Source organism: Brassica napus, chromosome A9, assembly GCF_020379485.1.
Source record: "Brassica napus cultivar Da-Ae chromosome A9, Da-Ae, whole genome shotgun sequence".
NCBI lineage: Eukaryota > Viridiplantae > Streptophyta > Magnoliopsida > Brassicales > Brassicaceae > Brassica > Brassica napus.
This window is the reverse complement of record NC_063442.1, coordinates 11,695,778-11,817,673: the sequence shown is the minus strand read 5'-3', so window position 1 is coordinate 11,817,673 and position 121,896 is coordinate 11,695,778. Positions and strand designations below refer to the sequence as shown.

The 121,896-nt window shown below is 34.9% G+C and overlaps 18 protein-coding genes and 1 pseudogene across 20 annotated transcripts; 10 read left to right on the top strand and 9 right to left on the bottom strand.

Moving 5' to 3' along the window:
* Nucleotides 1-843: 843 nt before the first annotated feature.
* LOC106434244 (pectin acetylesterase 2) lies at nt 844-3,671 on the bottom strand. The gene is made up of 12 exons (XM_022691729.2): nt 3,156-3,671; nt 2,964-3,046; nt 2,764-2,893; nt 2,617-2,690; nt 2,447-2,533; nt 2,250-2,374; nt 2,107-2,167; nt 1,976-2,029; nt 1,812-1,889; nt 1,623-1,728; nt 1,384-1,529; nt 844-1,082 (listed from the first exon to the last, which is right to left on the bottom strand). Exons 1-12 carry the CDS (start codon nt 3,361-3,363, stop codon nt 972-974), a joined length of 1,263 nt encoding a protein of 420 aa, XP_022547450.1. The 5' UTR covers nt 3,364-3,671; the 3' UTR covers nt 844-971.
* A 1,702-nt stretch (nt 3,672-5,373) lies between these two features.
* On the bottom strand, nt 5,374-10,505 carry LOC106434241 (membrane-bound O-acyltransferase gup1). The gene is made up of 20 exons (XM_013875078.3): nt 10,354-10,505; nt 9,087-9,327; nt 8,955-9,013; nt 8,693-8,874; nt 8,556-8,604; nt 8,379-8,482; nt 8,221-8,285; nt 8,060-8,130; nt 7,756-7,815; nt 7,550-7,666; nt 7,313-7,437; nt 7,173-7,224; nt 6,957-7,019; nt 6,569-6,678; nt 6,383-6,475; nt 6,209-6,290; nt 5,986-6,063; nt 5,818-5,893; nt 5,694-5,743; nt 5,374-5,592 (listed from the first exon to the last, which is right to left on the bottom strand). The coding sequence occupies exons 2-20, from the start codon at nt 9,190-9,192 to the stop codon at nt 5,542-5,544; spliced, it is 1,593 nt and encodes a 530-aa protein (XP_013730532.2). The 5' UTR covers nt 9,193-9,327; nt 10,354-10,505; the 3' UTR covers nt 5,374-5,541.
* Nucleotides 10,506-15,554: 5,049 nt separating this feature from the next.
* LOC106434249 (transmembrane emp24 domain-containing protein p24delta4-like) lies at nt 15,555-17,229 on the top strand. Its single transcript, XM_013875086.3, has 4 exons — nt 15,555-15,864; nt 16,406-16,618; nt 16,734-16,810; nt 16,896-17,229. The coding sequence occupies exons 1-4, from the start codon at nt 15,649-15,651 to the stop codon at nt 17,038-17,040; spliced, it is 651 nt and encodes a 216-aa protein (XP_013730540.2). The 5' UTR covers nt 15,555-15,648; the 3' UTR covers nt 17,041-17,229.
* Nucleotides 17,230-19,442: 2,213 nt separating this feature from the next.
* Nucleotides 19,443-20,290, top strand: LOC106434239 (60S ribosomal protein L21-2). The gene is made up of 2 exons (XM_013875076.3): nt 19,443-19,741; nt 19,907-20,290. Exons 1-2 carry the CDS (start codon nt 19,505-19,507, stop codon nt 20,162-20,164), a joined length of 495 nt encoding a protein of 164 aa, XP_013730530.2. The 5' UTR covers nt 19,443-19,504; the 3' UTR covers nt 20,165-20,290.
* A 10,948-nt stretch (nt 20,291-31,238) lies between these two features.
* LOC125578046 lies at nt 31,239-32,479 on the top strand. Its single transcript, XM_048740326.1, has 2 exons — nt 31,239-32,147; nt 32,189-32,479. The coding sequence occupies exons 1-2, from the start codon at nt 31,239-31,241 to the stop codon at nt 32,477-32,479; spliced, it is 1,200 nt and encodes a 399-aa protein (XP_048596283.1).
* A 3,282-nt stretch (nt 32,480-35,761) lies between these two features.
* Nucleotides 35,762-37,139, bottom strand: LOC106434245 (disease resistance protein RBA1-like). The gene is made up of 2 exons (XM_013875082.3): nt 36,758-37,139; nt 35,762-36,353 (listed from the first exon to the last, which is right to left on the bottom strand). The coding sequence occupies exons 1-2, from the start codon at nt 36,958-36,960 to the stop codon at nt 36,104-36,106; spliced, it is 453 nt and encodes a 150-aa protein (XP_013730536.2). The 5' UTR covers nt 36,961-37,139; the 3' UTR covers nt 35,762-36,103.
* Nucleotides 37,140-42,628: 5,489 nt separating this feature from the next.
* On the top strand, nt 42,629-45,040 carry LOC125578045 (zinc finger BED domain-containing protein RICESLEEPER 2-like). Its single transcript, XM_048740325.1, has 5 exons — nt 42,629-43,069; nt 43,166-43,300; nt 43,451-43,680; nt 43,749-44,926; nt 45,012-45,040. The coding sequence occupies exons 1-5, from the start codon at nt 42,629-42,631 to the stop codon at nt 45,038-45,040; spliced, it is 2,013 nt and encodes a 670-aa protein (XP_048596282.1).
* Nucleotides 45,041-47,637: 2,597 nt separating this feature from the next.
* Nucleotides 47,638-50,637, top strand: LOC106434258 (GDP-mannose transporter GONST1). 2 transcript variants are annotated; one of them, XM_013875092.3, is made up of 11 exons: nt 47,638-47,744; nt 47,829-47,971; nt 48,291-48,410; nt 48,556-48,769; nt 48,857-48,996; nt 49,092-49,221; nt 49,329-49,427; nt 49,636-49,790; nt 49,862-49,978; nt 50,064-50,161; nt 50,240-50,637. In XM_013875092.3, exons 4-11 carry the CDS (start codon nt 48,572-48,574, stop codon nt 50,290-50,292), a joined length of 990 nt encoding a protein of 329 aa, XP_013730546.2. In that variant the 5' UTR covers nt 47,638-47,744; nt 47,829-47,971; nt 48,291-48,410; nt 48,556-48,571; the 3' UTR covers nt 50,293-50,637. The 2 variants fall into 2 exon arrangements, with proteins under 2 accessions (XP_013730546.2, XP_013730547.2); XM_013875093.3 differs by having other exon boundaries at nt 47,670-47,744; nt 47,818-47,971.
* Nucleotides 50,638-50,671: 34 nt separating this feature from the next.
* Nucleotides 50,672-54,418, bottom strand: LOC106434256 (prolycopene isomerase 1, chloroplastic). 2 transcript variants are annotated; one of them, XM_013875091.3, is made up of 10 exons: nt 54,157-54,418; nt 53,607-53,830; nt 53,412-53,522; nt 53,291-53,344; nt 53,122-53,213; nt 52,853-53,048; nt 52,595-52,786; nt 52,350-52,508; nt 52,027-52,269; nt 50,672-51,084 (listed from the first exon to the last, which is right to left on the bottom strand). In XM_013875091.3, the coding sequence occupies exons 1-10, from the start codon at nt 54,326-54,328 to the stop codon at nt 50,770-50,772; spliced, it is 1,758 nt and encodes a 585-aa protein (XP_013730545.2). In that variant the 5' UTR covers nt 54,329-54,418; the 3' UTR covers nt 50,672-50,769. The 2 variants fall into 2 exon arrangements, with proteins under 2 accessions (XP_013730545.2, XP_022548300.2); XM_022692579.2 differs by lacking the exon at nt 54,157-54,418 and having other exon boundaries at nt 53,666-53,836.
* A 5,198-nt stretch (nt 54,419-59,616) lies between these two features.
* On the top strand, nt 59,617-61,263 carry LOC106434263 (alkane hydroxylase MAH1-like). The gene has a single exon (XM_013875103.3). The coding sequence runs from the start codon at nt 59,665-59,667 to the stop codon at nt 60,964-60,966; it is 1,302 nt and encodes a 433-aa protein (XP_013730557.2). The 5' UTR covers nt 59,617-59,664; the 3' UTR covers nt 60,967-61,263.
* A 7,602-nt stretch (nt 61,264-68,865) lies between these two features.
* On the top strand, nt 68,866-70,674 carry LOC106434264 (alkane hydroxylase MAH1-like). Its single transcript, XM_013875104.3, has one exon. The coding sequence runs from the start codon at nt 69,069-69,071 to the stop codon at nt 70,557-70,559; it is 1,491 nt and encodes a 496-aa protein (XP_013730558.2). The 5' UTR covers nt 68,866-69,068; the 3' UTR covers nt 70,560-70,674.
* Nucleotides 70,675-70,983: 309 nt separating this feature from the next.
* Nucleotides 70,984-73,305, top strand: LOC125577867 (annotated as a pseudogene).
* A 4,964-nt stretch (nt 73,306-78,269) lies between these two features.
* Nucleotides 78,270-80,058, top strand: LOC106434240 (alkane hydroxylase MAH1-like). The gene has a single exon (XM_013875077.3). It carries the CDS (start codon nt 78,451-78,453, stop codon nt 79,942-79,944), a length of 1,494 nt encoding a protein of 497 aa, XP_013730531.2. The 5' UTR covers nt 78,270-78,450; the 3' UTR covers nt 79,945-80,058.
* A 208-nt stretch (nt 80,059-80,266) lies between these two features.
* LOC106434251 (putative F-box/LRR-repeat protein At5g02930) lies at nt 80,267-82,621 on the top strand. The gene is made up of 3 exons (XM_048739921.1): nt 80,267-81,754; nt 81,918-82,094; nt 82,259-82,621. The coding sequence occupies exons 1-3, from the start codon at nt 80,843-80,845 to the stop codon at nt 82,508-82,510; spliced, it is 1,341 nt and encodes a 446-aa protein (XP_048595878.1). The 5' UTR covers nt 80,267-80,842; the 3' UTR covers nt 82,511-82,621.
* A 236-nt stretch (nt 82,622-82,857) lies between these two features.
* Nucleotides 82,858-84,654, bottom strand: LOC125577866 (alkane hydroxylase MAH1-like). The gene has a single exon (XM_048739920.1). It carries the CDS (start codon nt 84,501-84,503, stop codon nt 83,010-83,012), a length of 1,494 nt encoding a protein of 497 aa, XP_048595877.1. The 5' UTR covers nt 84,504-84,654; the 3' UTR covers nt 82,858-83,009.
* Nucleotides 84,655-87,155: 2,501 nt separating this feature from the next.
* LOC106434253 (putative F-box/LRR-repeat protein At5g02930) lies at nt 87,156-89,462 on the bottom strand. Its single transcript, XM_048739919.1, has 3 exons — nt 88,108-89,462; nt 87,768-87,944; nt 87,156-87,606 (listed from the first exon to the last, which is right to left on the bottom strand). The coding sequence occupies exons 1-3, from the start codon at nt 89,050-89,052 to the stop codon at nt 87,355-87,357; spliced, it is 1,374 nt and encodes a 457-aa protein (XP_048595876.1). The 5' UTR covers nt 89,053-89,462; the 3' UTR covers nt 87,156-87,354.
* Nucleotides 89,463-98,719: 9,257 nt separating this feature from the next.
* LOC106434252 (alkane hydroxylase MAH1-like) lies at nt 98,720-100,511 on the bottom strand. Its single transcript, XM_048739918.1, has one exon. The coding sequence runs from the start codon at nt 100,300-100,302 to the stop codon at nt 98,812-98,814; it is 1,491 nt and encodes a 496-aa protein (XP_048595875.1). The 5' UTR covers nt 100,303-100,511; the 3' UTR covers nt 98,720-98,811.
* A 3,092-nt stretch (nt 100,512-103,603) lies between these two features.
* Nucleotides 103,604-105,290, bottom strand: LOC106434261 (alkane hydroxylase MAH1-like). Its single transcript, XM_013875097.3, has one exon. It carries the CDS (start codon nt 105,245-105,247, stop codon nt 103,757-103,759), a length of 1,491 nt encoding a protein of 496 aa, XP_013730551.2. The 5' UTR covers nt 105,248-105,290; the 3' UTR covers nt 103,604-103,756.
* Nucleotides 105,291-116,000: 10,710 nt separating this feature from the next.
* LOC106434259 (alkane hydroxylase MAH1-like) lies at nt 116,001-117,799 on the bottom strand. Its single transcript, XM_013875094.3, has one exon. It carries the CDS (start codon nt 117,607-117,609, stop codon nt 116,119-116,121), a length of 1,491 nt encoding a protein of 496 aa, XP_013730548.2. The 5' UTR covers nt 117,610-117,799; the 3' UTR covers nt 116,001-116,118.
* Nucleotides 117,800-121,896: the final 4,097 nt, after the last annotated feature.

Sequence of the window (121,896 nt, the reverse complement as noted above, 5' to 3'; positions counted from 1 at the left end):
ATGCTATTTTTAATGTCCACCAGTTCTACAAACATAGGCCTTGTTAACAACTCCATCTTACCCTTCGATTTTCCCAGTTTCAAGTGTTTGTACCAATATGAATTATTTTAATTTGGCGGAAAAGCGACACTGAAGATTCAGACATGGATGGAGATCCTTCTCATGAATAATCTGGTACATTCAGAAAACTCGTAATGATAAGCTTTAAAGATCCTTTGGAGACTGTTAGGTTTTCGGATAGCGAGTGACACACTTAGTAGGAGGTGAATGCCAAGATAAGAGAGGAAGCATAAACACACTAAGATTCACAACCTACACAAGTTGTATTCTTTCAAACTATATGTATGGTGGTGGATCAAGAATTTATACCTCATTCTCCAGTGGTTATGGCTAGATTTGGAAAGGCTTTATGGATAGAATTAAAATTATGGGTATAACGAACCAGAGAAGGAGAGTGACATCATTACATTCTGAGATAGAAGCACTACTATAGGCAATGGAGAGTATATTTGAATACTCAACATGTAATACTCAACATGTCAGCCATTTGAAACATATTCCAAGGAGCTCATAAAGATGATTGATGACCTAGCACTCTAGCAGTGTGGCAAAGATTTTTTTAACAAAACTGAGGAGATATCAGTTTTAAAGAGAAGGTAGCAAGACTTCAAAATTTTTTACTAGTCCCGATCAGTAAACAAGTCGGTTGATTCATTAATTAAGATAGCAAGAATTTTTCATAAGGATATATATTTTATTGGTTGTTTTATTCACGTCTGGTTATTCCAACCACATTTGAGTTATAGATAGTCATTTGATGTTAAAAACACACACACATGACTATTGATAGTTACAGCATTCTAGGGAAAATATATCAAATGAATTTATTTTCTTTCATTGTTTGCATAAATAAGGAATGCTCTTTAAAGAAGGAAAAATGATTTGAATGCCAAAAAAAAAGAGAGAGTAAGTTATCCTCTAAAGACTAAATTGTGGCAAGTTTTGTCACAAGGATAAGCACAGTCTATGAGCTTTGCTCCTCCTCTTTCGAAATACCAATCTCCCACAGCTACTGCAATCCCCTGTTTTCGTATGTACAATAAACAGCATTACTATTTGAAATTAAACCATAAATAACAAATTGTCACTGTAAGTAACGTGAATAAATCTAGCATGTGGCCAAAATATCATTATCTCCAAAATATTCATGTCAACCAATGAACAACGGCTAAACTGGACCAATACAAAATTCAAACAACAATTCTAGCTAAAATGTTAATTTGGAAATTTGCATAATGTTTGTAGCTTTTTAATGGGTTATATTCGAAAGACCAAAGATATTTGAATCATGATTAATAGTAAAAGACCAAAAATCTTCCTTACCTTTTTGTTAACCGCAGGAGAGTTTTGGGAATACCATGTGTCATGCCTCTCTGTTTGGCAATGAGCAAAGCACGAGTTAAGAAACACTCCGTTCTTACTCGGCTTCGCGAAACCTTTGATTAAATTTACCATACGAGTCCTGAAACCTGTCACACATGTTTCAAAAGTACGAACAAGAAAAAACAAAATTGGCTTAGTTGATTATTCAAAATCAAAAACATTAATAGCTCATGTGCCACCTTGCAAGAACTGGATCTGAGTTGCATTGCACTTGGTGTAGTCAAGTCTGCAATCATGCCAACTTCCACTTGGATCTGCAGATTTGGGAGCTAAACTCTCTTGGATCTGTACAAACAATATATCAAACTACACATTTTTGCCTTTTTTGTAGATCAAACTGAGGATTAAAGAAGAGAATATAAACAAACCTGCCACGAATCGTATGCAGCATTTAGAATAAACAATGGAGTCTTGATTTGGTTGATTAGGTTTTGTGGGAAAAAACACTGCAGTTTTGAATCAATAAGTATATTTATAAATATATCTACCATACCTAGTTTTGTTACAAAGATAGGAAGAAGATAAGACATACCGAAGTTGGATTAAGACGGTTTAGACAGTCCTTAGAGAGCTTTGTTTCCAGATTCTGTAGAAACATTACGCAGTTTTCAGTTACTATTCTCGAGACAAAGTGCAACACATTGCATATGTCAGTGTTCTTACCTGTAACTTCACCACGCCAGCATATAAACGCCTAAGAGATCGACCTCCAGAGACATCGATGCTTCAGTTACATAACTTACAAACCAAGTCAGTATATGTGCATATATATATATCAAAGTAGTGAATGAAACTAAATCACTCACGCGTCAAGGAAAAAGCCAGCATCACTCAAACATTTCACTCTAGTGGAAGGAGAAAACATATCCCCAAAATCATCACAGCGCAAAATTGCGGCAAGACCTCCAGCAGAACATCCAGAGAGCAGAGCCTAATGTGAAGGTCAAAACATAGCAAAATATACGAAAATACACAAAAAGAAAAGAAAAAAAGGATGATTTACCTGTTTAGCTTGACGCATTCCCTTTGCCATCAAATCTTCCATAGCAGCTAACCATATTCTTTTTCCTCTAAACTGAAGTTTTGCAGCCTAAAATTACATACAAGAATCAACGTTAATCAACACAGTTACCATTTTTTAAAACTCATGTTTAAACTTAAAGCTAAGCAAACCTTATTTTCGCTGTCTCCACTAAAGGATCCACCGTCACAGTACCTAACTTTTACTCTATTCCAGTTATAAAAGTCTGCAGACAAACATTTGTATTGGCAGCTTAAACAGAGATAAACATTATACAGAGTGATTTATTAGTTACTAACCTGGATTCTCTGCGGCTTTGTCACTTAAGATTCCTGTAAAAGGCATATTTTTCTCCATATACTTAGACGATCCACGACGACTTGTTTTGCGGTATACACAATTTCTGATGGTATCACACCATCCACCTCCCTATGAAAACATTAAACACGGTCATGTACATATCTATGTACATAGACACTATTTTTATGATGCAGCAAACCTCCAATTGAACTAGCCAATTCTTTGCTCCTGAACCAAACCCGCGATGCAAGTGGTATCCAGGAAGACTTCCATCTAGACACACTGCAAGAAAAACAAAATGATGTTATGAATAATATTTGAAGAAGTGTGTAGCAAGTAACATATATTATCCAAATGAGATGGATAAGATCATATTATAGAAGATATTTACCTGCTCCTTTAGCAGCAGCAGATTGAATAAGAGTGAGTCCTACCATTGGAAACTTCGCTTCAGAATAAACATCACTTTCTGTCTTGAACACCTTTGTTCCATTGAAACTTGTAAACCATTCCATTTCATCAAACTCCATAATCCCATTTACGGGAAGGATTAGGAGAGTGAGACCAAACAGAGTCAAACTCAATAGTAGCTTCTTCATTTCAGTGGAGACACAAGGCGTTTCGAAACTTGATCATAAACCTTGGTTTATAAGAGAATGAAAAGTTACTTTGATGAGAGAGAGATCTAGAGCATTTATTACAAAACCTTTTATTTTATTTTATTTTAATTAATTGAAAATAACATTAAATTACCGGACTGGTGACACTTAACAAGATAGTTAGTTGCATTTGACAAAAGATTCCAGATCAAGATCTAGCAAAAGTTAAATATAAATTTGGTTATGCAGAGATCAGATCGCAGAATGTTACAGACAGATTGCAATTGTTTCCGAGCTGACCTAAAGTCTATTCCTTTCACATTCATATATAATTGCTGTACCTTTAAATTAAACCATTGTTTACAGAAAATTTAGGTTCAGATGCTTAGGAAGCTGCCACTTTTTTGTCCTTATTGGTAATTAATATGATTTGGTAACTTGTGAGAATTACTCGTCATCCTGTGACAATCATATTCTATGTTTAGCATTGTCACTATCATTGATGCAATTCCCTTACGTCTAAACAGAGAATTATGTTTGGAGCCACATAATCAAAAAGCAGAGGTGTCTCAACCTGTTATTGTTTGGTTGGGTATGGACAAATGGTTTTCCTCATTGTCTTAATCAGATTCTCTATTGGAAATCGGTAATTTAATCAATCATGAACGCTCTGTTCCCTAACCATTTATTACCTTACATTTTCACTCAATGGCGGAGCCAGACAAAACCATTTGTCCATACCCAACCAAACAGAGCGTTGGTCTTTGCCCTATATTGATGCTGACAAATAAGATTTGAGTTTCTCTCTGAACCCAACCAATCATGAATGCTCTGTTCCCTAAAATTATTTTCATTGGTTTTTGAAAATTTTGTGATTATGCCCCTTATGATTTTAAGTTGAAACTTTATAAAATCATAAGGGGCATAATCAGAAAATTTTCAAAAACCAATGAAAATAATTTTTTTCCAATAATTCATATGGGCAGCTGCCCCCCTTCCCACCTATCTACCTCCGCCACTGTTTACACTAGATATGGAAATTCGATATTCCCTTCCAATTGTTTTTGACTGATTTAGATTTTTGGTATTAAGTTCATAAGTTTCATTTGGAATTTACTAATTTTAGGTCGGATTCGAATTGGTTATAACCAGTGCCAAAAATCTAATGAAATTACCAAAAAATATTCAAAACTGTATAAAATATTTAAAAAACTAATTAAAATCTAGTTAAACAAGTCTAATAAAAAATTATGAAATAATAAAAAGAAAAACTACACAAAATCTCTTAAAAATCTAAATAAATTATCATAACATAAGTAAAAATTAATAAATTTAACTAATTTTGAATATTCGGATCCTAAACCTGAAAATATCTAGCTCTTAGGCCCGTTTGAATATCTTTTTAATACTCCCTCCGTTTGAATATCTTTTTAATACTCCTTCCGTTTTTAAATATAAGTCTTTTTACAACTATGCACATAGATTAAGAAAATCATTAATTTCTTATATTTTCTAAACAAAAACATCATTAATTATTTACCTAACCACAATTCAACCAATAGAAAAGTAGAAGATATATTATCATTGGTCAGACAACATTAATTAGTAATAAATTTTACATAAAAAACCAAAAATGACATATAATTTAGAACAAAAAAATTTCTCTAAAACGACTTATATTAAAAAAACGGAGGGAGTAATAGATTGCGTCCGATCATGAATTTCCAGTGATTTTGAATCTTTGATTTGGAATTGGTTCGGATTTCAGGTATGTTAAAAATGCCCATGCCTAACTTACGCCAATTCAAGGGTTTCTCGAAACTACTTGTTATGGCGCCTAAGAAAATGTTTCAAAGAGACTTGGTGTCTTTCAATTGTCGTTTTGAGATCATGTGGGTGCCTTGGAGACAAAATTTCAGCTGGACAGAACTCCATCTACGTACACCCAATATGGCAAGTCTTGATGATTGTTTGTGATTGATGAATGTGGAGTTAGGCATGACAGCAAAAGAAAGAAAAAAGCCCTTTGCAAAAGTTGATTTTGTTTTGCATCTTTCAGCAAGGAAAAACACAGTTTCTTACTCCAACCAAAACTTTTTTTGTGCAACTTACTCCAACCAAAACTTGATACAAATTATTCCTAACAATCAATAATGAAACTACAACTCCTTGCTTCGGCTACCTCGGGCTATGTACCCCACTTCTCAAGTCCTTGATGTGAAACATCAGCTGCAAAAAGAAACAAAAGTAACATTGGCGCTTGGCAACTTTCAAACTACAATATCAAGCTCTATGAAACGAAGAAACAATCATTTATGTGCATTAGTTACCTTTGTACCCACGTAAAAGCTAAAGAACACCCCGCCTAGAACAGGTAATCCTACGATATCAAGTGGATAACATTAATGCAGAGAGCGTAAACAAGGACTGAAAACCGCTGACCTTCATTCATACCTTCTTTACTAAGAAAGCTGGACACAAACAAGCTTAGACCTGATGGTCCAATGACATAGCCAGCAAGATTTGCCATCTGCAAAATTGAAAAAAATTTTATTTGTCAGCATCAATATAGAGCCAAACTACAACCAAATGGACTAAGAGTATTCAGAAAATGCTATTTACCATGAGGCATGTGATTGTCACAGCGCCGGACAACGCCTTGAGTTCACGAAGGAGAAACTCTCCAAAAGCACTCTGAACCTGCAACAGTGCTTATCGAGTTTAACTACACTTTCCATGGAAAAGAACTCTAAACTTCAATGGAATTAAGGAGGTTTTTATTCGCCTTTGCACACTAATGATAGGCTCCTAAGAAAGTGAATAAAACACTCGTTGTTTAACTGACCTTAATTGCATTGGATGCTGATTTCAGTAACATTTCTGGCATGAAGAATAAACATGTTAACCATGCCCATGAAAGAAGCTTCCTGGTTGCAAACGAAACAATCAACCACATGAGAAGTTAAATAGAATAGTTCATTCAACGCAGAGGAATCATACGAAGGCCACAGATGATTACCATTCTAAATCATGCCACACGGCAACAAATGTGAATACAACCCACACATTCAGAAACTTTCTTCGTGATCCACCCAGAGGAATATACATATACCTAAATGGAAGTTGTTAACGTACTCTTCACAAGATGACATTAAAAGAAAATGATGTAGCGATGCTCTGAGTTGAAAGGGTTAACTATTCTCACCTGATAAGCCACCTATTAAACGATGCATGCCAGGTTTTCCAGAATGTTTCCAGGCTATAGCAATTATTAATGCAATTCGGCATGTTCTCAACAGTTTCAATGCCATTCACCTGAAAGAAAATGGTTTACAGTTGTCACATATCAGAACCTTTTCAATCCTCGTTTATGTTCTTTGAGTTTGTTTTGATATATGCTAATTTTGTATTCTGTGATGCGCGGAATATCTAGCTTATAGTGAACAATTTGGCTATTGAAAATTCATTGAGCAAAACATATACGTGATGTTTAAACTAACCTACGACTACAGAACTATTGTTACCAACAACGATCTTAGAATAATAAAATGATATCTAGACTGGGTGTGCCTTTGAAATTTAGAGGAGCATACCAAAGACCAGAAGCGGAAATATCTCCATAAAAGAAGGAACTTGAGCCACATGAAGTTTAGCACCTATAGAAGCACAAAGAGCTATACAGATCAGTATTGTATTGACATTGTTCTTCTCCACAAAACAAAGTTATAGCCTCTTGAGACGATATTAAATTGTCTAGTAAAAAGCAGTTTTGCTTTGCTAAACAAAAACATATATCAATAATCTCTTACTCCGTATCCAACGATAAATATTTCCACAGGAGATAATTCTCTCCACAGACCACTGTCACAAAATGCAAAGATATTAGCAGCTTGTAAAGCTAAGATATAAAAAATAAAAAAATTCACGGTAATTTTGAAAAGCGTTTCACCTGATCACAAAGGCATTGTAATAGAAGAATTGTGTCATAAGTTCCATCAGCAAGAAGCTGAATAACCAACGCAATCCATATCGAGCAACATCTTTCACTGAATGAGTATTCTGTGGCACATCTAGCTGTAAAGAACACCGACTTGTAGTGAGAGCTCATGAAGACAATACCAATTACGAAAAAAAAAAAGAAGGGTGTTAAAGACTAACAAAGACTGAAGGCATAAAAAATGCATACCTGAGAAGCAAAGGCATTGAAGCTTATGATTGGCCCTGCAAGGTACAAGGGGGCATAGACCAAATAACAAAGGTATAAAGTAAAACTGCAGCTGCTGTCACTTGCTACACCTTTCTCCTAACAATTTATACCACGGTAGAGATTAGTAATGCAATAGCAAAAGAACATAAATGATAGAACTGAAAGGCGGGTGCCATGTAGTCAACCTGTCGAACTACGTAGCAAGTCTTCCCCAACTTGCATAACGAACAACGAGTTACGTGTTTCTGCAAGAACAAAATATAGAGAAATAAGAGATGGCTACACTACAAGCTGTAGACAGTTGCTCAGGGAAACACTATAGACGCGCAAATTAACAGATAGAACAAGAGAAAACAATTAGCAAATAAGAATACACCAGCTCTTGTCTATAGGCTTGGAGACCAAAACTAATAAGAGACGACTATGTCTTCCTATCTAACATTCTCCATTCTCTCTTACAAAAGAGCCGAGTCATGAAAGGGAACTCACCTCCTGATCAAAATGAGAATCCAGTTGACCCCAGTGATAATCATATCCAAAACTTATCATTCGCAGAACGACTGCATAAAATTATATTGGAGCGAAACTGAGGTTTTCAACATACCAAGCTACGAGTTGACATAGAGAAATTTGCAGGGTAAAAAAAATACCAAAGTTAAAGCATATATGCCATCTGAATGTGCCCCGAAAGCTGTCCAGGAACTCAAACTGTCGCCTTGGATAAAACAGAAAAATAGACAAAGTGTTGGCTTTTAGCGCAACCACGATAACTCCAACTATATGCCAAACGAATAAGAACAAGACTCACCCGAAAATGGAGAAGGAATAGCCTTCATAAATACGATTGCACAAGAGGAAGAATAAGTTGAAAGCCCAAAGCATGAAAGGAAACAACTTTTTCCGCGCAAAAACCTGCGGTTATGTTAATAGACAGTTAAAAACTATTGACATGCCCAAGCTTAAAATTTAAAGGCTAGGAACATACCTTAACAAGGAGGAAATTAGCCGTTGCGATGGAGAGAATGTAAATGACGCTGAAAGGAAAATATAGAAGCAACTTAGCTTAGATTAATATAGAATGTGATGCTTGGAGGCAAAAGAAAGAGATGGAATCAGTATTACCAAGCTCCATGTAAGTAAGCCAAGTATACAAGTGACAAGGAAAGCCACAAGATGGCCATTCCTTTGGCTTTCAATTTGAAAAGAGACCTAGATCCATTTGCAATCACGGTGAAAACAGCGAAAACGAAGCTGAGAATTGGCAAGTTTCCGCGGAAGTTCCTCCATTGAGCATCGGATACATCCTAAGTTCAAAACAGGAAATGAAGCTTCTTATAGATTCACAACAACAAAAAAAAAGGAAAACAAGGAATCAGAGGATTACATTGCGTCGACTAGGGATGAGCCAGCCAGGAGCTAAACCGCGGAGCTTCAAGTAATGATCTAAAATTGCATCACCAAATTAGAAGAATGGGACCCTAAAATTGATTGTTGTGGTGTGAAAATGGAGGTTTACCGTGAGAGAGACGAAGGGATATCCGTAGAGCATAGGCGTAGAAAGCGACGGCGTAGAAGAGTATAAGAAGAAGCTCTCTCTGTTTCCACTTTGCGTACCGATCCATGACTGATCTTTGATGCTTTTTGACATACAGTTTTGGAAATGAGTGATTAACCTCGCCGGAGACTATTGGCGCAGATCATCCGGTGCGAGACTCAAACTCTCCAAGTCTCTTGACTCTCTTCCAACACTCGTTGCTCTGCAACAAGCCCGCAACAGAATCAGTTTATCACAGCCAACAACAAGATGCTTGATTCATGAGCTAAAAGCCTAAAACAGTCAAAGAAGACACCAGTCCGTGAATGCTATACGATTTGTGATGTATGGGTTTGAGGCAGAATCAATCAAAAGAATTCAAAGTGAGCTCAAACGCAAGAGCTAAGACAAGACACAATCACAAATTGCAGAACACACCTACCTAAGTGAACATAAAGAAGTACAAGTTCCGAGAGAACATAAACAAGCTGAAACAAAACTGACAAAGACAAAGAGCCAAACCTAATAGACGTTTCAGACACAGAGAAAGTAAAGTTTCAGAGATCCAACTAGATCGACCTTTCAAGACAACCAAAAGATACAAAGCTATCAAGAAAACCACAACATTCATACACAACTAACGAGATTCAAATGTTCTAAAGCCTTGAGACCATAAACACCAAAGTAACGAGAGTATATTATTAAGTCATGGCTGTCAAAAAAAAAAAAAAAGCTGTCAAAAAAAAAAAATATATTATTAAGTCATAAGTAATCTGCTTAAAAAGTCCACAACACACGCAAGAAACCCACAACATAACAAGAAAGGGACTAAACACAATCATTACATGGCTCTCATGTATATACGGATGGTCCCAAACAAAAAGTATAAGCTATTAAAAGAAGTTTATTCACCTCAAGAGATTCAGCATTGTAAAAGAAATGCACAGAGAGCTAAAGCAGTTTACAGGTTACACACCAAAGTGTAAGCTATTATTATAAGAGAGGTGGAAAAGGACTAACCTCGAAGAACTAATACCCAGATCTTAGACTCAACACACAGCTACTCAGTTTCAAAATCAAATCCAAAATCATAAAATTCACAGCTGACCCAATACAAATCAAGTCCAGAGTTCATTGATAACATTGTCAAAACTCAAAAGCGAACATCTACTGATCTAAGCAAGGACTCATCTACAACTACAAGTCTACAACATCTAAGAGAAGATAACCCAGAAGATCGAGAGATAACCTTTGATTTCGTTTTCGTCTTCACAAGAACATATGGCCTTTGATCGAGAGATAACCTTCGATTTTGATTCAGAATGGCCTTTACTCCGTAGGGAAACCAGATTTTTAACCCTTTTACCATTTTACCCACAGAAACCAAAATCCATATTAATTAATACTTACGTGCACCTTTTTTTCTCTTTTTTTTTTGCTGTTAAAGAGTTAGTTGTTTTTAAAGGGGTGTGTTTGGCTACTCATTCGGATTCGGTTAGAAGCTATTTGGGTTTCGGGTTTCAGATTTTCGGGGTCAAAGATTTCAGCCACATTCGAGTATTTCTAATGTTTTGGTTCGGGTTCAGATTTTTACGGGTTCGGATAACCTATTAAAATTATTTTAAAATTTTTAAAATTCATTATATACTTTAAATTTCTCAAAATCTATAAACAAAATAATATATTACATACAAATTTGAATAACATATGTCAAAATACCTAAACTTAACATATAATTTGATTTGCTTTGAATATTTGGATAGATAATCAATTGATATTTCAAGTATTTTTGGTGTTTTGAGTATATTAATTTAGATATTTTAGACATTTAATTTTGATTGTTAGTATATATTTTCAAGTATTTTGGACAATTTATAAATATCTTATATATTTAGGTTGATTTTAATAGACATTAAATCTAAAATATATTTATATAGGAGATATAGAAATCTATTTCGGATACATTCGGGTATCCGAAATACTTCAGTTCGGGTCTATAGTTCTATATAAAATCACTTCAACAATTTTTTTTTTTTGACAACAATAACTACACTTCAACAATTTTATTAAACAAATAAAAACTCACAAAATGTAATTATTTTCTAAAATCACGTTATTGGATTTTTGTTAGTATAAATTATTTCCATAATGCTTTAAATCAATATTTTGTATTATTATAAAAATATAGCAAAGTTTATGAAATTTGTTAGTTATAAGTATCATATATTTATTACACTAGAATTTGATTTTGTATTATGTAAACCCAGGTTTATTTTATAGTAATTGAATTACATAAATTTTATACAGTATGCGAAACATATAAAATATATTTAAATTTTATTTAGTATGTTTAAATAATAAACTAAATATCAATTGTGTACTGTTTAATATGTGTAAAATTAAATAGAACTTTAAAATATAACAATTAATAAATTTTCTATAATATTTGAATTATAGAACATATTCAAAATAAAAATATTTTTTTTGTTTTAAATTTTAATTATTAATTATGTGTTGTTTTTTTGAACTACATTGATTATGTATTTTCACATATATATATATATGACAATAAAAATATATATATATACTGAATTATATTTTTCTTTAGAAATAATTTTATTAAATTAATAAATATATTTTAAGTTGTAATATTTTGTATTATTTGTTGTTTTCATAGTACGTAATAATTAATATTTCAAATTTTTAAAATATATATAGAATGAAATTAAAACTAAAAGATCACTAGTCATATTTTTTTTCTAAAACTAAACTACATTAAGCTCAAAAACCACAAATTTAATATTAATATTTTATTAATTTCTAAAACAGAAACCAAAAACAAAAAAAAAAACCAAAAACTAAAATCACCATTCGTGTTTTTCTCTAAACACTAAAATCTACTGCAAAATTAAAAACCAAAAACCTAAATCTAAAATCCAAAAACTAAAAACTAAAAACCAAAAAAAAAAATCTAAAATCTAAAAACCATCCAAACAATCATCACCTAAAAATACGGATTTAGGGTTATAAAATCACATCCCTATCGGGTGGTGGTCGTTTTTTTCAGCTTGACAATTACCACTAAACTTTTAGGGTGTAACTGGTAACAACTAAAAGGAATATGTGGAATGATAGGAATTATTATTTCTGGAATTTAATGGAATGGAATCAACATTCCACTACTTATTCTAAAACGTTTTTGATTTGGAATGGTTTTTCAAATGATAGTTAATTTTTTTTCTCGAATGGTATAGAATGTTATGAAATGAAATGGAATACACATTCTATTTTTTAATTGTAACTAGTAAATTTTTTTTAGAATGCACATGAATTAAGCATTCATGAAGTTTTAATTCAAAAAAAAAATGCATTCCAGTTGCAGCCGCATTTTGTGAAGGCCTCCCAATAACTGATGTGGGCCTATTTACGTATGAGTTTGAATTCATTTTTATTGCTTTTAAAAAAAATTGTTTTACTCTGTTTGACCCAAAAAATAATCCGAAAACTAATTCAAATATTTAGTTTAATATATTTCTTTATTTGGTGCTCCTCTTTCTTCTATATAGTCCAACTTATCGGATTCAATGTGTTATCGTTTCGAATATATCAAATATAATGTGTTTGAATATAGTTTTGAATTTTGTTTTCTAATTTCTTTGTGTGACTTTCTAATTTCTTTTTTTTCGTCACAAATTCATTCATTTATATGAAAAAGCCTCAGGCCCAAGTCTATCCATGATTGGGCTTAAACAGAAATAGCTCTCAAGGAGGCCTTTGCCAATGCATCGACTTCTCCGTTGAGATCACGATGAACATGAGAAAAGGAGATTTTGACTAACGCAGAGGATGTGTTATGGATATCACATACGATATCATGAATTTCCTTCATATGTGTGACTTTCTAATTTTACTTGTCAAAATTACACTATAACCAAAAATAATTGTGACTGGAGCATTTTTCACTTCACATTTTTTTAAAAAATTTTGGTCATTGTTTCACTTGATCTTTATTTTGTTTTCGGTTTTAACTAAGTACAAAAACAATATGTTAAAACCGAAACCTGAATTATATTGGCTTCAACTAATTTTTGGAAATGTTATTAAACCAGAACTGAACATGACAAAACACGAACTGAGTCTACGCGGTTACGAGAGAGAGAACATGCCACTACTCTACCAAATCAGGTTTGCCATAGCAAAAATTCACAAGATAGCTTTACTTCCTTTGGCATTTAACTGGAACCGATGTATTTGGAACATTAAGGTGATATTGGTTTTTTCATCTAGTTGATCCATCTAGGTAAAGATGCAAATCGATGTTAGTTTTGTAAAATGTTCCAAATGGATCACCCAACTGCATTTGTAAAAATTTATCTCAAATTCTCACTCAAATGAGAGTGTGTATTCACAGAGCATTTAGGTGAGGGTGAATCTTCACCCAAAAAAAAAACAATTTTTCCGTCAAAACCACAAAACCATATTTTCCTGCCAAAATGGGAAAACACAATTTCCCGTCAAAACTGAAAAAACACAAATTTCCACCAAAATCATAAAAATGAACTTTCCGCCAAAACCGCAAAACACACACTTTCCCGCTAAAACCGTAAACACCCCCCCCCCCCACTTTTCTGACAAAACCGTAAAACGAGCTTTTCCACAAATTCGTAAAAATGAACTTTTCTGCTAAAACCGAAAAAATGCAATTCTCTACCAAAACTGTAAAAAGACAATTTTCCCCCAAAATCGTAAAACTACACTTTTCGCCAAAATCGTGAAAACGTAATTTTTGTGTTAAACCAGAAAAACGCAATTTCTCACCAAAACTGGAAAATGCTATTTCCCACGAAAATCAGAAGAACACAATATCTCGCCAAAACCGAAAAACGCAATTTTCCGCCATAACTGTCCAAATGCATTTTTCGCCAAAATCGCAAAAACACATTTTCTCGCCAAAACAGAAAAATGTTATTTTCCTTCAAAACCGGAAAACACACTTCCCCATCAAATCTGGAAAAATGAAACTTCCCGTCAGAACCGTAAAAATATATTTTTTCGCCAAAATCACAAAAACACATTATCTCGCCAAAACAGAAAAATGTTATTTTCCGTCAAAACCGGAAAACACACTTCCCCATCAAATCTGGAAAAATGAAACTTCCCGTCAGAACCGTAAAAATATATTTTTCGCCAAAATCACAAAAACACATTATCTCGCCAAACCCGGAAAAATCTAATTGTCCGCCAAAAACGAAAAACACAATTTCCCGTCAAATCTGGAAAAATGCAATTTCCCGTAAAAATTGGAAAAAGCAATTTTCCACCAAAACCGGAAAACACACTTCCCGCCAAAGTCGGGAAAATGAAATTTTCCGTCAAAACCAAAAAAAAAACGCAATTTCCCGCCAAAATCAAAAAACGTAATTTTCCGTCAAAACCGGAACAAACAATTTTCCCGTCAAACCGGAAAAACATCTCGCCAAAACGGTAAAACACAATTCCCCAAAAACCGGGAAAACGCACTTTCCCGTCGGAAACTTCCAAAAAATGCACTTTTGCGCCAAAATCGAAACTGCAAAAACGTAATTTTCAGTCAGAACTGCGAAAGCGGAATTTTCTGCCAAAACCGTGAAACTCCAATTTTCTGCCAAAAACATAAAACCTGATTTTCCATCAAAACCAGAAAACACACACTTTTCCTTCAAAATTATAAAACCCCAATTTTCCCTCAAAACCATAAAACTCCAATATAACTAAACATGAGATTATAATAATCAAGTCAAAACAAAGATATACAAGTCATTTATTTATTAAACTCGTCCAAATAGAAATAGAGATGTGTGAAAGAACATAAGTTATTTTAGATGGTCCATTTAAATGTTGCAGATGGATAGAGAAACGAACATTGTCAAACTACATTGAGATAAATCATTTGGATGGACTGACTAGATAGGTCATTTAAATGGAGTTGACAGATTTACAAACAAACATGTCCTAAGTGTTCATCATAATTTAAGGTTTTCCTCTAGAAGGTAGCCAATGAACCTCTTTTGGTAGGTTCTTCGATGATCAAAAGAGGCATTATTGCAGAGAATAAATGTAAGAAATGTGGAGGAAAGGAAAATGGGATTTATGATTTTTTATGAATTATGTGTTACTGAGATGTAAATAATGGATATCCATCCGTAGGAGTCATTTAAATAAACCCTTCTAAAATTCCAAATCCAAAAGTACTATATAATCAGGGTTGCAAATGAACATATATATACAAAGATTTAAATAGAGTTTAGCCTTGTAATTGTAAAAAAAAAACACAACAATTGGTTAATAAGTTGAACTTTCTCTTAAATGATTAAAAATTAAGAAGATTTTAGCAGCAAAAAAAAGTGATAAAAAAGGAAGATTTCAGAAAATTTATAAAAATTATTATATATATTCAGAGCTTAGTGGATTTAAGAAATGAGAAAGAAAATAAATCTCGTTGGTAGAATAACAAGAAAACAAGATCTGACTGACTACTTACATCCAATCTCAAAGTTGGAAGAAGATGCAGCGTGAGTTTGCGACGAAGTTCTCACTCCTTTCGGCTCTCTTTTTCCTTCTGACGCCGGAGCTAATTCCAGTCAGTGAAGCCGTGTGGCTCAACATACCTAAGACGGGAACAAAGTGCGTCTCGGAGGAAATCCAGAGCAAGGTCGTCGTCTTGGCCGATTACCTCGTCATCTCCGACGAGCATTCCATCTTCCCCACTGTCTCTGTTAAGGTACATTCCGTTTCTAGATTCGAATCTGGACTCTCTCTCTCTGCTTCGATCTCTTACTATTTTAGGCAATTTATATTGTCTATGGTAATGTGAATTCGACCTAACTTTCTATAAATTGTGCACTGATTGTTCGTATTATAGCTTCCTTATTTTGAAAAATAATGTGAATACAGGGGTTAATGCGTTTCTTTGTTCGTTCTAGATGTGCATTTACTTTCACCTTCATGGAAGAAAGAGAATCTTAATGTGTTATTAGAGATTTTTGCGAATACGATCACTTGATCAGAGAAACATATTGGGCACAAGGGTTGTGATTGAAGATGAATGGTGTAATTATGTATCTTGTTACGTTTTCTACTACCAATTGACTCTTCATGCTACCACATAGCTTGATTGATTATAGTAGAAACTGTAAATCACATGTGTTACGAAGACGTGCTCAACATGTATAGATGCATACATGCTTTAGATGAATATAGGTTTATGAGGCATCTCTTTGAAGAGGACTTTGACAAGAAAGAAATTATATATTGTATTGTAGGTTACATCACCATATGGAAACGTTTTGCACCACAGCGACAACGCTACACATGGTCAGTTTGCGTTTACAACCCAAGAATCAGGAACCTACTTGGCTTGTTTCGAGGCCGTAGGAAACAGTCATGGTAACAAAGACATTAGCATCAACCTTGACTGGAAAACTGGTATCGCGGCCAAGGATTGGGACTCCATTGCTAGAAAAGAGAAGATTGAGGTAAGAAGAGCTAGCTAGCTCTCTGTTTCCCAATAGTTTTTCTCAAGAAATTTTTCGATGCACATCTATGAATAGTTAGTATCTTTATATAATGCCACTATGCCTTAAATCTTAGGGTGTGGAGTTGGAGCTTAGGAAACTCGAAGGTGCAGTTGAGGGCATTCATGAGAATCTACTTTACCTAAAAGACAGGTAAAAACTTAATAAACATCTACTTTGTTTGAAAATCTCGAGAAGAGATCAAAATTAACTTTCTCTCTCTTTTCACACATTACAGAGAAGCGGATATGAGGATTGTGAGTGAAAAAACAAACTCGCGAGTTGCATGGTACAGTATAATGTCGCTAGGCATCTGCATTGTGGTCTCTGGTTTACAGATTTTGTACTTGAAGCAATACTTTGAAAGGAAGAAGCTTATTTAGATCAGATGATGGATGATCCGATCCATGGATACTAGAAACCAACACTTTCCTTTGCTTTCCTTCTTATACCACTCTTTTGAACTCAATAGTGTAAAACTTTTTTGTTTCACTCATTTAACTTGTAATCCGTCCCTCGGTTAGATAATTATATATCTACACTCTAATAATCAGAATCTGAGTTACATTTTACTGGGAGAAATGCAATGTTACTTTCTTTCTTGATCAAGATCATTGGGTTGGAAAATAGAGTGAGGTTTGAACTATAAACCAAATTTGTGTCCAAATCAAATAATTTCCAAGGATGCAAGGGTTCTTGATATTTGTGTATGCCAAATCTCATCCGTTGAGCCGTATTGAATTTTATTCCTTCCGTTTCAGATTACTTGTCATTTTAAACTTCAACACATAGATTAAGAAAACATTTAATTTTGTATATTTATTAGATAAAAACATAATTACCAATACATTTAACTGCATTTCAACCAATTGAAAAATATATTAAAATATAAAATCAATAAATTTTGCATTGAAATTATAAAGTGCACTTATTTTAAAACAAAATTTTTACTCTACAACAACATATAATCTAAAACGGAGCAAATATCATATTTTATCGGATTTTTAAATAGTAAGTTTTTAACTAAATGTAAACTGGATTGTAATGCCATAGTTACCGGTTTCGACTACACATCGGTCAAGTATGAAAACGCATATGTTTAGGCGTTTTTAATTGGCAAAACAAAACAACGACTTCCTTCAAAGTTCTCATTAGGCCGTGCATCGGAGTCTTCAGGGTAGGATTCGGATCGGGTCTTGTTGGATTTGGGTCCTAAAATTTAGATTTATATGGGTACCTATAATTTTTCGGATCAGTTTTGGGTGTTCTTGTTGGGTTCAGATCGGTTCGGGTCTATAATTTCAATACCCATAAAATATCTAGAATTTTCAGGTATATTTCAGATTCGGATCGGTTCGGTATTTAGGACCAGAAAAAGACCCGAAATACCCGAACTAGACCTGAAACTCTAAAAATACCAAAAAAACCGCAAAATACCCGAAAATACCCAAAATTTATTGAAAATCAATCTCGAAAACCTAAAACATACCCGGATTTTACCTGAATTATAATTTCTAAAAATCTAAAATTTTACCTGAAACCTACAATTATACCCGAAAACACAAACCCGAAACTTTTTTAAAAATCTGAAACACCAAAAATATATCCAATCACCCAAATATATCTAATATATATAATTATTTACGGGTACTTCAGGTATCCGAATGGGTCTCAGGTAAGACCCGTGATGTGCCCTGGATCGTAGACCCGGGCCAGGATGGTGCACAACTCGACCCAACCAAGGTTTCCCCATCGAATGAAGCAACCATGGTCGAGCCAGAAGCTAACTTTGGACGAGCTGGACGAAGTGACACTTATTTGGGCGAGCTGGTCGAGCTAAATCGAAGTGACACTTACATATCTGAGCTGGATGAGCTGAGTGAGCTTAGTGACAATAGCTTAGAGCTGAATGAGCTAAGTGACACTGAAGAAGGAGCTTGTTTAGTTTTTGAGCGAAATGAGCCTTTTTCAGCCCAAGGAAAAATTCATAAGAAATTCAATTTGGATCGGTTTTACACCAAATTCGACCAGGCCTTTGCTGATGGTCTTATGCCCATTTGCATCAAGAAATATCAACAAAAGGAGTCAAAGTCGTGATCAAGAGCCATTCAACAACACACTTATTTATAGTCAAAAGTCTTAGTCTTTGTTTATGTTTTCTAAGTTTTTAGTTTTCCACAAAAACTCTTAATCTTTCTTTGACCACAAGTAGTATAAATATGTAAGCTCTTCTATGAATAAAATCAGTCAATGTTTTTGAGTTTATTTGGTTTCTTCTCTGAGTGAGAGAGAGAGTTCTTTAGCTAATTCATTGGTGTGAACCGGCTTGTTGATTTGGTGGTCAGCCAATTCATCTTTGTGTGTTGTTTGGTGGTTAGCCAACACATTCATTATTTCTTTGGTGGTTAGCCTTAGATCGTGGGTATATCAAGAGCCATTCCGCATCTCTTGACGATCCTTTCAATCCATTTCAGTTCTAGAAGTGCCAATTGCCTTCTCGGTTCATATCCAACACCCAGCTAAAGTGATCCTTCCCGATTTTGGTTCTATCAACCCGAATCTGAACCGAGATCCGCAGGTCCAAAAAAAATCCAATAAATACTTTAGCATGGATCCGGATCCAGATCCAAACCCGTATTTTCAGATGGTTCGGGTTTTTGGATCCGGGTAAAATATCCAGACCTAGTTCTCGTGACGAAATGGATTTATACAAATTAGGCTTAAATGGTCGGCCCACTAGGCCCATAAAACCAAACCCTAGTATCTTTATAAGTTTCCTTCTTTGTGCTTCGCCGTCTGCTCTAAGGGTTTCAGCAACCACCACACAGAGAAAGAGAGACAGCGAAAATGCCGGCGGGTCACGGAGTGAGGGCGAGAACCAGGGATCTGTTCGCTAGAGGGTTCAGGAAGAAGGGTGTTATCCCACTTTCCACCTACCTTAGGACCTTCAAAGTCGGTGATTACGTGGATGTGAAGGTAAATGGAGCCATCCACAAGGGTATGCCTCACAAGTTCTACCATGGTCGTACTGGTCGTGTCTGGAACGTTACTAAGCGAGCCGTTGGTGTCGAAGTCAACAAGCAGGTATGATCTGTATTCTGTTTGCATTCATATTCATGAGTGTTGAATGAATGTTAGAACTGATTGTGATTATTTTTGTTTTAGCTGTCGATTTAGAATATTAAAATAGATAGTTTTGTGTTGGATCATGGGTGATAGCTTATCTCTTGTGGTTGTGTCGTGGTTTAGATTGGTAACAGAATCATAAGGAAGAGGTTGCATGTGCGTGTGGAGCACGTGCAGCAGTCAAGGTGTGCTGAGGAGTTTAAACTAAGGAAGAAGAATAACGATGTGCTCAAGGCTGCAGCCAAAGCCAGAGGGGAGACAATCAGCACCAAGAGACAGCCTAAAGGTCCCAAGCCTGGTTTCATGGTCGAGGGTATGACATTGGAGACTGTCACTCCCATCCCTTACGATGTTGTCAACGATCTCAAGGGTGGCTACTAAGTTTTTCATTTTTTTTCTTCTATCTGCCCAAGAGTCTTTACATTTTGTTTTTTCTTTCTGAATCAAGACTGCTTTTTATATTGTATTAAGTGATCGTTTTTCATAATCATTTGCTTATTGCGTTCATTTGTTTGTAACAAATTAGAAAAAAAAGACTAACTGTCAATACCATCTATAAGCTCACTTGTAATCAATTATAACTATCCATCGATTCTTGAATGAAAATAATTTGACATTTTGATTAAGAAAAAATTTCACAAATAGTAATTTGGTGAAATAAACAAAAGCAAACCACTCTTCACTCGGTAAATAAAAGATAGAAAATATTCCAAAGTTGAATCTTAGTTTATATATATGTGAATAATGAGAAAGTGTTCTTTTTACGGCTGTTCAATATGGTAAAACCGAACCGTACCGAACCGAACCGAACCGAAATAGACAATATGGTTTGGTTTTGGTATATACCATATAAACCGAATGGATATAATTTTATAAAAACCGTAGGATTTGGATATGGTTTGGTATATAACCGATTAAACCGAATAAACCGAACAAAACCGATTAAAAGTAAAAACATGTAAATATGTATCTATTTTATAATAATACATGAAAATCTATTTGTTACATAAGTTAAATTTGTGTTAATAACTATTGCCATAATTTTATAGTAATAAAAAATCTTAATTTGTAAAACACTTGAACTATAACTAAATAACAATACATCGCAATTCAGACATTTTATTTTCTAAGTCTTTTTTTGATCTTTTTGATTTATTTTAGTCTTCACTATATTAATATGAAGATTATAAATTTGATGGACAATAATTAATTGAAAAAACATGACTTTAATGAACACTAAATATGGAAGAGTGGAAAAAAATTTCTTTCATGTTTCTGTTTTGTTTCATATTTTTATTTTCAAAATTTCAAGCTTTGATTTTAGTTATAGATTTGATTATTTTATTTGATGGTAGAAGCATTTTTACTTTTTTGTTCATTTATTTGAACATGTAATATATTTTTAATAAATGATTGTGTTGACAATATGACTCTAAAATTCATATAATATGATTTCAAACAAAATAATTATGTTTTTTGGTATAAAACCGAATAAACCGAAAACCGACGGTATATAAACCGAACCGAACCGAAGTAAATATGGATTTAGAATGGTAGTTATATTTTACTAACCGAAATACCGAAAACCGAAAAAAACCGAACCGAAACCGAACCGATATCCGGATTGAACACCCCTAGTTCTTTTATATAATTGAAAGGTAGCAACTGTAAAGCCACCCAAATTTCTGTTGCTAAAAGAATATCTCATTATGGAATATATTCTTTGTGTCCTTTTGAGTGAATGGGATATTAATGGTTTCATAGAGTCACGGAACTGCTACATTATTACCGTGTTAACTATGTCATTTTTGGTGCCAAAAATCTAGCCTACCAATTATCAGATTGGATAGAAGATTTTCTTCTTTTTTTTTCAACTAACCGAATCCGAATTGAAATACCCAAGATTGGGCTGAAATCTTTAAATCTGAAAATCTAAAACTCGAATAGATCCGACCGAATCCGGATGGATAACCGAATGCTCACGAGATAGAATCATGGTCTTTTCTAATTAGTGGTTTTATCGTGATTTACAAATATTTTTTTGTAGCCATATTTTAGGTGGCTATTCGCTGTTTTTTTTTGTCAATATCTCAAATGTTTTTGCTAGTGCGGAATCCGCTTTGAAGGCCCTGGCCTTCCATTGAGACGAGATGATGCTGGTGTAATTGAAGAGATGTAGACAAAACTTACTTAATTCATTGTTTTAGTGAATTATATAACATAAAATATATTTGCTGAATATTTATTGTTTTGTCATTTATTTTCTGCATTATTTTTTTTTTGTTGTATTTTGCAGTTACAGATGTGTTTGAGGCGGTGGGCTGAGTGCTTGTGCTTCGAAGTTACAGCAGTAAGAATTTCCGGAATAGATACGTCAAGGCCACCTGTCCTCCTCTTTGCCATCTTTATACATGTGTTTTGAATTAAATTGATCTTGCCGCCTATGTATGTTGGGTCAAATGTATGTTTATCGAACTTAGCCTTGTGGGGCATTTCAATAAATCATAACAAAAAAAATCTTAAACCTAAGAAACCGAAAATAAAATATTTTTAATGGATAAATTATATGCGTGTTATATATATATATGCATCTGAATCCTTTAACAAAACCATGCTGAAATATCAGAGCTTCTTGGTTTTGTAGCAAAACTTTTGCTCCTCTTCACCTCTTGCGTTTTCAATTCTTTTCTCCTCCAAGTCCGGGAAAAAAATTGTAAATCTTTATCATTTTGTTCGGAATAAATTTCATGCACTGATAATCTTCTACGTCCTCGCGTTCAACTGCAGCTAAAGCTCTCTCAACTTCCTTAACAATTTCCTTGATAAAATCAGCTTCCGAGCTGCAAAAAATTGTAATCTAATTTAATGGATATATCTTGTAAATATTGAAATCAACCTTATGATTGCAACTCAACAATCAAGAACTCAAACTCAAACTCTTTTATTAATCTCAAAGCTCTAGAAACAATTCTCAAAAACTAAAGCTTGTAATCTCACAAGTTATGCAACAAGATTTGCATCTCCTTATATACTACATATAAGATCCTAAACTCATTAGGTAATATATCTTGTAGATAACTCTCAATCCATCTTTATCCTAATCTCATTAGGATGACTTCTAACTCAAGTTAACTTAACTCCAAGCTTAGGTTCAACAATCTCCCCCTTAAGCTTGACATCCTCAATCTTCACATCTTGTACTCCAATGAAGTCTTTCATCTCTTTAAACTTAATCCTCCCAAGAGCTTTAGTCAAAATATCAGCCTTCTGCTCTTTTCCAGCTACATGGTTCACGGCTACAAGCTCTTCTTCAACACACTCTCTGATGAAATGAAACCGCTTATGTATATGCTTGCTTCTTCCATGAAAAACTGGATTCTTTGTCAAAGCAATTGCAGATTTGTTATCAATGCGGATCATTGCTTTCTCGGAATCCTTCACAATCTCTCCTAGAAGTTCTTGCAACCAAATAGCTTGTTTAGCAGCCTCTGTTGCTGCCATGAACTCAGCCTCACATGAGGAAAGGGCTACGATCTCCTGCTTAGTCGAACACCACGAGACCGGGCACTCGTTCAGATAAAAAATGTGCACAGTAGTGCTTCTACCATCATCTGGATCCACATTGTAGCTACTATCACTATATCCCACAAGTCCTTTCTCATTCTCTCGCTTATAGAACAAACCGAGGGAGCAACTACCCCGTAGATACCTGAGAACCTGCTTCAAGGCGGCTGCGTGTGATTCCTTAGGTTTCTGCATATAACGGCTCAGGACACCTACGCTGTAAGCAAGATCCGGACGTGTGTGTATCAAGTAACGAAGACATCCAATGTTTCTTCTAAACTCCTTCTCATTAGTATATTTTTCTTCTATCGCTTTAGACATCTTCAAACTAGGATCCATTGGTACTTGAGCTGCGTTACTCTCATGCATCCCTGCTTTTTCTAATATTTTAATCGCATACCTTTCTTGCTTTAACACAATACCAGCTGCAGACTGAATTACCTCAATCCCTAGGTAGTAGGTAAGCATTCCAAGATCAGTCATCTCGAATTTAGTCGCCATCTCAGTTTTAAAACATTGTATAACCTCCAAGTTTGAACCAGTAACTAAGAGATCATCCACATAAACAGCTACCAAGAGATCTTCCCCATTCGTTTTCTTTCTGAACAATGACGGTTCTTTGGAACACTTTTCGAAGTTCAGCTCCTTTAGTATCGACTTTAGCTTGATGTTCCAAGCCCTTGGAGCCTGCTTTAAGCCATAGAGAGCTTTGTGTAACCTGTAAACCTTATCTTCACGTCCCTTAACCTTAAAGCCTTCAGGTTGTGAGACGTATACCTCTTCTAACAAATCTCCATGAAGAAACGCCGTCTTAACATCCAGATGATGAATCTCCCAACCATTGGATGCTGCCAAAGCAATGATTACTCGAACAGTTTCTATTCTAGCAACAGGAGCGAAGACCTCTTCATAGTCGACGCCATGACGCTGCACGTATCATTTTGCCACAAGTCTGGCTTTGTACTTACTTATACTCCCATCTGCGTTGCGTTTCAGCTTAAAAACCCACTTTAATCCAATTGCTTTACTCCCCACAGGAAGTTCCACAAGCGTCCAAGTCTTATTCTTCTTTATAGAATTGATTTCATCCTCGCAAGTTTCTCTCCAGACTATCTCGCCTTTTGCTTCATTCCAGTCCCAAGGTTCTTCGTTAACCAGAAGAAGAAGCCTTTCTGTCTCAATAATTTCAGACATCAAAACGTAGTCTTCCAAATAGCCTGGTCTTGTACTAATACGCGTTGATCTTCTCGGAACTGTCTCAGTATCCTCTGTTTCCTCTGTTTCGCTATCACCGCGATCACTATCTTCCTCTACCTCATCGTCTTTGGTCTCCACTTTAACCACTTCTTCTTTTCCGTAACCAGGGAGTGTGAGTTCGAAACTTGCCTCACAAGTATCTTCTCCGTTTTTACTCCACCTCCAAGCTTTGTCTTCAGTAAAAATTACGTCTCGACTGACCACTGTCTTGCGCGTATTTGGATCGTACAGACGATATGCCTTGGAGCCTGGTTCAACTCCGAGGTGTACTAGCTCTCTAGACCTATCGTCAAGTTTCTTAAGATGTGGAGTGTCCTTCTTCGCATAGCAGACACAGCCGAAGACTCGTAGATGCCTCACATTAGGCTTTCTCCCTTTAAGACATTCATATGGGCTTTGATCCTTTAGTGTACGAGTAGCAATCCTATTAATCAAATAAGTTGCGTGTCTCACAGCCTCACCCCACAAATAATCTGGAATCTTCATGTGTTTCATAATACTTCTGGTCATCTCCATTAAAGTCCTGTTCCGTCTCTCTACTACTCCATTCTGTTGAGGTGAGTATGGAGCTGTTAGATGACGATTGATCCCATTTTCATCACAGAAACTTCGAAAACCTTGAGACGTGAACTCTCCTCCCCTGTCTGTGCGCAAGGTTTTAATGGTGGCTCTGGTTTCTTTCTCAACAAGTTCTTTAAACCTTTTAAAGTGATCAAAAGCTTCACTCTTTTCCTTCAAGAGAATTGTCCACATGTATCTCGTGTGATCGTCGATCAAAACAAATATATATCTGTTTCCTCCCGCAGTTGAAGGTGAAATAGGCCCACAGAGATCACCGTGAATCAGTTCGAGAGCATGTGTGGCACGATAGTTCGTTGCCTGAGGAAACGAAGCTCTCGTTTGCTTCCCCATGAGACAGGATGTACACGTTTCCTTTTCAACACTGATCCTTGGCATGCCGGTGATCATCTCTTTGCTTATCATCGCTTTCATAGCATCCAGACCAACATGTCCGAGCCTTGCATGCCATAAGGTAGAATCACTAACCTTCTCGAGCTGTAGACACTTTGTACCTTTGACTTCCATTGTGACTTTGTATGGACGGTTTCTTGACCTCATTGACTTGACTAGCACGTTTCCCTCTCGATCACGAAGTGTTAGGTAGTCATCTCGCATTCTGACATCACAGCCTGATTCAGTAGCCTGACCCAGACTAATTATATTGCTTTTTAACTCTGGTATAAAGTAAACATCAGCCAAAGACTTTCGTCTCCCGTCTCTAGTAACAAACTGAATCGAGCCCTTCCCTTTGATGTCGATTCTAGAGTCATCACCGAACCGCACTTTCCCTGAAATATTCTCGTTTAGTGATGAAAAGTAGCTTCGATTCCCTGTCATGTGGTTGCTAGCCCCATTGTCTAGATACCAAACGTTATCAGTTCCTGATGAAGTCTCAAACTTGCTCGGTCTCACATTATCTTCATTTAGGTTAACCACCTCATGCATCATCAGCTCCTCAGCGTCGTGTGTACTATCATTCTCAGTCTCCTGTGTTTCTTGAAGTTTAAGTAACCTGTCTGGACAGTCGTATACATAGTGACCGGTTTTATCACACCTAAAGCAAACAACCTGTGATGCATCTCTCCCTTGTGTCCAGTTAGTTCGTCCATTAAACCTTCCTCTTCCTCGTCCTCTATTGTTATAGCAACCACCTTGTCCTCTGCCCCTTCCGTAGGTTTCTTGTGGTCCTTTTCCCTCGCTGTTAGTATATAGAAGCTTTCCATGATCCTCTGGTTCGTCTTCTACCTTAATTCTCTCTTCATAGGCCTTTAGTCTCCCCACAATATCCTCAAAGGTTGTTGTGTTTAGATCAAGAACCTGTTCGAGCGCAGCTATGATATGGATGTAATTTTTCTTCGGAAGACTGCTCAAGAACTTCTTCACAAGTTTTGATTCTTCAAGGACTTCACCCAGGGCTGAAGATTTTGAGGATATCTCTGCAAGTTCTCCAGAGAATTCATCTATTGTTTCAGTATCCTTCATCCTCATACGGTTAAACTCATCCATAAGCGTCTGTAACCTTGCGTCTCGGACCCTATCAGCTCCCACGTTTCTTGCCTTAATTGCCTCCCATACTTCTTTTGCACTCTTTATGTTTCCAACTTGTAGAACTAGGGTTTCAGGAATTGATTGAAATAGGAATGCTTTAGCTATATCGTTTTTGTCGCCATCATCGGTTCCTGGTTCTATCGACTCCCAAACCTTATGCACTTTAAGCAAAACATTCATTCTCATGTTCCAAACTGTGTAGTTGGTGGTGGTGAGCATTGGACATTGAATAGCTGATGGACCGGTTGTCTTTGGTTTAAACGTTGTCACTGTTAAATCTGTCATGCTTCTCCTCTCTTCTTCTCGATCGGTTTGATTCCAATAAAGAAGCTCTGATACCACGTATTGAAATCAACCTTATGATTGCAACTCAACAATCAAGAACTCAAACTCAAACTCTTTTATTAATCTCAAAGCTCTAGAAACAATTCTCAAAAACTAAAGCTTGTAATCTCACAAGTTATGCAACAAGATTTGCATCTCCTTATATACTACATATAAGATCCTAAACTCATTAGGTAATATATCTTGTAGATAACTCTCAATCCATCTTTATCCTAATCTCATTAGGATGACTTCTAACTCTAGTTAACTTAACTCCAAGCTTAGGTTCAACAGTAAACGTATATTTCAACAAAATGTTCAACGTGAGGTACCAGTAATGCAACCACAATATGAATTAGAGAGCTATAAATTTTGCAAACCCAAAGTTATACTCCTTCGGTTTAGCTTTCGCATACATTATAATTAGAACAAAACTTAAGTTCAGCTCATAAGGTTAAACCTGAGTTGCGGGTCAAACCCGCCCCGCTTGACCCGCCAATCCGTGGGTGAACTGATTTTTTTTATTCAAAAAATTTGACCCGCTTGACCCGCAAAAAAAAAAAAATGAAATCCGCACCCGCCCCGCTTAAACCCGCGGGTGATCCGCTAGACCCGCGGATAATATTAATAATAATAAAAATTATTAATTTAAATATTTTTATTAAAAATAACAATAAAATTTAATATTTTAAATATTTTTATTAAAAATAACAATAAAATTTATTATTTTAAATAATTTTTATTAAAAATAATAAATATTAATCTATTTATAATTAAAATTAAATAATTTTTAAAAAAATTTCTATTTAAAAATAATATTCATAGAGTTGCAGGTTACACATGTCGGAGAAGCGGCCTTACATCTCGTGATCGTGTGTCCTAATTTATTGCAATACGAACACCGAGACGACAACCAATGGCTGGAGACACCAATCCTCCTTTTATAACCGCTTTCAAAGCATGCATTAACAAATTCTGGAAAGGGTTTCCATGGATCGATAACTGTTAGATTTTTGCAACCTCAATATTGGTGAGAATCTTTGTAGAAAGATGCATGGAAACAGGACGACCCACAAGACCCGCAATCTCCTGCAGACCTTCTTCATTGAAAAATTGCAGAGGGACTCCAGTAAGCTCTAGCCAGACATGAACCATATCGAGCTCAGTTTGCATTGTTGGATTCCCGTAGACCATTTTGCGAAGAACATTGTTTGACCGTCGATTTGCCAGAAGTTCTGAGCTAGGATACGGCGCCGAGCGTTCCAACAGGGTACACGAAACCGGAAAGAGTTACCTTCCATTTTTTAACTGTTATGTCGCGCTTGTGACGGTTCCAGATGCCATTTATGATGGCATGTATAGCACCACGGGCAGGGGGGTCTTCATAGAATTGGCCTAAGATGAAATACTCCCAAAGCTTTCTTATTTTTCTCAACGACCGAGTTTGGAATGGTGACACGTAAGGCGTTAGCTTGGGCTTTAGTTTTATGGCCGATTCCTTGACGAAACCTTTCCAGAGCTCGCTTGGTGCGCCAGCGGCTTGTCCAGGTTATGGATCAGAAGCTTTCTGGGAGGGTTCAGTAGTTTTTGGAGCAGCTGCAGGCTGGTCCTGTTGTCTAGGTACAGCGAGGGATTCTGTAACTAGGGTTTTTGATTTGGGGTTTCGATCTGCTTGGCCAGGGTTTGCACAGAAGGGTCCTGGCCAGGCGAAGGAGGAGTTGTCTAAGCGGTGGTTCCGGCCAGAGGTGAATCATTGCTCGATTTCGATTTGACGGCTGAGGAGGAATCAGGTGTCGAGGCATTCAATTTCATTGAACTGTTGGAGGTTTTGGTTGTTCCAGTGGGGAAACGAACCGGAGGCTTGTTTTTAGGGGTTTTTTATATTATGGATGCGGGTGGGTGCCACCGCCGAGAACGGCGACAGTGAAGAAGAAAAGAAAGTGTACGCATGTTTGGTAGAAAAGTCCATAAATCTTGACCTAGACCAATTAATATCTCAAGTAACATGACTAAAATAGTTGTCAAATTTGATCTTACGTTGAATGTATATATTCAACATCTATATATAACATGATTAAAATGGTAGCTATAAATCTCATAGGTTCATATATATATATATATATATATATATATATATATATATATATGAGATAGGGGTGTCAAAATGGGTCAAATAGGTCAACCCAACCCATAACCCAAATGGGTTTACTGTTAATGAGTCATGGGTCAACCCAACCCATTTATGGGTCAACCATTAAATGGGTTGGGTTGATCCATGACCCATTAAATTAAATAGGTTAGATGGGTTAATGGTTGACCCATAAACTCAACATCTTTATAATGAATTATTTTTAAGTTAAGACCAAGTTGATCGAAATAAGAAAACGTTTTTTGTGGTTTTGGCGGAAAAACGCATTTTCGCGGAAAAATGAGTTTTTGCAGTTTCGGCGGGAAAACGCGTTTTGTGGTTTTTGTGGAAAACAAGTTTTTGCGATTTAGGCAGAAAACCACGTTTTTGTGGGAAAGAGTTTTTGCAGTTTTGGCGGGAAAGCGCGTTTTGTGATTTTAGAGGAAAATGTGTTTTTGTGGTTTTGGCGGGAAAACACGTTTTTGGGTTTTGGCGGGAAAACGCGTTTTTGCGGGAAATTGCATTTTTGCGGAAAATTGCGTTTTTGCGGTTTTGGCGGAAAAATGCGTTTTTGCGGTTTTGGCGGGAAAACGCGTTTTTGTGGTTTTGGTGGGAAAACGCGTTTTTTGCGGGAAAACTGATTTTTACAGTTTTGGCGGAAAATTACGTTTTTGCGAATTTAGCGGAAAATACGTTTTTTGCGGTTTTGGCGGAAAATACGTTTTTTTTTTTGCGGTTTTGGCGGAAAAACGTGATTTTGCGGGAAAACGCATTTTTGCGGGAAATTGCGTTTTTGCGGTTTTGGTGGAAAAATGCGTTTTTGCGGTTTTGACGGGAAAACGTGTTTTGTGGTTTTGGTGGAAAAACGCGTTTTTGCGGGAAAACTGTTTTTATAGTTTTGGCGAAAATTTGCGTTTTTGGCGGAAAATACGTTTTTTTGTGGTTTTGGCGGGAAAACACGGTTTTGCGGTTTTGGCGGAAAAACGCGTTTTTGTGGGAAAACTGGTTTTTCAGTTTTGGCGGGAAATTACATCTGGTGGTTTTCGCGGGAAAATGTGTTTTTGCGGGAAACATGGTTTTGTGGGAAAACGAGTTTTTGCGGTTTTGGCGAAAAAATGTGTTTTTTGTGGTTTTGGCGAAAAAACGCGTTTTTGCGGTTTTGGCGGGAAAACGCGTTTTTGCGGTTTTGGCGGAAAAACTTATTTTCGCGATTTTAGCAGAAAAAAACTTATTTTGTAGTTTTAGCGGGAAACGCATTTCACCACCGAATAAATGATTGAACTTTTGAGAAACTCATGATTTTCCAATTCTATCAAACCTTAGAATTGGGTGGTTTACTCATGGTTTTCTTAATTGAAAACAAAATGGGTCAGAGTTGACCCAACCCAATAAACCCATTAACTTGTTAATCCATTAACTTGTTAACTCATTAACCTATTAACCCATTAACATGTTAACCCATTGGATCAAAAATAAACAGTTCATTTGGATTAATAGGTCAACTTGGGTTGGGTCAACCCATGGGTCATGACCTATTTTGACATCCCTAATATGAGATTTTCATGAAACCAAAATATCAGGACAAAAATATAACTACCTAAATTACGAAATATTTAAATGTAAAGATTATTGAGTTAAACTTGAAGATAACTTAGGTTATAAGTTATTCTACAGAGATTAGGATCATAAATATTGAGAGTTATCTATAAGATATGTTTCTAATGAGTTTAGGAATTAAAAGTGTTATATAAGAAGATGCTATGATTGTGGCATAACTTATGAGTTTGAGTTTGAGATCTTAATAAAGTGAGTTCTTATTGAGATCATTGTCTTGGGTCATAAGTTTACGATTCAATAATTGGTATCAGAGCATTCTATTGAATTCTTAAACAAAATCAAGAGAAGAGAAGTTTTGTTTTGTGAGACAACATGGGTGACAAAGATATAGTTGCGACAACTATCAAGCCAAATGCGCATACTACGACAATCCAATGCCCTATGCTCACTGCCACCAACTACACGGTGTGGAGCATGAGGATGAAGGTGGCGCTCAAGGTGCATAAAGTGTAGGAGATGATAGAACCAGGGATAGATGATGGAGACAAGAACAAAATGGCTCGAGCATTGTTGTTTCAGTCCATACCAGAAGCCCTAATTCTGCAAGTAGGTGATCTTGACACATCAAAACTTGTGTGGGAAGCAATAAAAGCAAGGCATGTGGGAGCTGACAGAGTTCGTGAGGCTAGGTTACAAACACTCATGGACGAATTTAGTCGATTGAAGATGAAAGACACAGAAACCATTGATGATTTCTCCGGTAAACTCGCAGAGATGTCTTCAAAGTCTTCAGCCTTAGGAGAGGACATAGAGGAGCCTAAACTAGTCAAGAAGTTCCTTAATAGTCTTCCGAGGAAGAAGTATATACATATCATAGCTGCTCTTGAACATGTTTTAAACCTAAACACCACCAGCTTTGAGGATATTGTGGGTAGACTAAAAGCCTATGAGGAAAGGATCGTAGATGATGATCAACCTGATGATCAAGGAAAGCTCATGTACGCCAATGCAGATTCCCAATCACAAACAGAAACCTATGGAAGAGGAAGAGGACGCAGTGGACGTTATGGTAACAGAGGAAGAGGGCGTGGACGTTATAACAATCAGCAAGACTGGAAGCAAGGAAGAGATACGTCTCGTGTGGTTTGTTTCAGGTGCGATAAAACTGGCCACTATGCCTATCTCTGTCCAGACCGGTTACTTAAACTCCAAGAAACACAAGAGAATGAAGCTGAGAGCACACACGAAGCTGAGGAGCTGATGATGAATGAAGTCGTGTACTTAAATGAGGAGAATGTGACTCCAAGCAAGTTCGAAACACACACTGATAAAGACAATGTCTGGTACTTAGGCAATGGCGCAAGCAATCACATGTCAGGTAATCGAGAGTATTTTGCGTCTATTGATGAGAAAATCACAGGGAAAGTAAGATTTGGAGATGACTCGCGCATGTCTTCATAAGCAAGGATGGAAAGAAGAAAATCTTGGCCGATGTCTACTTCATGCTGGACTTGAAAAGCAATATTATCAGTCTTAGACAAGCTATAGAGTCTGGCTATGATGTACGAATGAGAAAAGACTATCTCACGCTACTTGATCGTGACGGGAACCTACTGGTGAAAGCCATCAGGTCCATGAATCGGCTGTATAAAGTGACTATGGAGGTTGACAATACTAGGTGTCTTCAGGTCTCGAGAGACGATGATTCAGCTGTTTGGCATGCGAGACTTGGGCATGTAAACCGAGAAACCATGTGAAATATGATGAGCAAGGAGGTAGTTACAGGCATACCTAATCTGAGCATTGAGAATGAGACTTGCGCGTCATGTCTGCTAGGAAAACAAGCACGGAAAAGCTTTCCTAAAGCCACTGCATATCGTGCCTCACACGTCCTGGAGCTCATTCATGGAGACCTTTGTGGACCAATATCTCCAACAACGGCGGGCAAGAAGAGGTATGTGTTCGTATTGATTGATGATCATACACGATATATGTGGTCTATACTGTTGGAGGAGAAAAGCGAAGCTTTCGAAAAGTTCAAAATCTTCAAAAGACTTGTGGAGCAAGAAACAGGAAGTATCATCGGTACATTCAGAACTGATAGGGGTGGTGAATTCACTTCTCAAGACTTCCAAGCCTTCTGTGACCAGCATGGAATAAAACGTCACTTGACGGCACCGTATTCACCATAGAAAAACAGAGTCGTTGAGAGACGAAACCGTACTCTGATGGAGATGATCCGCAGCATGATGAAACATATGTGTGTGCCAAGTTACTTATGGGGCGAAGCCGTGAGGCACTCAACGTATCTTATTAATAGAGTTGCGAAAATAACTCTGAAGCTACAAACACCATATGAGTCTTACAAGAAGAAGAAGCCAGACGTTGGACATCTAAGAGTATTTGGCTGCGTCTGCTACGCTAAGAACGAGACACCACATCTCAAGAAGTTAGACGACAGATCCAGAGAGTTGGTACATCTAGGAATAGAACCAGGATCAAAAGCGTACTGGAAGTGGAATGAGAAGGAAACTTACAAGCCTACTATGATAACGTTTCCATTGGCAAGTAGTGAAGATACTTCTGATACAGTTGCTGAGGAAGACGAAAGTGAGCACGCGTCGAGCAATGATGAGGAAACAGAGGAAACAGAGGAAACAGAGGACCAAGTGATCTTGAGAAGATCAACAAGGCAAACGTCAAAACCAAGTTATTTGGAGGATTACGTGTTGATGTCTGAGATAGATGAGATTGAATGTATTCTTCTCCTCGTTAATGAGGAACCGTGGGACTGGAACGAGGCAAAAGATCAGAAGGTGTGGAGGAATGCGTGCGATGAAGGGATTACTTCTATTAAGAAGAATAAAACGTGGACTCTTGTCGATCTACCGGAAGGAAGCAAAGCAATTGGGTTGAAGTGGGTCTTCAAGGTAAAGCATAATGCGGATGGTAGTGTTAACAAGTTTAAAGCAAGGTTAGTGGGTAAGGGATATTTGCAACGCCACAGTGTTGACTTCGATGAAGTATTCGCTCCAGTCGCAAGGTTGGAGACGGTACGAGTAATCATAGCTTTGGCTGCGTCTAGTGGCTGGGAGATACATCATCTCGACGTGAAAACCACGTTTCTTCATGGTGAGTTAAAAGAAGAAGTATTCGTTTCACAACCAGAAGGATTCAAGATAAAAGGAAGCGAACACAAGGTATACAAACTGCATAAAGCCCTCTACGGCTTGAAACAAGCCCCAAGGGCATGGAACAGCAAGCTAAATCAGATCCTAAAAGAGCTTGGGTTCACACGTTGTTCCAAGGAGTCCTCGTTGTATCAGAGAAAGACAAAACATTCACTTCTCCTCGTTGCAGTCTATGTTGACGATTTGCTTGTCACAGGAACTGAGATTGACGACATACGAGTTTTTAAAGAAGAGATGGGAAGTAAGTTCGAGATGAGTGATCTCGGGAAACTTAACTACTACCTTGGCATTGAGGTTATCCAGACTAAAGTTGGATTGGTGCTGAAACAAGAGAGATATGCTATGAAAATACTTGAAGAAGCGGGAATGTCTGAGTGTAACGTTGTACATCTTCCAATGGAGCCAGGGTTAAAGCTTTGTAAAGGCGCAGAGGAGTCAACGATAAACGAGAGAGGGTTTAGACGCAACATTGGCTGTCTTCGCTACTTGATCGATACTAGACCCGATCTTGCTCAGTGTGTTGGAGTATTAAGTCGTTACATGCATGATCCAAGAAGCTCGCATGGAGCTGCAATGAAACAAGTCCTTCGGTACTTGAAGGGAACGTGCTCTCTAGGGCTCTTCTATGGGAACAACGGTATGAAGGAACTAATAGGATACAGTGACAGTAGCTATAATGTGGATCCCGACGATGGCAAGAGCACAACAGGTCATATCTTTTACTTAAACTCTTGTCCTGTGACTTGGTGCTCTCAGAAGCAAGAAATTGTTGCTTTGTCCTCGTGTGAAGCCGAGTATATGGCCGCTACAGAGACAGCAAAACAAGCTTTGTGGCTGCAGGAGTTACTTGAAGAGATTACTGAAGATGGAGTCAGAAAAACAGTGATTCGTATTGATAACAAATCATCAATCACACTTGCCAAGAATCCTGTGTTTCATGTACGTAGTAAGCACATACACACACGGTTCTACTTCATAAGAGAGTGTGTTGAAAAAGGCTTGGTGGTCGTTGAGCATGTGGCCGTGACAGAGCAGAAGGCTGATATACTAACCAAAGCACTTGGGAGAATCAAGTTTAAAGACATGAGAAGTCTCATTGGAGTTCAAGATGTGTCAAATGGTGAGTTCAAGCTTAAGGGGGAGAATGTTGACTTAAGCTTGAACTCACCATTTGACACATCTTAATGAGATTAGGATTATAAAGATTGAGAGTTATCTATAAGATATGTTTCTAATGAGTTTAGGAATTAAAAATGTTATATAAGGAAATGCTATGAAGCCAAGTTGCTTTGGTCTAGTGGTATAGGAGCTTCAGCTAGAGTGTCCGCCCCTGGGTTCGAGCCTTGGCCACTGTAGAATTTACATATGGGCTGCAGCATCCGAGACCAAAGACCGTTACACGGTGAGCCACATGGTGACGCCCTGGCAGCGTCCATACTCACTTCGGTCTATAGTCTGGACCATTTCGGTGGGGTCAGGATACTCGGTTAGGAAAAAAAAAAAAGAGATACTATGATTGTGGCATAAATGAGTTTGAGTTTGAGATCTTAATAAAGTGAGTTCTCATTGGGATCATTGTCTTGGGTCATAAGTTTACGATTTAATAAGATAGTTATGAATATTTTTCTTACTACACCTTTTTGTAGCCAATCAGGCTGTGATACATTTATACAGTGGCTTTCGTCATTTTCTCTTAACTATAAATCGTCTACGTATGTGAATTTTAAATGACCAACATTTCAACAATAAACATAATTATCTTAAATATTTCACTCTTTGAATAATTGTCCGTTCCGAAATTCATAAGTAAATAAAAAATGTTTTCGAAACCGTTGTATTCTTTGACTCAATTTGGCGGTGGTTTTCCGAGCTATCAGAATTTTCTTGTGGTTTTCTGAGAGCCAGCAGAATTTTCTTACTTGTTTTCCTTCCTTTTTTTTTTGCTTTTGATTTGGTTCTTGTTTGGTATCAATTTCATATTTTAGTTAACCATGCCCAATCTTGGGATTGTTGATGAGTATAAATACTGGTCTAAAAACCCCTAAAAACTTTAAACAATGCAAAACGTCGTTGTATTCCACTCTCCTTATATGTTGTTTTTTTTCTTCTTATAAAAGTCAAAACCAAAAAAAACTTTAAGAAAAAAAAAACCCTAAAAACAAAAGAAAGAAAGAAAAAAAGAGCACGAGTCTACCTTTTGTCTCCCAAGGACAAACCCATCTTCCCCGAGATACATTCTAGGGCTTCCATCCAATTCTTGATCTGCTCTCCACTAGAAACTCTTGCTAGTGCCCAAAATTTTTCACCAAACTCGCCTGTTTTCCTATTCACATCACTTGCCCTAACCTTGTAAAAAATAGGAATCACTTGGAGGCTCCCATTGTCGACACACTTCTTCATCTTCACCAGCTCATCCATGCACCAGCTTGACTCTGCATACCTGTGGATTTATCCCCATACAATCAATATGCCGTCCCAAATTTTGGGGTGGCCTAAAGCACAAAAAAATTATGCGCCCTCTTATATAAATACCAACAATAAAATAGTAACAATCAATCAATACGAAAAATGTATAAAGTCATCGAATGGTAAAAACTAAAACTATGTTGGACAAAAAAAGAGGATCGAAACTACGAGATGCTAACTCAAATTAAACTACTAAACCACATAACTATTACTCAGTGACATATGGCCTTAATGTTTTGTTTTATATTGTGTGGCCTAAAGCAGATGCTTTAGCTGCTTTATAGCAGGGACGGGCATCGAGCTTGCATGACAGCAAAACATTCCAACATGTTTTGAAATGAATGAGAAACATGAAAAGATCGGGTATCTTAACAATACCTGCTTGAAAAAATTGCGAGCGCGATCTTCGATGCTTCGATCCTTACAAAGAGGTTTGTCATGTCTTTTCCCCTCTGCTCATTTTTATCTACGAAGAACATGATCCCGTGTCTTTGAAAGGCGTCGAGGAGGTGACTGACGAACCCATAGCGTAACTGGTCTCCTCGAAAATTGAGAAAAACTGAAGGAGACAGGATTGCCATCGGGGGAAGGGGGCTGTGATTTAGTGTTTTGGCTGTTAAGGGTGTAGACAAGTTATACGCAAGCTGAGTTCAGGATAACTGATGAAATTTATACAAGCGTAACAACGAAGTTAAATGTTAGGGAAGGTAATGGCAAGATTTGTGGAGGAGACTTAGTGTAGAGACAAAGCCGGGGTTGACCCCATCATGAAACATTTGAATGGGGCCAAAACTTTGTGGAGCCCCCACGTCTAAAAAAGTAGATTTATGTATATTTATGTGTGTGTATATATAACATGTAGAATTTCCAGTGTGGAAAAAAATAATATATATACATATATATATATATATATATATATATGTATATATATATATATCATGTAAACAAAAACAAATAACTGATAAAAACTAGTGTATGAAAATAAATAATTTTTTTTTTTTTGAGAAAGGGCTTAATGAATAACAATGTATTAGTATTACTTTTTAGAATCTCTTACAATCTTAATGACAAAATTCTATTTAATTTTTTTTATCATAGAAAAAATATTAGTTAACGCTATTTGTAGAGACTATGATTGCTAGATTCTAGAAGAATGAGGTTACGTCTGGACAAAAAGAAGGTTTAAATCTGCGCGTGCTCATAATCTGACTATATGCGAAGGTTTAAATATGCACGAGCACATAATCTGACTATTTGCGCGTATTTGTCTGACTGTTGACGGTTAAGGACGTCTCCAAAATCATTGAATGCACTCTTAGAATTTTAAGTTTTCAAGTATATTCTTTCTAAATTAATTGTTACTAGGTGTTTTTCTGCACCATGTGCAGTGATAAATTTTTTAAAAGTTAAATTATATTTAAAATAAAATTTATTAATAATATATATTTTATTATTTTTACTAATATTTAATATAAAATTGATTATTTAATCATAAAATAAACAAAAATTTTTTTGTTTATTTTAAATTACATTTAATAATATAGATGTAATATATTTAAAATTCGAATCTTAGATAAAAAATTTATCTATTTATTTTGGTTAAATGTATTAAATCAACTTGTATAAAATTACTAAAGAATCATATAAAAATTGTATAGTTATTAAAAATTAGAACTAAATAATATTTATAAAATTTGTAGATATCTAAAAGAAACTAATGAAATTACGATTAACAATTTATTAATATTTTAAAAAAGATGTAGAAAATTTTGAAAATATTAGTAATAAAATTGTTTAATTATAAAAATACAATTAAATAATATATTTCGAATTTATAATGCATATTTCAATATATTTATTTTAGTGATGGTTTATGAATTATTACCATATTTTAAGAAGTTTACCAAAAATATAAATCTACATTAAATGTAATGTATTATTTATTGTCATATTCTATAAAGTTTACCAAAAATATATGTCAGTAATAAATGTGATTGTCCATGTCATATTAACTATAAGCCATGTCATCAATTTTGTTAGCCATGTCATCATTGTTTTTGTAAAAATGATTGTAAAGATGACATATGGCAAAATCACTTCGCAAATATAGTGTAGGGGATTAGAAATACGATATGCTAGAATCCAGATAAACATTTGTATATATATGTTTTGAGTATATTCTATAGTTGTCCTTATCTTGTAATTGGGTATATATAAACACCCCCACATAGCAATGGAAAGCATGCTACAACACTCGACCTGTCAGAGGTTTGGGACGGACTGTAAGGACCTGATTGCAATGATAGAGCAGCCACAAGATTGGCTCAACTTCTCAACTGAGCTGGAAATCATTCAAACTCTTCGGTTATGTTTTTCGGACTTCAAGATAAGCTACGTACGTTCCAAGGACGCAGAACGAGATTGCGGATTCGTTAGCTAGGAATGCACGTTTTTTTCATAGATCCCTATGTTTTATTGGTTGTTCTATTCCAGTATGGCTTCCCAGACCACCTCAAGTTTGAGTAATAGAATAGCCGTTTGCCGTTAAAAAAAAAAATCAAGCTCTTCTCTAATTTTGACGTGGTATCAGAGCCACAGATACTTTGAATTTTTCAAATTTTTTAGGGTTTCATGAACTATCATGAGTATTACCAGTTCGGCTTCCGAACAATCTGTAACAGAGAAGTCGATGACCCCTCCTTATATATATAATTATTATATAATTCATAAAAAGAAATTTTTTTTGAATTAGAATACTATACCTGATAATGAAAATTGTTAAATAACTTATATATATACACTTACTTATAAGTTTTTAAAATTAATCCGAGTAATTATACACAAAATAACATAATTAATTAATGAATTTTACAATTCAGTCCATTAAATTATTTTTAAAATATTAAAATAATAATAGCTATTTTAAATTTATATAATAAAACTTTTAAAGATTAAAAATTAGATCAATATATATATATATATATTTATTTAATAAAACTGAAATATGAATTTCTGTCTAATATTTGTAGAATGTAAAATATTGATTTGGATATGGAGTCCATGAAAGTCCTACGGTTTTCGAATGTGGTTTTTGCAACATACAGTTATTAACTGGTGAAGATAGTGTATATTTTTGGAATGAACGACTTTTACTTATCATGGATAATTTCTACGATGTAATTAAGGAGTTCCCTGAATTTACAATCAAACATATTCATAGTAAGAACAAAATAGCGGACTTGCTTTTACAAAGTGTTCGAAGTTTGTTTTCTGCTATAGCTTATGTTGATTCCGCCCATGATTTGGCTTGCTTAATCGATATGTGCTTAAATGCAGTTTATTTTTTGTTGGGAAAAAAGATTATAAGGTAGATCAGATTGCAATTAATGTTTTAATGATTGTAATTTTTTGCAGATGATTCAATGAAAATGCAAAATATTTATAAAGTATAAGACATGGTAGATGAACATATTGAATCATTTTAGTATAATAACTTTAAACCAAAATTTAACTAATATGTAATAATATGATTTCGTTTAATGTTAATTTATATAAAAATTTAAAATCAATGTAAGGTGGTTAAATAAGCAAATTAAAATAATTATTGATATGTCATGTAAACAAATTTAATTATGATACATATAGAATTGACAAATAAATAATATACAAAGGTATATTTTTTTATTAACTTTTATTAAATTACACATAAATAAACAATGTACAAAATTTTAAAAAGGAGTACACTATATAACTAACAATAAAATACATTAAAGAAACTAATGAAAAATTAGTTTTAATTTTAATCATAAATATATATATATATATATATATATATATATATTTAACCAACAACATTTTTTTATTTTAATCATATATATATATTAAAAAATAAAATAATCATAAGTAAATATTTTGGCTCTCTATTTCCAATATCTTTTACTTTCAATAAAACTAAATTAAATTTATAAAATAAATTTCTTAAAAAATAAGATAGTAATTTTTTTGATAATTTATATATACTAGGTGACTCACCCATGTTTATACGCTGGAATGAATATTTGCGGATAAAATAAATTACAATAATTTATTCATATTTATTTTTGTTTATTTTTTATTTTGTATTATCTTAGTTAAAATCCATGTTAAAAAACTCGGTCAACTCGGCCGCCTAATCGGCGAGTATACGTGAAGGGGCACACTACCGTGGCGAATCACCCATAATCGGCCATAAAATTGGAGCCTTGAAGAAATCTTGTTTTTGTTTCATTTTTTTTTGCAGAAAATCGATGTACTTAGTTAGATCTATGTATATTAAGCAGGATTATGTGAGAAAATGACGAAAAACTGTGAAAAACTGAGAACAAAAATGGAGGCTCACGAATTTGCAGGTTAAACTTGCAGGGGAAAGGTAAGCGGTGACTTGGCGAATTACCGTTTTGCCCTTCATTAAAAGAGCAAAATAAAAATAAAGCCAAAAAGATGGATCAGGGGTTTGAACCCGAGTCTGCTCGAGCTATATACTCTTCCTAGCTATTTGAACCAACAGATTTCATTGTATTAATTATGGAAATATGTGTATATATACATAAAAGAGTGAAAAACTAATCCCCGGTTAATCATAGATTAATCCCCAATTTTTTGATAACTCGCTAGGCCCTGTCAACCGCACGGATAGCGCCTAGCGAGTTTCCGAACATGGGTTAAAACTGATATTTATGAGTTAGTGAGTTGTGGTGTCTTAACATATTTGATTTTTCAAAATATTCAATTTTATGATTTTTGTTTCAAAGATTCTAATTTGGTTTTAATTTGGTGTAGTTAGTTTATTATAGTTTGTATGGTTATATTATTAGTAGTTTCATATTTTGTTTATTATTGGGGTTTGTGAATTTTTGAAAACCACAATTTTTTTTTTGTTTAAGGCCAATCTAAAATTGCATAATTTAAAATTAAACATTACATTAGAAATTATTAATTGAAGTGAAATTTAATCATTTTAATCAAAGTTGTACATCTAAAATATTCAAACATTATTTAAAACTATATAAACATAAATTCAATTATAACTACTTTATGTTGTAGAAAACTTCGTTACCTTCTTCTTCAATGATAAGAGTTTTCAGATCTGGTTTTTATTTAACTCTGAAAATGCTACGTATTATTGTACATGAGAAAAAAAAAATTCTTGCCAAAAACATTTCAACTTTCGGTTGACCTTGATTCTTGTTTATGATCATGGTCAAGATAATACTAAATGGAAATTGTATGTGCCTCATTCTAAATAGAAATCTTCTTTTTTTTGGTAGAATAACAAACACTAGGTCTGGGCAATATATCCGAGAACCGAACAACCGATCGGTATCCGGTCCGATAAAAGCGGTTCGATTCGGTTTCGGATTTTATAAATAAACCATAGGCTCATGTTTCTGAGTTATAATGGGTGTCGGGTCGGATCGGGTAAAAACCCGACAACCAATTGTTAATCACCAATACCCGATACAAACTCAAACCTAACCCCTCTTTCTTTCAATTGTGAATCGAGAGAATATATACACCCAGATTCTCTTCGCAAATCTCAACCAAACTTTTCCAAAATCTCAACTTGCCTATATTCAATCCAAAATCCTTTCCATTACTCGAAAATCAAATATCCTCAATGATTCTATCGTCGATTCGAACTTGGAACCTTTATTCGAGCTCCTATATATGTCTCTGCGAATCCTTAGACTTGACAAGCCATTCCACCTCTTTACACAGAAAGTAATCAATCCGAGGTCCTTAGTTACATTCTAAATATTCGATTCATCATTCATGTATCTTTATTTTTCAATTTTAGATTTTAGGTAGATAATATTATTGGTGATTCGGGTTTAAGTCTTGTGATTTTTGTTCTTAATGTGAAAAGAATTTGACATGAAACTTGAATTGTCTTTTAGTTCTTAAACTTGTTTGTGTAATAAGTTCATTCGTGTGATGTTAGTTCTTCAGTTGTTCTTATGTTTTCTTCTTCTTACAGTGTGTAATAGGTCTCGTGCTCTCTCATTTACGTCTGTTTTGGCTTTTGAAAACCATACTAAACTAAGTTTGTTTACAGTGTGTAATAAGTCACTTGCGATCACAATTAGCAGTTTAGTAAACTTAGTTCTTCTTGATTATATATGTTTTGAAAACAGAGTGATGTTAATTCTTCTATTATTTTCATATATTCCGATGCTAGTTTTGATTGATTTCATTCTTTTTTTCTTGCAGATGGCATCCTCATCATACAATAACCAGCAACCTGATGTCGAAATGCAAGGTGAGGACCAAGAGTTCCAAGAGACAAACGTAACGTCTCAGGCGAACAAGGCGAAGAAGATGGTTGTGCCAAGGTCTACCGTGTGGGAGCATTTCACCAGAACCAAGGAGAATCGAAACAAGTGTATTTGTCATCATTGCGAGAAGATCTTTTCATGTGCATCCAAGTCCGGAACTTCTAACCTGAAGCAGCATCTGCAAATTTGCAGAGAACACAAAGCTTGGTTAACTAGTCAGAAGAAGAATCAACAACAGATTGGTAATGGAGGAAACCTGAAGGGATTCAAAGTGAGTGAAGCACTTTTCAAAGAAGCGCTTAACGAGCTGGTGGTCTTAGCAGAATTGCCACTTTCATTCATTGAAAGTACTGCTTTTAAACACTTCTGCGACAAGGTACATTGCCGCCTTTTTAATATTTTAATGTCTTATTTTGCTCTTGAATTGACAAGGTTCAAACTTACTTACTCTTTTGATGTCTTATTTTGCAAGGTTAACCTTCCAAAACCCCACTCAAGAAGGACTTTGACAAGGAACATTGTCGAGATGTTTGTGAAAAAGAAAGCAGCCCTGAAGAACTTGCTTATCTCAAGCAAACAAAGAGTTTCACTTACCACTGATATTTGGGTATCTCAAGTGACAGATACATTGTTTTTTTTTTAATTAAAAATTGTCGATACAAGCTTGAATCTTTTATTCAACTAATGACCTACACGGTTTGCATGTCTCGCAGGTGCAAGTTATATGGTTATCACTGCACATTTCATTGACGATCAGTGGCAGCTGAAGAAGTTAATCATCGGCTTCAAATATGTCATGGATCACAAAGGTCAGACAATCTCGAACGTTCTTTTAGAGTGTTTAGCTGACTGGGGAATTGAGAGGGTATTTTGCATAACGGTAGATATTGCAACCGCCAATACTTCTGCCCTTAAGAGATTCCATGAGGTCTTTAGATCCATTGCCCCTGATGCTTTAGTCTTAGATGGGAATTTCTTACACATGAGGTGTGCGGCTCATATCATTAACTTGATTGCTAAGGAAGGTTTAAGTGATTTAAGTGATAATGTGTTAGCTACAGGAATGCTGTTCAGTATGTTAGGTCCTCAACCACTAGGTTAAACGCCTTTGATCAGAGAGTCACAACTGGTAAGATGACTCGTGGTAGCTTGCCCCTAGATGTAAAGACTAGGTGGAATTCAACTTTCCTTATGCTATCTAGAGCATTACAGTTTAAGGCAGCATTTGAAAGAATGGAAGCAGAAGATAGGCTGTACAATGTCTACTTTCTAGAGGTAGATAATGGGGCTAAGCGGTGTGGACCACCTGCTTCTTGGGACTGGAAAGCTGTTGAAAAGCTTATTAGGTTCTTGGTCATATTTTACAATAGCACCTTGGTTGTGTCGGCCTCATCTAAGGTCAATGCATTCAAATGCTATGGTGAGATCGTGACAATTGAGAGAAACCTCACTGGTTTAGTTAGCAGCTTAGACCCTGAGTTGAAGTTGAAAGCATCAGAAATGTTGAAGAAGTTTTTAAAGTATTGGGGTGGTGTCAAGGGTGTCAACAAAATGTTGATCTTAGCAACCATCTTTGACCCTACACTGAAGATGCATTTCGCAAAGCTCTGTTTTGAGAAGTTGTATGGGAAAGATAGCTTGGAGGCTAAGGAGATGACAAAAACGGTGACTGATCTTCTCACATCCATGTTTAAGGAGTACAACCTGCGTTTCAAAGGAGCTTCTGGACAAGCATCGCAACCAACTGAAGCTTCAGCCGTCTCTGGTCCAGACTCTCAAGAACAAGCAGTGGAAAGAATGGAACTGGTGGTTGAGGATTTCGGCTATGAAAGGATGGATGCTGTGTACAAGGAACTTGTTGCTGAAAGAGGTGAAGATACTAGGGATGAGCTTGAAGTTTACTTGAAGGAAGCAGTTGAGATTCCAAAGCTCTTACTGGGAACCGAGTTTGACATACTGTCGTGGTGGAGAGTTCACAAAACGAAGTATCCGGTCCTTGCAGAAATGGCGAGAGATCTCCTGGCTATGCAGATTTCATCAGTGGCATCAGAAAGTGCTTTCAGCACAAGTGGAAGGATATTAGAACCTCATAGAAGCTGCTTAACTCACTACATGATCGAGGTTATTATGTGTACTGAGCAATGGCTTCATGCTGACATCAAGCTGAAGGAAACCATCATCACAAATGAGCAAATCCTAGCTGATGTGGAAGAGCTTGATAAGCTTGAGAAAGGTATGAATTCGTTTGCCTTTCTTATGTGTTCGTTTGACTTTGTATGCTGGTCATTTAATTGATTTTTTTTTTGCCTTTTTATCAGAGTTTGAAGCTCACAATCTTGATGATTGAAGTCTGGTTTCTGAAGGTTGAAGAATGGAGTTTGAAGTTTGAAAGAGTTTATTTTATTTCACTGAATCTTGTTGCTTTTTGTTTGGTTTTCAGTTGGATAATGGTGAACTTTGTTTTGTTTTTCATTTCAATAATGGTGATCTTTGTATCACTTCTACTCTAATAAAGTTTTAAAGTTGCGTTCACTTTTGTGTCACATGTGTTATGACTTATGAGTTTGATTGTGTTTCTTTATGTGTCTGACGTTTGCATGCAAGTTTTGTTTCGAGGCTGAGTATGTGTCTGACTCGAGATGAAAACGAATGGGATGATTGTAATTGTTGACCATGCAGAGCAAGAGTACCAACTACTAAGTGTTTATCACTACGAACCGAAACCCGATTAAGAACCAATATCCGAATGTATTACGGGTTTGTTGCAACTTTGTGGTGTTATAATACCCGAACCAAACCCGACTATAAACCGAACCGAGATCGACCCGAATTCTTTAAAAATCCGAATGGTGTTGTTTTTTCTACAACCAAAAACCCGTAACCCGATTGAACCCGAACCGACACCCGCTTGGTCCTTCGATTGCCCAAGCCTAACAAACACCATACGTATTAATACATTTTAACCGACCCTATTACATGTTATAAATAAGAAAAATTCTATATATATTTATATGAATCGTATTGCCTTTTCGATAATTAGGTGATTTGGAAACCAATATATAACAAAAACAAAGTTAAATAAAAGATATTAATAATGACATTTTAATAATAAACTTAATTTATTAACGATATCATTGTAATTAATCATTATAAGGATTAACATGATAATGATGCATATGAAACTGGTTTCTCAAAAATTATTATTATATATATATATATATTTGTTTAACCATTATATATATAAAGAGCCGGAGATCTAGAACAAGTTTAATGAATCATTTGTCTTGGCATTTTTGAAGATTTTCTTACATAAGCGAAAGCCTTCTAATTATGCATTTTTTTTTATTATAAAGTTCTTAAGAAAAGTTTATAGCCTCCAAATTCCCAGATCCCTCTTAGAATATCGATTCATGTTCAAGTTCCAAATGCCATTGAGGAAGCCAAGAATTTGGGATGAACTTATAAGTCACCAGCTGGAAGCGGCGGTTTGGGTACAAAAGATATAGGCGTGTCAAGGCATTGGCTTCCTGCTATGCTTGGACAGATGAACTGTATACACTCTAAATAGTTTCAAAAAGTATTTCAAATTACAAAAAAAAAAATTCAAAAAAAAAATAAAAAAAATTTCAAAAACTTTTTTTTTGGAAAAACGTTCGAATTTGAAAACATATAATTTGAAACTATAAATAATTTTTTTTACTTTTTTTTATTTGTTTGTATTTATATATCTAGGATATCAAAGTTTTTTTACCTATTAAATGAAATATTTTACTCATTTTTCTCCTTAGAGTCTATCTTTGTGATAAAAACTTAAAAATTGTCTATGTAGGAGAATTTCCATTTTCTTTTTGTAATTCGAAATACTTTTTGAAACTATTTTTCAAAATTTTAATTTCAAAATTTTTATTTTTATTTTTTATTTTTATTTTTTATTTTATAAAATTTTAAAATTTAATCTCAAATCTCCCCTCCTTAACTTTTAACCCTAAGATTTGGATTAGTTAACCCTAAAAATATAAGTGTATATTTATCTATTTAACTAAACATTTTGATCATTTTGATTCTTAGAGTCTTTTTTTTAGCAACGATCCTTAGAATATATATTTGTGACAAGAATCCTTTTTAGTGATATCTTAAGGTATTGAGTTAAGAGCTTAAATTTAACATGCGAGCTGTTTCCTAATGGTGACTTCCTCATCAGTATTTTGATACATCAATTTCATTCTTAAGGTATTATCTTGAAAAGTAAGAGAATAAACTTTTCAAATAAACATGTGTATTAATCTTGGGTATGATTAATAACTAATAGTCAAAGTTAGATAATAATAGGGAAATTGCACGCTTGGCTACACAAAAAAACCCAAATTAACTAACTAACAAAAATCTCTTTCTTCTCTCTCTTCCATCCTCTTCATATCTCTCTCTACTCTCACTCTATAAATCTAATTTTAGTTTTTTTTTTGGCTATTTCACAAATTCTCCCATAATAATAAGAGATCATAATAAAAATGATTATCCAAGTAGTGGATTGTGGCTGGTAGTGGTGGTATATGGGCGAGTCTTATAACAATAGAGTAGAGGCAATGAATTAGTGAGAGTTGGGCCACAAAATGCGTAATATAAAAAGTAGACAACAATATTGAATAATGTGGTTTTATTCCCACTGAAGTCGTATGTATTTTGTTTTAGTTAAGATCTATTCAATTATTGGAACATAAGAGGAAATATTAGAGATTGCAATTGTACTCCCAGTGAATTGGTCAAATTAAACCAGCCACAACACAACCAGTATGAATAGCAAAGAAAGTAAACATTTTAGCAAAGAATGAAAAATAAATAAAAACGAAAAAAAAATAAATTTGAAAAACGCCCAAGAAAAAAAATACTGTATATAATAAATAGAAAAAAAAGACTTTCTAAAATGTAGGACCGATATATAAGTTTGGTAATAAAACATTGTCACTGATGTGAGTTTATAAAATCCCATTTTGTCTGTCTCCATCCTTTTGAAATGTAACTGCAAGAAAGAAGTAGACAATACAAACGAAATCGTGAGTTTTATTTTGCTTCTTTTTATTTTTTTTGGATAATTTCATTCATAAGTCTGAACATGTGATTTTGAAGAGTTTGCGCAGGTTAGCATCGACTTCGGTTTGACGGAAAGACCAGATCGAGACTCTTAAAAGACCGAAGACTGTCTGTCTGATCTGGGTTTTGATCTCTCTTCCATCTCCTTGTTCTAATCACTCGCTGAATCTCCAAGTTGGTGTCTTCAAAGGTACTTTCTTTATTTTGTTTTCTTTTTTTAACAATCTAATGAGAGGTTTGGAGCTAATTTGGACTTTGTAGCTTATCCCAAGTCTTAAAAACGTTGACTTGCTTGAATCTAAATATACTATGTTGGTTTGTGTGTTTTTTCTCTTACCATACTTGGCCAATTTTCTTACGATCTAATTGGCGTGTTAACTTGCTCAATACTCTGTGCTTGCTTTGTAGTTTTAAAGAACGTAGAAGCTTTCAATGGATATGTCTCTACTTACTTTGCCTTCGGTTTATCCTTTTTGATCTGAAACTGACACTTAACATCTTCTCTGAAGGACTTGACCATTTGGGGCACTTGAGTTCATTATTAGTAGTTTCATCCCACAGGAGATTGGCACACCAAATTTCATGTGAAGGGAGTTCTTAATACAAGCATTTAGGAGAGAAGTGATCAGGTTCACTCTCAATACTCCTTTACTTTCTTTTTCATGATTAGGGATGGAATAGAGATTCAGAAAAAATATTGAGTTATTGTTTTCATTTTCGATATCTTTCAAAGGTGCCACCTTTATTAAATGGATGTCTGTATTGATCTGGTAGGTCCTCCTCATTGGCAATGAAATCTTACGAACACGATGGAGTGGACTTGGAAGATGGGAAGACACGAGATAAACCAACTCTGAGAAAGATACCTAACCAGGCTTTGTTATCCGGTTTAGCTTATTGCGTTTCATCATGCAGCATGATACTAGTTAACAAGTTTGTTCTTTCCAGCTACAACTTCAATGCTGGGATCTTCTTAATGTTATACCAGGTATATGTATTGTTCATGCAATTTCCTTAGCAGACTCTGTACTGGTTAAACTTTTTAATAGTCTTACATGCCTCTGTGATGTTGCAGAACTTTGTCTCAGTGATCATTGTTATGGCTTTGAGCTTAATGGGTCTGATAACAACTGAACCATTGACCTTGAGATTGATTAAGGTCTGGTTCCCCGTGAACGTGATATTTGTTGGGATGCTTATCACAAGCATGTTTAGGTAGGAATATGTTTAAATCATGTCATGTTTAAACAACATGTGAAGGTGGATTTGATTTAATTTGATTGTTTCGTTTATACTTTTGCTTTTGACAGTTTGAAATACATCAACGTAGCAATGGTCACGGTCCTGAAGAATGTCACTAATGTAATAACAGCAGTTGGTGAGATGTATCTATTCAACAAGCATCATGACAACAAAGTGTGGCTTGCTCTCTTCTTAATGGTACGCTTGTCCATTTTCTTATAGTGTTCCAAACAAGCATCATTGTTATAATGATAATCATTTGTTTGGTTTAGTCTAATGGTAGATTCTTCCCTTCTTTGATGCAGATCATTTCTGCAGTATCTGGAGGGATAACAGATCTATCTTTCAATGCTGTTGGCTATGCCTGGCAAATTGCTAATTGCTTCTTAACTGCATCTTACTCTGTAAGTAAACATTTGTTTTTGTGCATGCTACTATAACAACACCTACTAGAATTATTTGAAACCATAAACAAACAAATATGAAAAGCAGGCACATTAAACATGTTTTTTTTTTGTGTAAAGCCTAAAATCATGAACCTCATTTTGAAGATGCTCATGAGATGCAATACTATATTTTATTTTCTCATATTATGTTTAATTTTCTTTTCAGCTGACACTGAGAAAGACAATGGATACGGCCAAGCAAGTTACTCAATCTGGAAACTTGAACGAGTTCTCCATGGTCTTGCTTAATAACACACTTTCATTACCGCTTGGCCTTATTCTTTCTTTTGCTTTCAACGAGATGGATTATCTTTTCAACACGTGAGTTCACTTCCTGACATCTTTCCTGTCAAATGGAAACCAAAGTGATTTGCCTATTATGTTATGTGCAGGCCACTTCTTCGATTGCCAAGTTTCTGGATGGTCATGACACTCAGTGGACTTCTTGGTCTTGCTATTAGCTTCACTTCAATGTGGTTTCTTCATCAAACCGGAGCTACAACATACAGGTAAGATATTAGACATTAAAATACAATTTCAAACTCTCTACTTGCTTAGTTGCTTTTCATCTTGTGTGTTTATGTAATTTCACAGCTTGGTGGGATCACTAAACAAGATACCGTTGTCTATTGCTGGGATCGTTCTTTTCCATGTACCGACCAGTTTGCAGAACTCAGCAAGCATACTCTTTGGTAAGCACTCTCTCTGTTCGATTGTCAAGTATCTCTCGTTCGGTGCATTAACCTGAGAGAGGCTTGTTTGGTGTACAGGTCTTGTGGCTGGAGTTGTGTTTGCCAGAGCTAAAATGAGGGAGAAGTCCTAGAAACAGTTTATCGTTTCCAACACTGTTTCTTACAGCAATTAGTATTGGACATGCTTTAAAAGATTAAGTTCCCCCAATTCAATTGTTTGTTGAGTAGAATTGGGTTTACAACCTCACAATTATAGTGAGAATGTGTTAAAGGTACTTGCCATACTATGACTAGTGACAAGACTTGTAGTAAAGTATTTAACTGAGTGTATTTTGATTCTTGGGTGGTAACTGGTAAAAGAGGAGCTGGGTCATATGTTTCTGGTTTTGACCTTATCTGCCACATCCATTTTGACGACATCTATTGTTTATGTGTCTTTTTGCCTTTTATTATGAGAATCTTGTGTTTTGGTCCTCTATAATGAAAAATTACATTGTGTTCAATGATAGCTAAAGTAAAACATTTTCTGTATTGAAGTATGAGGTAAAAACCAAGAAAAGGAAGTGAACAGAAGAAACATACATACAAAATAGTTATAGCACATATATCTACAAGCCTATAGCATCAAGAAGCTCTGAATGCTTAGAAACCGTGACAAGCGAATTCGCCACAATGGCACCACTAGCAGCCACGGCAGGGACACCGATCCCAGGAAAGGTCGAGTCACCACAACACATAAGCTGCGGAATGGGAGTAGAATGGCCAGGAAACGTACCTTTCCCTGCCTCTATAGCAGGCCCATATGTTCCTCTATTCCTCCTCAAAAACCTCTGATGCGTCAATGGCGTTCCCACCAAACTCACCTCGCACTTCTCCCTCTTAAACCCTGGCCCTAACGCTCGCTCCACGGCTTTCCACATCACCTAATCACCAAAAGATGATTAACATTGAAGTTGATTTTGCTTTTGCTTTTCAAGTTTGCTACACTATATTTTACACCGTTTTTGTTCATTTTAAGAGCATCTCTATTATTTCATCTTTTTCTTTCAAAATGGTGTTAACTCTATAATCTATTCTATTAAAACTTAAAAGGGAAGCAGTTTTGATAAATCTACTTATAAAGGTTGTTTGGACCCTTTCCTTTTATTATGTTTTGGTCTAACCCTATTTATTATAACAAACTTTATCAACTGAGAGGACATCAGCGTTTATTATAACAGCATGTGAGTTTATTTATCGGACCTATAAAGAATATTTTTAGAATATGCCATCGTATGGTCCTGGACAAATCTTTATATTTAACTAAATGAGACTATTATCTTACCGAAAAACGCCATCGTATATCTTATATAAGCAATAATATAGCTTTATAATAACTATAGATTAAATCCCTTTTATATATTTGCTTTTATATTTTTATATTTTGATAGTTAATATATATATATATATATAGTTGTGTGAAATAATCTTTCCAATACCAACATATATATTTACACTTCATAATTCCTACACTATTAAACAAACAAACATCATTTTTAAAAACATTTCAACCAAATTTCAAAAACGCAGATGCTTGATCACATCAATATAAATCATGATGACTCTAATCTTAAAAAATTTATATGAACACAAAATAAAAATCAATTTAAACTTTTATTTTTACCGGAAAAAAACCCGCGCTTTCTAAGCGCGGGTGAAAATCTAGTTTGGGTTAAAAATAGAGTCTAGTTAGAACATATCTTATTCTAACTTCATTTTGGAGTGAAAAATAGAATGAGGTCGAAGATGCTCTAAAATGACGGTTGGCATGGTTTCGGTTTAAAGAAATGCACTCAAGTTTAAAAGAACAAAAATGAATGTGTTACCTCGGACCGTTGTGATTTGAGATCCTTATACTCAGCACTTTTCCTGTCAAGACCTTCCCAGAGACTAAAAGGTTCGGTTCCAGGCATGTAAGCGTGCAGAACATGTTTGCCCGGTGGTGCAAGGTTGGGGCTAAGAACGCTAGGGACTGATATAAGAACCACATTCTGGTCAGCATCCACACCACGGTCCCAATCATTCACAACAATATGATGAATCTCAAGGTCATCTGCTATTCCTTGTTCCTGTTCCATTAACAAAAAAAAAAAAAAAGAACTCAAAAACAAGAAAATTACTAAACACACTAAGATGAAATGTTTCTTACCTTTGCATCGAATCCCAAGTGAAGATGCATGAATGATTCACATTGAGGCGTTGTGTTCACACCTGTAACGTATGAATCTGGGAGAGCTCCTGGTGGTAAAAGCTTTAACGTGTCCCACATCGATGCGTTGCTTACTACAGCCTTTCTAGCTCGAACAAACTGTGATCATTTTACATAATAAAATGAGTAAAATGATGAAAGAAAAATTGAATTAGTTACGTAAAATTCATGAAACTCTTCATTACTTGACCGTTCCTTAGCTTGACTCCAACGGCTTTACCATTCTCAATGACAATGTTCTCAACATGGCTTTTGAGAGACAAACGTCCACCAAACTTCTCCAAGCCACGGACAAGCGCTTCAACCACTGCGCCGCTACCATCAATAGGATACTCCAGTGTGCAGCCTGGTTTGTACCACTCCGCAAACATGTAGATCTGCACACAGTAGAAATAATTAGAACCTTATCTTGTCCACCAAAGAAAAATTGACATTCTTGTTACCATTTCTGCTGAAAGAATGCCATCAGATTTGACTCCGGCTAGAAGGAAAGCGAGAAGATCAATCCAGTTTCGTATAAAAGGGTCTTTCAACTCCAAGGAATCAACGATCTCCAAGAATGGACGGAGAAGCTTTGTGGCTCCTAAGGCCCCTTGAGGACCCATTTTGATGAAAGATTTCAAGAGGGAAGGAGCATACCTAGCAAGAAACAAACAAACATATTAAGAAAACACTACTAGTGACTCTATTGTGATATACCACCTAGTACTACCTAGCAGCAGCTGTGGAGAGAACACCAAGATCACCGCGAATAGACAATGGTGGTAATGCCATAGCAGCAGAAGACAGAGGGAGTATTGCTCCCTGCAGGTTTCATATCAATGTGATTATTAGCAGATGAAAGTAAATGTCAAATTCATATTTGACAAATAAGCACCCACAAGAAGCTTCTCCCACTCTTGGACTGCGTTAGGTCCTGCATATTTCTCTAGATCCTGAAGTAAAAATAACAACAACATCAGTGATACAGTATCATATCATCTCATATAAACATTTGTTTACCTTGAAGAAATCAGTAGGGCCTATGCGTGACAAGAAATCTCCTTCTGGTAAGTAAACCATCCAAGAATCATATTTGGCGCATGGAAGTGATTCACCTAAAGCATCTAGAACCTGAAACCAACGCACAATGAATAAGAACAAACTCCAAAGACATAACAACAAACAAACAAAATGAAAAGAGAAACATGTTTTTACTTGAGCAAGTGGGTTTGCTTGAGGGCCTCGTGATTGTAAGCCAGAGAACAGAGACGGACCTGAGTCGAATTTGTAACCTTTGATCTCAAAGGAGTGAGCAGCGCCACCGGGAAGGTCATGACTCTCGAGGACGAGCACATCTTGATTGTATCTAGCTAACAATGCACCACAACATAATCCTCCTATGCCACTTCCAATTACCACAACATCTGCTTCAGGCTCTCCTTAAGAAAAACACAACCATACAGTAAAATAATTAATACTATATTTATCATTTTTAAGCGTATATAAAGCATATAGCTGATGACAAAAAAAAAAAAAGAAGAAGTAAAAATACATAACAGATTAACTCGGGAAGACATAGAAAGACATAAACTTGCTAACTGTTCAATAAGACAACTAGTTCAGGTTTTGCTTTTTTTACTCGCATACAATAACGGGAACACATAAGCCACTTGTCATTATTCCAGTTCATTTGTGTTTCAAATTCACCTTTACTTTTGTGAATTAAACAGAAGAAAATAACAAAAAAGATAGAGAGAGAGTGAACCAGGGAAAGATTTCTTGATGGGGAGATTGCCATTGGAAGAGGTTGAAGAAGAAGAAGACGCCCGTATGAAGCGAGATCTGACAGTTGGGCGTCTAAACTTAGAGAAAAACGGTAGCTGAAGGGTCCAACCGCAGAAGCTAGAGGCCATAGGAGGAGACAGAGAGAGGATCATGAGTCAGTCTCTCTGTGTGTGGATTTGGCGGGCTCATTCTTCTTTCCTTTGTGATGTAGAGAAAGATTATCAACAGAGGCCTTAAACAAGCCACGTACAAGCACCAGCTTTATTTCTCCCTTATACAGTAGTGGCAAATAACACCATGGGCTAAATTAGGATAGGCCCATAGACTAGCTCAAAAGTCCATAACTGAAATAAATACAAAGCAACAGCAACTTTGTATTCAACCTTTTAAATCGTAAATCATACAACTGCATGGTTTTATTTTTGAAAAAGGTTTGTACTTTGTAGCTTTTGTTCGATAAACTTAAAAATAATCATTTCAAAGCTGGATATTTTAAGAGAAAAAGATCAAAATAGCACTAAATCAAGTTTTTGTTCCCAAACTAGCACTCAAGGCCAAAAGTCGCAAAAATAGCACTCAAGGGATGGGGTTTAGGGTTTAGAATTTAGGGTTTATGGTTTAGAGTTTAGGTTTTAGGGTTTAGAGTTGAGAAGTAAGGTTTTGGGGATAAGATTTCAAATTTTGAAAAATAAAAAAATTTAAATTTTTCAAAAGATAAAATGCTATTTTTGTCATTTTAGTTTTTGAGTGCTATTTTTGTGATATAAACTTAAAAATGTGCTATTTTGGAGATTTGCCCATATTTTAATGTGAACTATAATTTATGAATAATATTATTTAATGTATAATGATAGTCTTTATCATATTTTTATTTAAACCAAACAGAAAACTAAAAACAATATTTTTATTTTAATTTTATATTCAATTTAGATCAGTTTGTGTTTTTATTTTTAAATTATAAAAAAATATTTCCATTGTTTTATTTATTAATAGGTGGAAAACTTGTTTTACAGTTTTGGCAGTAAAATAAGAATTTACAATTTAATGGGAAAATTCATTTTTGCAATTTTTTGGCTGAAAATTTTATTTTTATGGTTTTGGGGAGAAAACTTGAATTTATAGTATTAATGGGAAAATATGTTTTTGCATTTTAGGCTAAAAATATGATTTTACAGTTTTGGCTGGAAAACATTAATTTTCGAGAAAACTTACCTTTGCAATTTTAGAAGTAACATTCGTTTTGTGGTTTTGGCGTAAAAATTTAAATTGATGGTTTTGGCGAAAAAAATATTTTGTAATTTTGGTAGAAAAACTCGTTACTAAACAAATGTTGCGAAAGCAGTTTGATCCCTTGAACAATCAATACACCAACCACCATGAACAACCAATTTGAAGCTCTTAATGCACCTCAAATCGATTTACACTCATTTTTTTCCAATTCTTATGAACTAAAAACAATATCTCTTTCACTTTCTCTCCATATTCATCCAAAAAAACCCAAGATTTTGATTCTAAATTTTTTATGGTTCATAGAGCCGTTGAAGCTTACGATTCTTGGTGAGTCACTTTTGTTTGAGATTCTGGGTGCTTGGATAAGACTTTTTTGTGCTAAACAAGTTATTTCACTGGTTGAAACTATGAAATTAGTTTTTTTTCCAGATCTGTTCGTCCAGACGACTTCCGGGTAAGTCGAAGTCGTCTTGACAAACATATCTGAAAAAAAAAACTAATTTCATAGTTTCAACCAGTGAGATAACTTGTTTAGGACAAAAAGGTCTTATCCAAGACGACTTACCCGGAAGTCGTCTGGTCAATGCATAAGTTAGTTTTGCAATTGACTTTTAAATGTGTTTTTCTAGATGACTTACATGGAAGTCGTCCATCTTTGTTTGTTAAAAAAAATTCAAGACGACTTAAGATAAACGGGTTAGTTTTGCATTTGACCGGATTGTGTCAGAAATTTGACATAGATGCAGCGATTTGTTCTGGAGTGCCGAAATCGTCCATTGTGGTGGTATTCGGCTTTTGTTGACGGTTTTCTCTTTCTAACCTTGCAAGTTCCTGATTTATAAGCGAAATCAATTCCCTTTGTATATTGCTCCGAGTATGTCTACTGGTCATGCACCTGGGTCATTAACTGCAAAAAGGATTAAACAAGTTAGAAGTTTTAGACTAAATAAATAACCGAAAAATAAAGGTAAAAAGCTGGTCTCCGTCGCAACGGCGCCAAAACTTGATACACTAAAATTAGATCTTTGTTTACTGTCAAGTTAACAGTGTAGTTGTAATATCTTTAGATTCAATTCCAGAGGACCAGTTTACACTTTATCTTTATGGGATCAGAATTAAGCTAAAACGAAGTGAGATTTTTAAAGAAGTAAATAGCGTAAAGAACAAGTAACAAGATGAGGTTGTTTTGAATTGATTTAAAGGCGCTAGTCTAGGATTTCTTCTTCAGGTATGCAAATCGCATGCCAAACAATTATTCAAGTCCAATTTATAAAAAGTCCAAACTCGGATCACTCAGGTCGAATCAACCCACTCGCGTGGTATTGATTCCTTTTCAAATCGGTCTTGATGCCTAAACTCTCGTTTGGATCAAGATGCGATATTAAGCTTTAGAGATCAAGTCTGATATGTTCACAGTACACCCTAATATCTACTCTAGCTGACTAGGGATGCAAAGCTCATTCAAATCATATCAAGTTATCAATTAACGGTTAGCTATATTGATTAACCCTAATTCATGTACTAAGTGATCCGTTTAATGCAAGCAATAAGAACAGATGTGAATGTAGACAATCTTAAGATGACGTATTTATGCTTCAGCTTACAAATCTAAAACCCTAGAACCCTAAACTAACTCGGTGACTACTCAATCATAACACAAGAACAGAAAAACATGATTTCTGAATAATACTGCATATAATAGATAATAGAAATCAGAGGGTTCAGGATAATCTTCTCTAGGAGATAGATGAAGTTGTCTCCCTTACAAGTAGCAAATCGTCGAAACACAAGCTCTCTTAGGTCTTTCTTGCGTGAAAACTAAGGTTGGTTTCTAAAGTAAATAAAAGAAGACTATATATAGGGCACATACGGCTTTGAGGGAAAAATAGGAAAACTATGACAAATCCCGAAATATTTGGAAACTTCCTTTTAAATTTCTGCTGTTGGAGCAGGCACTCAGGCTGCTTCACTCGACTGTTCTGCGCAAAAGACTCCAAATCACACTCTTTCCTTCGGTTTTTCCTCTAGCTGGTCTATCTCTCATCCAATGCAACTCTAGACCTGTAATGACCCACAAGAATTAAAATGACTCGATAAAACTTTGAAAACTATTAGTAAGACATACATATAATGTGCCAAAAACATAATATATCACTATTATTAGTAGATATAGTATTCTAATAAAAATATAATAAAAACTGTAAAAATATTGTATACACACTATATAAGAAAATTACTAGATATTGACCCGCGCTTAAGAAGTGCGGGTTTGAGGTTTTTAATCTTTAATAAATTTTAAATCTAGTATAATTTTTTTTTGTTTCACACTATAACTATTGATTTTTAATGTTTTTATTATTCATTATTTTTTATAGTGTGAGATTTGTTTGAAATAGATTTAAAGATGATATGTATGTTTTTAGTAGTAAAGATATTCATTATTAAAAAAATATTTTAATGATTGAACTGTATTAACCAATGTTTTGAAAATCTGATCGGACCGTATGATCGAACCAGTCGGATCCTGACTCGCTCTTCTAACTGGTTCTGAGTTGTGCTAAAAACCGAATTTGAGTTAAATCGGACCTTGTTTAATATTAAAACCCAGTTTTCACAAATTCAAATTAAAAAATAAAAAAAATTACAAATTTTAATAAGATTTCATCAAAATTTAATATTGTTTTCTACTACATATATAAATAAATTAGTTTTGATTTTGAATTTTTCATTTATTTTTCATATCAGTTTTATAATATAACATTGATATAAACTTATATCAAAATTAATTTATAGTTATACTTACATATATATAGTTACTTAATTTAAAATTAAATTAAAATTAAGCGGTTAAACCGATTAAACCGGTCCGACCATTGACCCAGGTGCAATGTTGAATCAGTGTCTTGTTCGGTTTTCAAAACATTGTCATTAACACACAAGCTATCAATTTTAAATTAAAAATGAATTTTCCTCGCATATATTTATATCATAGTTACAACTATCAATTTACATTATTATAAAACCAATTATTTTTAGTATTGATATAGTTTTCAATTTCAGATATTAAATTTGTGATAACATTTCATAAAAAGAGTCAAGAAATACATGAATAACATATCACTTAAAAAGTGCAATGAATATTGTTAAGTTTGTAATACAAAGGTATGCATCATATGTTCGATAATCTATATGTAGGGTCCAAAAATATGTACATTAATATTAATCCGTTTGTTATGACTATTTCCTTAAGTTATTTTCTGTATTAAGAAAATAATAATAAAATCTTTACGTAAAATATCGTTGTTAGTTACAATATCTCTTTTTGTACATTTATGAGTTGATGTATAGAGTATTACTTTAGCTTAAAAATAAGCTGAATTATGTGGTGTTAGTCTAACTAATAGGTCCAAACAACTTTGTATAAGTAGATTTTTTTAAAATGCTTCCTTTTTAATAGTATAGATTGTGCCCCGGACATGTGGCCACGGCCTAATCTGGGATGATAGCTTTTGAACTTGGGATATTTTGCGCAATATTAAACCGCCTTATTACTTGATTAAGTTTGTGTGGTTGGATCCACTTTAACATCTACACGTGAAAAAAATGAGTTTTTTTATCCGACGCCATGTGGACCTAATCCTTGATATGCTTGCCGACGATAACATTATTCATTCAATTTGCCAACCACAACATTTTTACTTGTACATGTTATATATAGCAAACCAACTGAACTAAAATTTATGTATCTGAACTCATAAATCCTTTTGTATGTAAAAATTGAGGAAAGGTTTAGTAGATTGGATACTTTCCATTTTAGGAGGCGTATAGAATATATATATATATATAAAGGGTAGGTTAGTCATTCATCTAAACCTACAATAGAAACCTACATACAATAGAGGTGTGATCTATCATTCTTTGGGATAAGATAGATCTTTGTTGCTTGAATTCAATTAATTAGAGATATTATAATGGACTAAGTTACTCAATGGTAAGATATGCATCGGAACTAGCAATGATTTGGCTATGAAATTTGAATTATTCAAAACGTACTTGATATATAACAAGACAAAAATAGTATTAAAAGAGTTGGTGGTCCGATGCCTTGGTGGACAATTATACTTGACAAGTTTGCCAACGATTAAATTCTGCATTCAATTTGCCAACCACAATATTTTTACTTATACATGTTATATATAGCAAACCAACTGAACTAAATTTTCTGTATCTAAACTCATAAATCCTTTTGTATGTAAAAATGGCTATGATAGGCTTATTTGGAGTCTTCGTAGCATTCATATTCTTCCTTGCATTCCAATGTTTCTTTCTTTGCAAGAAATCTCTCAATGTGCTTTTGCTGAAGAACTGGCCTTTCCTCGGGATGCTTCCCGGAATGCTCTTCAATATCCCCCGAGTTCTTGACTGGTTTTCTGAGGTGTATGAGGCCAACGATATGACTTTCACTTTCAAAGGGCCTTGGTTTAGTGGAACAGACATGTTGTTCACGGTTGATCCGAGGAATATCAATCACATGCTCAGCTCAAACTTTCCGAATTACCCTAGAGGACCTGAATTCAAGAAGATCTTTGATATCCTGGGAGATGGAATCGTAGCCGCGGATAAGGAGTTATGGGAGGATCTGAGGAAGTCGGGTCACGCCTTATTCCACCATCAGAACTTCCTGAAGCTCTCTGTAAGCAGCACTACAAGTAAGTTAAAGGATGATCTTGTTCCATTTCTTGATAAAGCTGCTGAGGAAAACATTGTCATAGACTTACAAGATGTGTTCCAGAGATTCATGTTTGATACTGCCTCCATTTTGATGACTGGTTATGATCAAATGTCTCTATCCTCTGAAATTCCCGGATATGAGTTTGGTGAAGCTGCGGACTTCGCTGAAGAAGCTATCTTCTATAGACATTTCAAACCGGTGATCTTGTGGAGGCTTCAAAACTTGATTGGTGTTGGAATTGAGAGGAAGATGAGAACTGCTTCGGAGTTTTTCAACAGTATGTTTGCAAAGATCATATCAACAAGAAGAAAAGAAGAGAAAAGTGGCGGGAAAAAAGAGCAAACTATCAACGCAGTAACATACTATTTGAATGCAGATACAGCCAAATATAAGCTGTTGAAACCTAGTAACGATAAGTTTATAAGAGACGTTTTTTTTAGTCTATTGGTAGCAGGAAGGGACACCTCAAGCTCAGCTCTCACTTGGTTCTTCTGGCTTCTTTCTAAGCATCCTCAAGTTATGACCAAGATCCGACAAGAGATCAACGCAAAGTTTGATCCGACAGATCTAGAGAAGCTTGTGTATCTACACGCTGCGTTGTCGGAATCAATGAGACTCTACCCACCACTTCCCTTCAACCACAAGTCTCCTTTAAAGTTAGATGTGCTTCCAAGCGGACACAAAGTTAAAGCAGAATCAAAGATTGTGATCTGTATCTACGCATTGGGAAGAATGAGATCTGTATGGGGAGAAGACGCATCAGAATTTAAACCGGAGAGATGGATTTCAGAGAATGGAGGGCTCAAACATGAACCTTCATCAAATTAGTTCTTGGTCTTTAGTGCAGGTCCAAGAACTTGCTTGGGTAAACAGTTAGCTCTCTTGCAGATGAAGATGGTAGCTGTGGAGATCATACAAAACTATGATTTCAAGGTCGTTGACAGTCAGAAAATCGAACCAGTCCCTTCCGTCATTCTCCGAATCAAACATGGTCTTAAGGTTACAGTCAATAAGAAAATATGATTCTAATCTTTGCCTGGTAACTATTAGTAACTTCCCTTGTCGATAATAAATGCGTTACTACTTGTATTATTTTCCAATTAATCGATGCAGCGTGTTAATATCTATCAAAATCTAGTATGTCACACTCACGAATATCACTAGTAGCTTAGCTATATATAGTCACGAACTTTTTTTGATTAAGGCCAACTCTTGTGGCTATATAATGCCTAAGACCATCTCCAATGGAGTATCTAAGAGGTCTATGTCATGGTTCTATCTCATTATATGCTGAAAATTAAATAAAAAAGAGTAAAAATAAATAGATATAGTTCTAAAAATAGAACTTTTGGAACCATATCTAAGTTGCTACGTGTCAATATCTCAGTCGTTAGTGTTTTTAAAAAAAAAACCCCACAAGGCCACAAAGCTTCCTCATTCCAATCCTTCGCTTCGTTTCAATTCAGAACCCTAATTGATGAATTACCGAGGATGGCGCCACAAATTGTAATCTTTTTAAAGTTCCATATTCTAGCAGATATATTGATTTTCATTATGTACCACCAATTTTTATTGTAAACACGTCAACATTTGTCTATATATTTCACATTGTAAAACACAAAGTTTATTAGAAAACTGAGAATTCTCTCTATATCATCTTCTTTATGTATTCTTTACTAAGAATTCTCTCTATATCATCGTCTTCTTCAATTCTTTACTAAAGAAAATGGCATCTTCTTCCCGTGATATTTTCGAAGAAACGGTTGAAGAAACGTTCGAATCAACATTGTATGAAAGTATACGGAACAAACTTTTAATGAAGAATTCGAAAATCTTTCCGCTAATCGTCAACGAGCAACCAAGTCAAAGAAAAAACGCACTTATATTGACAGAGAACGTGAAGACGGACACAGCGATTATTTTTGTGAAAATGCAACATATCCTAAAGATTTTTTTTTTCTTTTGAGTATTGTAGTAGATGATATCTACATAAACGAATCTTTTATTACAGATAAATGCACTTGTTGTAAGAAAGCATTTTTGAATAAATTTAATAATATAGAAAAATATGCATAATTTGTTTTGTGGAAGTATTTTTGTAAAGATAAATGCATTTTGGTACCGTAAATAACTAAACCCTTTTGTAAAATCTTTAAACATACATTATTATATAGGGTTATTAAATAACTAAACCCGAAACCCAATTTTCTTATTATATACCGTAAATGCGATGTTTCAGATTTGTCTATGAAGTTTGATTTATTCCAAACCGACTTGATATATATATATATATATATATATATATATATATATATATATATATATATATATATATATATATATCATTATATACACGTGACTAGGAATTTTAAATGTAAGATCGTCCAACCCAACTACAGATGTGAAGGTAGATTGCGATCTGCGGGCTGTATCCAAGTAGCCCACTAGCGAGGCGCGTCTTCATATATATATATATATATATATACAAACTGCAACGGTGGGCTAATCCGCACGGACAAAAATAAAATTAAATCCGCTGCGGATTAGGCTATTTAAATGTGGGTTATCGCGTTTAATTATTTTAAAACTAAAAGTTTTGATGGAATATAAACATTATGAATACTTTCAGATGCATATGTTTTCTTAAAATACAAATGAAGAAAAAATAGAAAATAAAACAAGCATGAATAATACATATAAAAAATCGCATTTCATATTGTACAACGTAAATTATATTTTATTTCTTTGAGCAACTTTAGAATCCAATATTACAACAAACACAAAGAAGTGAACTTTGTAATCAAATATCTAAACACTTTAACTTTTGCTTACTTTGTATCAACTGATATATTCTTATGGATGATCTTTGGTTTTTGTATCTCAGTTCTATATATTAATGAATTGGTTATTCTTAATTTTGTTAATTTCTAAATTAATAGTCACGAACTTTTTTTGGTTAAGGCCAAACTCTTGTGGCTATATAATGCCTAAGGCTACTAAAAGTAACGGACTTTTTGGTAACTTATATAATCATATGGTTTGTCATGCATCATATTTCATAAATGAGTTTTTTTTTTCATAACTGAGTTAGTCATTACTCATTACCACCTATTTACCACTTTATTTCCACTTACGCCATTTCACATCCATTAATAGAAATCTTAGTTATAGGCTTATAGCTACGAAATATTCAAGAAAAATCGTGATTCGTTTACAAAAACTAAGAAAAATTCATGAAAAAGTCACAAAATGCAGAGATTATTCATATTGTCACAAATATTTCGCGATAAAATGGTCACGCAATAAATTATGACTGAAAGTGGTTAATGTCTTCTTCTCTTATTCCATATTCTCTTCTCATATTTTTCTTCTTCTTTTCTTTTTATCTTTGTTCTTTTTTTGAGAAATTCCACTGTATAGCTAAAAAATTATCTTTCTGCTCAGTTTCTTTAGATCTATTATTTCAGTTATGTTTCTTTTCTTTTTGTTAAAGCCGTTCTCTCAAATAGTCTTTTTAAGTTTGTCACAAAATAACATTTAAAGAGAAAAATGACCAAATAATCTTTTTTTTTAATTCTGAACATTTTAGTATTTATTTTTAATTTTTCAAAATTTGATTCCATATCCTCAAAACTACACCCCTTAATTCTAAACCCTAAGTCTAGATTAGTTAATCCTAGAGTATAACTTTATTTTTATCCTTTTTCAAAATCAGGATTTAGAGTTAAAAGTGTTGATAATATATCCTATCAAAGTAACCTTTCTTTTTTTACAACCATGGATTATCTGGCGGTCCGAGACCTAAGACCATCTCCAATGGGGTTCTTTCCATTGAGGTTTTTTTTTTTTGATCAACTGAGGTTCTTAATATATGTATTATGTATATATATATATGTATGTATATATTATATAAGTGTAAATAATTGTGGGATCCACAATTATTGTGGAACCCCATAAAAAAGTTCTTAAGGATTCTTAAAACTCTATTTTAAGAACTTTTATCTATGGAATTCTACAAAAATTATGAACCCCACAATTACTTATATCTATATATACTATACTAAAAGGGAGATATACTCCACTCTAAAGCTGTCAACGTCAGATGAAAAAATCAGCCACTAATATTACAACAATCATCCATGTCATTTTGATTAATCTTGATTTGGGCTTCGTGTTTGGTTTGGGCTTTTTCTCTTACTTTTGCTTAATTTTTTTGGCTTCTCTTGGCTTCAACGAAAAACGAAATCGTCTTTCTTCTTCGACGCAAGTCACGCGACTGTGATGACCTTTCGCGATTCTTCTTTCGAACTGAAACGGTATTATTAATGGCTGTGTGATTACTCGAATTGATTCACCTATCCACGATTCATCTTCAATGTTTGGCTTAGATGTGAAAGGCGGTGTGTAAACAGTATAAATAGATGTGAGTTGTGACTTGTGAGATCCCTCTCCTTCAACTCATCTTCTCTTCAATCATCAATCTATTTTTTTTTAAAAGCTTGAGTTCAGATGATTCTGGTTTCGTTTTATTGATTTAGAAAGTTTTAGTTTATATGATTTTGTGTTCCTTTATTGATTTTATTTAAGGTTTATGATGTAAGATGATGCAAAGTAACTCGATATTTACTTTATGCTGTTAGAACTGATTAATCGATTTAATATTTATTGTAATTTGTTTCATCTACTCGAGGCCTCTCGCAGGCAACACTCATCTAAGGATCAATCACCTTTTACCGTTGTAACTCCTTCCGACATATCTTGAAAGAAGGCCCAGTTTATGAGTTAAATGGTTTGATTCCGAGAAGCAATCCTACCTTCAAGTTTGCTGACGCAGCCGTTTCTATTAAATTCACGGACCATACAGCTTTCGTGGAGGTCACAGACACAACTAAGCTGATCCTGAATCCCGAGGGAGAGCTTCAGGTTCCGCAATACGAGTAGCTCATGTCACTTGCCAATACCAGCACTCATTTTTTCAGGTTTGAATAGCTAAAGCTTCACTACAAGCACGCTATATAATAAGTAGCGTTTATGTTTATCTTGGTTAACAGATATAGTTGGAGAAATTAGGAGTAACAAAACCATGTACAACGAAGACACCCAGAGCACTCAACGCCGCAAGGAAACCATAAAGTTTGATAATAGGTATTTGATATTTTCAACCATTTCAGGGACAAGCCTGTCTGCCTCAGTGTTGTTGATGGCCTTTCTGCGGACCTAGACACACAACTACTAAGCTCTGGCTGAATCCCTGAAGTTACAGCTTTAGAATATTTATTTAATGACTCTGCTTCACTTTCTTTTTATCATGTGCGTTTCCAGGCACAGTCTTTGCAGTATTTGGGATTCTACAGTTACATGGTGTTTCTATCACAGTCCTCTCTATAAGTGGCTTCAAAATATGAATAGGGACAAAAACATTTGAATGGATCACATGTCTTATTAATATTTCTATCTTGAGTGCAGTTCGAGCTTGAAAATTGTTGTGTCAAAGCAGTAAACCGGAGAAAGAATAAGAACATGTACAGAGTTTGGGTTCGTGGGAAGTTCCAAAAGCCATTTCTAAAATAAAGAAAGGGAAGTGCTGGTCCAATGCGGAATGGCTAAAAAGTTTATTTATTTTTAACAACTTCATGTCAAACTCTTTTGCGGCTCTTCTAGCATGCAGCTTCTTTGCATAGTGCATCTTCTCAACTGCTCATTGATTCGACCCTCTGTCTCAATGTGTTTGACGGATAAGTCAACCACCTTCCCTAAAGTTTGAACGTTTGGGGTTTGGAACCAACAACCCAAAAAAAAATTTTTTGTTAATAATATTTTGAGATTGTTTGTTGTAATGTCCAAATATGGAAATCATCTGATATACATTGAGAAATGCTTCTTCTAGAGGGGAGGAGGATATGAAGAAATCCATCTTCAAGCTCGCCAGTTTCTTGATCTGATTCTTACTGATTGCTCATGTTTATTAACTAGAAACATCAAACTATTTTATACTAATCAGAGAATCCAATATCATGTGAGCTTTCACATCAATGGGTGCTTTCACACAACACACATGCAGATACACATTTAATAAGAATTACAACATGTGCATCTACTTTCTAGGGTGTTGTACTTCTGTTATCCACATACTTGCGTCAGAGGACTCATCAGAACCTATATATTTGTGACAAAAAAGTATTAAATCATTTTTAGTGTTGCTACGTACGGAAGAGGTTGTCTGCAAGGGCTATGGAGATGATAAAGTTCTAAGATAATAAAGAAGAGGTGAATAAAGAATTAAGAGAAAATGTGTACTGGAAATCACAAAAGAAAACTGAAATATTCTGGAGTTTATGCACGTTTATTAATTTTAGTCTGAAGATATTTAGTGATGTTCACAAAACATGATATAAATATAATTTACATTTTTGTAAATAACAGTTTTTCTTATCTTCCATAGTCTATGTTTAATTATTAACATAAAATAAACATATCATATTGATCATATAACAAAAATTTACATTTTTCGTATATTTTATTATTTGAATTTTAGAAAATGACTATAAATTACTAATACTATTCAAATTCCCACATTAAAGGTTGTGATCAAGGGTTTAAAAATTGTATTGTAGAAAATATAAATAATCGTAAAACATATGAGTGAAATTTTTTATTTAATAGATATTCAAAATATATGTATTAAAGTATATACCACATAAAAATATAAAAATATTTTTATTTCAAAATTTTCGTTGATGATTTGCAGTGGATATTCAAGAGCTGTTATAAATTACTAAAATTATTAAAAGTCTCACATTAATTTCTTTTGTTATCATAAGCTTACAATTTTTGTTATAAAAGATGCATAAAATCATAAAACCATACGATTAATAATTTTCATTTAATAGATATCTATATTAAAATACATTATATATTTATGTTAATATCATTTTTTCCCAAAAAGAATTTTCTTAAAAAGTAATTTATGTTACTATCATTTAAATTTATTTATATCTATACAAAATATAAAAATGATTGTTTAGATTTATTTACCTATAATTTATCACCAGTTTATCACTTTTAACTTAAAATGTCTATTTGAGATAATTTCTCTCTAATTTATCATTGGTCAATTTTACTATTTAATTAAATGCTAAATATATAAAGATATGTTTCTTAATATTTGTATTTTTAACCCAAAATACTTATAATTTGAAACAAAATAAATATTAAACATAATAATATATTTTTAGCCTACAATTTACTGTTACATCATCTCAATCACAACTTACAAAATACTATCTCACTTATATATATATAAATAATAAATTATAATAAATATAAAATGCACCACATAAGTTATTATATGATAATAACTTCCAGTACAACAGCATGAATACTCAGAAATAAATGATGTAATGCCACCCTAAGAAAAAAAACATAACTAATTATCCACATAGCATGATTTATTTAGTCTTAAAAAAACATGTACAAAATTTAACAAATATATTTATTTTTAATTAATAAAAAATTATATTAAATATTTACTCTAACAATTTAAACAATTTTTAAATATTCATCCCCCTGTAGTAAATGAATATTTACTCTAAGATATGTGGTATACCATAAGAAATAACAAATTATCTTTTAAATTTATTGGAAGAAACAAAGAAAATAGTAAATGAACTATTTAGTAAAACTGCTTAAATAAAAAAAAAATATGCAAAATAAATTCAAGTTAAAAAAAAATAATTTATATAGAAATAGGATAAAAACTAAAAATTCAGATGTACTAACCGCGCATAGCATCATTTACCAAAATAATATAACAACATTTGAATCCAATAACATCAATAATAACCATTCTTTTAAAATTAGATGCACTACTCTTTACATATAAAAGAGTTACAATACAATTTTACCAGAAATTACTATCTCAAAATAAAAATACAAAAGTTTAATTCAATTTAATAATATTATAGGAAAAATCCGGGCGTAGCCCGGAAAACTCTCTAGTATATATAATAAATACATACATATATATATGGGCAATTGTCAATAATAGCACCTTTTGAAGTTTATGTCTCAAAAATAGCACTAGAAGGAGAAAGTCACAAAAATGACATTCATTAAAGGGTAAAATATCCATAATACCCTTGGTTTAAAATTAAATAAGCAAACAAAAATAAATAAAAATAAATAAAATAAAAATAAAAAAATGAAAAAAAGAAATTTTTTTTTTATAGTTTCAGATTATATGTTTTCAGATTCGAAATTTTTATAATTTTTTTTTCAAATTTTTTTTTTCAAATTTTTGTTTATTTTTTTTCAAATTTTCTTTTTATAATTTAAAAATACTTTTTGAAACTGTTTTTAAAATTTTTATTTTTTATTTTAGAATTTATTTTTTATAAAATTTTAAACCCTAATTCCAAAACCCCACCCCTTAACTCTAAACCCTAAGGTTTGGATTAATTAACCCAAGGGGTATAAGTGTATATTACCTCTTTAATGAAACCTATTTTTGTGACTTTTAGCCTTGAGTGCTACTTTGGGAACAAAAACTTGGTTTAGTGCTATTTTAGTCTTTTTCTCTATATATATATACATAACACATATATTAAGGACCCCAATGGAAAGAACCTCTATTGGAGGTGCTCTAATTGTTTAATTCCCTAAGATAATAGTTTTCAAATCTGCCTTATATCATTCGACTACGTTTGTGTGGAGTGGATGAACCCATTTGAACATCTCAACATGAAAAACGAGTTTTTTGTCCGATGCCTAGTTTCTTGTCCGATACCTTGTGAGCCTAATCCTTGACATGTTTGCCAACGATAACATTCTGCATTCAATTTGTCAATCACAACATTTATCTTTGTATATATAGCAAACCAAATGAACAAAAATTTCTGTATCTAAACTCATAAATCCTTTTGTATGTAAAAATGGCTATGATAGGCTTATTTGGAGTCTTCATAGCATTCATTTTCTTCCTTATATACCAATGTTTCTTTCTTTGCAAGAAATCTCACAATTTGCTTTCGCTGAAGAACTGGCCTTTCCTCGGGATGCTTCCCGGAATGCTCTTCAATATCCCTCGAATTTTTGATTGGCTTTCTGAGGTTCATGAGGCCAACGATATGACATTCGCTTTCAAAGGGCCATGGTTTAGTGGAACAGACATGTTGTTCACGGTTGATCCAAGGAATATCAATCACATGCTCAACTCAAACTTTGCGAAATCTAAAGGACCAGAATTCAAGAAGATCTTTGATATCTTGGGAGATGGAATCGTAACCGCTGATATGGAATTATGGGAGGATCTGAGGAAGTCGGGTCACGCCTTATTCCACCATCAGAACTTCCTGAAGCTCTCTGTAAGCAGCACTACAAGTAAGTTAAAGGATGATCTTGTTCCATTTCTTGATAAAGCTGCTGAGGAAAACATTGTCATAGACTTACAAGATGTGTTCAAGAGATTCATGTTTGATACTGCCTCCATTTTGATGACTGGTTATGATCAAATGTCTCTATCCTATGAAATTCCCGGATATGAGTTTGGTGAAGCTGCGGACTTCTCTGAAGAAGCTATCTTCTATAGACATCTCAAACCGGTGATCTTGTGGAGGCTTCAAAACCTGATTGGTGTTGGAATTGAGAGGAAGATACGAAGTGCTTCGGAGATTTTCAACATTTTGTTTGGGAAGATCATATCTTCAAGAAGAAAAGAAGAGATAAGTCGCGTGAAAAAAGAGCCAGGAATTGACGCAGTAACATATTATATGAACGTGGACACGACCAAATATAAGCTCTTGAAGCCGGGTAATGATACATTTATAAGAGATGTTGTTTTGAGTCTATTGTTGGCAGGAAGGGACACCACAAGCTCAGCTCTCACTTGGTTCTTTTGGCTTCTTTCTAAGCATCCTCATGTTATGACCAAGATCCGACAAGAGATCCACACAAACTTTGATCCCACAGACCTAGAGAAGCTCGTGTATCTACACGCTGCGTTGTTGGAATCAATGAGACTTTACCCGCCGGTTCCCTTCAACCACAAGTCTCCTTCAAAGTCAGATGTGCTTCCAAGCGGGCACAGAGTTGAAGCAGAATCAAAGATTGTGATCTGTATCTATGCATTGAGTAGAATGAGATCTGTATGGGGAGAAGACGCATCAGAATTTAAACCAGAGAGATGGATTTCAGAGAATGGAGGGCTCAAACGTGAACCTTCATCAAAGTACTTGGTTTTTAATGCTGGTCCAAGAACTTGCTTGGGTAAACATTTAGCTCTTTTGCAGATGAAGATGGTCGCTATGGAGATCATACAAAAGTATGATTTCAAGGTCGTTGAAGGTCAAAAGATAGAACCAGTCCCCTCTATCATACTCCGTATGAAACATGGTCTTAAAGTTACAGTCACGAAGAATATATGATTCTTATGTTTGTCTGGTTTCTACGATAACTATTAGTTTTCCCTTGTCGATATGAAATGCGTTATAGTATGTACTCTATTAAAATAGAAGTCACAACATCATTTCTTGCGTGATTTTTTTAGTTGGACCATTTTTTATTTTTTTATACATATTTGAATTGTTTTAACAATTCTAAGAAAATCAAATAGAGATTCCTATATTTTCTCTTAATTACATCTGAATAAAATCTTTTCATATCTTTTAAAAAATATATATATATATATTTCGTATTTAATAATTAATACGATTATTAACTAGGTTATTAATAATTGAACATAAAACCAGCAAATTTATTTTTCAAATAATAGTATAGATAAAAATATTTAGACAAATATTTAATATCTTAAAATTCAAGACTATTTGGAGCTAGATAATTAAGAAGTAAATCTGGTGAAATCGGAATAATTAAGAAATTAATCTTTGTACCTTGAATTTTCGGATATCTGGATCAATACTATCTTTAGTTGGCGCACACATAAAACGAATTGAAAGATCTTGTTTGAACAAAGAAAAAAAAATTTCGGGATTGATCGAAATCTGAACGGCCATGGAAGAACCACCGAAGGAGAAAAGTACCGCCCCTGCCGGTGAACAAAACCCTAGCAACCTCTTTGGTGGTGTAGACTTAATCAGTTCTCTACCAGACAAGATGCTCCACCATATCTTGTCCTTTGTTCCGACCAAGGTAGCCATTACAACTAGCGTCTTGTCCAAACGTTGGAGGCATGTATGGTGCAAGACACCTTATCTCTCTTTTCCTCATCTCAAATCATCTCTTGTATTCGCGAAACCCTAGCCAGCTACACTGCCCCAAAAATGATGAGATTCCATCTTTACGTTGACAGAGAAACATCCGAAGCCAGCGAAAGGAGTCACCACGGTGATACCTTGATCAAGTTTGCAATCTCCCACAACATGGAGAAGCTTTCTTTCGTATTGAATGCATACTACGTTTTTCCAGATTTCTTCTTCAGCAATTCATCCCTAAAGCAATTCATCTACTTTGGTATTAGACCGAAATGCACCGTTTCTTGGACATCACTTCAGAACTTGTCTTTGAGGAACTCTTCCCTCGGTGACTCTTTTACTAAGGTTCTGTCTGGTTCTCCAATGCTGGAAAGCTTGACACTGCAGTCTTGTTTACTTTCTTGTCTTGATCTGAGTGAATCGCCGCGCCTTAGACGACTGGATATAGATTTCAAAAATTCTTCTCCAATAAAATGTCATATAGTGCCACATGAACATTTGACCATATTTTTCTTCCATCTGTTAGTTATTTATTGTCAAATTTAACGTATATAATTTTATTTTATTTTGGTAAAAATGTTAAGATCGTATACCATTTTTGACAGAATTTACATCGATACTAGTAGCAGAGAAATTTAAACTAAGCAACACAGGGGAAGTGAAGAAATAAAGCAACATAAAGAGACCCAAGGAACAATCAGTCAATTTTAACTCATAGAACTAAAAAGCAGAACAGAGGCTAGAGCTTGACCAAATGAATGCATTGTCAAATGGAGATGATATCTTTGATGATATATAAGAACACGCTGCAGTAGAAATTGGCTTGCCCGCTAACGCTGCTCCAAATGATTGATACCACTGCCGGACAGCTTTGCACTCCTCAGTCGACAAACTTCAAACCTGCAAACCACCACCGGTAGTAGGAGACTGAGCTTCGAGAACTCCAACCACGACTCTAACCAGAAAGCTCTAGCTGCGCCCACTGGGTAGTCGCACCAAGATCTCTAACCAGAAAGCTCTAGCTGCGCCCACAATTTAAAGTATATAATTACTGTTGTGTCTCATATTTTATAAGTGTCATTACTTGTTCCCTTAAACTTTATTAAATTAGTTATATTTGTCTAATTTGTTCAGTTTTATTTCCTAAATATCAATCTTGAATTTTAAATTTCATTTTGCACTATTTTCTATTTCTAAAAAGATAAATATTTAAATCTGAATAAATATATTATTTTCTGTGATTAACAGATAGTAATAGTACATGTAATTTTATTTAAGATTACAATTTGTGACTATGAATGCATATAAAATGTATTGAAAACATAAAATATATATATCTGCTAAAAACAAACGTTTTTGTAAAGCGATATTTTCAGAAATAATGAGTATATTTAATTAGTGAAAATATTTATTATAATCATATAGTATTCTATTAAAAATATACTAAAGCTGTAAAAATATTATATATATAATATATGAAAATTATTGTGCCCCATATATAATATTTTTCTTGAATGGTCCTTGTCCGTGTCATGACACAAACGGCTAAATTTGAGATGATAGTTTTCCAACTTGGGATATTTTGCACAATTTTAAATCCGCCTTACTACTCAAAGTAAGTTTGTGTAAACTATAATAGAATATGATATATCATTGTGTTATGTTTGATAAGAGAATACAAAATGTATATATATAGCGGTAATATTAACATAATGTTAACATTACATAATGCTAATTTTCTTATACACTTAATGTAAATATACTAAGAATATCTTAAAATTAACTTGATCTTCGAGTCTTTCCTTTTAGTCTTGAGAGTTTTCATAGACTTCACAGTCTTGGTCCGTAATATACACATTGCCCAAGATATCTCTAATATTTTGTGTGGTTGGATCCATTGTAACATCTCTACACGTGAAACCCGAGTTTTTGGTCCGATGCCATGTGTGGATCTAATCCTTTGACATTAAAGATTTGGGTGAGCTAAAGTACTTTCTAGGGATAGAAATATGCCGCTCTAAAAAGGGGCTTTTCTTATCCCAAAGAAAGTACACACTTGATATTTTAAATGAGGCAGGAAAGCTTGGAGAAAGAGTAGCTAAAACACCACTTGAAGAAGGCTATAAAGTCTTGCGTGAGGGAGAGTTTGAAAACAAACCATTTCGAGACTTCAAGCTCTATAGGAGGATGGTTGGGAAGCTGATCTATCTCACCATTACAAGACCAGACATCTGTTTTGCTGTGAACCAAATCAGCCAGCATATGCAAGCACCTAAGGTTCATCATTGGAATATGGTGGAAAGGATCATGAGATACCTAAGGGAGGCCCCGGGTCAAGGTGTTTGGATGGACTGCAACAAGAGCACAGAGATTGTGGGATATTGTGATGCAGATTGGGCTGGTGATAGAGTAGATAGGAGGTCTACTACAGATTATTGCACCTTCATTGGAGGCAATCTAGTTACGTGGAAAAGTAAGAAGCAAAAAGTGGTATCATGTTCGAGTGCTGAGACAGAATATAGAGCAATGAGGAAGCTGACTAGTGAGCTCATTTGGATCAGAAACTTGCTAAGAGACTTGGGCATAGAGACATCAACACCAATTACCATACACTGTGATAATCAGGCGGCCATTCATATAGCTTCAAACTCAGTGTTTCATGAAAGGACAAAGCACATTGAAATGGACTGTCACAAAGTGAGACAGGCTGTGGAGCAGAAGATTATTCTACCTTGCTACACTAGAAGTGAAGACCAGCTAGCTGATATCTTCACCAAAGGAGTAAGTATTAAGGTCTGTGAGTTCATTCATCCGAGATTGGGACTCATAGACATGACTAGATCATGATCCCCTTAAGCCATGAAGCATCTACTCTTTTTCCTTTGTGTGTTTTTGTCCCATTGGGTTTTTCACACAAAAAGTTTTAATGAGGGATGTTTTCATGAGTTCCAAGCTTAGCCATACCTTATGGTAAAGCTTGAGGGGGAGTATTGACATGAAGAAATAAAGTTAGCAAGACTTGCCAAAGAAAATTAAGCAAGGCTTGTCAGAATGAACAGTACCAGCGAAGCTACAGTAAAAACAAACAGATATTTTGTTTTAGCTTTCCTAGTAAGCCAAAGGTGTTTGGCTACTAGAGTAAGTATGTTCTATTCTGATTATGTCTCTTGATAATCTATTGTAATGACACTTTTCAGATCTAAGGAATCAAGTTTCTCCTTCTTTACTCTTTTCTCTCTTCTTTTTCTCTTGTTCTTAACTTAGATCTTCATTTTCTGACATCTTGCAGATGAAGATGGTAGCTGTGGAGATCATACAAAACTATGATTTCAAGGTCGTTGACAGTCAGAAAATCGAACCAGTCCCTTCAGTCATTCTCCGACTCAAACATGGTCTTAAGGTTACAGTCAATAAGAAAATATGATTCTAATCTTTGCCTGGTAACTATTAGTAATTTCCCTTGTCGATAATAAATGCGTTACTACTTGTATTATTTTCCAAGCAATCGATGTAGGGTGTTAATATCTATCAAGATCTAGTATGTAACACTCACGAATCACGATCACTAGTAGCTTAGCTATATATACAGTCACGAACCTTCTTTTGATTAAGGCCAACTCTTGTGGCTATATAATGCCTAAGACCATCTCCAATGGAGTATCTAAGAGGTCTATTAGTAGTTTTCCCTTGTCGATAATAAATGCGTTATTACTTGTATTATTTTCCAAGCAATCGATGTACCGTGTTAATATCTATCAAAATCTAGTATGTCACACTCACGAATATCACTAGTAGCTTAGCTATATATAGTCACGAACATTTTTTCATTAAGGCCAACTCTTGTGGCTATATAATGCCTAAGGCTACTAAAAGTGACGGACTTTTTTGGTAACTTATATAATCATGGTTTGTCATGCATATTTCATAACTGAGTTAGTCATTACCACCTATTTACCACTTTATTTCCACTTACGCCATTTCACATCCATTAATAGAAATCTTAGTTATAGGCTTATAGCTACGAAATATTCAAGAAAAATCGTGATTCTTTTACAAAGATACAAAGTCTGTAACTTGGGTAGAGAAACAGAGTTCCGGTGGCATGTTGTCGGAGATGTTATTGTTCTGTAATAACCTTTTAAAAAACAAAAAAACCCATCAGCATAAAACTGGTTTCGAGGTTGAAGAAACAAACAAAAAAAAAACAAAAGTCCCAAACTTTATTTTGTATTGTTGCGAAGAAACAAACAAAGAGAGAAGGGTGTCGCAGTCTTACACTTGATGGAGGTTAGTGAGGTTTGCGATGGAGGCTGAAAATGTACCAGAAAGGAACTCCTCTGCCATTGGAGATAGAAGAAGATTAATGTCTGTCGGAGTTGTTACAAGAAACCAAGACATAGAGAGTAAAAACACTTACAGGATAGTAACGAGGTTGTCGGGAGAACAAGTGATCATGGTCCAGCTACAAGGATCAACAGAGAACTCATCCCAGTTGTTCAAAACACCACGAGGGTAGTGTAAATCGTTCTTTATGTTTATCAGAGCTTCCACTGTCAACAAAAGAAAACATAAATTTTGAAGCTTTCAAACACCCAAAGAAATTAAAATTAAAAAAAAAAGGTAATTTTTTGTGCTACTTTCAGGGTTTCTGTGCTGAGAAGAGAGAGAGCAAGTGGAGAAACAGAGTAACAAGAAGGAGACGAAAGGGAAGAGAAAGTAAGGATCTTTTTCCTCTTGTTAATGACTAAACTGTCTTAGTGATATAATTGATATAGTTTATGGTGTTGCTTGTTATATCACTAAAACTTATTATTTGTTTTTCTTTTTAATTTGTTTCTTGTACTGTTGAGACTTCATAAATTATCTAAAAGTTGTTGAAAATACCTTTTGTTTTTTGATATTTTTTCTCCAATTTAGTTGTGTAAATTGTGTGTATTAAATAATAATTTTTATTATCCTTATTATGTTTGTCATAGGTTTTTATTTTTTAACTTATTGCTTTTAAAACAAATACATGAATACTTGTACAAATAACTATAAAATGAGTGACAATTCTGAGTATTAGAGTCTTAATGAGTTTTAAACAAATATATATATTTCTCATAATAAGACAATAGCATTGGCCTATTGACATTAGGCATGTAAGCTTTTTTTATAAGACAAGAAAAGTGAACAGGTGGAGATGTTGTTGCCGCTTTTGTGTCTGTCGGGATTGTCTCTTGTATCTCCTGGTGTGACTGTGTTTGTTTCTCTTTTATTTGATGGGTAATATGTAAACAAAAATCATTGTTATTTGTATTTATCAGAGTTTAATTGTAACTTACTCTGTTTTTTTTTGTTTCGGTAGTTTCACTGATTTTGGTTGTCGTCTTCATCTTTTTCGTTAGCATCTGCGAAAAGTAAGTTTGTAACTTGTTAAATAGCTGGTCGTATAGTTTGTATTTGTTTAGCTGACTCGATGTATATGTCATTGAGTTTTAGTTGAGGTGATTGGTTTGATATATTTGTAAGATTAGACAAAAAAAGAGAGGTGATCATTTATGATTCGTCTTTTTTTGGGATTCTAGTTTTTGATGTTTTGATTGTTTGGGTTGTTGTGGTTTCTTTTAAGCTGTAAAATAAAATTTTGTATAAAATTAGTTTAATAAGTAAGAGAGATAAATAGACTACCACAGATCTTGGGTAGAAAATATTTTTGATTATTGATGTTAGCACAATATATAGAGTAATATAAAGAGAATTGTGTATTGATTGTTTCTTACGGATAAATGAGGAGACGGATAACGACTCGAGTTGTTTCTTTGGTGAGATCAGAGCCCTGGACAGAACGAATTTGTCCAACCACATCTGCGAGTTTAAATATCAGTTATGATATCGAAACATAATATAAACTCAGATGCAATATGATATACCTGAGAGTTCTAGGTTTGTGTTCGGAATCACTTGGAGATTGTCGAACAGTCTAATCATGACTGGAGATTGATCTGAGGAGCACCTGTGATGACTTCATCAATAATGGTTGGTGAGATGAAACAAATGAGGAATGAATGATCAGTTATCTTGGGTACATGCTTGAGTACCAAGCAACCAAGATGGAGAGACTCGAAGGTTGAGTGACGAACGCCAGGGACACCGGTTTGAGGAACTGGAGAGACAGAGAGAAACATTTTCAAGAAGATTGTTAAAGTTAAGAGGAATCAATGAGTTTTGTAGAGATGCAGATTGAGTTCATCAAAGATAAGAATCATATATATATATATATAGGATTTACAGAGAGGCTACAAATCAGGAACATTTATGATCAAACAATTTAAGATGGGGAAATGAAGAGTTCACTGGTGAAAAAATAGATTACGAACAGACACACAGCAGAACTCTGTAACTCATATTTGTCTGAGGCAATGATGAAAAAAACTCTAACTCATATTAAACGACGACAGTTTACAATATGAGAAAACTATAATTGTTTCAAACTTGAGTTTTTTTTTTCATATAACGTGATGAATCTCATTTAAAAATGAAATTCATAATATACTTGTAGATCTGACCCTCAGAGAAAGCCGAAGAAGCAAAGACTTTCAACCTTCATAAATATATATTGGTTTCAGCCATCAATGTACAAAGTATTATTTAATTTAGTGATATAAATATTGGTGTTTATATCTCAATAATCCGGATTCAAGCTTTTAACTTGATATTTTTTTCACACTTTTTAAAAGTAGAGTCCACAAAACATTGATGGCACAGAGGAGTGAGCAAAGTGCCAATGTAGATTTTTTTAGATTCGTTCATGTCAATGTCATCTGGCCATACAAACAGCTAGATCTGAGATGATAGTTCTCGAACTTGGGATATTTTGCACAATTTTAAATTCGCCTTACCACTTAATTAAGTTCGTGTGGTTGGATCCATTTTAACATCCATTTTAAAACGAGTTTTTTCTCCGATGCCTTGTGGACCTAATCCTTGACATGTTTGCCGACGATAACATTATTCCTTCAATTTTCCAACCACAACATTTTTACTACTTGTACATGTTATATATAGCAAACCAACTGAACTAAAATTTCTGTATCCAAACCTATAAATCCTTTTGTATGTAAAAATGGCTATGATAGGCTTATTTGGAGTCTTGATAGCATTCATTTTCTTCCTTGTATTCCAATGTTTCTTTGTTTGCAAGAAATCCCACAATGTGGCTTTGCTGGAGAACTGGCCTTTCCTTGGGATGCTTCCCGGAATACTCTTCAATCTCCCTCGAATTTTTGATTGGCTTTCTGAGGTTCATGAGGCCAACGATATGACTTTCGCTTTCAAAGGGCCTTGGTTTAGTGGAACAGACATGTTGTTCACGGTTGATCCAAGGAATGTCAATCACATGCTCAGCTCAAAATTTCCGAATTACCATAGAGGACCTGAATTCAGAAAGATCTTTGATATCTTGGGAGATGGAATCGTAGCCGCGGATATGGAGTTATGGGAGGATCTGAGAAAGTCAGGTCACGCCTTATTCCACCATCAGAACTTCCTGGAGCTCTCTTTAAGTTGCACTACAAGTAAGTTAAAGGATCATCTTGTTCCATTTCTTGATAAAGCTGCTGAGGAAAACATTGTCATAGACTTACAAGATGTGTTCAAGAGATTCATGTTTGATACTGCCTCCATTTTGATGACTGGTTATGATCAAATGTCTCTATCCATCGAGATGCCCAAAGTTGAGTTTAGTGAAGCTGCAGACTTCTTTGAAGAAGCTACCTTCTATAGACATCTCAAACCGGTGATTTTGTGGAGGCTTCAATATTTGATTGGTGTTGGAACTGAGAGGAAGATAAGAACTGCTTCGGAGATTTTCAACAGTTTGTTTGCAAAGATTATATCTTCAAGAAGAAAAGAAGAGATAAGCCGCGGGGAAAAAGAGCCAGGAATTGACGCAGTAACGTATTATTTGAATGCAGACACAACCAAATATAAGCTGTTGAAACCTAGTAACGATAAGTTTATAAGAGACGTTGTTTTGAGTCTATTGTTGGCAGGAAGGGACACAACAAGCTCAGCCCTAACTTGGTTCTTCTGGCTTCTTTCTAAGCATCCTCAAGTTATGACCAAGATCCGACAAGAGATCAACGCAAAGTTTGATGCCACAGATCTAGAGAAGCTCGTGTATCTACACGCTGCGTTGTCGGAATCAATGAGGCTCTACCCACCGGTTCCCTTCAACCACAAGTCTTCTTCAAAGTCAGATGTGCTTCCAAGCGGGCACAAAGTTGTAGCAGGTTCAAAGATTGTAATCTCTATTTACGCATTGGGAAGAATGAGATGTGTATGGGGAGAAGACGCATCAGACTTTAAACCAGAGAGATGGATTTCAGAGAATGGAGGGCTCAGAAGTGAACCTTCATCCAAGTTCTTGGTTTTCAGTGCAGGTCCAAGAACTTGCTTGGGTAAACGTTTAGCTCTTTTGCAGATGAAGATGGTAGCTGCGGAGATCATACAAAACTATGATTTTAAGGTCGTTGAAGGTCAGAAGATCGAGCCAGTCACCTCTATCATTCTCCGAATCAAACATGGTCTTAAGGTTACAGTCAGTAAGAATATATGATTCTTATGTTTGCCTGGTTTCTACGGTAACTATTTGTTTCCCCTTGTCGATAATAAATGCGTCAGTACTTGTATTATTTTCCAAGCAATATCTATAAGAATCTAGTAAAACTCATCTCCTGGTAAAAACAATGTAGATAATATATTACTTTTTACATGTCCTGGTTTTAAGTAAGAGGATAATCTTGTTCATATGGTGGAAGCTGAGGATTATGCATATACAACCAGGACATGTAAAAAGTAAGATATTACAGAGACTTAAAACCAAAAAAAGAAGAAGATATAACTCGATCAAAGAAGATGAACACTTTGTATTGTGTAAATTATATTTTAAAAGAAATAATATTTTTGTTTCTAATATCAAGATTATTTGTGTAAATTGTATTTAATGAAATCACATTATGTAGAGATTTATAATTTTCATCTAAGAAAATATAGATATAAAGAAAGTATTTTATTAGTTGAAAATTATATTTTATGTTATTTAAAAATATTTTTTAAATGTAATATAACTATTTTGTGAACTTTCCTTTTTTTTTAATAAATCAGATTATATATACATATATTTTCGTTTTTCAATTCTTTTTTTTTAACTTTATAAAAAAGTTTCATTTTTATTATATGTGTATATTTTTCAGTATAATCAATCACCGTGAGAGTTAATGTGAGAGCGATACATAAAAAACTGATTTCTCAAATAATAGATACATAGGAAACTGACATCTCAAATAATATTATAGAGATTTGATGAAATAGGAATAATTAGGAAATTAATCTTTGTACACTGAATTTTTGGATATCCGGATCTATAATATCTTTAGTTGGCACACATAAAACTAATTGAAATATCTTGTTTGAACAAAGAAAAAAAATCAGGATTGATCGAAATCCGAACGGCCATGGAAGAACCACCGAAGGAGGAAAGTACCGCCCCTGCCGGTGTAGACTCAGTCAGCTCTCTACCAGACGAGATGCTCCACCATATCCTGTCCTTTGTTCCGACCAAGATAGCCATCACAACTAGCGTCTTGTCCAAACGTTGGAGGCATGTGTGGTGCAAGACACCTTATCTCTCTTTTCCCCATCACAAATCATCTCTTGAATCGATTCACGAAACCCTAGCCAGCTACACTGCTGCAAAAATCACGAGATTCCATCTCTACGTTGATAGAGAAACACCCGAGGCCAGCGAAAGGAGTCGTCACCACGTTGATAGCTTGATCAAGTTTGCGATATCCCACAACGTGGAGAAGCTTTCTTTGGTATTGAATGCATACTACGCTTTTCCAGATTTCTTCTTCAGCAATTCATCCCTAAAGCAACTCATCGTGGATTCATGGAACTATATTAGACCCAAATGCACCGTTTCTTGGACATCACTTCAGAACTTGTCTTTGAGGAACTCTTCACTCGATGAATCTTTTACTAAGGTTCTGTCTGGTTCTCCAATGCTGGAAAGCTTGACATTGCAGTCTTGTTCACTTTCTTGTCTTGATCTGAGTGAATCACCGCGCCTTAGACGACTGAATTTAGAATTCTTCAATTCTTCTCCAAGAAAATGTCATATAGTGGCTCCTCATATCCATTACTTGAGAATGATAGATTTTACGCAAAAATATAGTTTAGTTGATGTCTCCTCCTCTTTAATAGAAGCTAATATAGACACTATCTATTTCTTACCTCGATTCTGGTGTACTCAAGATGATCCCTCGAAGGATCCCTCAAAGGAAGATTACCAAGTGATGATGCAAACGATGCTAGAAAAGTTGCAGAACGTTGAGAACCTTACTGTTGGGCTTAGCTTTCTTCAGGTATGTTGACATTAAATCTTGCATCCTTTAAATCATTAATGCTTAGAACTCGCTATGTTTATTATAAACATATGCTAGCTAAGTAGTTTTATGATTAACTGTTTGCTTTGGTTTTTCTTTTGGTGAGAGGTAATCACTATCTCTTTGTCATTCTTATTACTAGATGCTATCTATTGCCGAGGTCAGTGGTGTTCATTTCCCGACGTTTAAGGTCAAAACGTTGACTCTTAAAACAACAATTTTGCGATCTGCGGTTCTTGGTATAGCAAAGCTGCTACAAAACTCACCTGAATTAAAGAAAATTGTTTTTTACAAAACTGAAGATTGGAACTGCTCAGTGGTAAATTAATTTTACTATCCTTTCCTTGCTATATTACAAACTACAAACAAATAAAAAAGCATGTGCTTCGCTTTCTTTGGCTAATATATAAAGATTTTTTAGTTTGCATGCTGATAACTTTGTTTGTTTTTATTTATAAAAAAAAAACTTTGTTTGTTTTGCAGGAGAAATATGTTAATCGCTACATGGAGCCACAAGATCCACAAGACCTGATCTTTCCTGCTAAGTCAGCGTTTAAAGTTGCAAAGCCGGATCTCGTGGCTTCCTTCATGGAACTTTTGCTGCGAAACACAAGAACACTAGAAACATTGGTTCTCCAGTTGAGGAGTTGCCTTAATACATCGAATTATGATGAGCTTTCTCAAATCGCTCTTACACTTTCTCACAAAAATAAGGTATGCATTGTGCTGAAATGATCAAATGGTCTTATATTATGTATGATTGGTTTCTCGTGTTGGATACTTGGATCCATTGAACAATATTATTTGTTGGCCTATTCTACTGATTAGAGAGGAAGCTGCTTCAGGTTCACCCGATTTAGTTACAGTCGTAAGCATGGTTCCATATAGAAACAAAGCTACTTCAATAAAAATAAAAAAAAGACCATCAGTGTGTTCATCTTCTTTGATCGAGTTATATCTTTTTTTTTTGGTTTTAAGTCTCTGTAATATCTTACTTTTTACATGTCCTGGTTGTATATATATGCATAATCCTCAGCTTCCACCATATGAACAAGATTATCCTCTTTCTTAAAACCAGGACATGTAAAAAGTAATATATTATCTACATTGTTTTTACCAGGACATGAGTTTAGATTTTGATAGATATTGCTTGGAAATTAATACAAGTACTGACGCATTTATTATCGACAAGGGGAAACAAATAGTTACCGTAGAAACCAGGCAAACATAAGAATCATATATTCTTACTGACTGTAACTTTAAGACCATGTTTAATTCGGAGAAGGACAGAGGGGAATGGTTTGATCTTCTGACCTTCAACGACCATGAAATCATAATTTTGTATGATCTCTACAGCTACCATCTTCATCTGCAAAAGAGCTATATGTTTACCCAAGCAAGTTCTTGGACCTGCGTTAAAAACCAAGAACTTTGATGAAGGTTCATGTTTGAGCCCTCCATTTTCTGAAATCCATCTCTCTGGTTTAAATTCTGATGCGTCTTCTCCCCATACAGATCTCATTCTACCCAATGCGTAGATACAGATCACAATCTTTGATTCTGCTTCAACTTTGTGTCCGCTTGGAAGCACCTCTGACTTTGAAGGAGACTTGTGATTGAAGGGAATCGGGGGGTAGAGTCTCATTGATTCTGACAATGCAGCGTGTAGATACACGAGCTTATCTAGATCTGTGGGATCAAACTTTGTGTTGATCTCTTGTCGGATCTTGGTCATAACTTGAGGATGCTTAGAAAGAAGCCAGAAGAACCAAGTGAGAGCTGAGCTTGAGGTGTCCCTCCCTGCTACCAATAGACTCAAAACAACGTCTCTTATAAACTTATCGTTACTAGGTTTCAACAGCTTATATTTGGCTGTATCTGCATTCAAATAGTATGTTACTGCGTTGATAGTTTGCTCTTTTTTCCCGCCACTCTTCTCTTCTTTTCTTCTTGTTGATATGATCTTTGCAAACATACTGTTGAAAAACTCCGAAGCAGTTCTCATCTTCCTCTCAACTCCAACACTAATCAGGTTTTGAAGCCTCCACAAGATCACCGGTTTGAGATGTCTATAGAAGAGAGCTTCTTCAGCGAAGTCCGCAGCTTCACTAAACTCAACTTCGGGCATCTCGATGGATAGAGACATTTGATCATAACCAGTCATCAAAATGGAGGCAGTATCAAACATGAATCTCTGGAACACATCTTGTAAGTCTATGACAATGTTTTCCTCAGCAGCTTGATCAAGTAATGGAACAAGATCATTCTTTAACTTACTTGTAGTGCTACTTACTGTGAGCTTCAGGAAGTTCTGATGGTGGAATAAGGCGTGACCTGACTTCCTCAGATCCTCCCATAACTCCATATCAGCTGCTACAATTCCATCTCCCAAGATTTCAAAGATCTTCTTGAATTCAGGTCCTTTAGGGTAATTCGGAAAGTTTGAGCTGAGCATGTGATTGATATTCCTTGGATCAACAGTGAACAACATGTCTGTTCCACTAAACCAAGGCCCTTTGAAAGCGAAAGTCATATCGTTGGCCTCATGAACCTCAGAAAGCCAATAAAAAATTCGAGGGAGATTGAAGAGTATTCCGGGAAGCATCCCAAGGAAAGGCCAGTTCTCCAGCAAAGCCACATTGTGAGATTTCTTGCAAACAAAGAAACATTGGAATACAAGGAAGAAAATGAATGCTATCAAGACTCCAAATAAGCCTATCATAGCCATTTTTACACAAAAGGATTTAATGAGTTTAGATACAGAAATTTTTGTTCATTTGGTTTGCTATATACCCTATATATAACATGTACAGTAAAAATGTTGTGGTTGGCAAATTGAATGTATAATTTAATTATAAGGTCCAACAAGGCATGGGACCACCAACTCTTTAAATTACTTTTGTCCTGTATATATATCATAGCCAAATCATTGCTAGTTCCGATGCATATCTTACTGGACTAACTTTGTCCATTATAATATCTCTAATTAATTGAATTCAAGCAACAAAGATCTATCTTATCCCAAAGAATGATAGATCACACACCTCTATAGTAGGTTTAGATGAATGACTAACCTACCCTTTATACGTATATATTCTATACGCCTCCTAAGATGGAAAGTTTCCAATCTACTAAACCTTTTTTCAAATCTGTTTTTGATATTAAAGATCTAGGTGAGTTAAATACTTCCTGTATACCGTTTTAAAAGAAGTTCTTCTTATCCCAAGAGGTACATTATTGATTTTTTAAATGAGGTAGGAAAAGAAAGCTCTCCTTATCCCCAAAACATCTTATATACTAAAACAGAAGTCACAACCTTGATTCATGTGTGATATTTTAAAAAATGGACTCTCACTAGAAATCAGTTATGATTCATTTATTCCAACTAATATGACTTAATAATATATCATTCCTAATATAACAATCGACTCCTATAAAATCGGATTGGTTAACAAACACATATTTTATTCCTTAATAAATTATACATAGTAGTAATATAAACTATTCTATAGTTCAAAATACTGAACCGATTTAAATAATTTAACCAATATATATATATATAATGAGTTGTATTAAAATAGAAATCATGACTTTTTTCATGTGTGATTTTTTTAATTTGAACTATTTTTAAAAAAAATATTAAATGTATTTTATTAATATTAATAATATATACAATCTTTGAACTACTTTAGTCATAATATCTTTTGATATCTTTTAATTTTAAATATATATATTTTTTTAAATCAAACAAATCTGTTTATAAGATTTTAACAAGATCTTAATTTTCAAAAATTCTATGTAAATATTTTTTATAATTCGTGATTAGTGTTAAAATATTATTATACATTAATATATTTTATAAAATGAAGAATAAAAGTTTTATCTTATTTTACCTATTATATAATCATAATCAATCATATTAAGAGAAAATTATTATATTGAACTAAACATGATAAATTATATGAAATTATTAGATCTATATATTTTATTTTCAGAAGTATTTTTGTTCAGAATATAATATGTTGGTAACAGGGGTTAACATTAGCAAACTATATAATACATGTATAAAAATTATCATGTATTTTATTAAAGCTAATAATATAAAAAATTGTTGTATTTATTTTAATTATGATATCTTTTCATTTTAACTATATATATATAATTCTAACAAATCTGTTGAAAAATATTTTAACAATATCTTAACTTTCAGGAAGTTTATGTAAATATTTTAACTAATTTTGTAATTAGCAATGAACTATTATTATTCATTAATATGTATTCAATTATCATTTATAAAATGAAACACGAAAATTATATCTTATTTTATCTATTTTATAATAATAATAATTCATGTTAAAGTAAAACTATTATATTGAATTAAATATGATAAATTATATTAAATTGATAATTTTATAATTTTATTTTCATAAATATAAAATATTTATACTAAAAATATAATACGATGACATAACCACTTAACATTCGCAAACTATATGATACATGTATAAAAATTGATATATCTTAGATTTTTTGTATATATAAAGAATATATTTTTAAAATGAATAAACGTAAATAAATATTGATATAAGAAAATACGACTTTGAAGGTTGGCGGGTCAAAACTGAATATAAATTTGATACAAAATAATTTTCAAATATGTTGTTTCATGCATATATTAATTTGTTTAATAACAAAATCCAAATACAGTAACATAAATATATTAATTTCAAATATGTTGTTTCATTAGCGGTTTTACATTATTGATTGTTATACCATGTAAACTATAAAATTGTTATATTTGAAATAGGTATATAAACATTTAAATATATGGTTAATGTTAAAATTGTATACCGCTAATGAACTAAAATAAATATATATATTTATAAAACCGAAAAAGAACATCCGCGCGGTTGCGCGGGTCAAAATCTAGTTCATTATTAATCTTTAAATGAGGTAGGGAAGCTCGGAGATAAGCCAACAAAAAAAGATAGAAGAAGTCTTTTTGTAAAGATGCCTGCAAACGGGAGTCAAGAATGTGCATGAAAAACTTTAACATGTCACATAGCTACCTTTTCACGTACAGTGGAGATAACTTAAACTGATGTTGCTTGCAAGATAAAATGAACTGATGTTGTCACAGAACACAAGAGTGGCGTTTTGAGCAGGAAATTTCTTAGAAAACAAGCAGCAACAGAGATCAAACAGAGCCAAGACTTGCGCAGTTGAAGGCTTAAAGCCCATGAACAATTGTACCTTGATATATCTGATAATCTTGTTAAAATGGTGGAAGCTGAGGATTATGCATATACAATTAGGACGTGTACAAAAGTAAGATATTGCAGAGACATAATTAAAACGAAAAAGATATAGCTCGATCAAAGAAGATGAACACTGATGGTTTTATTTATTTCTATTGAAGTAGTTTCGTTTCTATAATAGAACCATGCATGCTTACTACTATAAGTAAATCAGGTGCACCTAAAGCAAATTCCTCTCCTATCAGTAGAATTAGCAAATAAATAAAATTGTTGAATGGCCCAACACTAGAAACCCATGATACATAATATAACACCACTCGATCATTTCAGCACAATGGAGACCTTATTTTTGTGAGAAAGTGTAAGAGCGATTTGAGACAGCTCATCATAATTTGATATATTAAGGCAACTCCTCAACTGGAGAACCAATGTCTCTAGTTTTCTTGTGTTTCGCAGCAAAAGTTCCATGAAGGAAGCCACGAGATCCGGCTTTGCAACTTTAAACGCTGACTTAGCAGGAAAGATCAGGTCTTGTGGATCTTGTGGCTCCATGTAGCGATTAACATATTTCTCCTGCAACACAAACAAAGTTTTTTTTTATATAAATAAAAACAAACAAAGTTATCAGCATGCAAACTAAAAAATCTTTATATATTAGCCAAAGAAAGTGAAGGAGATGCATTTTTATTTGTTTGTACTTCGTAATATAGCAAGGAAAGGATAGTAAAATTTACCACTGAGCAGTTCCAATCTTCAGTTTTGTAAAAAACAATTTTCTTTAATTCAGGTGAGTTTTGTAGCAGCTTTGCTATACCAAGAACCGCAGATCGCAAAATTGTTGTTTTAAGAGTCAACGTTTTGACATTAAACGTCGGGAAATGAACACCACTGTACTCGGCAATAGATAGCATCTAGTAATAAGAATGACAAAGAGATAGTGATTACCTCTCACCAAAAGAAAAACCAAAGCAAACAGTTAATCATAAAACTACTTAGCTAGCATATGTTTACAATAAACATAGCGAGTTCTAAGCATTAATGATTTAAAGGATGCAAGATTTAATGTCAACTTACCTGAAGAAAGCTAAGCCCAACAGTAAGGTTCTCAACGTTCTGCAACTTTTCTAGCATCGTTTGCATCATCACTTGGTAATCATGCTTTGAGGGATCCTTCGAGGGATCATCTTGAGTACACCAGAATCGAGGTAAGAAATAGATAGTGTCTATGTTAGCTTCTATTAAAGAGGAGGAGACATCAACTAAACTATATTTTTGCGTAAAATCTATCATTCTCAAGTAATGGATATGAGGAGCCACTATATGACATTTTCTTGGAGAAGAATTGAAGAATTCTAAATTCAGTCGTCTAAGGCGCGGTGATTCACTCAGATCAAGACAAGAAAGTGAACAAGACTGCAATGTCAAGCTTTCCAGCATTAGAGAACCAGACAGAACCTTAGTAAAAGATTCATCGAGTGAAGAGTTCCTCAAAGACAAGTTCTGAAGTGATGTCCAAGAAACGGTGCATTTGGGACTCATATAGTTCCATGAATCTACGATGAGTTGCTTTAGAGATGAATTGCTGAAGAAGAAATCTGGAAAAACGTAGTATGCATTCAATACCAAAGAAAGCTTCTCCACGTTGTGGGATATCGCAAACTCGATCAAGCTATCAACGTGGTGACGACTCCTTTCGCTGGCTTCGGATGTTTCTCTATCAACGTAGAGATGGAATCTCGTGATTTTTGCAGCAGTGTAGCTGGCTAGGGTTTCGTGAATCGATTCAAGAGATGATTTGTGATGGGGAAAAGAGAGATAAGGTGTCTTGCACCACAAATGCCTCCAACGTTTGGACAAGACGCTAGTTGTGTTGGCTACCTTGGTCGGAACAAAGGAGAAGATATGGTGGAGCATCTCGTCTGGTAGAGAGCTGATTGAGTCTACACCGCCAAAGAGGTTGCTAGGGTTTTGTGCACCCCCAGGGGCGTTACTTTCCTCCTTCGGTGGTGGTTCTTCCATGGCCGTTCGGATTTCGATCAATCCCGAATTTGTTTTTCTGTGTTAAATAAGATATTTCAATCAATCTTTTATGTAAAAAAAAATTCTTAATAAATTCACCAGATTTGTTTCTTAATTATCCCGATTGCACCGGATTTATTTCTTAATTAATTCACCAGATCCAAATTTATATTTTTAAATTTTTCGATTTTAAATGGTTGTCTAAATTTATTATGTATAATGATTTAAGTATGAAATTAGAAAAAAAAATATTTTAAATAATATTAAACTAAAATTTGTATATCACATAACAAAATATAATATGATATTTTGAAATGTGAATTTATTTATCAACCAAAAAGAAATTAAAGACTTCAAAAATCAATTTATGTTACAAATATAAACAAGATGTTATGACATGAATCATTTTTTTTTTTTTTTTTTTTTTTTTTTTTTTGTAAAAAGGCTTTCAAATTTAAAAACAGAGGAACATACATTGTATGGTTTTTCAACCATAAAGTTTAAGAAAATATGATGAGACATGCCTCATAATCAACCAAGCAATAGCTCACAAAAGAGAGAACTTATGATACATAAGCTTAGTGAAACAAGAAAAAGATGGAAGTACTAAGAAGATGGACAGTAGTATCCGCGGCCTCGACGACCTTGTTTACCTCTTCCTCTAACCGTTTTCCATTCCATATCTTGAAATTTTTGAAGTGGTTTTATTAACCTTCCACCTCGTGACATGGTGAGGTTTGCCGTAGCATCACTCATAAACCCATCTCCATCATCTTGCTCATTATAGTCAATTTGATTGGAAAAGGGACTGCCATGTTCAGGAGAATGTGAAGAGGCCAATGAATTGTCCTTTGGAACCAAGTTGGTTTCGAAGACAATAACAGGTGATGGAATTGCTTCCATAATAATAGTTTCAGTTGGAGCAGACTGTGTGTCTGCTAATGGTGATGAAATGAAAAGAGAGTTGGAGCCATTAGCTATATGTACCTTAGAGTGAGTGAAGTTGTTTGCTGGAGTAGAGAGATCCTTCGGCTCTACACTCATTTGTGAGTGCAAATCAGTGTCTCTTTCTATAGCAGATTCTAAAATCTGTACAGAAGGTTCAACTTGTGCTTCTTCAGCTGAGACCAAATCTATCTCTGAATTTTTAGCTTGTAACTCCAATTCTGAGGTAACAACAGACTGAGTTAGTACCTTTCCCAATTCACCTTGTGGTTCTTCAATTGAGGTTGTTTCCACAACAGAGGGAACAACTGGAAGTAAACATCTTTTTTCTTTGTGTCCTAAGTGTCCACATCTACCACAAACACTTGGAATCCATGTATACTCAACATCCACCAAGAAAATATTACCTTGTTTGTCATCCAAGGCAATTTGCTTTGGAAATGGTTTGTCAAGCTCTACTTCAACGAGCAACTTGGCTTCACCCAAACAAGTCGGATCAAGACGAGGTTTATGCGTTTGCATAGGTTCCCCAAGTCCAGATGCTACATGGCTGAGACCTAATCTTGAGTAGCAACTATCCGGGACATTTTTAAGAATTACCCACACTGGGATTGTTGAAACCTCAGGGACTTTGAATGAGTTAACTGGTTTCCAAGACGAAACAAATAACAAACAGTCATCAACATGCCATACAGCTCGTTGAGTTACCCATTGTCGAGTAGCATCATGAGGGATGTGAAACATGTAAGTGGATTCACTCAGCTTACGGCAGCCTATTCTACAACTTCTTCCCCATAATCTATTCACTACCGCATGGATTAAACCTCCTGGGGGAAGGGAACAGCGATGAAACTGGCCAATGATGTATTCCTTTTTATTTTCTGGTCCTAAATGAAGTACCTGAGAAGGAATTGTGACCTGGGGAGTTCCATCGAGCCGAAAGGTTGGCTTGGCTGCTCGATAAAGGTTTCTGGTAGAAGGATCCATTCTTGCAGCCCATGGAAACCTTAGTGTTCCATCATCCTTAAGCTCAGGAACCGGAACCTTCTGGACAGGCATACGAGGAAACTCTTTGACTGTAGTTGGGAAGTTTCTTTTCTTCTGGCTTTGCCCAAGACCATCAGTCAATGTTGGCCAAAAAGAATCAAGGAGAGTATTAAGGTGCTGCGGATCTAGGTCACTTGGTGTTGCCGGTGACGGGGGAGTTGCCGGTGGTGCAAAAGCGAGAGGCTTGGCCCAAGCTCCGATTGAAGGAACAAAAGTAACTTGAGGATCAACAGATATCTCGGGGGAGGGAATGGTTATTGAGGGAAGACCAGTTGATTGATGTGGTGACATCTGTGGAGCGTTCGTACCAGCACTATCTTCTGTCTGGCAAGCGATTTCCGGTAAGGAGACGCCATCTCCGATAGCTGCCGGTTCATCTTCTCCACTAGAATCGGTTTTCCCTAATTTTTGGGTTAAGGTTTCATCTGAATCCAAGGGATTCGACACCAAATCGACGACATCTAGTTGATAACTTATATCAGCTTTACCATCACTCGCTACTGGAACTGGAGGAGTAGACAACAGCTCTGAATCAGCAGAAATTTCTTTTTCAGTTGAGACCGTACATGGAATTGACGATGTCGGCGGCGGCGGTGGAGACTCTACTGACCAGCGGAACTTGGATGGCCAACGAGGATCCGGTGAGACAGTGCGCTGAACAGACATCGAGGAATCAGAGATTGAAGAATGAGAAGAGTCACCTATTACTTTTGTTAATGGAGGTTTGAGATCCATGGCAGAAAAGAACGAGAGAGGAAGAAGACTAGTGAGATAGGATCCTTGAGAGTAGACGAGACCAGAACTGGCGTTCGTGATGGGCGACGCGCCGGAGCACCGTCGACGAAGGGAGAATCAGCGGCGAGCTTGGTTTACAGAGTTTCAGAGAGAATGATTAAGAAACTGAATTTGCCATGACATATCATTTCTTTTTTTAACGAAGACATGAATCATCTAGTAGAAATAGGATAATGGAAGTGTGATCATGCTACTCATATATGTTTGATTGTTGACGCTATGTAAATCACGGGATAAATCACCGAGAACAGTTCCACAGTTCTGAATTGTCTTACAGAGGAAACGAATAAGCAGTTTAAAATGAAGGACGTGGGATGTAATGGTCGATAGAACTGGTCGGTTGCTTTTCTTGAATTTTCCCTTTGTAGTTGATGTTCTGAATCTTGAGTTTCTTCAGGTTCTTCAAGCCTTGTTTAAGCTGTTTTCAAATTTTCTTAGCCAAATTCTCGAGAAAGTCTCAGGTCAGTATAGACAATCAGTTTTATGAATCATGTGCGTTTTGTCTTGCATCAGTAAACTGCATTGAGTGATAAAGTCACGTTTTCCGTCACTTTTAGTAGCTTCACCATTATATAGCCACAAGAGTTGGTCTTAGGCCTTCACTGATAGAGATGACGATAAAACATTATGCTGGAGAACATGTATGGTTTTATTTATATGTGAAAAATTGCTAGAAATATCATATTCATAGTACCATCTTTCTTTTTTTTTTTTGAATTAATGTTAAATTTATTCAAGAAAAAAACGTTTTTACAATGGATGCATCATGAGATTGATGGTTTAGAGTTCTCTTAAAAGAAAAAGATAGACAAATCTTTTATCTAACCGAAAACCATGTTTCCATGGCTTTGGTATACTTGCTGACTTCCATGACACGCAAGCTGGAGATGCGGTTTCTTACTGCTTTGTCCACGTTTTTGATGAGAGTGGCAGGGGTGTTGGATCTTTCACCATGTCTTCTCCCGTTTCTCTCTGTCCATAGAGCCGATAGTGTCGCCTGGAACACATACCTGAGTAGAAACAAGCGGGTTGAATTCCACGTCTGGTCTGTTAGAAGTCGAACAACCTCATCCCAGTCAGTTGTATAGCGCAGAGACAGTAGCTTAGCAGTGAGATTTTTCCAGACTTCTTCTGAGAATTTGCATTGAAAAAACAAATGGTTACGAGTTTCTAGCGGCTCAGGACAGAGACTGCAGGCTGTCGACGCGTCTGTATTCCAGTTCAATATCCTCTCTCCCGTGGGGAGTCTGTTCTGAACCGCAATCCAGGTCATGAAGGAGTATCGAGGTGTATTATAAGGAAACCAAATACCTTTGTACCAATCAACCTTTACTTGCTCAACACGAATGAGATTCCATGTCGCTTTTGATCGAAACTCTGCTTTGTAGTTATTATCCCCTGCTTTCCACAAGTGAATGTCCTCAATCTGATTTAGACCTCGCAAACGCAGATTAGCAATCTCTTGTTCAATAGTGTTGAAGATTTCTTCTCGATGTCTCCTCCTGCGATGATGTTTCAATACCTTCTCCATGGTGTCATTAATTTTTATACCCATGTTTATCATTCCTCTTCCATTTGTTGTGTCAAGTAGTCTACCAAGAGGAGACCATTGATCAAACCAGAAAGATGTCGATGATCCATTGTTGACTTCCACCTTCATGAATCGCATCGCCATGGCTCTATATTTCAAGATTTTCTTCCACATCCAAGATCCCAAAGTGGTGCTGTCCTTGACTGACCAAAATGAGTTCTTGCGGATCAAATACCTTTTGATCCATCTTACCCACAGTGATGAGTTAGACGAGAGGATCCTCCAAACTAGCTTCAGACATGAGACATCATTCGCTTCTTTTATTGATCGCAACCCCAACCCTCCTTCTTCTTTAGGCTTGCAACAATCTTTCCACGAGACCTTTGCTTTCTTGGTGCTTAAGACCGGGCCAGACCATAAGAAGGCGGCACACAAACTGTCTATCTCTGCAATACACTTCTTTGGGAGTCTAAATGCAGAGATCCAAAAGTTCGTTAAACTGTGAATCACTGAGGCTATCAGCTGTAGTCTTCCTGCAAAGGAGAGGAATCTCGCCGTCCAGGAGCTTATTCTTGATCTGATCTTCTCTATAAGTGGAGCATAGTCTTGAGCAGTCATCTGTTTTGTTAGCAGTGGCAAACCTAAGTACCGAACTGGAAGATCTCCATTGGAGAATGTGTAATGGCTAAGAATATCTTGCTTTTCCGTATCAGCTAAACCTGCCAGGTAGAGAGTGGACTTTTCCATACTAATATGTAATCCAGATGCCTCTGCGAAGGTTTTAAAAATCTCAAGAATACCATCTACTGAACTTCTTTTACCGTCTGAGAATATAAGCAGGTCGTCAGCAAAGCTTAGATGAGTTAGCTTGAGATCCTGGCAGTGAGGATGGTATCCAAACTTCCGGTGAGTCGCAGCTTTATCTAACATTTTAGACAAAACTTCCATACATATGACAAACAAATAAGGAGACAGGGCACAGCCTTGACGAAGACCCCTCTTGCTGTTAAAATACCCTGCTAGTTCGCCGTTAATTTGAACTGAAAACGATGCAAGTGAGATACATTTCTCAATCCAGATAATGTATTCACTTGGGAACCCGAGAGCCTTGAGTGCAGAGAGTAAAAAAGGCCATTGGACAGTGTCAAACGCCTTAGAAATATCGATCTTGAGCGCACATCTTGCTGAAACTGAGCTCTGATGATAGCCTTTTACTAGTTCTGACGCCAAGAGGACGTTCTCCATCAGCAATCTGTCTTTGACGAAGGCAGACTGGTTGGGAGATATAAACTTTGGGAGAATAAGCTTTAGACGATTGGCCAGAATCTTCGAGATAACTTTATAAATGACGTTGCAGCAAGATATAGGACGAAAATCTTTCATAGTCTTTGAGTTTTCTTTCTTCGGGATCAAGGCTAGAATAGTAGAATTTATCCCCTTAGGCATGAAACCAGTCTTGAAAAAAGATTGGACTGCGATCACAAAATCAGCCCCCACAATGTCCCAAGCAACCTTAAAAAATTCGCATGTGTATCCATCCGGACCTGGAGACTTGTTGTTAGCCATTGCGAATAACACATGTTTAATCTCAATGGCCGGAACCTCGTGTGACAGGAGCGCTCTATCTGCCTCCTCACAATGAAAGTTCAGAAGCGTTTTCAGCTCATCAACTTCCATTCCATTGTGTCCCACAACCTCTTTTGCCAGAAAGCCCTGGAAATAATTAACCGCTTCTGTCTTTATCTCTTCCTGAGTTGTAACAATGACACCATCCTCCTTTTGTATCTCTCGAATAGAGTTTTTGGCTGCTCTAAACTTCACTGAATTGTGAAAACTCGTATTGTTCCCATCCCCAACATTTAACCAATGCATCTTGGCTTTTTGGCTAAGAAACTTTTCTTCAATAGACGAAAGTAGTTCCCATTTATCATGAGCTCGAACTTCGTCATCCAGCACATCAGGGGCAGGGTTTGTCATCGCTCTTGTCTGACAAAGACAAAGTTTATCAAAAGCCTCTCTAGTTCTCTTTGTAATATCGCCCACAGTGTCTTTACTTAGTTGTCGAAGAGCCGGTTTTAGTTCCTTGAGTTTCTTGGAAAGTCTAAATAGAGCTGATGTCGAGTTATGCAGGGGAGTAGTACTACTCTAGAAACTTTCCATTAGAGGAAGGAAGCCTGGTGCCTCTGCCACAGCGTTGGTAAACTTGAATGGGCGTTTTGGTTTTAAAGGAGTTGGTAGGATCTGAAGCCTACATCGTAGGTGATCAGAGCACCCTCCAGCCTCAAAAACACAATAAGTGTTTGGGAATTTAGTGGTCCACACGTCATTCACCAGTGTTCGATCTAGCTTCTTTCGAATGAGATCTTCCTTGCGTTTATTACTCCAAGTTAACAGAGGACCGTGAGCTTTCATATCAATGAGTGAGCAGTGCCGACACACATCTTGAAAGTCCCGCATACCTGTAGAGACAGTCGATATGTTTGGACCCGAGTATTCCTCCAGGTGCAGAGTCTCATTGAAATCACCAAGCACAATCCATGGCTTGTCTTTAAGCAAAGGTGAGTTCTGGTGGTCTTTAAGATCATTCCATAACTCTTTTCTTTCTTCAGCGCTGTTGGATGCGTAAACAAAAGAGCAAAAGAACTCCCATGCCTTCCAGTAGCACTGAACAGGTGATAATTTGATTTGTCTTGAAGCAAGGGGTAACTCTGACTTCAGGACTCCATACAACCCATATTCTACCCAGTCGATGGTTTTCATAATTAGATATAGTTGACCAATTGTGGAAAACAGATGACACAATCCTCTCTGCTCTGTTCTCCTTCACTCGGGTTTCTATCAAACATCCAAACTTCATACCTCCTCTTCTGATCCATTCTTTTACAACAGTATGCTTTTTATTTTTGTTAAAACCCCGGATGTTCCAATAGAAACCCGACATCAGTTATTTCATGGTCAACTTTTTCCCCAAAAGATTTTGACCGCAGTCAGTAGTCTTTGGGACATTTGAGTTGGAGACAAGCTTATGGTTGTCTTTTGAAACACGCGGCAAAGATGGTCTGGTAGACATAGCTTTGTTTTGTACTTCCTGCTTCTTTTGAATTGGTTCCTGAGGTGGAGTATTGTCTTTTTCTAAAACTGCTTCCTGTTGCAGTATCTCACCCTCTTCCTCTTCCTCATCTGAACTCAGTACTGCGAATCGAGAATTTGAGATAATCGAACCCTGACCAGATTCAAGGTCCTTTAATTTTTCCGGTGTTCTGCTCACTTTAACTGGTGTTAACCAGCTTTCCTCCTGATTATCTTCATTTTCTTTTCCAGCAGAGGTACTCACATCCACTACTTGCTCTGCCTCCTCCGGGTTTTCATTCTCGGTATGAGACTGCACTGGTTGAATTTCCTCATTGTTTCCACTATCCAAATCCTTGGCACTACCCTCCTCCACTGTTATAGGTGAAACCACCACTTCATCATCTAATTTTGTTACCTCTATCTCCTTCGGTCTTAAACAATCCTTTTCTGAGTGGCCCCATTTCCCACACGTTGTACATTTAGTTGGCAACCATGGAAAGGTGAAATCAATGAGTGTATCCTTTCCCTGATATTTGAAATTCATAGACCGCGGGAGAGCTTTTGTAAGGTCTGCTTTGACAAAAACTTTAGCCACCTTGAGATCTTTGCATAGAGCAGTATCAGGGTGAAGTTTAACTGGAACACCTATCGGGCTTGTGGCGAAACTGAGTCCTTTCCACGAGAACATGTTCATGGGAACATTTTTAAGATGAACCCACAAAGGAACAGAGTTATGGAGTTCTTCCTCTTCGACAAAGGGTTTCCATTCAGTCATCACAACTGGTACCTCTGCTAAATTCCACATACCTCTGCGCAAAACCCTTCCTCTCATTGCTGAGTCGAGGATTCTGAACTTCATAGTTGTAGGGTTTATCTCATAAACCTCTACCATTTGTGACTTGTCGGAAGCCCAAATCTTATTAACGATTGCGTGAACTTTCCCAATATGTGGGGCTTTGTCCAAAAACTTTCCGATCAGAAAGTCCTCCCAAAGGGGTTGAGGGTCCTTGAAGACTTCATCTGGAATCTCTACAGATCCGATACCATCCTCCATCTTGATTTGAACATCGTATTTTGTTAATTCTTTTTGATTTTGTTGGGCGACCTTCACCCACGAGCGAGTTAACGGAGCTGGTTTTTGTGAATTCTGTGTGAGACCATCTTGCCGAGAATCTGTAACAGCCACAACCTCCGGCAGAGGCATTATGGCGGCGCCGGAACCGATGGCTTGGCGAAGTTTAGAACCAAAACCCTAATCTCCACAAAATCCCCCTCAGAGCTAAACGCACCGTTTGGTGTTTTGTATTTCCTTTCCATAGTACCATCTTTCATGTTTACACTAACCATTTTTACTCTCATTTTTAACGAAAGGTAAAAAATATTGATACCATTAAGATTAACTAATGTAGTTTTAGTGTTTAGAGTTGAGAGATATGGTAAGGTTTTTGAAATGTGAAATTTAAGATTATAATAAATATATATATAAATACTTAAAAAATATAGTTTAAAAAAAATATTTTCAAACAGAATTTTCAGTTTTCAAAAAGAAAATTTGACACAAAAAATCAAAAAAAACAAATTCAAATTTTTTTTTATAAAAAAGTTCAAATTTGAAAAAGTATAATTCGAAAACATTAAAAAAAAATATTTTTTTTTATTTTAAAATATTTATCTTATATATAGAAAACAAAGGTTTGAATCTTTTGCCACTTAATAAATAATGTATTTTTGAAAATATCCCTTTAGTGATACCCTCTCTGTTCCAAAATAGTTTGATATTTTGGATGAAGGCACAATAATTAAAACATACACATTTTCTTAAAAAAGTAACACTAAAAATATAAAATAAATCTAATCCAACCAATCATCAAAAATACTATAAAACATCATTTGTCACACATTTTTCAATGAACTTTAAACTAATTAAAAAATATCAAACATCATATATTTTGAAACATCAATAACTCTTCAAAACATCACATTTTATAAAACGGAGGGAGTAATAAAGATGAATAATGGTACCATGAAAATGGTAAACATATATAAAACTTCCTCCAAATTAAATTGGACTTGGTTAACTATTATTCTTTTTTGTTTAGGCGGAACAAACGATTAATAATACAAATAGCAACACATTCAGAGCAGAGCATGATTAATGAGGGGTTTTCAGGGTGAGGTTCTTTGCGGAAGTTTAAAAGCCGGTTCTTAGCCTTTTTAGTTGAAAGTTAAGAGACGGTTTCTTATATTTTGCTAAAAACCTCATCCTAAAAACCCCTATTAATCATGCTCTCATAAATAATAGATTAATAAAGTTATTTTCGCAGAACAAACACTGGTAATACCAGTAGTGGCCCTATCATTGATAGGAATCATATCTTCTTAGTGACTTTGACACTAAGACCATGTTTCATACGGAGAATGACAGAAGGGACTGGTTTGATCTTGTCACCTTTCGTGACCTCAAAGTCATACTTTTGTATTATCTCCACAGCCACTATCTTCATCTGCATTAGAGCCAAATTTTTACCCAAGCAAGCTCTCGGACCGGCATTAAAAGCCATGAACTTGTATGTAGGTTCATGTCTTAGATTACCACTGTCTGAAATCCATCTCTCTGGTTTAAAATCCAATGCGTCTTCTCCCCATATAGATCTCATTCTTCCCAATGCATAAATACATATCACAATTTTTGAATTTGCTTCAACTTTGTGCCCACTTGGAAGTACATCTGGCTTTGCAGGAGACTTATGGTTAAAGGGAAGTGGTGGGTAGAGTCTCATTGTTTCGGACAATGCAGCATGTAGATACACGAGCTTCTCTAGATCTGTAGGATCATACTGAGTGTTGATCTCTTTCCGGATCTTGGTCAAAACTTGAGGATGCTTAGAAAGAAGCCAAAAGAACCAAGTGAGAACTGAGCTTGTAGTGTCCCTTCCTGCCAACAATAGACTGAAAACAACGTCTCGTATAAACTTATCATTATTCGGTTTCAAGAGCTTATATTTGGTCGTATCCACATTCATATAATACGTTAACACGTCCACTGATTGTTTTCTTTTCCCCCGGCTCATCTCCTCTCTTCTAGAAGATATGATCTTTGCAAACCTACGATTGAAAGCCGCCAAATAAGTTCGCATCTTCCCCTCAAGTCCAATACCAAGCCAGCTTTGAAGTCTCCACAAGATCACCGGTTTGAAATATCTATAATAGATAGCTTCTTCACCTGTTTCCACAGCTTCATCGAACAAAACTTCTGGCATCTCAATGGACAGTGACATTGGGTCATAACCAGTCATCAAAATCGAAGAAGTATCAAACATGAATCTCTTGAACACATCTTGTAAGTCTATGATAATTTTTTCATGAGCAGCATTATCAAGAAAAAGAATAAGACTTTCCTTTAGCTTAATTGTATTGCTACTTACTGACAGCTTCAGGAAATCTGGATGATGAAAGATGGCGTGATTTGACTTCCTCAGATTCTCCCACAGCTCCATATCAGCACTTAAGATTCCATCTCCGAGAGCATTGAAGATCTTCTTAGCCTCAGGTCCTTTAGGGTAATTGCCAAAGTTTAAGCTTAGTATGTGATGAATATTCCATGGGTCGGCCGTGAATAGCATGTCGGTACCACTAAGCCATGGCCCTTTGAAAGAAAAAATTAGATTGGTGGCCTCGAGAACCTCGACGGAGAAGTCAAAAATACGAGGGATATGGGCGAGCATTCCTGGAAGCATCCCAAAGAAAGGCCAGTTCTTGAGAATAGGCTGGCTCTGAGATTTCTTGAGGAGGAAGGAACAGTTGAATACAAGGAAAGAAATGAATGCTACGAAGACTTCAGGTAAGCCTATCATCGCCATTTTTAGACTACAGAATTTTGAAGTGTAGGTACCATAGGTAAACCTATCATCGCCATTTAGTTAAGTTGGTTTGCTATATAACTTAAGTTCAATTAAATGCAGAAGTTTCTTGGAAAATGTTCCTGGCTGACCTAGCTCAACTGACCGGATCGGACCAAATCCCCAAAAATCATTTATTCTTTTGTCTTAAACTGAGTGCCACGTGATTTAGATGACTAGACCCAATTACATGGTTGATCTATTATTTTATTTTTTTGTCAGACATGGTTGATCTTTATTTCAATTATACTAAATAATAATCCGCGGAATGTGATTATTAGTTTCGTTATTTTTTTAATAAGGAGACATTAATCTGTTTAATCTCGATATCAGTTTGGTTTTAGATTGTTTCTTTTTTGTTTTTAATCTCAAAAAATATAACTATCATTTTAAATCAATATTTATTTGGGTTGTTCGGTTAAAATGTTTGATGTTTTTAGTTTTTTTTTTCTTGTGATAATCAAAAATTACTATTATTTGTTTGTTTTCAAGTTATGAATCTTAGATAGTCGTGATGACGAACCAATAGTTTCATATTATAGTTTCTAAACGGATAATAGTTAAAAAAAAAGAAAAAAAAATTATTAAGACAAATCATTTTACTACAATTTGGTCGATAGTGAAAGAAGCATTAAGAAAAAGAATATTTTAACTTTCAAAAAAATTAGATATTTTAGTTGTGGTAAATACTTAGTTATAAAGTGCTCACGTCAATGTTCACATGTATGGGTATGTGAAAGTATATAAAGGTGGTTGATAAATATATAAAAATACTGTTAATTAATATTAAATGACATTTTTTTTCAAAATAATACATGAAAAATAAAATTCTTAAAATGAAATTATTTAAAAACAAAAATATTGTAAAATTTATATATAACTTATACATAATTCTTTAATTATATATATATGCATATAACAGATTATATTGGATATCCGTTCCTATAAATATTGATATTTGTGATTTGCTTTTTTTTTTTACGGATATTGCATTTTAAACCTAAATATCAGGATATCTTTAATTGAGTTAAGAAAAAATGATATCCAACTTGGTGTACTTCAAGCAATTTCTCAAATATGATCTTGACTACAAAATTATTTTGCAAGTACAAAATATTATAGTTTTTAAAAAAATAAGTTTTGTTTTTTTCAATAGTATCCCAAAAAATATTCAACTCTATTTATATAGGTTCAGTTTAATTTAATCTCCATATATATTTCAAATTTTAGAAACAAAACATAAAGTTATGTAAAATAGTATTGCTACATAATAATATTTACAAATAAAAAATTTATGTTATATAATTTAGAATATTTTATTATAGAAAGAATAACACTCGCACGAATGTACGGATCAAGATCTATTTTTCTCTTAAGATTTTTGACAAGACAACAACTTACGCGATTTAGAAAATATTTGTATAATAGACACATAAAAGTTGTATTATAAATATTAGATATGAATGTTTATGTTGATGTCAAAAAACGTTTTTTAGATATGGATGTTTATTATATAGAGATTATCTTATAGATTAATATTCTAAATAAACTTGTATCTAAAGATTTGTTTATTCTCTAAGATATTGTATCCCTATATATATTAATTAACTAGTGATGGTTCAGACCTTGTACTGACTAATATATATATATACCTAATTATTTAAAATTCTAAAGTTTATTTTTATAAATATTTAAATTGTTAAATTAAATAAAAATGTTAAATTAATATTATAATATTGTAATAGTTACTTGGATCAATATTTTCAACAAGAATAAAAAACTGGCTATAGTGTTAGTAAGTAAAACCATAAACTAAAGGCATCTCCAACCCTACTCTATTTTTGACTTCAAACTTCATTTTTGAGTAAAATCTTCACCAATCCTACTCTATATTCAACTCTAAAATAAAGTAATGGCTAGGGTTACTCCATTTATGGAGTAATCTTGCCTATTACTCTATTTTTGAGTTGAATTTTTTTTATTTTTGAAATAATCCTTTTAATTTTGAATATTTTTTTCACACTTAAATATTATTTAAAATAATACAATAACATGAAAATAAATATAATACTCCATAAAATATTATTTAATAGTTTTACATAAAATATGCATACACTAATAAAAATCAAAACTAAACATAAATAATCTATAATATAATGTAATATAATATAATACAAATAAGTGATTTAATAATTCTGTAAACTGTTGTTGGAATCGTTGAAGTTTCGTTCAAACGGAATAGATGAGTTTATATATCTTGTGGGTCAATATTTCGATTGATAACATTTATACTTGTTAAACTTAATATATGTACAAACATTTGGATCAAGTACATAATTTAAATTACAAAAAAATTGTTATCTTCTTTATGTTCTTCTAATGCATAATTTGTTTTTGAATTAGAAAAATTGCATATGATGAAAATTACACCAATTGAAGTTGGAAGAAAAGCTCTAACTGTATTTTCATTAATAAATATTTAACTTAAATAAAATATATTTTTATGAAAGTTTTGTAAATATAAAATAGTTGGGTTAATTGTTAAATTTTTATAAGTTGAAGGTACTACTAACAATTATTAACTAAATAAAAAAGGAATCATTTGTGAATATTTTTTTTGAGTAAAAAATGGAGTATACATTGGAGTAAAACCCAATTCCATTTTGGAGTTACACCATTTTGGAGTAAAAAAATGAGTAATACATTGGAGATACTCTAAATATAAGATATATGTAATTATGATATTATTGTTAATATGTATTTATTAACTAACTGTAATAAATGTCATATAATTATATATATATATTAAAATAGTTTTTAAAAAATAATAGTATATATATATCGGTTGAATAGGTTAATGTTTATTAATTATCTTAAATATTATATTAAAATAAAAATATTAATTAAACTAATAACTTTTCCTAAAATCATGAAGATGATAAGTAAGTAAATTCATTTATCAAATAATAATATATATATCATCAAATACAAAATACAATTTTTTTTCTCTTCTTTTATTCACAACATATTTCTCATTCCTATAAGTTTTGTTCATCTTGATTTTTTTATTTTCATTTTCTTTAAATGGTCACGAGTTTCAGCCTAAAAGTATAGCAAAATGGAGTGAAACGGATTTAAAATATGTACTCAACTTATTTGGCAATATTCAATCATAAAAAGTTACAATAGGTTTTTTTTTTTTTGAAACTGAAATTTTTATTTTTCTTAAATAATATTTACGGGGAACAAACATTTAATAGAATGAATAGCGACACACTTTAAAATAATACAAATAGCGACACACATATAAATCATACAAATAGGGCAATAGCACAACAATTATACAATATACTTTAAATGATATTTGCGCCTAACAAACACTTATTAATACCAGTAACCCAATTATCAAGAAGAATCATATCTGTTTAGTGACAGTGACATTAAGACCATGTTTCATACGGAGAACGATAGAAGGGACTGCTTCAATCTTGTGACCTTCAGTGACCTTAAAGTCATAGTTTTGTATGATCTCCACAGCTACTATCTTCATCTGCAGGAGAGCCAAATGTTTACCCAAGCAAGCCCTCGGACCAGCATTAAAAGCCATGAACTTGTATGAAGGTTCATGTTTTAGCTCTCCACCTTTTGAAATCCATCTCTCTGGTTTAAAATCCAATGCGTCTTCACCCCATATAGATCTCATTCTTCCCAATGCATAAATACATATCACGATTTTAGAATTCGCTTCAACTTTGTGCCCGCTTGGAAGTACATCTGGCTTTGCAGGAGACTTATGGTTAAAGGGAAGTGGTGGATAGAGTCTCATTGTTTCGGACAATGCAGCATGTAGATACACGAGCTTCTCTAGATCTGTAGGATCATACTTAGTGTTGATCTCTTTCCGGATCTTGGACAAAACTTGAGGATGCATAGAGAGAAGCCAGAAGAACCAAGTGAGAGCTGAGCTTGTGGTGTCCCTTCCTGACAACACAAGACTGAAAGCAACATCTCTTATAAACGTATCGTTACTTGGTTTCAAGAGCCTATATTTGGTCGTGTCCACATTCATATAGTATGTTAACGCGTCCGCTGATTGCTTCCTTTCCCCGCGACTTATCTCCTCTCTTCTTGTGGATATGATCTTCGCAAACATACGGTTGACAGTCACCAAGGAAGACCTCATCTTCCTCTCGAGTCCAATACCCAACCAGTTTTGAAGCCTCCACAAGATGACCGGTTTGAAATGTCTATAATAGATCGCTTCTTCACCAGTTTCCGCAGCTTCACCGAACTCAACTTCGGGCATCTCGATGGATAGCGACATTGGGTCGTAACCAGTCATCAAAATCGAAGAAGTGTCAAACATGAATCTTTTGAACACATCTTGTAAGTCTATAACAATTTTTTCATGAGCAGCATTATCAAGAAAAGGAACAAGACCTTCCTTTAACTTACTTGTATTGCTACTTACTGACAGCTCCAGGAAATCTGGATGGTGAAACATGGCATGATTTGACTTCCTCAGATCCTCCCACAGCTCCAGATCAACACTTAAGATCCCGTCTCCCAAAACATCGAAGATCTTCTTGAACTCAGGTCCTTTGGGGTAATTCCCAAAGTTTAAGCTTAGTATGTGATGGATATTCCTTGGGTCGGCAGTGAATAGCATGTCCGTTCCACTAAGCCACGGGCCTTTGAAGAAAAAAGTTAAGTTGGTGGCCTCAAGAACTTCGAACGTCCACTCGAAGATACGAGGGATATGGGGGAGCATTCCTGGAAGCATCCCGAGGACAGGCCAGCTTTTGAGAATAGGCTGGCGGGGAGATTTCTTGTGGAGGAAGAAATGTTTGAATACTAGGAAAAAAAGGAATGCTGCGAAGACTTCAAGTAAGCCTATCATCCCCATTTTTAAACAAATGTATTTATGAGTATGGATACAAAAATCTTAGTTTAGTTGGTTTCCTATATATAGCCGATATTCAATTAAATGCAGAATGTTGGTGGGAAAATATGTTGCTGGCTGACCTGACTCAACTGACGGTGTCGGACCGAACTCTCAAACTCATTTACATTTTTGTCTTGAACAGTAACGCATAATTCAAAAATCATAGCTAACTAATCGGTAGTTCGGTACTATCTTTTTATCTAATTAAATTGAAACTTTTATTTCGGTTACGCTGGTAACAGTTGTGAAACAATACGTACATGTGTCTAAAATTAAATATAAATGTGGAAAGTGATACCCCATTAAGCTGAACTTTCTAAGCTGAACTTTCTAAATTATACTGTTCATTGCTTCATTTTTAAGCTGAACTTTCTAAACTATAAATTGGTTTTTAATTTTTGTTTGTTTTTACTTTTTGACAAAATAAACTATATTAATAAATATAACCCAATTAATTTTATTTATTTATTTATTATATAAATTTATTTAATTTATGATACTAAATATTTTAAAACATATATTAAATGAAAGATAACATTAAATTATTAATATAAAAGTGAAATACATGATTGATAACACCAAACTAAACATAAAATACTTAATACAACATAAAGTAACACTTAATATCTAGTATTGTTGTTGTTCTTATGTGTAATAATTTTATTATATGATAATGTTGAATCTATAATAACTGTGTTGGATTATTGTTAAAAATAAAATAGTTGGGTAAAACTAGTAAATATTAAAAAATACAAGATGTTATTAATAATTAATCATAAAGCGGACATGAAATATATTTGGAATATTTCTTTTACAAGAAATAAATGAAGCATACCATTGGAGAAGATGTGCTTCATATATCTGCTTCGTTTTGAATAAAGTGAACTTTTGAAGCATAAAATGAAGCCAACCATTGGAGATGTCTAAGACAAAATAATATTTTTTATTTATAAAGTTAGTTAAATAATTTTCAAAAAAATATTTAATTTCAAGTTGACAAACATAATTTCAAGAAAAAAATATTTGACCTCATTTTTATAACAAACTAAGAATTAATTTAATATTATAAATGATTAAATAATTATTATTATAAATCTAATCATATCGATAGAATTTTATCTAACAATAACTCAATTTCTATTTTTTAGTGAATCAACATGAAAATCTATCTTGCTCCCAAAATTTAAATCTAGAATAAATCAAAAGAAACATATTAAACTTATAATATATATAGTGCTACTTGGATAAGGCTCAATTTCAAAGGTCTGAAGATCATGGAAGAACCAACTAGATAATGGGTCAAGGCATGTCCTAATGTACTTTATGGAAAGCTAATAAACTTGATCCACAAGGCATTGAACCGAGAAAAGGTATGGGCACTGGTACCGCCTTTATCAAGCATGGACTTTGAACAAGCATGGACGACCAATAAGCAACCTCCTTGATCAGGAAATGAGCCAGGGAAACATGTAAGGACTGGAAATGAAATTCATAAGCAGGCATGGTCTAGAGATGGACTAGTCTAGCCGAAATGGTTGAGAATTAGAAATGGAAGTTGAAGATCCAAAGTTGAAAATAGTGCATTTTCATCAACCAAATGGGTCTAGAAGAACAATGTCCAGACAAGAGTTGAAGTGGAACGAGCCCAATAAATTGTTGGTCGAAAAAGGTCTTTATCGACTTAAAAAGTGGAAGGACAACCAACTTGGTTTATGATTGGCTTAAAATATTAGCCACGACCATATTGGTCTATTTTAAATGTATTTGGTTTATTATATATTTAAACCCGTTAGAACTAGATTTGGTTCTCTTAAACCAATTAGAAATAGGATTATGATCCGGTCATGGCCCTTTGAAAGAAAAAGTTAGATTGGTGGCCTCAAGAACTTCGAAGGTCTGGTCGAAGATATGAGAAGTTAGAAATAGAACTTCTTGAGAACTGGTTGGCCGTGGGATTTCTTGTGGAGGAAGGAACAGTTGAATACAATGAAAAAATGAAAGCTACGAAACACTATTGATACAATAATCTTCGTTAAGTTGTTTGCTACTCTTTCTATTTCGCTAAGTTAGATGTTTTAGAAAAAAATTATTTCACAAAAATAGGCTTTTTGTATTTTCTATTAAAAATGTGATTTTCAAGAAAATTAATTGACTTATTGAATTATTATTGGTTAAAAATTATAGAAAATTGAAAATTACATAAAACAATACATTTATTATAGTGATTTAATGTGTTTTCTTAATATGTGTGAAAACATTAAAAAATATCTTTATGAAACGGATGGAGTTTATACTAACCTAGATTCAATTAAATGCAGAAAGTTGGTTGGAAATTGTTCATGGCTGATCTAGCTCAACTGACCGGATCGGACCAAACCCCTCAAACTCATTTACTGTGTTTGTCTTAAACTGAGTGCCACATGATCTAGATTCTAGACCGGATCAAATTGTTAATCTATATTTGTGAAATATTATAGTTTATATATTTATAAATTTATGTATTGCATAATTATTTTGAATATAATTTAATATTAAATAAATATTTTCAAATTTGGTTAGATGGACAGTCTAAAATAGAAACGGAAGAATCATCGCTTAATCTGTGCATCATGTAATACAGGTGCGGTCACATGCAAATCCAATACCAAGTGATTCAAGTAAAGATAGAACAATACGCAGCTCTCCTGTTTTATTTTCAAAACGTATTAGAGGCTCAATAGCAATATTTTAAGATAAAGGCATGCATACCCTAGTTTTGAATCTCTCTCGGGCACAGAATCTAAGGCGCCGTTTTTGCTAGCTTTCTCCGATGCTGGCAGCGGCTTGGCTCTCCGGCGTCGACGCTGTTCAACTCCATTCATTACTTTTTTCATCGTTCACTCCATCTCCGCTGTTTTATTTAGTCTGGTTCCCTTTTATTCTGCTCCGTATCTTCTTCCCTCCTCGACAATACCAATTCGTTTAGGCTCGCTCTGGTTGTACTCAAGCACCATCACAATATTCACCTTCATCTCTGCCGCTCGCTGTCTCCACCCACTGCGCTCCCGGAATGCCATCTCCACCCACCGCATTCGTCACCGTTTTTCTTCCTCCGTTAGGACTGTTAAAGCTCCAACACCAGATCTATCACTCCCGCTAACTGCTCTGACCATCGACCGTGGCCCTCCTGTTGGTCACCGCAACGTACCCACCACCGGCGTAAACTTTGACATGCGCGCTTCTACCGTCTACAAATCAGGAAGCTCCGATATAGCTATGGCCTTTGCTTGTGATTGTGTTTGGTTGGGCCAAGCCCATATTCTGGCTTATGAGAGCCCTATTTCAAATCCAGTTCAGCTAACATTTACATTTATTGTACGGGAGCTGTGTCTTCGCCACCTCTCCACTTCCACTCCGCCTCTTGACATCACCGGCTTCCTCGCCTCGTCCCCTGTTTTACCCACCCCTTTCCTCTTTGCCGTATCTACTATGCAAGAATGTGGATTCGCCAGATTTGATCACTATGTCATCGCTGCGTCTCTATCACACTATGTTTGTTTCAAACATGACGGTTCTTCACAGAGTCGTATATGCGGCTAAAGAACTATTGTGCAAGATTGTTTTCTTGCCAGATCTACTAGCTACTCCATTATTGTTGTGCCTCCATCACATTACGCCGTCTCAATCGACGGTTCTGTAAGTCAACTATGTGACCTTCAAACCGGAGCTATTTTCTTTATCGTAGGTTCTCGGAAGTCTTGCTCATGTTGTACCCTACTCAACAGGTCTTCATTGGCGCGTTGAGATCCTTTTTCATCAGATCCATGATCTTATTGTCTGCAGAAGCGTTAACGACGGGTTGTCGGCCAGATCTACGCATGATGCCGTCACCGCCTCTATCTCGAGTCAAACTCGTGTCTCCGTCACCTCCCCTCTACACGGTCTGATCTCTGTCAGTGCAAACCACTGCCACCGTCCCTCAAGCTGTTGTGACGACTTTCACTTTCCGGCTGGAGAGGGCTTCCACCTTCTCTGGCGAACTTTTAGAGTCCTGCCCGCGACAGCCTCTGGTCCCTCCAGCGATCCAGGCATCTTCACAGACAGGTTTCAACCATTTTTAAAATCGATTTGTTGGGTTCTTCAAAGTCGATTTTCAATGTTTGTGTGTTCCTTCGAACGTGGGCTTTAGGGCTACAAGTGAAGCTTCTCTTTGGGTTTCTTCTCTGTTTAGCCACATCTATCTTTCGTCTTGTCTTAGTTTTTTTCGTCTACCAGTTTACCGTTGAGTTTTCCTTCGGTTATAACTGACTTAGCCCATTGAACCTTTAATATAAGCATTTGGTTGTTCAAAAAAGGCATGAATGTTTCAAAAAAAAAAAGAAAAAAAAAATATATATATATATATATAATAAGATCAAATTGCATTTATATTTTGAAAATGAGGTTGTTTCTTCCTATCAAAGTCTATCTTATCATAAGCATTTTTACTCCTAAGCATGATTGAGTCTTTTGTTAGCTTTAAGGGATACTGCAAGCTCATCATTCACTTGGTTCTTCTGGCTTCTCTCAAAACATCCTCAAGTTATGACCAAGATCCGACATGAAACCGACACAAAGTTTTATCCTACTGATCTAGAGAAGCTGGTTTTTCTACACCACGCTGAATTGTCTGAATGATAGCTTTAATCCGTATGATTCCACTATTGAATCAAATCACCATTCATAAAACAATGATTTGTAGCTCAGATGTAGAAGATCTTGATTTAAGAATGATCTTCAAACCTAATGAACAAACAAAACTTTGATCCGCGCGAACATTTGTTTTATTTTTTATAAATCAAATATAATTGGTTATCTTTTTCAAATGTATCTATAGGATGCTTGTATTCATTCAGATTCAGGTATCCACTTGGGTTTGGTTCGGATCTATATGGATTTCAAATTTTTTAGTTGAAGATTTCAACCATATTCATGTATTTATAAATTTCAGTCCAGGTTCAGTTCGGATTCAGATAATCCGTTTAAATTATTTTTGAAGGGTTTAAAATTCATATATACTTTAATTTTCTCAAAATGTATAAAAAATTTAATATATAATATATAAATTCTAATAATATACTTTAATTTTTTCGAAATATAAAAATAAATTAATATATAAAATATCATAAGGCTTTTAATCACACACATGTGCTTGGATATTCCTAGTATGTGCAATTACATCGTATTTATACAAAATTTTAACCAAAAGGAATTCAAAATAATGGTGAGTCGCGAAAAAGATAATATGAAAGCACTACTGATTAAGGTTGTTAATAGGAATCTTTGTATATGATTTACATTTTGTTAATTGCATACCTATAAATAGGAATTATATTTTGTTAGGTGAAATGTGTTCGGTCGGGTAGGGTCTAGTGCGAATCAATTAATTAATATGAGATGGGTATATATATTAATCATGTGCTTGTTTTGTGTTGTTGTATCATAGTCTAGTGGTTAGAGGCGTTGACTAAATACAAATAGACCCGGGTTTAAATGTGCGTTTGCGCCCAATTTGTCAATTTTTGTAAAAATAATTAGGTTAAATGATTTAGGAAATGACAAAATTAACCTTATCTTCAACCTCCCACTGCGATTTCTGTGTAACATCCAGCCGCTCTTTTATTTTTTTTCTCGGTTTCACAGATTTTCTCATTATTCTTGTAAGTTTTAAAGAGAATACATCAAATCTAAGACACATGTGCGATATTAAACATTAAAACCATGAAAACATTGAGTACTTTCATCTTCCGATTTACTGGCCTATTATCAGCAATCCGCCAAGGATGTAGTATGATTTGCGTGTTTCCGGTGATTAGCGGGCTTCCTAGCCCGCGTTTTTGAACAATGGATCAATAATGGAGCACTCAATGGTAGGCATGATGCATGAAGCATAGATTGGATATTTGGAGATTTTTCAAATGTTGTAAAAAGTTATGATAGGTTAAGGTTATAATGATGATCTATTAATAAATAAATTAAATTGAGGTGGTTTGATAATTTAATACAAATGGTCTAAGTCAGTGGCATGCAATAATAATTATTGCTGAAAAAAGTCAGGGTTAAATTCAAAATGTACTTCAGTTTTAATAGTTTAGATTCTCCTAGCAATCACAAAGGAGAAAGAAATTTCAGAGTCTAGAGAAAGAAGAATAACAAACTATTCCATGATTTTAGAATGAAAGAGTACTTGTTTATATTCTTACTATGTGTTTTGTCCATCTATGCGAGAATAACCATCTGACAGTTACTTATTAGTATATGTTTTACTAATTCAAACACTATCATGATAATTCTTTTTTGTTTTTAAAAAGTTTAAGCAAAAATAATATTATTTATATATAAAATATCAAAATATATAATCATTATTGCATTTTTAAAAAACAATCACATATTAAAAATATTTAAAAAAATTCTTTATACGCTACATTCATTATTAATAAAAAATTAAAATCACTCAGTATTCAATGTTGTATTATATAATATTAAAATTTTTACTTGATAAATATTTAATCATGCATCTTTCTGTTTTTAATATTTTATTTTATGAATAAAATATCTTATTTTGGATAACAAAAAAATATAGTAATTATCTTTTAAATTATAAAATACATTTTTATTTTTGGTTGTTTTTGATATCAATTATCTAATCTAATGAATTCAAAATTCATTTTTAATTTTTGGCCAATTATTATTATATTAATTTTATAATTAACAATATAATATTATTAATAAATTTAGTTATTTATTAGAAATAACAATGACTTTAACTAAACTAAATTTTAACGTGAGAGCTTGGATCGAAAATCACTTTGCAGAGATAATATAGGTATAGATAAATAGATCTCTCTCTCTCTCTCTCTCTCTCTCTCTCTCTCTCTCTCTCTCTCTCTCTCTCTCTCTCTCTCTCTCTCTCTCTCTCTCTCTCTCTCTCTCTCTCTCTCTCTCTCTCTCTCTCTCTCTCTCTCTCTCTCTCTCTCTCTCTCTCTCTCTCTTTCATATGATGTGTCCTGATGTGGCTTCAATAGTCCATGTATCAAATCCTCCCGGTTTTAAAAACTTCTCTAAAAACCTATACCACATGCAAGTAGGGGTGTCAAAATGAGCTAGCTCGCTCAACTCAGCTCAGCTCACAGTGAGCTCGGTTCTTTCATGAGCTAGCTCAGCTCAACTCATTTATTATATGAGATTCAATATGTAAACTCGAACTCATATCATCTAGATCATGAGTTAAATGAGCTAACTCGTGATCTAAATAAAAATAATAATTATAAAATAAAATAGTGATAGAATAACTTCTATATTATTGTTCAAAATTTAAATATTAAAAAATCCAAAACATAAATATTAAACACTAAATAAAAACCAATACAAGACAAAAATTAAAAGACAACACCTAATATAAATTAAACTAAAGCAAAACCAATGATCCAAATCCTTATTCTTCGTGAGAGTCTTGAGATAATTTATCTTCAATGTCTTATATGTATGTTTTACATTTTAATTTTAGAAGACAAATATGATTAATATAGATATTATCTTCTTATAAGATTTGGTTTGACATTTTAATTTTAGAAGGCATATATGATAGATATAGAAATTATCTATTTTTTATATAAAAAAATAGAAGTTATCCAAATATAGTATATATAAATATATTATATATAATTGTAAGTATAAAAATGAACAAGCTCATGAGCCAGTTCATGTTCATCAAAGATCATTCATATAACTCGTGATCTAATTTAAACTCGATCACTAAACTCATTTATTAAATGAATTTAAAATATAGAGATCATGTTCATGAATAAAAAAGCTGAACTGAGTTAGATAATGAGCTATAGCTCATTTTGACACTCCTGCATGCAAGGTTTATACTTGCTGAAATGCTATATGCAAAAGCCAAGTTCCTTGATATCCTCTCGTTTTATGACCATGGCAAAACTAGCCTTTCTGAAATCATTATGGATGGAACCTGCACCTTCAAGACTGACGTCTTATTTCCAGCACTTCACCTCATCAGGTCATTTATATATGGTTGCGTCGTCGACAGAGCCGTGCTCAGGCTTCTTTTGGCCAAAAGGCTATTTTTGAAAAACAAACTTTTAATATAAAAATAAAATGATTGAAGTTATAAATACAGTATATATTTTTTATATAAAATATATATCGCAATATTTTATTATTTATGAAGATATGATAACAATAAAAAAAATCAATCATCATATCATTTCCTGTTTTATAAAAAAACTCCACTAGAATTATTTAAATATACATATAAATTTATGATAATTTGCATATTTTTACTATATCTATATTGTGTAGTAAATTTATAATCTGAAATAGTTTAAAGTATAAAATGAATATAGAAAATGAATTAGTAAATGATGTAAACATTAAAAGAATTTCAAAGAGGAAAATATTTATATAAAATAGTATTACACATATAAACTAATGTATTCTGGCGGTTTCTATTTTGATGAAAAAGGATTTGCAGTCGACGTACTGCTTATTCGAAGGAATGTTCAGGCGGTTTCTATTCAGCGGTGGCCGTCATCACTTTTGTTCTCTCTACCGTGGATTTAGGGTTTCAAGATCCAATCCCAATTTTGGTAAACCGGTGCTCACCTTGGTGGTTCTATTTTTAATTTTTAGTTTCTTTTTAATTTCTAGTTGTTGTAAGTCGAAAAAAATGACAAAAAAAAATATATGAAAACTTTTTAGAAAAAAAAAACAATTTGATGGAAAATGCGGAGCCTGAGAGGCTGAGACCAGTGCCTTTTCTCGTTGCTATATCATCGAGGAATATATGACAAACTCTTCAAAAACTCCACTGTAAGGCTTCATGGTAACACAACCATGTTCATTATATTTCTCATCAATTTTAAGAATGAATAATAAAGAAAAATTCTTTAGATATCATTTTTCAAGTTTTTGTCACAAAAATAGTTCTCAATGAAGATAATAACCAAAATAAGTTTTATTAAAGAATAAAAATACATTTTTACCCTAGAGCTAACTAATTTATATTTAGGGTTAAGTGTTAAGGAGTGAGATTTTGGGGATATGGTTTCAAATTTAAGAAAATAAAAAATAAATATTAAAATTTTCAAAATAAAAAAAATATTTAGGTTATTTCTTTTTTGAGAGTTATTTTGTAACAAAAATTTTGAAAAGACTATTTGAGAGTTATTAACCATATTGTTGAACCTCTCTCTAAAATCCTCTGCCTTCTCTCTAGAAGTTTCTTCTCTTGATCTCGCCAGTTTCGCCGGCTCCGGTTGCTTCCACAGAGCCGGAGCCGGTCTTTATTTTTATTTCTATCTTAGTTTCTCGGGTTAGATCTTCTAGTCTTGTTCTCGTTACTCTCGACGGATAGTTTCCAGATCTTCAATCTGATCTTTTCCGGAAGGGATGAGCGGTTCGGTTGATCTATCTAATTGATCTATCTAGTCGAAGTGGGTTGGATATTAGTATCCTACAGATCTGGTTTTGTCTTATAACCTTATGTGTAGTTTAATTGATTTGCATGTTGATTTTAAGCTGTCTTTGGCTCATTCTGGGTCTCGATCTGCGACCTTCTCAGTCTCTTGAGCATGGTTGTTCCTGGTTATGAGTAGTTTCACTCCTTGTCATTTACTTAAAAGATTCGATCGAGATCTTCTCTTCAGTTTAGCTTCTTTATGGCGTGTCAATCCATTTCCGCCATCGATTTCCAGTTGATGACTCATGAACATGTCGTGTTCTGTCTTCTGGAGCTTGAAGCTATGGTCTTTCATTTGCATGGGCTATTCACCATAGGAGGATTCGCAAACCAGAGGTTTTAGTCATGGATGGCAGTCTCGCTTTGCCTTGTTCAAAGAAGCTCTATTTATCATCATGCTTTATTGTTCACGTTTAGGTGAAGGTTTATTTTGATCTGTTTACCCACTTCTTCTATTTTAGATTGGTTCTGGTAATTATCCTTTTAGTCTTCCCGTGTGTGGGACTTTGCCTCTCCTTTGTTGGAGCTTTAGTTTCCGGAGGTTTGAAGAACTTGCCGGACTGTAATCCAAAAATGAATCCTACCTATGTAATATTTTGTTAATATAATCAGTGTTTAAAAAAAAAGACTATTTGAGAGTTTTGCCAAATAATAAATAACAAATACTATTTTTTCTTCATGGTAACTACAACTGTAAAATAAATGAAAAAACACTTTGAATCAACTATTTCTAATCAAAATTTAGGTATTTAAATTAGTAATATATTCGCAGACGGTGGATCTAAATGTTTTTTTTTTCAAAATGCAAATTTAAAATAACGAAAAGAAGTTATGTACCTAAATTAAACATAAGCTATACAAAAAAAATAAAATAAAAATTATTTAAATTAATTATAATTTCTATTATATATGTTTTTGTAATCAAAAAATAATCTCGCATTTTGAAGCATAAGATCAAAATATAATTCATTCTATTCATCATCAAATTTGAAAATGAACAATAAATAACCTATATTTTCTTCCGATAATTTTGTAATCTTCGTTCTTTTCTTTTTCATTTTTATAATTCTTTTAATGGTTATTCTCTAGTTCAATCCTAAAAGCTAATCTGGACAGAAACCAAAGTAAAATATGTGCTGAACTTTGGCAATATCAATTATAAATTTTATATTTTATTTAATATTTTAAAATCAAATTTGCGGGGAACAAACATAGTAATAGAAATAGAGACACACTTATAAATAATACAAATAACACAACTACAAATATTACTTTAGATGACATTTGCGCCGAACAAACACATAAATACTAGTAATCCAATTATCAATAAGAATCACATCTTCTTAGTGACTGTGACACTAAGACCATTTTTCATACGGAGAACGATAGAAGGCACTGCTTCAATCTTGTGACCTTCAGTGACCTTAAAGTCATAGTTTTGTATGATCTCTACAGCTACTATTTTCATCTGCGGGAGAGCCAAATGTTTACCCAAGCAAGCTCTCGGACCAGCATTAAAAGCCATGAACTTGTATGAAGGTTCATGTTTTAGCTCTCCACTTTCTGAAATCCATCTCTCCGGTTTAAAATCCAATGCGTCTTCTCCCCATACAGATCTCATTCTACCCAATGCGTAGATACAGATCACAATCTTTGATTCTGCTTTAACTTTGTGGCCGCTTGGAAGCACATCTGACTTTAAAGGAGACTTGTGGTTAAAGGGAACCGGTGGGTAAAGTCTCATTGTTTCGTTCAACGTAGCATGTAGATACACGAGCTTCTCTAGATCTGTCGGATCAAACTTTGTGTTGATCTCTTGTCGGATTTTGGTCATTACACGAGGATGCTTAGAAAGAAGCCAGAAGAACCAAGTGAGAACTGAACTTGTCGTGTCCCTTCCTGCCAACAATAAACTGAAAGCAACGTCTCGTATAAACGTATCATTACTAGGTTTCAAGAGCTTATATTTTGTCGTGTCCACATTTATATAATACGTTAGCGCGTCCATTAATTGCTCGCCTTCGCCGCGACTTATCTCCTCTCTTCTTGTGGATATGATCTTCGCAAACATACGGTTGACAGTCACTAAGGAAGACCTCATCTTCCTCTCGAGTCCAATACCCAACCAGTTTTGAAGCCTCCACAAGATGACCGGTTTGAAATGTCTATAATAGATCGCTTCTTCACCGGTTTCCGTAGCTTCACCGTACTCAACTTCGGGCATCTCGGTGGATAGTGACATTGGGTCGAAACCAGTCAACGAAATCGAAGAAGTATCAAACATGAATCTCTTGAATACATCTTGTAAGTCTATGACAATGTTTTCATGAGCAGCATTATCAAGAAAAGGAACAAGACCTTCCTTTAACTTGAGTGTATTGCTACTTGCTGAGAGCTTCAAGAAATCTGGATGATGAAAGATGGCGTGATTTGACTTCCTCAGATCCTCCCACAGCTCCAGATCAGCACTTAAGATCCCGTCTCCCAAAACATCGAAGATCTTCTTGAACTCAGGTCCTTTGGGGTAATTCCCAAAGTTTAAGCTTAGTATGTGATGGATATTCCTTGGGTCGGCCGTGAATAGCATGTCCGTTCCACTAAGCCATGGGCCTTTGAAAAAAAAAGTTAAGTTGGTGGCCTCAAGAACTTCGAACGTCCACTCGAAGATACGAGGGATATGGGGGAGCATTCCTGGAAGCATCCCGAGGACAGGCCAGCTTTTGAGAATAGGCTGGCCGGGAGATTTCTTGGGGAGGAAGAAATGTTTGAATACTAGGAAAAAAAGGAATGCTGCGAAGACTTCAAGTAAGCCTATCATCGCCATTTTTAAACAAATGTATTTATGAATATGGATACAAAAATCTTAGTTTAGTTGGTTTCCTATATATAGCCGATATTCAATTAAATGCAGAATGTTGGTGGGAAAATATGTTGCTGGCTGACCTGACTCAACTGACGGGATCGGACCGAACCTCTCAAACTCATTTACATTTTTGCCTTGAACAGTAACGCATAATTCAAAAATCATAGCTACCCAATCGGTACTATCTGTTTATCTAATTAAATTGAAGCTTTTATTTCTGTTAAGTTGGTAACAGTTGTGAAACAATACGTACATTTGTCTAAAATTAGAAATAAATGTGGATAGTGATACCCCCATTAATGTCTTAACTTTTTAAACACAAAACACAATACTATTTTTATTTTTAAGCTGACAAACATAATTTCAAGAAAAAAAAATTATTTGACCTAATTTTTATAACAAATTAAGAATTAATTTAAGAGAAAATCTCTAGGATAACTATTTTTAAGTTTTTGTCACAAAAATAACATTCAATAAAAAAAATGACCAAAAACATTTTATTAAAAAAGTAAAAATACATTTATACCCTAGGGTTAACTAATATAGACTGAGAGTTTAGAGTTAATGGGTGAGGTTTTGAGGATAGAGTTTTAAATTTAAAAAAATAAAAAATAAATTTTAAATTTTCAAAATTTAAAAAAAAAAAGACTATTTTGGTCATTTTCCTTATTAAATGATATTTTTGTGATAAAAACTTTAAAAAAAAAACTATATGAGGGAATTGTACTGGACTGACTTTCGACAAACATGGACGACTGATAAGCAACCTCCTTGATCAGGAAATGAGCTGGGGAAACATGAAAGCACAGGAAATGAAATGAATAAGTAGGCATGATCGGGAGATGGATTAGTCTAGCCGAAATGGCCGACAATTGGAAATGAAAGTCGAAGATCCAGAGTTGAAAATAGTGCATTTTCATCGATTAAATGGGTCTACAAGAACAATGGTCAGACAAGAGTTGCAGTGGAAAGAGCCCAATAAAGTGTTGGTCGAAAAAGGCATTTTCGACCTAAAAAATGGAAGGACAACCAACATGGTTTATGATTGGCCCAAGAAAATTAGCCACAACCATGTTGGTCTATTTTAAATGTATTTAGTTTATTATATATTTAATTCCGTTAGAAATTGATTTGATTCTACTAAACCAATAAAAATAGGATTAAGATCTGGTTTTCATTAACCATTTTGGCTTAGCAATAAGCTTTTAGTTTTATGCTTTAAACAAACAGCACCACGTTTTTGTAATCTTCAACCTATCTTTTTAATAAAACTTCTTTTTAATGCATAGCCAGATTATTTTTGGAGACTCTCGTCTCTTTGTTCACATTGGTGGATGAGTTCTATATCACACAAGAAGAGTGATCTCTTGTGTTTCATCCTAATTAAACACCAAGCAGGGTTAACCTGTATTTCAGGAGTAGCAAAACAACTTCTAAACATTCCATAATTCATCTGTTTCCGCATCTGTTTCTCCTCATATTGTTACAACAATCTGTTGTGACGGACCAGACGCACTCATGGGCCAGATGCTCTACTAGAGCCAGACCGGATGCCCGTGCTGGAGGCCAGACGTTCAACTAGTACCAGATGTCCGTCACCAGATGTCCAACCCCTCGCTTAATATGATATTTTCCGCTTTGGGCCTAAACCCTCACGGATTTGTTCTTGGGTCGTTACTCCCAAAAGGCCTCATACTAAGTGGGATTGGACCAGCTATATATATTAGACTTTATTATGTCTAATATTCGATGTGGAACTTGGATTGCCTTTTTATTTATTCTGACAATCCTCCCCTCAAACCAAGGACCATGGAACCTTGGCTCAGATACTAATCTGTTGTGACGGACCAGACGCACTCCTGGGCCAGATGCTCTACTAGAGCAAGACCGGATGCCCGTGCTGGAGGCCAGACGCTCAACTAGATCCAGATGTCCGACACCAGATGTCCAACCCCTCGCTTAGTATGATATTGTCCGCTTTGGGCCTAAGCCCTCACGGATTTGTTCTTGGGTCGTTACTCCCAAAAGGCCTCATACTAAGTGGAATTGGACCAGCTATATATATTAGACTTTATTATGTCTAATATCCGATGTTGGACTTGGATTGCCTTTTTATTTATTCTGACATTCAGGAAGTCTAGATTTCTTGTTGCAATCTATATAGCTAAGCATATTTCTTAGAAAAATCTATATAACTAAGCTTAACCGCTGAAATCTTACAATTGACATGAAGTTGAGGAAGATCATCACTGAATCTTTACTTTGGTTACAGATTCATAGGAATACAAGAACCATAGTAGAAAAGTAACAATGTAGAAATTTATAAAACTTTTTTTTATCTAGTGATTAATTTGATATAGTAGACAATTGTGCATCGTATAATACAGGCGCAAGGCCAATTAAGGAATGTTCGGTTGTTGGACAATTCGGGTTCCAAGTAAGGAAACTTTGACTAGCCATCATTGCATGATAATACCAAAGGAAGGTCAGATTTACGGGAGTCAGTTAAAAAAATAATCGAAGATATCAATTCAAGACATTGATGGTGATCATTGACCATGCCAAATAAGGAAACCACACTAAATGTCCAGCTTAGTGAGCAAGTCCAAGAACTAGTGTGGGAACCGAAATTCGCACTGTCGATTTCCGTTTAAATAAGGAAACTAAGAAAACCCTAGTTTCCCAGAGGACCCGGATATCTGTTAATTACCACATGTCAAGCAATCAGAACACGAGAATAACAACGATAAAAATAAGAAATCGAAAAGAGAGCAAAGTAGATCTTATTCCGAATCTGCGTATGAGCGTTACAACAAGGTATAAGCCTGGGCTCGAGAGCTGTCGGCGAGATTCCTAGTTCTAGCAACCCTAAGACGGCTAAACCTAATTGAGTCGCAGCTCGAAATAACAAAAACGGAAAGTTGCCTAAATCGCTCTAAGTGCTAAGTTTGCTCTGAAAAAGTTCTTTTCTGCTCCTCGCCTAGGACTCCTTATATACTAGCTCCAAGGTCGGTTTACGCTTTTACTCTTCTGCCCTTAAGCCGTCATAGCATAAAAATGGAGATATTCCATTTTTCCCGATCTTCACAATTATCTTCAAAACTTCCGTATTTATCCGCGGAAACTTGACATTTATCCTTCCTCGTGGGCCAAGCGCGAACCATGCTGTGGTTCACGGGCTTTTGGTTAGGAAAAATCGTAGGATGGGCCTCGAGTCGTGTTTTAGGTCCCTTTGGGCCGTCTTCCGACTCGACACGTTTACTACGAGTTTTCCGCGGTTTCTAATCCGCGAAGTTTGATCGATGAATTAGAATAGCGGGAAACATAGACTGAGCTTGCTACGGTCTTCGGGAGATAGCATTCGAAGGTTTGACGAGAATGCAAGGACTGGTGTCGTATCGATGTTCGGAAAGGTTCAATCGCTACACAGCGACCGAACTTTGGCTCGAGCCCGGTCGCTATGTAGCGACCGAGCGAAACGAGTGCTCGGTCGCTACGTAGCGACCGAGCTTCGGCTTGAGCTCGGTCGCTACGTAGCGACTGAGCGGGACGATCGCTCGGTCGCTACGTAGCGACCGAGCGGGACGATCGCTCGGTCGCTACGTAGCGACCGAGCTTTGGCTCGAGCTCGGTCGCTACGTAGCGACCGAGCGGGACGATCGCTCGGTCGCTACGTAGCGACCGAGCTTGGCTGAGCTCGGTCGCTACGTAGCGACCGAGCGGGACGATCGCTCGGTCGCTACGTAGCGACCGAGCTTTGGCTCGAGCTCGGTCGCTACGTAGCGACCGAGCGGGACGATCGCTCGGTCGCTACGTAGCGACCGAGCTTTGGCTCGAGCTCGGTCGCTACGTAGCGACCGAGCGGGACGATCGCTCGGTCGCTACGTAGCGACCGAGCTTGGCTCGAGCTCGGTCGCTACGTAGCGACCGAGCGGGACGATCGCTCGGTCGCTACGTAGCGACCGAGCTTTGGCTCGAGCTCGGTCGCTACGTAGCGACCGAGCGGGACGATCGCTCGGTCGCTACGTAGCGACCGAGCTTGGCCGAGCTCGGTCGCTACGTAGCGACCGAGCGGGACGATCGCTCGGTCGCTACGTAGCGACCGAGCTTGGCTTGAGCTCGGTCGCTACGTAGCGACCGAGCGGGACGATCGCTCGGTCGCTACGTAGCGACCGAGCGGGACGGACGTTCAGTCGCTGCGTAACGACCTGTTTCGAGCTTTCGTCGGACGTCTCGATTCTTTCTTCC

What these genes read in the sequence shown, in the direction of transcription:
- LOC106434261 (XM_013875097.3), bottom strand. Translation starts at nt 105,247, where the DNA reads ATGGGGATGATAGGCTTACTTGAAGTCTTCGCAGCATTCCTTTTTTTC.
- LOC106434263 (XM_013875103.3), top strand. Translation starts at nt 59,665, where the DNA reads ATGGCTATGATAGGCTTATTTGGAGTCTTCGTAGCATTCATATTCTTC.
- LOC106434241 (XM_013875078.3), bottom strand. Translation starts at nt 9,192, where the DNA reads ATGGATCGGTACGCAAAGTGGAAACAGAGAGAGCTTCTTCTTATACTC. An exon ending in ATCCCTTCGTCTCTCTCACG is followed by an intron (nt 9,014 to 9,086) that starts GTAAACCTCCAT and finishes ATGCAATTTTAG; the next exon opens with ATCATTACTTGAAGCTCCGC. An exon ending in CAGCTTTCTTAGTAAAGAAG is followed by an intron (nt 5,744 to 5,817) that starts GTATGAATGAAG and finishes TTGATATCGTAG; the next exon opens with GATTACCTGTTCTAGGCGGG.
- LOC106434239 (XM_013875076.3), top strand. Translation starts at nt 19,505, where the DNA reads ATGCCGGCGGGTCACGGAGTGAGGGCGAGAACCAGGGATCTGTTCGCT. An exon ending in GTGTCGAAGTCAACAAGCAG is followed by an intron (nt 19,742 to 19,906) that starts GTATGATCTGTA and finishes GTCGTGGTTTAG; the next exon opens with ATTGGTAACAGAATCATAAG.
- LOC106434244 (XM_022691729.2), bottom strand. Translation starts at nt 3,363, where the DNA reads ATGAAGAAGCTACTATTGAGTTTGACTCTGTTTGGTCTCACTCTCCTA. An exon ending in ACCGTCTTAATCCAACTTCG is followed by an intron (nt 1,890 to 1,975) that starts GTATGTCTTATC and finishes TCAAAACTGCAG; the next exon opens with TGTTTTTTCCCACAAAACCT. An exon ending in TCAGATCCAGTTCTTGCAAG is followed by an intron (nt 1,530 to 1,622) that starts GTGGCACATGAG and finishes CATGTGTGACAG; the next exon opens with GTTTCAGGACTCGTATGGTA.
- LOC106434264 (XM_013875104.3), top strand. Translation starts at nt 69,069, where the DNA reads ATGGCTATGATAGGCTTATTTGGAGTCTTCATAGCATTCATTTTCTTC.
- LOC125578045 (XM_048740325.1), top strand. Translation starts at nt 42,629, where the DNA reads ATGGCATCCTCATCATACAATAACCAGCAACCTGATGTCGAAATGCAA. An exon ending in TTAAACACTTCTGCGACAAG is followed by an intron (nt 43,070 to 43,165) that starts GTACATTGCCGC and finishes TTATTTTGCAAG; the next exon opens with GTTAACCTTCCAAAACCCCA. An exon ending in GGGAATTTCTTACACATGAG is followed by an intron (nt 43,681 to 43,748) that starts GTGTGCGGCTCA and finishes ATAATGTGTTAG; the next exon opens with CTACAGGAATGCTGTTCAGT.
- LOC125577866 (XM_048739920.1), bottom strand. Translation starts at nt 84,503, where the DNA reads ATGGCTATGATAGGCTTATTTGGAGTCTTGATAGCATTCATTTTCTTC.
- LOC106434251 (XM_048739921.1), top strand. Translation starts at nt 80,843, where the DNA reads ATGGAAGAACCACCGAAGGAGGAAAGTACCGCCCCTGCCGGTGTAGAC. An exon ending in TTGGGCTTAGCTTTCTTCAG is followed by an intron (nt 81,755 to 81,917) that starts GTATGTTGACAT and finishes TCTTATTACTAG; the next exon opens with ATGCTATCTATTGCCGAGGT. An exon ending in AAGATTGGAACTGCTCAGTG is followed by an intron (nt 82,095 to 82,258) that starts GTAAATTAATTT and finishes TTTGTTTTGCAG; the next exon opens with GAGAAATATGTTAATCGCTA.
- LOC106434256 (XM_013875091.3), bottom strand. Translation starts at nt 54,328, where the DNA reads ATGATCCTCTCTCTGTCTCCTCCTATGGCCTCTAGCTTCTGCGGTTGG. An exon ending in CATCAAGAAATCTTTCCCTG is followed by an intron (nt 53,831 to 54,156) that starts GTTCACTCTCTC and finishes GTTTTTCTTAAG; the next exon opens with GAGAGCCTGAAGCAGATGTT. An exon ending in CTCTCCACAGCTGCTGCTAG is followed by an intron (nt 53,049 to 53,121) that starts GTAGTACTAGGT and finishes GTTTCTTGCTAG; the next exon opens with GTATGCTCCTTCCCTCTTGA.
- LOC106434258 (XM_013875092.3), top strand. Translation starts at nt 48,572, where the DNA reads ATGAAATCTTACGAACACGATGGAGTGGACTTGGAAGATGGGAAGACA. An exon ending in TCTTAACTGCATCTTACTCT is followed by an intron (nt 49,428 to 49,635) that starts GTAAGTAAACAT and finishes TTTTCTTTTCAG; the next exon opens with CTGACACTGAGAAAGACAAT. An exon ending in CTCAGCAAGCATACTCTTTG is followed by an intron (nt 50,162 to 50,239) that starts GTAAGCACTCTC and finishes TTTGGTGTACAG; the next exon opens with GTCTTGTGGCTGGAGTTGTG.
- LOC106434252 (XM_048739918.1), bottom strand. Translation starts at nt 100,302, where the DNA reads ATGGCGATGATAGGCTTACCTGAAGTCTTCGTAGCATTCATTTCTTTC.
- LOC106434253 (XM_048739919.1), bottom strand. Translation starts at nt 89,052, where the DNA reads ATGGAAGAACCACCACCGAAGGAGGAAAGTAACGCCCCTGGGGGTGCA. An exon ending in TTGGGCTTAGCTTTCTTCAG is followed by an intron (nt 87,945 to 88,107) that starts GTAAGTTGACAT and finishes TCTTATTACTAG; the next exon opens with ATGCTATCTATTGCCGAGTA. An exon ending in AAGATTGGAACTGCTCAGTG is followed by an intron (nt 87,607 to 87,767) that starts GTAAATTTTACT and finishes TTTGTGTTGCAG; the next exon opens with GAGAAATATGTTAATCGCTA.
- LOC106434245 (XM_013875082.3), bottom strand. Translation starts at nt 36,960, where the DNA reads ATGGCAATCCTGTCTCCTTCAGTTTTTCTCAATTTTCGAGGAGACCAG. An exon ending in CTCGCAATTTTTTCAAGCAG is followed by an intron (nt 36,354 to 36,757) that starts GTATTGTTAAGA and finishes ATAAATCCACAG; the next exon opens with GTATGCAGAGTCAAGCTGGT.
- LOC125578046 (XM_048740326.1), top strand. Translation starts at nt 31,239, where the DNA reads ATGATAGAACCAGGGATAGATGATGGAGACAAGAACAAAATGGCTCGA. An exon ending in ATGAGAAAATCACAGGGAAA is followed by an intron (nt 32,148 to 32,188) that starts GTAAGATTTGGA and finishes TTCATAAGCAAG; the next exon opens with GATGGAAAGAAGAAAATCTT.
- LOC106434249 (XM_013875086.3), top strand. Translation starts at nt 15,649, where the DNA reads ATGCAGCGTGAGTTTGCGACGAAGTTCTCACTCCTTTCGGCTCTCTTT. An exon ending in TCCCCACTGTCTCTGTTAAG is followed by an intron (nt 15,865 to 16,405) that starts GTACATTCCGTT and finishes ATTGTATTGTAG; the next exon opens with GTTACATCACCATATGGAAA. An exon ending in CTACTTTACCTAAAAGACAG is followed by an intron (nt 16,811 to 16,895) that starts GTAAAAACTTAA and finishes CACACATTACAG; the next exon opens with AGAAGCGGATATGAGGATTG.
- LOC106434240 (XM_013875077.3), top strand. Translation starts at nt 78,451, where the DNA reads ATGGCTATGATAGGCTTATTTGGAGTCTTGATAGCATTCATTTTCTTC.
- LOC106434259 (XM_013875094.3), bottom strand. Translation starts at nt 117,609, where the DNA reads ATGGCGATGATAGGCTTACTTGAAGTCTTCGCAGCATTCCTTTTTTTC.